The following is a 121,837-nucleotide window of genomic DNA, read 5'->3' as shown; positions in this document are numbered from 1 at the left end:
TGCTGCTGCAAACAGATACAGCTCTAACGCAGCTGGCTGATCACAAGCCAGCGGTGTGCCCAGGTGGCCAAGAAGTCCAGTAGCATGTTAGCTTGTATCACAAACGGTGTGGCCAGCAAGAGCAGTGAAGTCATCCTTTCACTGTACTCAGGCTGCACCTCAAATACTGTGTTCAGTTTTGGGCCCCTCGGTATAAGAAGGACATTTGACATGCTGGAGCAATGAAGCTGGTGAAGGGGCTGGAGAACAAGCCCTACGAGGAGCGGCTGAAAGAGCTGGGGTTGCTTAGTCTTGAGGAGGCTGAGGGGAGACCTTACTGCTCCCTGCAACTACCTGAAAGGAGGTTGTGGAGAGGAGGGAGCTGGGCTTTTCTCCCTCCCTCTTCTCACATTCTGCGGTGCCGGGATGTGAGCGGGGTTCTGTGGCTTTGCGGGAAGAGGAAAGGGAAGAGGAAAGGGAAGAGGAAGGGGAAAAGGGAAGGGGAAAACGGAAGCGGAAAGGGAAAAAGGAAGAGGAAGGGGAAAAGGGAATGAGGAAGGGAAAGGGGAAAGGGAAGGGAAGGGAAAAGTAAAGGAACGAGCTGCCCTCAGCACAGCCGCCCGCGCGCGCCTCCCCGCCTCTTCCCGCCCCGTCCAATCAATCGCGTCGCGTGCGCGCGCCACTCCCTCCTCCCCCACCCCTCCCCGCCTTCCTTCCATAGGGTGGCGGGCACCATTTCCCCCCAATCCCGCGGCGGCCGCCACTCCCCCTCCCGTCCCCTCCCTTCCCCTTCCCTTCCCCTTCCTCCCGTAGCCTCGCGCGGGCACCGCTCCCCCCCCCACCAGCTCCCCACCCAATCGCGTCGCGCGCGCCTCCGCCCCGCCCTCTCCCTCTCTCCCCCCTCGTCCCGCGCAGCTGGCGAGCCGGGCGAGGCGGGGCGGCTCGCGCTGCCGGCGCTGACACCGCGCGAGGTAAATCGGAGCGGGGGGGGCGGGTACTGAGGCGCTACGCGCGCTCCAATCCCCACACCCCCCCCCGCCATCCCGGCCCCGCGCGAGGACGCGGTCCCGTGATTCCCCCCGCATCGTCTCACGGGCCCGGGTCGGGCCTTGCGCCCCGCGATCACGCCCTGAGGAGCCCGGACCGGGCGGCGGCCCCCGGGACAACCCTGTGTCCGGTCCCGGAGGGTCCAGCGCTCGGGAGCCCCGGGATCCCCCGGCGTGGAGCTGTTGGAGCGGGCCCGGAGGAGGCCACGGGGGTGACGCGGGGGCTGGAGAAACTCTGCGGGGAGGGCGGGCTGGGAGAGCTGCGGGGTGCGGCCTGGGAGAGGGCAGGCTCCGGGGAGACCTCAGAGCGGCCTCCCGGGACCTGGGGGATCGCAGGAAAGCTGGGGAGGGGCTTTTGACAAGGGCATGGCTTGAAATTTGAAGGGGGAACATTTAGCCCCATCCCTGGAAGTGTCCGGGGCTGGGTTGGATGGGGCCTGGGGCAGCCTGGGCTGGTGGGATGTCCCTGCCCGTGGCAGCAGGGGTGGAACTGGATGATCTTTAAGGTCCCTTCCAACCCATACTATTCTACTCTTCTACGATTTGTATTAGAAATTAGGAAGAAATTCTTCACGATGAGGGTGGTGAGGCCCTGGCACAGGTTGCCCAGGGAAGGTGTGGATGCCCCATCCCTGGAAGTGTCCAAGGCCAGGTTGGATGGGGCCTTGGGCAGCCTGACCTAGCAGGGTGTGTACCTGCCTATGGCAGGGGAGTTGGAACTGGGTGGTTTTTAAGGTCTCTTCCAACCCAAACCATTCTATGATCCCTCCTCTTGAAGGGCTGTCACAGCAGGGGCCGGTGACACAGGGAGGCCACACTTGGAGGCCACTCTGTTGTGTTTGAGGTCTCAGGTTGCTGTGAAGGCTGCGAAGTTCTGTCCTAGCAGTCTGCAGGGAGGGAGGGAGGCTTGTCTTTGAGAACCCAGTGCCCTGTCAAGAAGCCAGGTCCCCAGGCCCTGCTGAGCCCAAGGGCTCGCCCCTGCTTTGGGATCTCAAGAGTGTAGGAGTTGTATGCGTCTGTTTAGGTCAGGAACCAGTTTTTGCCATTGAGAGTCTGCCAAAGAAACATTTCTGTTGCAGAACTATATAATTTTTCAAACCTTAGGTAATCTGATGTTAAATTTGAGAGGTTTTAAGGTCAAACAGGAACTTTTACGTTACCAGTTGTGTAACATGAACGTGTTACTTTCATTTTGTTATAACTACAGTAAGCATTCTACTACTGGCAAATGCACATCTTTCTCTAACGATTTGGGAGATAATTACATTAAGCTCAATTTAATAATTATTCGTTATCAAAAGGCAAAAGTAAAGGGTTTGAATTTTCCTTTTCTTTCAGACTCTAAACTGTCCTTAACCCCAGTTTTATTTATGAATTGTATGAAGACACTTAAAACCATGCCAGACTGGTAATGCTCAAATTCCAGACACCAGAGCTGTCTTCTGACTTTCTCTTTTAAATAAACTGCATGAACAGCAACTTGTAATTGAGAAAGAATTAAAAAACATACCCAGGGAAGAACTCTCTAATAGCACTTTTTGTAGTGCTATTTCCATGTCTCTTCCTGAATCGCCTCCCACCTCTACTTCTTGCACCAAAACCTATGATAATCGTGTAGTTTGTTCTTGTACTTCTGTGTCTCCACTGCCTTCCATAATCTGGCTTTTACCAGAGGGCACGACTTCAGGGCAGAAGCTGACAATTCTGGAATGTCTGGAAAAGTCCTTGCTGTGCTGTGCAAAATACTAGTAGGAAAGAAATTAGCTAGTTCTCTTTGTGGGAGGAGAGTGTGTTTCTAAGTGTCCTGAGAAGGAATACTGGTGTGGGAAGGGTTATGTTTTCTGGTTTGTACTTAAAAGTCCTTCTTGACTGTGCCGTGTCATGTGGCTGAGAGTGACAGTGATGTCTGTATGTGGCTGGCAAAACCCCAAGAAGGTCTAGGTGTATATAGTACATGTCATGGTGTTCTCAGATTCTGAGTCAGTGGTGCGCTCTAAGTTAAGAGAATATAAGACTGGGGACTTGGCAACTGCAGCGGGGTTTTTTTCAGTGCAGGTGTCTGTACTGCAGCTCTGACTGATAACCTTTGACTGGTAGAAACCCGTAGACTTGCTAAGTGTCACGGAGCTCATGAACTACTAGGAAGTAAGACATGAATTCCGTTACCTGCTCCTTAGGGAGAGACATGGAAATAGCACTACAAAAAATGCTATTAGAGATTTCTTCCCTGGGTAAGTTTTTTTCAATTCTCTCTCAAATATGAGTCCCTGGTCACACAGCTTCTTTAAAAGAGAAAGTCAGAAGACAACGCTGGTGTTTGGAATTTGAGCATTATCAGTTGGGAGTGGTTCAAAGTGTCTTCATAAAAGAATGGATAAATAAATCTGGGGTTAAGGACAATTTTAAATCTGAAAGAAAAGGAAAAGTCCAACTCTTTACTTTTGCCTTTTGATAATGAATAATTATTAAATTGAGCTTAGTGTAATTATCTTTCAAATTGTTAGAGAAAGATGTGTGTTTGCCAGTACTGGAAAACTTATTGTAGTTGTAATGAAAGGAAAGCAACTGGTCTGTGTTACACAAGTGGTGACTTAAAGTTCCTGTTTGACCTTAACATCTATCCGATTTAACATCAGATTAGTTAAAGCTTGAAAAGTAATGTAATTTTGTTACAGAAATATTTCTTTGTCAGTCTGCAAGTGGCAAAAATTAATTCTGAAGTGCTGAAACGGAAGTTCTGGGTGCCGAGTCTTCCAGTAAACTCAGTTTGTAAAAGCTATTAGTGAAATTTTGCTGAACAGTTTTTAGTTATACCGTAATACAAATACAGATTCTTTGAGTAAAAGAACTTAAAAGAAGCTACAAATAGATGTGAAAAGTATGATCAAACAGATCTGTGGAGACTGAAGATCTCTGCTAGTTTTCAGACTATCGTGCAGATTAACTGCTGCATAGTTAACATTGGTTTTATTCTCTGAAATCGTCTTCTTTAACTGTCTAGGGCAAATGTCTCAAATGAGGCTACTTTCTAGGTTTTCTGTCACTGATATGTAGCTTGTCATGTTAGAGGGAACAGTTACAGGTGATTGCTGATGTCTGTGAAGTTCTGTAGCAGCCACAAAAGAGTAGAGTCTAATGGATTTATTCACTGTTGCTGTGGTGCACAGAATTGACTGCAGGCTCTTTTTTTTTTCGGGCTATGAAAGAGAGCAGCCTACTGTTTTCTGCAAAAATGTGAAAAGGTGGGAAAATACCTTTCCAAGGTGCTATATCTGATACCTGTCAAATGATGAAAGGATAATGTTGAAGACAGCAAAATGCCAAAAATTGTTGAATATGGAAATAAAATTTGTAGGCTATTTTTTTTCTTTGTAAACTGATTATCGAAGAGGCTTTAAAGCTAAGCATTGTGTGTAGGGATGGAAGAGGGTGCAAATGCCAAATTCAGTCTGACAAGAAAGTTAATAAAGTACTTACCAGATGAATGTTCTGTGTTCTTCATAGGTGGCATGAAACGTCCCATTCATAACCGTATCCATAAGGAATGCTCTTGGAACACCCTGATAAGTTGCTTTGGCCTGAACATCGATTGCTTCTTGTAAAAACCTGTAAGTAAAATAAATGTTATTTGATTTGAGATTGGTTTGATGGTTTGCTTTCTGTTAGCATGATCTGCCTGTATAAGGAAAAGTGAATATCATTTACCTTGTTTTGTGAAACAGGCAAATTTTTGTTACATTAACTGATGCTGTAAAAACAGTTGATAAAGACTCTGAAAAGCTGAATTGATTATTGTGTTTTACAGAAATGGCAGCTCAGAAAAGGAAATCTGTGTTAGTAGAGCCTTCTGCTAAACGTCCAAAGCTGGACAAGAACAGCAAACTTTCATCGTCAAAGAAGGAAAAAGAGGTGTCAGATACAAAACATGTCTCAAATAAATCAAAGCCTAATCAGTGTGCTGTGCAAGAAAAAACTGTACTCAAAACCTCTGTCAAATCAAACAGGTTGGTAACAAAAAAATAAGTAATTGTTCTAGGTTATCTTCCTGGACTAAATTAGTGCAGAAACCATCTAAGCAGAATGAATTTGAGTTAAAGATACAGCTAAACAGTTAATAGCGCTAGTGGTAAGATCAGCCTTAAATCATTAAATACAATATCTGCTGCATGATCTTTCTCTGGAATTGTGTTAGTGTCTTGAAATTCAGATAGACTTCCTTGAGAAAGGTTTCTGAAACGAAAATACATCTAATGCTGTATGAACTAATACTTAATTTGAAAGTCACAACTGCCAATAATTAAAAACTGCTAGAGGTGTTAAAAAGCATTCATCTCGGGTTCATAGTTCAGTGTTGCCATGCATAAAAACCATTAAGTACTGCTCTGAAGAGGTGGAAGTGAAGTATTTTTAGAACAATTCTAGAGAAAGTTATTCTAAAAATATGCAGTGTGTAAGAGCTAGTGTTTAAAAAAAAAATGAATAAAAGAGGCAGAGGTTAGAAGGAGTGAGAAATGTCTTATGACAAAATCTGCTTTCCGGATGCTGAAAAAATAATTATTTGAACCTTTCAGTGACAGCACCAGTGAACCTGAACTAGGAACACGCATGACTACAAGATCATCAGCATTAAACCTGAATAATAAACCAGCACCCGACAGGAATGTCCAACAGCAGTCTAAATCTACAAAAAATAAGGAGGTATGCCAGAAAAAATCCGTGCAAGAAATTCCTAAGTCAAAATGCGTAATTGCAGCAAATGAGCCAGTAATGAGGAGATCACAGAGACTGCAGCAGTTAACACAAGTACCTGTACCAGCAAGATCCCTGCGCAGCAGAGATGTTATAGAAGAGAAAGCTTTGGAAGTTAAACAAAGCAGCCAGCCAAAAAAGAACACTCACAGTGTTGCAACAAAAGTAGTTAAATCTACTGGAGAGAAAACAGAACAGAAAACCACAAAAGTAAAGCCAAACAGTACAAATAAGGATAAAGAAATACATGTAGAAGTGACCAGCTCTGTGAAAGAGAGAAAAAAACCAGACAATAAAAACAGTAATTCCAACAGCCTTCAACACGACCTTCAAGGGTCATTGTTATGTCCTGGTGAGAATCTTGAGGAAGTTAAGAAAGACCAAGCGGACCCTGAAGCTTCTATTTCTAGCAACACAAAGAAAGTGGAAACTGATTCTCTTAAGCCCAGTTCTAAGACAATAACTAAGGAAAAGCAACAAGCACTTCAGAATGTGAAAAGCAGTAAAAAACCAAAAAAGATTTCACAGCCATCTGTAAGTGAAGGAAATGCAGCTGATCAGACAGAGAATGATGCGAAATCCAAAAGGGTGAGCATCCTTGAACTTTGTGAAGAAATTGCAGGTGAGATCGAGTCAGATACAGTAGAGGTGAAAAAAGATTCTCCTGTTGCCGAGTGTAGAAAAACAGAAGAAAAGTGTGCCGAAGTAGAGCTTCAACAAAGTGAAATGCTTACGCAGAAAGAACCCAGTCAAAGTACTCAATGCAAACGTTTCTTCCCTAGCAAAAAAGGAATGCCTGTCAAATGCACTCTGAATGGTAGAAATAACTCCTCAAACAAAAACTCTAAATGGACTAAAATTAAATTACTGAAAGCTAGTAACATGAAGCAAAGTAACTTAAATTCTGCAAATGCCCCCAAGCTTTCTTTGTTAAAAGATTACCCTGAAGTTTCAGAGGCAAGTCAAGGAGCTACAGAAGCAGAGCTTTCAAAGGCACAAGGCAAGCTGTCGATAACAGGACTCTCTGAGAATGAAAGCGCAAGTTGCGCGCAGGAGAGACCAGATCCTTCATCTGAGAGAGCTGGAGCTAAAGAAGTGACGTTAGAAATAAAACAGCCCACAAAGAGAGGTGCAGAAAATGGTTTGTTACGTAATTTGACAAAACATTTATGTGAGCCAAGACCAGATGAGGTAAGCCATTTTAATTATGGTGTATGGTGGGAGGGTGTTCCAAATCTGTTCTGTTTTCTGAGAATGCCAGACTCAGAAAGCTTGTTTTAACAATGGATTTATTTTACGGTATCTTAAAATTTTCATGTGCATTAAAGATCATTTACTGGTGCATTGCTATAGACAGGATGATAGTAAGATGGAAAATGAATCTGTTCCACCCTTGTAGGTTCTGTCATTAACTAAACATCGACTGGTAAAATTTCCTGCTGGACCCAGAGGTTGTACAGATTCATACAGACACTTTTTGATGACTTAGGCTTGCATAGCCATTCTGTTCTGAAAACGTGTATTAAAAGAAAAGAGAGGGGAGAGAAGTGTTCTCTACCTGAATAAGCTTCCAGTAAAATTTAATATTTTAAGGACAAAGGTGTTCTGTGGGAAGTATTTTACAAGCTTATATATAAAACAAAAAAGATTTTTTGCAAAATAAATACCGCAGGCTTCAGTGTGGACTGGGTAATCGAATGTGTTTTGTTTGCTTAAACAAATGTAGGAATTGGAAAGCTAGTACAATATTCCAGATATTATTACTTAGTTAATTTGGTGATTTTGATAGGTTAAAGGCATGAAATACCTCTTTGGTTTTCTTAATATTTTTTTGTGTTTAGAGCTTTCGATTACATTTGGAATCAAGTCCAGAAAGTTCTCCAGTAAAGAGTGTTGCAGCTCCTAAACCACAAAAACAGTTGAAAAAAGAACCAGGAGAAACTGAACCTCAAGGTAACTGTTTACTACTATTTTTTCCACTAATACTGACCAGTTATATGGGAAGCACAAGTCTTCCTTTCTGAGGAGTGCTTGACAGAATAAGGTATGGTTGATGCAGAACTAAACTTCTGGGGTTGGAGCTGTTCACCAGGGTGTTTGTACTTCTTTGTGTGTCACACTGATGGCCATTTCAGTAGCAGTGAATGTCGTTTAATCTCTGGGCTGTGTACTGGGAGAGAGAGGTGTCTGTTTTTCTACCCAGATTAATTTTTAGTGTGTCTTTTTACTTAATGCAGGAATATTTTATTGCTTAAATATGTAGCACTTGAGTAAAAGTGAAGTGGCAACTTTTAAAATAAACAAAAAACCTCTTGGCTCTGTTTCTGTTAGGGATTCTCTGTTGGTTACTGCTTCCTTTGAATAAGTATCTGCCTTTCTTTCTCCTAAATTGCTCTACGTGATCTTGACCAAGTTATTAATTGAGCAATCACTCTCCTGTTTTTATTACATAGTCTTCATTTATCAGCCTGTGAATGTAGTTTCTCAAACCTTGTGATGAGTGTGATGGGAATGTTTTGACTGGAGTACATTTGACTAAGAAATACTGTCAGTGGGTCACTAACGTATCTTTTAATTAACTCACCTCTTAATGTTTTATCCTTTAGGGCTTGCATTTTTGCTTTGTTGGGGCTTTGGGTTGGGTTTGACATTGTATTTTTTTTAATCTGAACCTGATTTTGAGTGCACTGTTTAATTATTTATCTTGACTAAATAGGGCTTCTTTTTCCTGCCATTGTGGAGTATTTTTGAAGGGTAAAATACTCTGACTCTTGTACTATTAGAGATATTTGTTCTTTTTTGTTCCCTGTTCTTGATTGTTTCTTTTCCTTAAGTGTTACTGAACACACCTCGTGTGGGGGGCATACTCAACAGAGAGCTGTTTATATTAGTGTTTGTACAAATAGATTTTAACTCCTATATGGTTTTACTACTGGACTTGTTTAGCTGCTGGCAAACTGCTCTGCAGAACTGCTGTGGAAATGCTGAAAAAAACTGCATATTTTTTTAAGTATGTGTGGGGGAGCATCTGAATACTGCCTCAGGGTTGCATCTTTTCTTATTGGCCATGAACAAATTGCAACATCGCCTTGAATATTTTTTCACAAATCTCTATTTGTGTAGGTCATGTTTCCTTTGCAATGAAAAATTATAATGGAGTTGTAATCTTTGATTAATTGTAGGCTTGGCTCCCAAGCAGTTGGTGCATACTTCATTAACAAATCAAACTTCTGAAACTGAGAACAGGTATGGCATTTCATATATTATGAAATCAAAGTAACCTTTATAGAGTTATGTGAGGTTTTATTATTTGTCTGTTGTCTCGCAGCCCAAACTTTCAGTTTCAAATAAGTTACTTGTTGTTACTTGTCTTTATAAAGAAACCTTTAATTTTACCCAGTTATTAAGGGATGTTTTTATTTTGTTAAGAAAATTAAGCAAGATATTTGTAACAGATACTTGTAATTTAAAATTAATTTTAAAGTGGTTTAACAGACTTGGGAAGACATTTCTAATGGTCTCCTCCTCAAATCTGATGATAACAAGATAGCGTAGGAAGGATTTACCACATGATTTTCTCTTCCTGAATTACTCCACTGAATTCTGGAAGAGTTTTCTAGTCCATAAATTATGGGAGTTTTGCATATATTAAATCTGTTTAGGTGGTGAGGGGGGATTTAATTTGGGATTTTTTTGTGACTGCAGTGAAATGAAGGTGTTGGCTGCTATATAAGAAAATGATTGCTGTGCTTGCTGCTAACTAAATTGTTCTTCCTAATAACAGTTCAAGTTATGTTTTATCCTTGGTCATGTTGACTATTGCCGATTTTGAACAGTTGTGACATAAGCTGTAGTTTTGGCCAATTACAAACTAAAGGCAGTAATTTCTTGGTACCTGGTATCTTGAACAGCACAGTGGTTAGTGTATTTGTACTGTTTTCTTTATTCATAATGGAGGCAAGAAGGAATTATGCAGTTCATTTTCAGTAACTCTGTCTGAGGACAGATTAGCAGTTCTGACTAACCAACTCTTTTGTACATGTTGAAAAACTCTGATATGTGGAATTTCACAGCAGAAGGATGGTAAGGTAGATGTAAAATGAGTTGAATTTATATCTTCATGTTTTTCAATAAATATTAAACTAACTTTGATTTTTCGTGTCTTTGTTCTTGATTGCCAAACACCTTTATGGCATCTGCTCAAGTTTATTAACTTTATTAGCTGAATAAGTCCATACTGCATTACAATTATTTGGATATGTATTTTTCTGGTGGGAGCTTTCTTACCCTGTTTTCCTTACGCTATCCAAGAATTAAGCCATCATTCTTTCTCCTGGTCCCCCTGCTATAATGTAGGGTAATGTGCACATCTACAGCATAGATCTCTTTAGGGCTTTGTAAGAAAAGTTTGCAGTAGGAAAAGGCAAACCTTGAAGTAGCTACTTAATGCAAATTTTGGGGCACATGACAGAAATAAAAAAATTGGTTCTGATATAGCACAAAAAATACTGCTTTAAAAATGTCTGGCAAGAGTTTTTATCTTTTAAAAAGCTCACTGAATTAATCTGCTACATGTGCTATGGCAGCTGCTACAATTAAGTGTTTGGCCCTTTCCTGAGTTTGCTCAGAAACAGAAAATATGTAGATACCTAGCACAAATAAGAGTATTTTTGTGTGTTTTGCTTTTATGATCTCCACAAGTTTTATTCAAACCTAGAATTAATATTATTTTTCCCTGAATATAGTAGCAAGTTCGTAGAGTAATTTTATTGTTCATACCTTATAGTGCTCTCCAGTGTTTCTTTTCAGTCATAGAGTCATAGAACTGCTTGATTGGAAAAGGCCTTTGAGATCATCAAGTCCAACCATACCTATCCACTATTAAATCATATCCTTGAGCACCTCATCTGCCTGTCTTTAAATACCTCCAGGGATGGGGGCTCAACCCCAAGTCATGACTAGGGGAAATGTAAACTGAGACAGAGAGATTCCATCCGTGTATTCCTCAGGCCTTTTTCTCCCTCCCTTCACTGCCAGCCACTAGAAGGGAATGAGTTTGAGTTGGATTTGAGAAATTTGATGCCTGTTTTATGTTGCGCACTTATATTAATGGGGATGTTTAGATGGTCTGCTTTAGCAGCCTGATGTGTGATACCTAAAACTAGAAACTTAAACCTCACACAGGAAATACACAGCGTTAGGCACCATCAGTCTTTGAAATGCCGGTGTTAATGAGTGTGACTGACCTACCCTGCTTGATAATAAATTTAATATTTTTATAAACTAAAAAAAAAATCTTGTGATTGGGCTAGTCACAAACTATGTTTTGTGATTAATCCCTCTATTTCCTTATTTTTCCATTTGAATTACAAATGAAAATATGTAGGACTGTTTTGGGTAATTAACTTGAATTTGCATCTTGTTAAAGTTTAGTTGTAAGAATTACAACGGCTTTGAGTATTTAGGATGATGTGTATAGGCAGTTCCTTTTTTAACATTAAATACATTTATATTTCAAGGGTTCCATTGCCAAATCCTTCATTAGCATCAAAATGCAGTAACTTCCTACCATCTGAAGAACACATTCAGAAGCTAAAAGAAGCAGGAAAGGATGGAGATAAGCAGCTGATCATAGTAAGTAATACCCTTTTAGTAAAGTTTACAGCTTCTCAAAGAAATTCCTTCTGAATTTGCAGTGCTGTGTTTTTATGAACCTGTCTGAAAATCATTAATATATGCTAGTGTTGCCATTGCACATGATTTCTAAAAGTAGAACCTGTACTGGATTCTTATTCTGTGTTGATGGAAAAACAGTGGCAGGCATACTTAACGTGATTCTTATTAAAACAAATTCCGACATTTTGTAATGTGTTAGTAGAATGGCTGTTCTGTATAAATAGAGTTTTTTCAGGGAGAGTGAATTTACCTTTACTTATGTGCAAGATCTCAGTTTCTTAAAATTTTAGAGTTATAGGGGGAGGCACATCTGGCAGACTGGGTGCAAGAATAATATCAACATTTTTATTCCTGCAGCATTCCAGTGTCCATTGCTCCAAGACACACTTAAAGATTTTCTTGTGGATGCACTCATTTTCACCATAATTAAGGAACACTACTAACTTGATTATTTATTCTTACCCTTTTTGCTATTAGATACCAGATACAGGTATCTCTCTTAAAACAGGACAGTACATAGTGAGAAGGAAGAGTGACACGCATTCATCTTTGTCTTGTAGAATCACGCAACTTGATAGTGAAACAGTGGGAGTTTTTGGTTGTGTTATGTTTTGGTTTTAGTAATGCACACATCTGATAATCCTTGAGAAATGAAAGGCTGGATCTTGGAATCTCCAGAGGGAGAGGAATCCAGGCTTTTAGGAAGGAGGACTCTGTAGTAAGGTGCTTATGAAATTACCCCTCTCGCATATATAACTGGTGCTCTTGCTAAATTGCAATTTTCTCATGTAATACATGGATTATACACCCAAAAATATTAACTAAAATGAATTCTGAACATTCAATAAACATATCCATATGTTTAAGAGGTATTTCAGCTATTGCCTCTTTGAAACTTATTGTAACAGCAGAGTTAAAATGCATGATTAGATAGCTGAACTGTATTAAAAGGACTATGAGAATATTCCTTTTCATTTCAGTAAAGCTAATTTAATTTTTGCTTGTACAGTAATAGAACTTGACTGAAGAGTTGCTAGGATCTTTGACAAGAAGAAATATGTAACTCTAAGCTGAGCTGCTGGAGAGAGGTGGTGTAGCTCTCCTCTACAGTATTCGTACAAGATTTTTTGCAAGTTACTGACTGTGCTGGTAGTACTTGTTTTCAGCCCAAATTAGGAGTGTAATATTTTTTTCCCTTAGATCTTCAACGTTAGAAGTTTTAAGTTATTTACCTAGCAGAATTTTAGAGTATAAGGAATGGGTCATCAGTGAAGAAAAATGGGGGAAAATGGGAGACATGTAGTTTTGTTTCCAGCATGTATTTCTGGAAAATGGAAATGAGCACTGTATTTCATTTTTAAGTGTGAAAGTAACAGCTTCCTAATATCTAATATATTTCAGCACTTTATACAGATCTAATTCACTTTGATCTCGTTTAGTTCAGAGTAGGCTTTTTATTCTGTTGAAAGGGTGTTTTGGTAATGCCTGAAGATCACTTTACGAAGTAAGCATTAGGTAAGGTATTGCCCTGCTGTTCTTTTACCTGGGGGGAAACTGCTTTTAGCATTGTCAAAACAGATAGAGGAACCCAAATATTTGTTAAGCCATTTTGTAAAATACGCTCCTTGACATTAGTTACTGAGGAGAGAAGATATTGTTATGTCTAGAATGGCTTGTGCTAGAGTCTGAAGGAGAAAAATTGCTAAATTGACTTCTACATTACCAGACTTTGCTCAGTACTCAAAAGATTGGGGATTAAATGCATGTAACAAAATAAGCTACATTTTGTGATTAATAATTTTGTTTGCAAAACCATGGTGGGTTTCTTAAAGGTGGATTCTGAATGACTGGACTTTTTGCTGTTGTTCTGTTAAGGGAATGTTTTCAAAGGTGTTTATGTACTTCTGTAATGATTCTCTGAGCACAGAAAAAAAGATTTATTTGGTTTTAAAGCTATTGAGGTTGAAATTTGTCATATATGGAGAGCAGTGTTACTACACTCAGTCAAATTGCTTAAATTAGCATTTATAGTGTCAGTAAAAAATTTTATAGTTAATAGCTAAAAATCATTTTTATATCAAGTTTTTGGCATGTATATTAAGAGAAGTGGTTTCATTATCCTTCTTTACCTTGAGCAAAGTTGGGAAGTCATGCTTTTATTCTTAGCAAGGAACATCTAACTTGTACTTTGTCATACTTTTTAAAAAAATTAAATGCCCAGAAGGTGCAATTTTGGGTTCTCTACTGTGCGATCTGATTCTTTTGGAGATCTGTCAAGCCAGTCTATCTTAATGTATGTACAGACTCCTTTATTTCTTTCTGTAACCGAAGCAGAAAAACTAGTTTGGCATAGGTTGACTCACCACGTGATACACTGTTTTGTTGGGTTTTTTAGCTACTGTTTTTTCCTAATCTTTTATATTTAAGTTTGATGTCTGTCCTTTTAATTGTCTTTACAGTATCTCAGGCTCAGAGCCTGGGACATAATAAATACTGTCGGTATGTTCTAACCTTTTCATTTCCTGAATTATATTTAGAGGACTGTTAGGGTAAAACTAGTCTTTCCACGAAGATGCATCTTGCCTTTTTTATGTCCCATATGATTGCTGTAAGGAATAGATTAATCTTCTATTTTTCTTAAGTAATATAATTTTTAACAAGATTAGGGCTATTTGACTATAACAGAAGTAAAATAGTCCAACTAGCTTGTAAAATAAATATTTATTAGCTGTACTTGCACCATTCTTTTTGGTACACATCATCTAGTTATCCGAGCAACTTTCAAACATAAAATGATCCTCATTTTGTAGAGGTGCAACTCAGAAAAAAGATGACTTATTTCTGTTTAATCCTGATTTGCTTCCTGTTGCACATCTTAAAAAGCAGCAAGTCTCTTCAGAGCGTAGAACTTCAGCTGAAAACAAGGCATCTAATGTGCAACAAACTTTGTAAAACAGTGACAGGACACAGTGGTGTTCAAAATGGTGTGCGATGATTTAGGTTCAGACTGAGGACAGTATGATCTTTTTCACTGGAGGGGAGAATTAAGATGAGGCTAAAAATATCTTATGTTTTAAATCCATTATTTGGTGTTTAAAGAAATAGTCTGTTGTGATATTTGTGAACTGTACCCTCTTATGCTTCATTTAAATGCTCAGTTGGTAGGTTGACAGGTTATATGGAGCTCCATATTGGAATAGAGTAATGCACTAAAGTTATTCTTAACTTTCCAAGTACTTAAATCTGATGTGAAAATATGAGAACTTGAGTATGAAATAATCTGTTCCTTTGACTCTGAAATGGCAAGAAATACAAATGTGCAAAGCATGTGTTTTCAGTTTTCATAAAATGAGATACACTTTAAATCCAACAGCAGGAAAGTCAGTTATTTGCTTCTTGGAAATTCTGCTTGGCTGCCAGGTCTAGGACAAAATTTTGATCGTAATAATAGGAGTTGATTAAAGCTACAAAAGGAATGGTCTAAATAATGACTTGTGAGGTACAGAGATACTTCTGGTTTATGACACTGAAGAGGCATGTTCCTTTGAAAATCAGGCTAGTTGTCTGAAAATTATACTCACTGATTTTAGGAAAGAACGTATGAAAAGATTGAACGTAGAAAGTGAATCACTGAAGTGATTAAAAAGGTAGCACAAGGTTACAGAGACTTCTCTACCTTTCTAGATATCTTGAGTTAATGCCTGGGTGCGAGCAAGCATGAATAAATGTAGATGATCTTTATAAGAATCAGCAAATGCATGAGTCAGGATTGCTTGATGGAAGGAAGATGCCTTTGATTGAGGTTTGAATTGGTGCTATATGTAGGAATGATGTGTGCGCTAAATCTGTTTACATATCTGGATATCATACTTGAATTTTTCCTTACATATATTTTGGTTAAACTTGAACATAGTTCCTGTTTGACTGAAATAGGTAATATACGAAAGAAATATTTTGATTTAAGTTGAAAATGCACGCCTCAGTGGAAATAGTAAGTGTAGAAGTGATTTCTCATGAGCTTGAGGGAAGTTACGTAGCTATCATTTAAAGTTCTTGGTTTCTGCTTTAAATTGGTATAGATTGGTTGGCCGTTTTCTCTGTGGAAATGTAGAATGTCTTTTGGGCAGTCTTTTGTTGTTCACGTTAGTTAAGCACTTCCTCTTTTCTTTCCTGAAATCCCTATAAAAACAAGGCAGTGATTACTGCATGAGTGACTGGAGAGGGAGATTGGTAGCTGTGAGCACTTTCTTTCTTCCCACACAAATCTTATGCTTTGGGATAGCTCCACTCTTAGCAGGGCAGTAATGGCCATCCTTTCTTATAATTGATCCTTCACATTTCTGCTTCAGCAGGAGCTGAGCATTGTCTACGTGGATTTTTGTTATCCCTTGTCCTTAAGGTTTAGAATGTTTCTAAGGTAAACTGATGCAGGAATTCAGGCACCAGGGATACAGTAATTGTGTCGTGGGTTGACCCTGGCAGGCAGGTGAGCACCATGCAGCTTCTCACTCACACCCCCAGTGTAGGATGGGTGGGAAATCTCATGTGTTGAGATAAGGACAGTGTAAATAGGTAAAGCAAAAAGTGTGTTTGCTTGCAAAACAAACCAAGGAATTCATTTGCTATTTCCCATCAGCTTGGAGATACTTAGCCATCTGCAAGAAAGCAGGACTTCATCATGTGTAACAGTTGGGAAGACAAATGCTGTAACTCCAAACATCCTTCCCTTCTTCCCTCTCACCTCCAGCTTTTTATTGCTCAGCATGACGTAATATGGCACGGGGTACCCCTGTGTTCCATTGGGGTCAGCTGCCCCAGCTGTGTTCCCTCCCAGCTTCTTGTGCGCCTCCAGCCTCCTCACTGGCAGGGCAGGATGAGGAACAGAAAAGGCCTTGACGCTGTGTAAGCATTGCGCAGCAAAAGGTAAAACATCCCTGTGTTATCAACACTTTTTAGGTCACAGAGCTAAAACATAGCACTGTAGCAGTGGCTATGAAGGAAATAAACCTTATCCCAGCCCAAACCTGTACATGTTTGGAACACTCTCTGGAACATTCTTGAATAATGTTTTTATACAGATTGAGAACAGATTCATTTTCTATTGTTAATATTGTGCAAATTTGGGTTTTAGCTTTGTATTTTTTTCATGCTGCTTTAGCCAGTGACAAGTGAGGATATCATTTCAGGACAAATAATGACCCTACATTTTTATTTTTCAAATACACTAAATAAGAGCTAGATACATCACAGTTCTGAAAGTTTTGGGTTGATTGATATCTTTTGGCTAAAATAGCTTTTCAGAAAGATGCATACTGGTGATGGGGGGTGGTGGTTTTGTTGGTTGTTCTTTTTGTTAAATTCTGCAGCCTTGTTTCTGAGTTGGGCCATGTCTCCTGATCCTCCTGGTCAGCAAGGGGATCTACCCATCAGCTTTAGTCTGAAATGCACCCTGCATTGAGATAGCGTTCTTTGACCTTTTCGTATTCTGCAGAGAGCCCAAAAATCTTTGTGTTTTTCCTTCATGCTGCTCTTATATTTCCTTTCCAGCCTGCCTGGTCTGTGGCTGGGGTTTATTCTTTGCTCTGTGAAAAGACTAGAGGAAAAAGTCTTCCTCTAACTAACAATAGGTAATCAAGACGGTGACCTAATCTGTGCCTGAAGAGAGAAAAGACCAAAAAAAAAAAAAAGGGAACCCCTTTTCATCTCCTACAGAGGCACCAAATGCCTTTTTTGCTTGCAGGGCTCCTTATTCCACATATGGAGGATCAGCAGACATGCACCTTCTCAAAGAAGATATTGGTAAGACTTTTCTTTCTGTCTCACACAGAATTAAGAAACTCTTCTGGTGATTAGGGCAGCATTATTACAATGTTCTGTTACAGTTAGCCTTGAAACAGTGGACCTCGCATGTCCTGTGCTTATGTTAATGAGGATTTCCTGAGACATCATGAATGCCTAATTGCCATCTACATGTGCAGGATTTGCTTAGGAAATAGAAGCCTCCTTGCTCGTTATTGTTACTGTTAAGAAAATTGAGTTTTATCAGAGCAATATAGTTTTCTGCCTGCAACACGGCACTTAAATATCGCTCTGTAAATAAGTTCTGAGAGTTAAATCTCTTTTTCTAGTTGTGGCAAATTGACAGTTTATTCTGCAGCACCCAGTATCTGATGTTTGCTTGGTTGATTTTTTTTCCCCCTCAAAAAATATCGGTTTAAAGTTTTTATTTACTCACATGTGTGCTGCATAAGGTGTTCTTGGGTTGTGGGTTTTTTGTTGTTGTTCCTCCCTCCCCATTGCGAAGGATTTGGAACCCCTAATGCAGTATTGTATTGTTTGGGAGCACTTTTTCCCTCTTGATGCATTCCCTTTCCTCTTCCTTATGCAATGATGTCAGGTTAAAAAGAGTCAGATTCTGTAAATGTTTTGTTAAAGTACAAACATATATTCTTAGTTCCTGTATTTTGCATGTCCTGGTTTTTCTGTTGTAGTCTGTAGTCTGGATTTACAAAGCTGCTTTTTTTTTTTTTTTTTTCTGAAACATTGTGTCTTATACTGAGGCTTTGAAATAGCCTTTTTGTGTAACTGAAGTACTTTCTTCTTTACTGCCTTTGGGACCGTGTAAAGTATTTCCTAAAAACCATAGTCAGCATTTGTTAGGGCTAAAGAGTTCAAAAAGATTGCTTTAGTTACTACAGTGTGTTTGTCTTCTTACAATTCACATAACACATTTTTAATATTAACTTCTGTGTAGCCCACTGAAACGACTGAATGCATGTAAAATTAGTAATATCAGTGAAATCTTTAAAATACAAATGAAAAAAAATGAGTAAAAGATAGTCCTCAAACCCCAGGGCCACTGATACCAGCAACATCCAAGAATGTCAGGCTGTAAAATACAGTGTAGCAGTACTACTCTAGGGAAATAATCTCTTCCTGGAGACTTGCAAAACAGCGTATATATTTGCAGAAGAAGATGGGATGAGCTAAGGAGCCTGACAACTTTTTTGATGACTTCCTACATAGCTAGGCTTTTTTGGGGCTTGAATTTTTTTTGTAGTAAACTAATAGGTAGATATTTTAGCTTAAATACATTTTAGGTCCTTAATCTCTTGAATAGGAGTTGTTTTCTGAGACTTCCTGCGGTACTGATATGTGCTGAGTATTTTAAGAGTTGCTTAATGTAGCTGATTTTCTAATTTACATGTCTTATGTTTTTTAAATGTATTTCAAGCATCAAAGTAGACTTCCTCTTCACTTATCCTGCCCTAGATATAGGGATGTGTTCTTCATCTTCACGATAGGAATTACTAAGTTCAGTTCAATTAGTTTATCTTAAAATAATTGCCATACATCATCCTTCCTGATGAACTGCCTTTTTTCATTTTTCATGTATAAGCCCTTGAAATGCAGAATAATCTGGTGGCCAGATGGGTATTTTGCTTTGAACTATATTGCTGATTTTAAGGAAGTCCGCAGTTAAAATGTGTGGGATTCAATTTTTACGCCTTTAGAAAGCTCATCTTATTCTGATTTGGGAAATCTAACCTCAGGGTTGGTCCTTCTTTCCTTTTTCCTTCAGAAGATTAAGGTACTCCTGTTTCTCCTTCTGTATGCAGTAGGAATATATAACTTGACATACCGCTAAAGCAATGACTCCTCAGATTCAGTTTTTCTTTTGCTGAGTTTCATGTATGCGCTCTTAAAGAGAAGTTCAACTCTTGAGTTTGCCTGGCCAGTTGTACCTTTAGTCTCTTCTGGGAAAAAACCCTGATGCCTACGTTTTAGATTTCCTTAATGACTGCTTGAAATAAGTTGCTGGTGTGTAGAGAACTGAGCTGTCATCTAGCTCTTAGATGTACTTAATCTACCTTTGAAGGCTGAAGGAGTAAGAAGTGATTTGTAAACTTCCTTCTGTGAAGCAGGCTTTTTTCATTTCACTCTTTATTAGGCACTGACTCCTTAACTGAGCGTGCGTCCAAATTAATAACAGTATTTTAATGAGTAAATAGCAAAGCAATAGGTACCGAGTAGTGCCCCAAGTTTGGTAATGGTTGGTTATAGAGTAGGAGGGTAGCTTAAAGTGTTGCGAGTAAAATGCTAAGGTCTTCCGTTTGTATTGTAGCTGCAATCCAACATCTGCAGAATAAAAGTTCTGAACACTGTGCAATGAAGATAGTATGTCAAACATCATAGTTAAGACTTAAGTCCTGAGAGTATACTAAATGAGGCTTTCAATCAACAAAGAGAAGGATAAAATCCCATAATTCTATTTGATTGCCTTGAAATATTCGGTTTATATAAAAACCAACAATGCAGTGATCAGCTGTTGCAGATGTATTGCTGATCTTATGTATTACTTCTCTAGCTTTTGTTTTTTATAATAACCTTCCAAACATTCCGGCTAACCTTCAGCCCACCTCAAGGCAAATCACAACCAAAAGACAGGCAGCAGCAGGACAGTAGGGAAAACCAAATATTGTGGGGCTGGCTGTGGAAGACATTTTCTTTGTGGAAGATGATTATATTTACTGCAAGTAGGGTAATGAAGGAAGAATTCTCTGTTCTTCATAAAATGAAAGAAAAGTCATTTGTTAAGAATGAATGAGGGGCAGAGAATTTTAATGTTGAGTAGAGTTTGCTCTGTGATTGATGGCCATGTCTTTGGAGGCCAAGTAGGTTTTTGAAAGATGGAATTCTAAATTCTGTACTTTTTTCCTCCTGTTTCACTCCGTTTTAGCCTGTCTGTTGAATTTCTGGAGGATAAGTTATAAAAGACATGTCTGATTAGGTGAAAGTTTTGTTGAACTGTATTTACCATGCTTGCAATTGGCAAATACCTTTCTTTTTTTTTCTTTTCTTTCCTCTTTTTTTAAAATAGGATGCAGGGCAGAAGAGATTTGGTGCCATTTCCTGTAATATTTGTGGAATGCTTTACACTGCGTCAAATCCAGAGGATGAAACCCAACATCTCCTTTTTCATAACCAATTCATAAGTGCTGTAAGATATGTGGTAAGAAAACCTTATATTTTTAAAGGCATAAGCATTGTCTTTTCTTTGCTCTGTACTGGTTACAGTCTGTATTATTTGTATTAAGTTGCATTTCAGCAGATTAGTATTACAGCAGGCCGTAAATAATCCACTTTGGGAAATAAATGTTTTTAAAAGCCACTGTAGACAGCTTATACGTAACACATAAAGTATTTAATAGGATAGTGGTGGTTCATTGCCATTGTATTCTTTCTGTTACAAGTCTTGGCGGGGAGGTGAGAGTGGTGATAGGAAAACAAAGGAATGTCACTGTTCTGAAAGTGCTAAATACAGGTTTCAGTACAACTGGTGTTTGCAGTGGTTGGCTTAATAGTCAGATAAAGAGCTGATTGTGCCATTTTTGTAACTGTGTAATCTTAGATAACTTCCAAATTACTTTTTCTTAATTATCTGTAATTTGAAGAGAGGCCGCCTAGGAATCCAGATGATACAACTTTATAGTATATTAAAACTTTATTGAATTTATAGTATGATTGTATAAAGTCCGAAGTATTCTTCCATAACCTTATTATATGTGCTATATCTGAGTATATCTTTCGTATTAAAGGTCAGATCTGAAAAATTATATACAAAGTATGTTGTAAAATCAGCTACTTCACACTAGCTGATGTTACAAGACTTATTGGAAATACCTGTTCACATGTCTGAAATCCAGAATAGAAACCACAAAGCTTGTTTTCTTTATCACACATGTTACCTTCAGTACTCTACACTCGAGTAGATAAGACCTCCAGGATAAATGAACTGAGGCCACCAATCCATTTCATGTTGGTACCAAATAGCTTTTGGGCTACTCTTAAATATCAAGCTCAGTTTTATCCCACTGTTTACAAATATAAAGATGTATTGTCATAGCCAAGGTGTTTGAAACTATTTGATAAATAATTGTGGTATTTGTTCTGTTCTTGGTTAGGTTTTTCTGAATAATCCAGACACTTTGAAAGATCTCTTCTGATGTACATTAGATGCATTTTAGCTGCACTGAAGTTTAAATAATTGGGAAGTTGAAAAAACTGAAATTTCTCTCTTGTATGTGTGTCTAGAGTAACAACATGATTAAAATAAAAGTGAAAGAACAAGTTGCCTTAGAACAGTTGTGAACAACTGTGTATAAAGTTAGGTAGGCTTTTAGTTTGAGAAAAACTTTCCCATTGTTTTCTCAGTTTTTAGGTATTGTTGTGAACAACTGTGTATAAAGTTAGGTGGGCTTTTAGTTTGAGAAAAACTTTCCCATTGTTTTCTCAGTTTTTAGGTGTCTTCTTAAATCTTTGCACTTTGTGCACTCAAGCAAATTATTTGTATTGTTAGTTCAATCAATAAACAGTTCTATCTCTGAAATCTTTTTAAGACTCTAGTTGTGTTCTGTGACACCATAGAAGGCTACAGAACAATGATTTAAGTGGTTTTCTAGAACAGAAACTTTAGAATAAGAGGCAAAGGAAGGAATCTTATGACTTTTTAAATTCCCCTCTGACTTGTTTTTTCTCTCACACCAATTTCATGGAATCATAAAATGGTTTGAGTTGGAAGGGACCTTAAAGATCGTCCAGCTCCAACCCCTCTGCCATGGGCAGGGACACTTCCCACCAGACCAGGATGCCCAAGGCCCCATCCAACCTGGCTGCGAACACTTCCAGGGACGGGGCAGCCACAGCTTCCCTGGGCAACCTGTGCCAGTGCCTCACCACCCTCATCGTGAAGAATTTCTTCCTTACATCTGGTCTAAATCTTCCCCCTTCCAATTTAAAGCCATTCCCCCTCATCTTGTCACTCCATGCCCTTGTAGGAAGTCCCTCCCCAGTTTTCCTTCAGGCCCCCTTCAGGTACTGGAAGGTGGCCATAAGGTCTCCTTGGAGCCTTCTCTTCTCCAGGCTGAACAATCCCAACTCTCCCAGCCTGTCCTCATAGCAGAGGACATAGAATTTGACACTCCATTTTCTGCATGGGTAAGTAACATTTGCCATGCTAAATGGATGGTCTTTAACACTACGTGTTTGGCCCGTAATCAGTGGTTCTCAGTTGATTTTATTGAGGTAATGTGCGTGACAGAAATATCCCCACCTCTTCTTAGAAAATAATTTGAAGTCTAGATAACCCTTCTTGCCACTGAATTAGTACACCAAGTCTCTACTTGTTAATTCTTAGTCATCCAGAAATACCAGAAGAATGATTGCTGGTTATCAGAGGTTTGCTAGTGTGGGAATTGTTGGGAAGATGACTTGGAGGTGTGGTAATGCTTGGTTTCTAGATACTTGTATGTAATTGCTGTGTTGAGACTATAACTACCTTCCTTTCCTAGACAGAAAGTGTTAGCAGCACAGTAGCATCATGGGATTAAAAAAAATGTACTAGAGAAAGTCTTGGTAACTTCTCGGTTAAACTTTCTGATCCAGAAACATCTGGTCTTGGTGACCTTGGTATGCTACCTTATTAGCTCTTGGGATATTCTTTTTTATGAATTTAATAAATTTGACGTTGTTGATTTGGAGGCCATTCTGAGGTAACTTAGAAGCATTTTTCGTTCTCTTGTCATTCACGTTCTTTGTGCCATGTGACTCAGTCCCAGGCTGATTTGAGACTTTTCTCAGTTTTTCTCCCATTTGAGCATCTCTTGTTACATGCCTTGTAGTTCTGTTGATGATTCATTTCGCAGAATCACAAAATGAAAGCCTGTGTGTATTATCATGCCGGAGCTTCTTGCTGTGAACTGTGAAAATGGACTTTATTGTTAGTGTCTTGTTGACCTGCACGCAGCTCCTTTGTGGTACTGAGTAGCCAGAAGATAGTTCACCTGTAAATTACTATCTTAAACAAAAATATAGTTCTGTTTGTTTATTTTTAAGGCCTATCTTGTTCCTTTTAGTAAAAGCTTCTCTTTAGGTTTCTAGGAATTCCATGATGCCTCCAGAAGTAGAACAGGCTAACAAGGAGATGGCACTGGGATACTTGTTTTGTCATGGATGGCTGATAGAGACAATAAGGAAATTGTAGGCGGAGGGAGAAAGTTCGGCAAGTTTGATATTTTATGGATTTGGGAACAGAAGATTGGCAAGGACTGATAGTGGTTTTCTGAAGGATGCCATTTGCTAACACGTGTGTGCAAATTGAATAAGCAACAAGGTAGAATGGTCAGGGATAGTGCTGTAGCAGGAATAGATTAGTGTGGGAGATGTTCCCCACTGCAGACAAGTGTAGGAATTTGTCTCACTGTCCTTCTGGTTTCAGACATCTGAAAGTATCCAGAAAAATTACACCATTCTAGCATGTGTGTGCGTTGAGTGATGGTGTACACATCAAGCCTTGCCTCCAGGAGGATGGATGACTTTGTGGGATGAATGAATGGGTCAGTTTCATAAAATCCTGTAGCTATATACCACACACTATCAATTGTGTATCCTCTTTGTGATACCACATAGTATCCATTCACCATTTCTGCAAAATCTTTTTAAGAGCAAGACGTTATTTTTAATGATGTTTTTAAGTTGCAATTCCAAATACTTAAGTTAGGAAGTGCTTGTGGATTCAGATGCCTAGTGCGAATGGAGTTACTGTTTGTATTTCAAGCTTATCCTCTTAATTAAGAACATCTCGAGGTGAAGAAAGTGGAATAAGCTGTTATTTGGGCTAATGTCTAATCTGGTACATTTTAAATAGCTTTAATACTCCAGTTGCACCCTAGCCCATCTGTGAGGTGCTTACAAATTCAGATTAAATTAAAAAAGCAAGCAACTTGACTTCTTGGAACCAAAGGTTAATAGAGTATTGGGACTGAAGATGATGATGAACTTCATGTTGTCTTAGAAAGATTTCATGGTTGTCTTGATTTGCATTCATTCAAAAAATGATACATCTGTACAATATAAAACTTAATAATATTTCAAATAAAGTTCTTAGTATTAGCTGTGTTCTGTGATAATCTTAGTTTTAACAGAGTGTAGTATTTTATAGTTGAAGCTGAAGATCTTAATGTGTTCTACAATCAAAACCTCATTCTCCATGTTAGGTTAATAGGAAAGAGGCAGAATATCTGTAATTTGATGGAGGAGTTGAGAAGAAGGCAGTTGACCCATTTCTCTGCTACAAATTATCAAGGATAAACATGCACAAAATTTCATACTTGGGTTATTAGGGGAAAATTTTGTAAAAGCTTTTCTTAGTGAAGATCAAGAATTATACAGGATTAACTACATTTTCTTCATTACTCCAGTATTTGTGAGGAAAAAGGGGTATAAGAAAATCCACCACTGATTTTCATGGATTTTTATTAATTTGAGAAACGAGAAGTAGAGACAAGCCAGAACTGACATACATGGAAAATACTAGGTCCACTCTCCCATTTCTTATTCTTACATAAGAACTTTTAAACCATGAGGAAATGCGTAGGAAGCAGTCTGTTGCCTCCTAACTTACGCCTTTAGAGACAAATCTACATCTAATATTATTAAACTATAAGCAGGATATAGTTCATGTGAAATTGAGCCTTGATCGCTTCAACTACAATGCCATTAATGTTGGAGCTGTCTTTCCAACTGCATTCCACATCACTCATTATAGCAATGCACTAAACAGCGCATTCATAATTACTGTCCGTGCTGCTATCACAGAATAAACAGGTTGGAAGAGACCCACCGGATCATCGAGTCCAACCGTTCCTATCAAACACTAAACCATATCCCTCAGCACCTCGTCCACCCGTGCCTTAAACACCTCCAGGGAAGGTGACTCAACCACCTCCCTGGGCAGCCTGTTCCAGTGCCCAATGACCCTTTCTGTAAAGAATTTTTTCCTAACGTCCAGCCTAAACCTCCCCTGGCGGAGCTTGAGGCCATTCCCTCTTGTCCTGTCCCCTGTCACTTGGGAGAAGAGGCCAGCACCCTCCTCTCTACAACCTCCTTTCAGGTAGTTGTAGAGAGCAATGAGGTCACCCCTCAGCCTCCTCTTCTCCAGGCTAACCAACCCCAGGTCACTCAGCCGCTCCTCATAAGGCCTGTTCTCCAGCCCCTTCACCAGCTTTGTTGCTCTTCTCTGGACTCGCTCCAGAGCCTCAACATCCTTCTTGTGGTGAGGGGCCCAGAACTGAACACAGTGTTCGAGGAGCGGTCTCACCAGTGCCGAGTACAGAGGGAGAATAACCTCCTTGGACCTGCTGGTCACGCCGTTTCTGATACAAGCCAAGATGCCATTGGCCTTCTTGGCCACCTGGGCACACTGCTGGCTCATGTTCAGTCGGTTGTCAACCAACACCCCCAGGTCCCTCTCCTCCAGGCAGCTTTCTAGACAGACTTCTCCTAGTCTGTAGCACTGCACAGGGTTGTTGTGCCCCAAGTGCAGGACCCGGCATTTGGCCTTGTTAAACCTCATGCCATTGGACTCAGCCCAGCGGTCCAGCCTGTCCAGATCCCTTTGCAGAGCTTCTCTACCCTCCAGCAGATCGACACTTCCACCCAGTACCCTCCAGCAGATCGACACTTCCAGCCAGCTATTTCACAATGCAGTAGAGACCGCTCGTCTGTGTTGCCATTTTTTGAATTATTTCTTTCTTTTGTAATTCTGTTGCCATTGCAGGTTAATAAGGGAGCAGGAGCAATCTTTAATCTTGTTTTAATTGGGAGGAAAAGTTAGACATAGATAAAAAATGAGTTAACTATTCATCACAGAGTTGCCTTATGCTCCTAAAAGATTACAAATACCTGTAGGATAAATGACTATAATATGGAAGGGGAGGATACATCAGCTTTTACAATTAGTGAGGCTCTGTACAACACCAGTCTGCCCAGCTGTGGCAATGATGCTATACGTGTCTTGCTGCTGCTGGCTGTAGGTGATGTGTTGTGGAGCACAGGCTTCCAGTATCGAGGAGGAGTGGTATAGTCATGTTCTTTTACTCCAGGCCTTGCAGAACATATATCCTGATGTAAATGACAGCATTCCTTTTAACTTCTTTGGGCATCACAAGCAATAAGTCTAAATGCTTGGGCATCTCATTCAACATTAAATAAGTCTTAATGCCCTAAAGTAATGTCAGTTAAAAGCAGAGGAAAAGCAATTTTTTGACATTGCAGTAGAATATTATAAAGTACATTGCAGACACAATGCCTTTGTTGCTTACTATGGTAAAGTGTTCTTGCCAGCTGCCTGAGTGAAGGCGTCCTAATTCAGTTCTTGGTGATTGAAACAGCACACAACAGTCTGCAAGATGGTCTAGTAGTGTTAAAATAATGGGGATTTGTTAAGAAAGCGTACATTGGTGGACATGTTAGGGGAAGGAATCTTCAGACCACATGCAAGGTACTGGTATTAAAACATATTTTGTGTATTGTAGTTATGCAATAGGGTCAGCCCCAGTTGAAGCAATAGCATGTTTTCCTTAACAGCTTTAAAGTTAAAATATGAAAGAGCTATGACCCATCTTGTGCATTATTTCTGTTTGTGTGGTTTTAAAGAAGCACAGTTGAGATTGTGTAGAGAAAAAATCAGAAGGGCTAAGGCTCAACTAGAAATCAGATTGGCAAAGTCTGTGGAAGATAACAAAAAATCCTTCTATAAATATATAAATAATAAAAGGAGGACTAGGGAGACCATACAGTCCCTATTGGATGCAGAAGGAACAACAGTGACAGGGGATGAGGAAAAGGCTGAGGTACTTAATGCCTTCTTTGCCTCAGTCTTTAATTGTAAAGAAAGTCGTTCCATCTGTGTACAAACCCAGGAGCTAGAGGAGCAAAATGAGGCTCCCATGATCCAAGAGGAGGTGGTCAGAGCCTTGCTAGCCCGACTAGACACCCACAAGTCTATGGGGCTGGATGGGATTCATCCAGGGGTATTGAAGGAGCTGTCGGATGTGCTGGCCAAACCCCTTTCCATCATCTTCCAACAGTCCTGGAAGACTGGGGAAGTCCCACTGGACTGGAGGCTGGCTGATGTTGTGCCCGTCCACGAATACTGTGTTCAGTTCTGGGCCCCTCACCACAAGAAGGATGGTGAGGCTCTGGAGCGAGTCCAGAGAAGAGCAACAAAGCTGATGAGGGGGCTGGAGAACAGGCCTTACAAGGAGTGTCTGAGAGATCTGGGGTTGTTTAGCCTGGAGAAGAGGAGGCTGAGGGGAGACCTCATTGCTCTCTATAACTACCAGAAAGGAGATTGTGGAGAGAGGGGAGCTGGCCTCTTCTCCCTAGTGAGGGGGGACAGGACAAGAGGGAATGGCCTCAAGCTCCACCAGGGGAGATTTAGGCTGGAGATTAGGAAAAAATTTTTCACAGAAAGGGTGATTGGGCACTGGAACAGGCTACCCAGGGAGGTGGTTGAGTCACCTTCCCTGGAGGTGTTTAAGGCACAGGTGGACGAGGTGCTGAGGGGCATGGTTTAGTGTTTGATGGGAATGGTTGGACTCGATGATCCCGTGGGTCTCTTCCAACCTGGTTATTCTATGATTCTATGATTCCTTACTAAGGCTAAACAATAAGGATACTGAGGATGCAGCTGCTTAGGTGAAATGTTAGCTTTTCTTTTTGAAACTCTTTGAGCTGCTGCTAGAACAAAGGAATATGACTTTAAAATGTCTCCTCTGATGTAAACCAAATGAACTAAATGTCTTGGATTGAGCCTAGGGTTTGCTGAAACTTTTTGGAAAGCTTCCTCTTAAAGATATATTTCTGAATAAATTCCAAAATACATCAATTCAAACTAGCACTCCTGTGAATATGATGAGTCCCCGTATATCCTCATCACTTACGTCAGTAGGTACATAATAATGAAAACAATGAGTTCTAAGTATTAGAGAGTCATTTATTGCAGTTTGGAATTATTTTTAGATGTGTGCTAATGCACTGTTGCTTAAAAGTATAACGGCAGTAAGGTGTCCAGGAATGTTTTCTTCCCTCAGATTTCATTATGTTGGTATTACCTGGCTATTATGTTAATAGAGTACCTTCACCTGAAATTTAGAGTTGAATTTTCTGCATTAGGCCTGCAACATTCTGGATGCTGTAATTGTAGGATTATCAAACACATAATGTTTATCTGCTGAGTAATGGTCGTGGTTGGTTTAAAGTAGGCTATAGTAAGCTTCCGCATGGCAAACAGGTGCCAAAAGGCAACAAAAATCCCTGAAAATGGAGAGAGGATGTTGTTTGATGTTGGAGAGTAGTAATTCTTGCCTGAAGTTTTGGACACATTTTCTAACAGTCTCAAAAGGCAGGTCACAATCCCACAAACTGAACTTTCTCATTACCTGAGTATTATGACACTGCTCTTTACTGCCCTTTGTGTTTGGACTATAATATATGAAAATTCAAATAGGATCATCTTTTGTGTTGGTGTTCAGTGCAACTACTGCTGAGATGGAAAGCTCACAGGATTGAAATGGCGTCTGTGTTGCAGCCATTGCCATCTGGGTGCTAAACTCATACTTAAATAGTTCCAGGGCAACCAGGAAGTAGATACATTTCTAAAATGATTCTTCTCATGTCTTGTTTGGGGTAAGGGAGTAAAATCGGCATGATTAAAGTGAGATACAGGCCAAGTATTATAACTCTCTTTTTATGGTAGTATATATGGCATTCATTCAGTGCCAAATTCCATTGTTTTGGTCTTTAGTTGAAGGTATTCTGTGGGAAGATATAGATTTCAATGAGAATTATTCCATCAGTATTGTTTCTTCAAAGGCTTTTTTACTTAAAGTTGCTTTGAGTAAGACTTGGTAGATCAGCCTTTTTAGTGGCTGACGTTACTTCTGCATTCAGTATTTTTAGGTCCCTTCAAAGCAACTTGAGTTCTAATATCTGCCAGTCCCATCTTACTAGATTTAAGTGGCTTTTTTGTTTTGTTTTTTTCCATGCAGGTACTGCTCATTATTCACCACGAGTGTGGATCTGAAGAAGAGTTAATTACCTCTATTTTTTTGAGTATGTTTATACTTCAGATACACACAACGTAGCCTCCTTCCCCATTAGATTCTTAGAAGGTAGTTATAAAATTTTTTCTAGTATCCTTCTTGTGGCTTTAACAAATATGATCAGTAACAAAATAAACTATTCCTTACATTTTGGGCAACTGCATGCCAATCAGTTCACTTAGTACCTCCTGGAGGTCTTTCGCATGCCAAACTTTAAAACTGAGTGTGTATTTGTGGAGGTAACTATGTTAAAAAGAAATATTTTATTAAAACTTAGGGTTTTTCCCATGCACTGGACTTCGGAAAATAAGTATTACATAGGTTTGGAAATCAGTTCTGTGAGCCAAGTTTGCTACTTCTGTTTTAAAGTTCAGTTTGCCTTGCAGTCTTGGGGGAAAAAAAATCAGTTGGGCAATTACAGGACACTTTCACAAATTGTTTCTAGATGTAGCTAGGCTATTGTGTAAATTACTGTATTATTAAGAACATGTATCTGTTGTGCTCATTTTAAAAAGCTAGCTGAAGTTCCCTTCTCTAGCAAAGCAACTGCTAAACGATGTGAAGTCTCTGCCTAAGTTCAATATCTAGAACAATAATAGACAATTTCTGTTTGTGAAAGTACATCTCATGTATGGTTTAGATAAGTGTTTGTTTCATTTAGGGTTGGAAAAAGGAGCGGATTTTGGCCGAATATCCTGATGGAAAGATAATAATGGTTCTTCCTGATGACCCAAAGTATGCACTTAAAAAGGTATGGAGAAGAGGACTGGACCCGTGTATGTTACCTTGTTGGATATTTTAATACAAGGAATGAGAATGTTCATGGATGGTTTGCATAATTTATGTGCGAGCAGTTGAAGCTGGACCCAGAACAGCAATGGTTCTGTAGCTTTTTCCACCAACAGATCAGACATCTCCCCCTTAAGTACTGCCACTTCCCTCATACCGAGGTTGGTCCTGAGCAGCAGCCAACTGATTTTTTTTTTTTTTTTTACATTTTCATAATGTACTTGCTGATTGCCTGCCAGGTATTTTATGTAATATAAACTTCCTACTGTATTTAAGCTGAAATGTATAAATGTTATTGCACAGCATGAATATGGCACCAGTCTCAAAATGATTTTTATATAAAAATAGATTCATGTTGAAACTGGCCTCAAAGTCACATATTCTGTTCATGTGTCCAGACCAGGGTCAGCTCAGGTTATGATGTATCTTGACAGTCTCCTAAAACTTCTACCACTGGAGACTTTTCTGACCTCTTCAGACACTGTGACATTGTCTCACTATCCATAGTGTTAGGAAATTTTCCCTAAACGTCCAACAGAGTCTCCGTACTGCAATTTAAGTTCATTAGTGCAGATCAAATTGCTGTGGCTTTTGAAAACATCTTTGTTTTCCTCTTTGCAACATCTTTTTTTATGCCTGAACAAACTCTGATTGTTCCACATTTAGGAGATTGGCAGATGTGCTGGTTTTAGTTTATACTCCTATATAATGTTTTGTAGAGTTCTGATCCTTGTCGTACTCTCCTCTAGATTATTTCCATTTTTCTCATGTCTGTTTTGAAACTCCATATCAAAAACTGGGCATCGTACACCAGCACATCCTTAGAGCAGCAGGATACTTTGAGGTTTTGCTGGCTCACCTGCATTCATACATCTGAATGTCACTACGGTTTTACTTTTTCAGTAGCACGGCGTTGGCTCTGTTTAGCTGGGGATTTGCTGTGTCTAATAGGTACTTTTAAGCAGTACTGCTATTGCGCAATTACAGAGTGATTGAGGTTGGAAGGGACCTCTGGAGGCTGAGTTGATGCCCAAGAACTCTTCTGATGGTGGGGCTATAGTGGGTTTTCTTTGGAACAACAGAATTTTTTAAGTTACTGAATTGAAAAGAAACTACAGGTTTTCTTTTTACAATGTGTTATGCAGAGAAGTTTGTTTATTAAATTTTGATTCTCTGGTGGTACCACCTTAACTTTAGTACAAAGAAACATAGAATCACAAAATCATAGAATAGTTTGGGTTGGAAGGGGCATTAAAGATCATACGGTTCCAACCCCTCTATCATGGGCAGGGACACCTCCCACCAGACCAGGCTGCCCAAGGCCCCATCCAACCTGGCCGCGAACACCTCCAGGGATGGGGCAGCCACAGCCTCCCTGGACAACCTGTGCCAGTGCCTCATCACACTCATAGTGAGGAATTTCCTCCTTACATCTAGACTAAGTCTTCCTTGTTCAAATTTAAAGCCATTACCCCTCATCCTATCACTCCATGCCCTTGTAAAAATTCACTCCCCAGCTTTCCTGTAGCCCCTTCGGGTACTGTAAGGTTGCTATAAGGTCTCCTTGGAGCCTTCTCTTTTCCAGGCTGAACAACCCCAACTCTATCAGCCTGTCCTCGTATGGTAGGTGCTCCAGCACATCCATTCTTACTAAAATAGCTGAAGAAAAATTACATAAAATACTTAAGTGGGCAGAGTAAAGGGAAAGTATAGCAAATGAAGACATTTAGGATAGAATTCTCTGTAGTTCTGCCTGGTTAAAGGTGAGACCATCTACAGCTGTTGCTGCTGTGGTTCACTGACTTCAAGAATGGTTACTTACTGCTTCGGATTGGCTAATTTGACTTGTTATTAAAAGACTGGTACCTGAAAGTTGGATGAGAAAACAGAGAGCTGTGCCTTTTAAAGGCTATTTAAAGGTTATTTTTAAAACCTTTTTTTAACACAATTTTCATTTTATTGGTACTCACTTCATATATTCATAGTGTCCATAATTCTACTTTTGCTTTACAAACATAACTGCAACATGCATTGAAGCAGCTCATGCCATTTAATGCACCACATAGGAAGGGCTACCTTTTTTCTGTCTCTGAATGATAGAGACTGTTCCAGTGCCTAGCCACAGGTTCAGGGATCTCGGGTCACACTGAAGCTTTTGTTTACATTCATGCTGGAGTTTATGTATTTCTTCTAAACTTGCTAGTATTAAACAAAATTTTGTATTTAGTTCCAGTTACTTCTTGCGAGTAAAAAAAGGAAAAGAGATGATGGTTATTTCTTCCTTTATGACAAATACGCACGTTTTCTAGTGGCCTCAGCACTATACGTGCCATCATCTGCTCAGAGCCCACCACGGATTAGTTCTTTCAAGGCTTAAAAATAACAGACAGAAAACCCTCAGCTAAGCTAGTTTAACTTTTGGCACAGATCTTGTTTACTTTAAGAATACCAGAGTCCATGCTTTGATTACCTGTATTCTCTCTATTAGCCGTTGACTAATTGAAGTTTGGACCTAATAGAAGCTGACTTAGAGGTCTCTGCTCTTCCTATTCCCAGTCAAGTGTTATTTAAGGAACTTATGTGGACTGATGTGTTGCAAGTCACTTAGGGTAATCCCTAACTTCTGGAATAGCTCTCAGTGCTCTAGATACCTTAGTGATTTTTTGTAAGTCTGTAATTTTGGTGTAAATTTATATGAATGCATATTTACATGTGTTTCTTACGCATCATTTAAACTTATTTTGACAGGTTGAAGAAATTAGAGAAATGGTAGACAATGACTTGGGATTTCAGCAAGCTCCGCTCATGTGTTACTCTAGAACTAAAACTCTTCTTTTTATTTCTAATGACAAGAAAGTTATTGGCTGTTTAATTGCAGAACATATACAGTGGGTAAGTGATTGAACTGGAGAAAGGCAATCTGTGTCAGTGCCTAGTGACTGTGTTCTTCAGACATTCTGAATTACCAAGAGTTTAAGTCCAGCCATTTAGAAACTTAACTATTCTGTGAATGCCTTCTCCCGAGATGAAAAGACTTTTGGTGGCAGACTATTCTGAGATGCAGCGACTCGGTTTTGCATAGTTGACACTGAGCTGCGAAATGTGTATGTTGTCATGCTTGGGTCAGACCTGCTTATCTAAGAACTTGCTACAGCCAAAGGGTGGAACTTTTCTTCCTCTGCTATTCTAGCTCTGGCCCTCCTCTTGCTTCTTGATGAGCAGTTTTAACTCCATGCCTGACAGAAATCCAAGTTGGAAGAGAAAAGGGGTGCTCTGTAGGATGGAGTTGAATCACTGAGGGGTCAAATAGCTCCACGGCAGACAGAAGCAGCGGGCAGAACTGTGCAGTAGAGAGCAGGACAAGAAGTCAAACTGCCAGTTGTAGTCCTGAAAACTGATGTCAGAATTTTGTCTGTTTCCTGTCTGTCCTTCGGTGTTGTCTGCCATCCTGTGGAAGTAGCAGACAAAGACCAAAAAAATCTTAGTCAAAGTTGGAGAAATCGATGCAAACACTTTAATACATGTGGTAGCAAGAACTGGATTACCTGCTGCTGTTATTTTAAATCTGATAAACTTTAGAGGTTTGATTTGGTTTTTTTTTTTGGCTTAATCTTTTATCACATTCCAATTTTGAAACTGTTTAGAGAAATTAAATGAGATGCATTAGGCATCTCATTTAGAGAATTATTTTGTTCAGTCATTAGCGATGCTTTTATAATAAAAGTGACAAATATTTTTTTACATTGCCTGCAGGGCTACAGAGTTATAGAAGAGAAGGTTCCAGAAATCAGTTCAGAAAATGAGAAAGTAATATTTGAAAGACAGAAAGCGTGGTGCTGCTCAACTTCTCCAGAACCTGCTATTTGTGGGATTAGTCGAATATGGGTATTCAGCATGATGCGTCGAAAGAAGATTGCTTCTCGGATGATAGAGTGTCTTAGGTAACATTAAAAATGTTCCTCAGTTACATGTGTGTTAGATAGCACTCGGTCCAAGACATTTATTGCTCTGTGTGACTCAGGCTTGTATTTTTAAGCTGCTGGGTGGTATTTGAGATGTAGAGCTAAGCACAGTTGACAGTTCCAGTATTAACTGGAGTTCAATAATGAACATCAGTGTTCTGCAATAGCTGGTTTTTAAAAGAAATCCTTCTGGTAAGTGCAGTGGTGATGAGTGATGCTAGCAGACTGCCAGTGCGCTAGGGTACATTCCTCTGAGGTAATTATGGGTGAAAGAAATGATGTCTTTGGTCAGATCACCCAATTGTGAAGGACTGGGATGCAATCGTTGGCCAAATACCCATTCCTAGAGGTGGGAAGGGGGAAAAAAACAAGGAGGAGTGCACCAAGCTATTTGATATAGTCTGGTAGCTTCCAACTATACTTTTTCACTCTTTACTCATCTGCATTGAGCCTTAAGAGATATTTTCAATCTCCATGGAGCTTCAGCAGCTGGTGATGAGTGCATTCACCTGAATGCTAAATGCCAAATCCATAGAAGGACCCAAACATTCACGCTACTGTTGAGAAAAATGTTAAAAATGTTGACTCTCCAGTCCTTAGGTTTCTTCCAGTGACATTTCCTAGAAGTTTTAACACTGTTCTGAGTGATGCCAGGAACTACCCACATCTTATTACTGCTGGGCTATCAGGTTTGTGCTGGGTGCCTGGCTGGCCCTGTTTTGCTGGAGTTTGTGGCACCGTCACTCTTGTGTCTGCCAGTCCTCACTCACTTGGGTATTTGGAGAGCCTGGCAAAGCTCTGCAGAATGCATCTTGCCTGGCTGGTGGCCAAAAAGGTTTCTGCTCGTATTGTCTTTCCCTCAAAAATGTAACAGAAATGTCCATGTGATTGAAGTTCATGCTTGCTCTGCAAGTGCATGTAAGTTTATTTTATAGGAGTTTCAAAACTTAACTTGAATGGGAGCTTCTTCTGTTTCTAAGGATAAGCATTGCCTCATCCTTTCCCTGGTTGAGGTCTTAAAGCCCGAGATCAGTTTTTTAAGATTGGTCCCATAGCCATGCAGAAAAGAACAATGAGATCCCTCGATTCTCTCCACTCTCTTCAAATAAGAATGAAAGATACATGAAATATTTTCACACAGAAGTTAAGCAAATGGAATATTCTTTTTCATGTAATTATTAAAGGACGTGTGTCACTTCTGAATTGTGCCTTATAGTTAAGTTCTTAGATGCTCTAAATGTGCTCTCATCCCAAAGTCAAATGTATTTTTCAATCCAGAAACTTGAAATTTCATCAGGTCCCTTCAGCCTTCTCTGTGAGCACCCTGACTTGTTTGTAGTTTGTGTTTTCATTCCCAATGATTGTGGTCATGGTCCCAGCAGTCTGTTTGCTATGAAGAAATAGTTGGAATGAATTCAGACTTGTGTTTAAACTCTGAAACTGGACTTGATGCAGCTCACAAGCAATTGCTCTGGATGAACACTTCTTGAACAGTTCTGAAATATCAAAACCTCACAAATCCAGGATAAGTTACTCTCTTTGCCATTTGTGAGGAGGAGATCACTCATATAAATAAAATCTTAGAATGGTTTGGGTTGGAAAGGACCTTAAAGATCATCCAGTTCCAACCCCCCTGCCATGGGGGCAGGGACACCTCTGACTGGATCAGGTTGTTCAAGGCCCCATCCAACCTGGCCTTGAACACCTGCAGGGATCCATGACTTCTCTGGACAACCTGTGCCAGGGCCTCACCACCCTTATCATGAAGAATTTCTTCCTAAATAGAGCCATCTCCTCCTAATAAAGCTTCTTCCTTTGAAAAGCCTCTGCCACTGAATTGATCTAATGGTTTGTGGCCCAATAGTGTAACTATTCCTGCATTGTTCCCTGAGAGTAATTCTCTTTTTCCTTTTTTTTTTTTTCCCATACTTAGGAGCAACTTCATCTACGGCTCATACTTGAGTAAGGAAGAAATTGCTTTCTCTGACCCTACTCCTGATGGAAAACTCTTTGCAACACAGTACTGTGGCACTGGCCAGTTCCTGGTATACAACTTCCTCAATGGGCAGCACCAGACTTAACTGTTCCTGAAGGAATTCCATTTTTATTAGGAGACTTCTGCCAAAGCACATGGAGTGGGTGCAGACCTTCAGCAGAAGCCAGGGCCATTTTTATTACGGTGAACTCAGGACTGGTAACAACCGAGAGGTTGTACTATTTTATTAAAATTGTAAACAATGCAGTAATAGGCTAACTTTGTTTTTCTAAGAGAAAGCTATTTTATTAACTTTTACAGAAGTTTGATTGTATTTTATCTAGTTAGTCATGTTTACATGCAGCAGAAAATTGTTCATAGTGGACTGTAAACTAATGCAAAGACTCTTGTCTCACTGACGAGTACATACTGAAGTTCTTAAGGAGGTGATGTACCAGTGCCACTTGGTATGGTGACACCAGTCCTGGCCACTGGTCCCACCAGCTGGGAGAGGCCTTTAATGGTTGTTTGCTTGACAGAGCCCAAGGCTGAGCTCGATTGTGTCAAGGCACGATGTGTTATGGTGCTGTCGTCGTGAGCGCTGCTCTCACAGCCTGTACGGTGGCTTTGGGGGCATGTTGTGTGCCACTGGCTGCCAGGAAGCCTGCTGGGTGTCAGCAGCATTGGAAACTTTTCTACCCCCTGCCCTCCTCGTCCAGATCAGCTGTAGAGTCTAAGGTGGAATGAAAGCCCTGAGGACTGGTGTGCTCGTCATTCTTCCTGCAGTACTGTGTATGCACCTTTGTTAGCGACTTCACTTTGATACTTGTCACTCCTGCATAAATCTCTCCTCTTTTAAAGGGTTTGTATGTTGAAAAACTGCTGTGGCCTTTCTTGCTCTGTACATAATGTAGATAGGTTAAAAATAAAATACGTGATAGCTTTTTTAAAGTTACCCTGTACCAACAGAAGCCTGAGTGAATCCTTAGTGCATTTGGTACTTTGGTGTGTGAAACGTCCCTGCTGTGGCCCAGGGCAGCGTGTGTTTTGCAGTGACCCAAACTCGCAGTTGCTGCTGGCAACGCATTGGCATCCGTTCCCCAGTAGCTCCAGATCGGCACCGTCCCACTCTAGTGTTTACATAAGGTGAGAGGTGATGTTTTCAGCCCTAAATAATGGCTTAACCCTCTAAAATAACATGGGGAAGATTAATTAAACTTGGAGTCTGTTTTAATTCGGGACCATATGTGCAGTTAGGATACGCTTATTTCTGTTGCGCAGCCCTTAACCTTGGTCTTGAGCTCGAGCAAAGCACCCACCCCCGCTCTGAAACGTCAGTACCTGCTGAGGTGGCTGAACGGTGGTGGGGCTGCTGTCCCCAAGCTGCCACTTGTCATTGCTAGAGGAGTGGGAGCAGATGCGAAAGGGCTTTGTCGCAAAACGGGTGTGGGTTCACAGAAATCCAGGAGCAATCCGACGTGGTGGGGCTCAGCAGGCAAGGAGAGCCAAGGTGCTTCTGCTCTCACATTTGTGCCTTGGCAATGCCGGCGAGCAGCCAGACCATGACCCTTTTTCAACTGCTTATGCTTGAGGGGCTTCAAGTTGTGCTTGCAGCTTGGGTGCCCCCTCCCTCTGCTCCACTTGACACAAAGCTGCTCTGCCGGGTCCAAGTGTTGGGCTGGGGGGCTCATTGGCAGGGACTGCAGTGGTAGGACGAGGGGTGATGAGGTGAAAGAGGGGAGATTTAGCTTAGATAATGGGAAGATTTTTTTTTTTTTCTGTGAGGGAAATGTCTAATCTAAATCTTCCCCCCCTTCCAATTTAAAGCCATTCCCACTCATCTCTCCATGCCCTTGTAAAAAGGTTCCTACCCAGCTTTCCTGTGGCCCCTTCAGGTACTGGAAGGCCACTATAAGCTCTCCTTGGAGCCTTCCCTTCTCCAGGCTGAACAACCCCAACTCCAGCCCTCGGATCATCCTTGTAGCCCTCCTCTGGACCCGTTCCAACAGCTCCATGTCCTTATGCTGGGGATTCCAGAACTGGACGCGGTGCTCTAGGTGGGGTCTCATGAAAGAGGAGCAGAAGGGGCGAATCACTTCTCTAGCCCCATCCCTGGGGGTGCCCAAGGCCTGGTTGGATGGGGCCTTGGGCAGCCTGGTCTGGTGGGAGGTGTCCCTGCCCATGGCAGAGGGTTGGAACCGGATGGTCCTTAAAGTCCCTTCCAACCCAGCCCCTCCCCGCTCTTGTGCTGCCAGCACACCAGGCTATAAGGCAGTCGTAAAACCAAGGATTGGGCTTCACATGAGCAGTGGGAGGCGGGTTCCTCCGTGGCACTGGTGTGTGTGTGAGGAGAGGAAGACAGGACCAGCGAAAGGAGAGGCAGCTTAAATGGTAACTTAATATATTGAGTCAGATTTAATGAAAGCACATTATAAACATACCAGAGCCACAACTTTGGACAGGTTCCATTCATAAACAATAACATGAGGTAGACTGACTAGTGAAGCTAAATTCACCAAGTTTTTTGGTTAAGAAAACTTTACACTAGGAAAGCAACATTTCAACCCTCTTCCAGAAGTCACAAAAAAAAAAAAGCAATTACATAAGTTAAGCAAAAAAAAAAGCATCTGCATATGATTCTTTAAATCTTAGTTTACATTCAAATTTAACCTGTGAATGGACAAGAACATCAACAGGTAAAAACGTAACAGCGGCCAATCGAATACATTCATAAGAATGGCCTTGGCGAGGCTTGAATCCAACACGGAACAGCAACCATCGCGATGGCAAATAGTCTCCTTCCCAGGAACTCGCAGGCAGCCGGTTAAAGGGTGCAGTGGGACAGGCCCACACCCTCGCAGCTGGTTTACGATGCTCTGGCCCCAGTGTTACCAGAACTCCTTCCTTCCCCATGGGAATGCTAAGGAAATGGGTTTCCTGTTATTTAGGAAAGGAAGGGGAACGGGCTGACTCCCCGACTACGCACTCTGCCTCCAGGACACTCTCACGCTGCTTCACCGGAGGGCCAGCTCGCTGCTCCTCCTCCAGGAAGCCTCAGCACCCGCAACATTAAGAACTTCTTAGTGCAAACATCAAACACGCAAACAAAAAAGAAAACCCATTTTTGAACACGTAATACCTGAAACTGCTACAGCTGAAACCCAGGGCCGGCCTCGAGCCCCTCTGGCAAAAACCAGGGCTCGGGGAATACATTCAGGTGTGGCCCAAAAGCTTCAAGAAGGGCCTGTTTGTATCCCGACTTCTTCCAGGTGTTAAGATAAGGCAGGTTGTGTCTGAGGGAACATAAAAAACACACTGACAGAAGCAGGTTGTTCATCTGCAGTTTCCTAAACTCACGGCGTCAGAGCGAAGCTGCATCGACGCAGATGCAGGCAAACCCTCCGCCTTCAGCCTCCGTCAAACAGCTAACGCTTTCTCATCTGTAAACGTCTCTTTTCACAAGATTAAAAAAAAGTCGCTTAATTAACACTATATGCGTTAAAAAATAACAATGAAAACCTGCAGCTTCGGCAGGTCCTTCTCCAACGCACTGCGGGCCCAGGCGAAGGATGGGCTCATTTCATTGCTTTTCTTCATGGGGAGTAAATTCATTTTCCTGAACCGCTTTAGAGAACACGCTGAGGTTTCCTTTTTAGTAAAGGGGTCACCACATGCAGGAAGATGATTTTTTCCTGCACGGAACCCTCGGTGGGGTCACTCACGCTCCCTGCAGGAGCAGAACAGACAGAAGAGCCGCCACGATTCAACCGCGACAACCAAAAGCTACTGCACCACGTTCACTCCAGAACAACTTAACAAGGAGCTTGTAAGGAGAACACTCTGCGACTGCTGCTACAACGAATATTGACAGAGGTCAATCAAAGCAAAGGGCTGACAGCGCTAGGTGATGTATTCAAAGGTCTTTGCTCCTGGATAGAGTCTCTCCTGAGTAGGCCCAGCTCCTTGGGACTTCTCCCTGGCTTCCCCCACGTAAAATACGTCCCGTTTCATGCAGATCCAGCTCTGGCATCGCTCCTCTCCTGCACATTTTTTGTCTGTTGCCATGAAGGTACAGGTGCAGGTGCAGGTACAGGTACGCCTGCAGAGATGTGACCCGACAGCCAACTGGACCGGAGTGAAAAGGACACTGAGAGGAAGCCACCTACAACCCACAGAGGCATCAGATGCACAGCGGTGCTCGCTCCCATGCGCAAAGGAGGATCGAGCGCAGGCTTTTAAAACTCTGGTGAAGAGGAGCAACTGAGGGTGATTTTCTGGCAAGTTCTCCCAGCCTCTGAGATGAGAGCATTGACGAGAAGCCTTTTGCTTTGTCCCTGGAGTCAAGGAGGAGGTGCCTAATGGGGCGAAATAACGGTGCTGGAGACCTGGGTGCACAGGGCCTGCCCCGCGTTTGCGGATTTGTTCAGGTTTAAAAGTAGTAAACTTTGAACACCTGTGGAAATTTTGCCAAAGACAGTTTCAATACATACACAATCATGAGTTTTAAACTAACACTGCACAGAGAACAAGACTATTCCTTATAATACAAACATCTACGTTACACTGTAGTTTCAAACCCCTGAGTATTCCTGTACCGCGGTACAGAGCCGAAGAGACGCAGTGGGCTCTCCTCCACGTAGCTTCCATGAATTCCACACGCTGGGCTGCGTTTCATGTAACACATTCAAGTGAGCAGCTGCCGAGAGCAGCTTCTTCCCCTAACTCAGCTGAACACAAAACGAATTCTCCTTCAACCAAATTCCATCCTCTTCCTAGATCCTGCAGCTTGGTTGGCTGTGTGCTTGGTGTAGGCGGCTGTGACCGATGTGAAAAATAACTAAAATCCAGGATCCTATAAATCATAACTGATGTGGTAATTGTATCATTGTATCCCTAGGAATAAAGCCTGCTTAGAATTGTGGGGAATCCTTTAGTGCAGTCTAGATAAATATTGGTTGCACTTTGCTCCACAGTGATTGTACTTTTAAAGAAAAGTTCTTTTTTTTTTTTCATTTACTTCGTTAGCGGTGTCTCAGCGAAGCTCAGATATGGCGTCCAGTAAGGAAATAGAGTGGTTTGTCGTCACTACTATTTGCAGTTTGAAACTCATCCCGAAGTCGGAACTGCCACTCATCCTCCAACTCCAACCGGACTATCGTCTGCCGTAACGAGCTTCTGTCTTGACATATGACACACAGGGTGGCACCTTTAAGTGAAAAGCATGTTAGATTCTCAGGGTAAAAGAACAATGGCATTTCCTTCATCCATTTTCCTAAGATATTTTAAGATTTCTACTGATAGGTATAAAAAAAAAAAGAAAAAAAATATTAGAAGGGTCTATCAACAACCGGCCAGCCTGGGCTCAGCTCAGTCTCGTGAGCCCCGGGACAGAGGCTCATACGTCCGTTCGCAGGAGGGCGCAGACAGGGAGAAGCAAGTGTGTTGTGGGGTCTGCTCTGCATCGCAGCATGTCACTGCCTGACTGGCATTTGCACCATCAGCTGTAGTAGAGAAACCACCAACTTGAATTCAAGATCCTTAAATCACTACTGATAATTGTGCCAGAAGAATAAAGCCTGCTTTTTTTGTTTCATGGGATATTCGGGTTTGTACAATGAAGGAATTCTACAAAGCCAAACCAGTCCCACGGTGACTCTTTGAGTTTGCTATCATAGAATCACAGAATCCCTAGGTTGGAAAGGACCCACTGGATCATCAAGTCCAACCATTCTTATCAAACACTAAACCATGCCACTCAGCACCTTGTCCACCTGTCTTTTAAACAACCCCAGGGAAGGTGAATCAACCACCATCCTGGGGAGTCTGTTCCAGTGCCCAATGACCCTTTCTGTGAAAAATTTTTTCCTAATCTCCAGCCTAAACCTCCCCTGGCGGAGCTTGAGGCCATTCCCTCTTGTCCTGTCCCCCGTCACTTGGGAGAGGAGGCCAGCACCCTCCCCTCTACAACCTCCTTTCAGGTAGTTGTAGAGAGCAATGAGGTCTCCCCTCAGCCTCCTCTTCTCCAGGCTAAACAACCCCAGCTCTCTCAGCCACTCCTCGTAAGACCTGTTCTCCAGCCCCTTCACCAGCTTTGTTGCTCTTCTCTGGACTTGCTCCAGAGCCTCACCATCCTTCTTGTGGTGAGGGGCCCAGAACTGAACACAGTACTAGAGGAGCGGTCTCACCAGTGCCGAGTACAGAGGGAGAAGAACCTCCCTGGACCTGCTGGTCACGCCGTTTCTGATACAAGCCAAGACGCCATTGGCCTTCTTGGCCACCTGGGCACACTGCTGGCTCATGTTCAGTCGCTGTCAACCAACACCCCCAGGTCCCTCTCCTCCAGGCAGCTTTCTAGACAGACTTCTCCTAGTCTGTAGCCCTGCACAGGGTTGTTGTGCCCCAAGTGCAGGACCCGGCATTTGGCCTTGTTAAACCTCATGCCATTGGTCTCAGCCTTATGACTTCTTATGTATGAGAGCTCCCCTTGGGAAAGCACTGGAAGAGGAACAACTAACCAAATCCCTAATTCATCTGGCTTAAGCCACTTGCAGGCTCCCCTCTGGTGTTACCAGACTGTGTAGTTGTTTAATGAACGGGCGAGTCACACACCTCCAGGGTTTTCTTTGTCCTGTGCTCCAGACTGGTAGATGGGAAGTTCAGGTTCAGATCCCGCCTCTGCCTGATCGGAGCATGCGAAGGCCCTTCCTACCAGGTATCCACTGCCCATTTCTCGTGAAGAAACCGCCCCTTGCCCAAGAAATAACAAACAAGGCGGCTGCATTCAGCCCAGATCAGCTCTGGGGGCTGCAGTTTTTATTTTAATGGCAGTTGCCTCCATTGCCATTGTAGACAGATGACTAGGGCAGAAGGTCTCATCTTTGGCAGGAACATCTATGCTCTAAACATTCCCAGTGCTGTCTGCATGATTCCCTGACTGCTTTCCATGGGTCCTAGTTTTCCTGCACCTATTTCCATCTAATGTCATTTAATATAATTTAATGGATGTAATTTATCAAAGCTCACCTGAGGTTCAATTACCTGCACTTATTACCAACAGGAACAGAAGTTTTTTACACTCTCAGAAGAAACCCTCCATCTATTTATTTTGAAAACAATGGCAGCATTAATTGTACAAATAACGGAGCTGTCAGATGAATCTGGTTATTCTTCTACCTTTTCCTCCGTGCTATAAATCAGCAGGAGAGCACCTGGGATGCCCAGCAGAGCCATGAAATTACCTTTCAGAAACCTAAACCGCTTGAGGAGGTCTGGACCAACAAACGAGTCGCAAAGATAGAGCAGAAGTCCGCTGAAGAACACCCCTTCGCAGTTGACGTTGACTGAGTGTGGGCGGGAGCTAACATAGCATATGGCCACCTGGAACAGAAGGGGAAAAGAAAGGAAGCATTTCCACGTTAGAAAATGCCTAGGTGGAATAGAATATAACTTAGTGATAACAGGGGAGTCAGCTGGTGCTGCTAAAAACACAATCCAACCAGAATGCAGCACTGAGCAAAGTTCCTCCAGGAAATAACAGAAGGAACAAACATCAAGATGCAGATTTGGTCACTTAGCCTGTAATATGTCATTTCAGGTGCTTGCCATAATTCAGTTTGATTTTCTGCTTCTCTGTGAATTACCAGCTTACAACAACTGTGGAGATTACTGAGGTTCTTCTAATAAGGGTACGTTGGTTAAATATAGTAAGCAATTCCACAAGTACTGGAAGCTGCTGAAGCTTGCACTCTTCTGCACTCGTGCACGTCTTCTCTTGCTGGCATCACAGAATCACTAGGTTGGAAATGACCTCCAGGATCATCAAGTCCAACCATTCCTATCAATCACTAAATCATGTCCCCCAGCACCTCATCACCTCCAGGGATGGTGACTCAACCACCTCCCCAGGCAGCCTGTTAACTTTTTTTTTATAACCGGGTGATCAGCTAAGTGTTTCGCAGTACTGGGGCTCTCCTGTGTTTCAGTTCTGTGATGGTTGTTCTATATCAGAGGGTTTCTTCTCTGTCTTGCCACTGACCTCCATAAAATTTGGCAGTACAAAATCCCTGTTTCAGACCCAGTTCAAACTGGGTTCAAAAATTCCAATTTCCTTACCTACAGATGCCTTAAGACAAACTTGCCAAAACCTCCTTTCTCTATAATCATAGAATGGTTTGGGTTGGAAGGGGCTTTTGGTTTGGAAAGGACCTTAAAGATCATCTGGTTCCAACCCCTGCCATGGGCAGGGACACCCCCCACCGGATCAGGCTGCTCAAAGCCTCATCCAACCTGGTCTTGAACACCTCCAGGGATGGGGCAACCACTACTTCTCTGGGCAACCTGTGCTGGGCCTCACCAACCCAGGTTCATAAAACAAAGCCATCCAAAAGGAGAGCTACATGAGAAAGGATGAGCTTCGTCCATCAGTGAAGCAAGACACCAGACAAGGGTCAGATGAGAAATCCTCTCAGCCAAACAAGTTTGTTGCAAGGACAAATCAAACATAGGTGATGAAAGGCTGTAGGGGCACAACAGTGATCTAAAAAAAACTGGATAGTGTTTGCCCAAATAGCTAAGCACTACACCAAGTTCTATCAGGAATGGCATCACTTTCAGGTTTTTACTTCCCATGAAATATTGTTTCAGACAGACACGCCCAATTCCTTTGCAAATTGCATCAGTCTGTCACAGACCTCTGGTCTCCAACCCCACCAGCCAGCTAGATGGCTTTACCACCAGCTCTTCCAGTGGAGTTGGTTCTTTAGCTCCAACAGGAAGGTCTCACTGCTTGAGGCCAAAGTCTTCAAATGTGACCCTTGATGCTGAGGATTTGTGGAAGAAGGGGTTTTCAAGACAAGAAAGATGTTGAAGTAAAGGTTTCATTTATTTCTTCTCCTTGTTATCCCTGCAAATGTTTTGTACCTCAAGACCGATGTTCAGGTAGCAGTCAATGGCCAGCACCGGGTTCTTGAAGTTATGAATGGCCTTCGGGAAGAGTTTGTACGTCGCATGTTGAAGGAATTTCTCCAGGAGGAACTGAGATGGGGCTGCCAGCAATGTGTGCTCGCTGTCAGGGGCACAGACGTACTGAAGAGGCATTATTGGTGCCAGGCTGTCCGAAACCTGCAATGAAACCAAGGGGAGCCCCTTTTAACCCACCCACTCCGTGTATCTTCCCTGCGGGGCTTCCTCTGGCTGAGGAAAGGATCACCATGACAGGGCAGGAAGAGAGAGGAAGCTGGGGGAAAGAATCACAACTCCCCACTTGATTTTGACACAGCACCACAGAACGGAATTACATGAATGACTTGTTCCGTGGTTGCTAACTACTCTTGTTGATATCTGCTTGCCTAAAGAAGGGATGGAAAACAGGGAGTTCAAATCGTCACAGTGCCCCTCATCCTGCCTTACTCTCGCACAGTATAGGGAACGCCATGCTACTTGTGTGGAGGACATCCACAAAAACATTGCCTCTGGAGTTTTCTCATGCACCGCTCCATCACCACAGATTCCACTGCAAACACAATGAAAGGAAAACCCAGAAAATGACCTCCTGAATACTCAGATCCAGGGCTTGGTCAGTTAAATCTCGAATACAAAGGTGATTTTTGGAAAAGAGGGGTGGTGTGGGATTTGTTTAAAACCACTGGGAACCCAAACTGTAAGATTCCTAGATTAAAACCAACCCTTTGAAGTACACCTCTGTTTAAAGCCAGCACAGGTGTAACAGAATCATAGGAACACAGAATGGTTTTGGTTGGAAGGGACCTTAAAGATCATCCTATTCCAACCCCCCTGCCATGGGCCAGGACACCTCCCACTGGATCAGGTTGCTCAAAGCCCCATCCAACTGTGCCTTGAACACCTCCAGGGATGGGGCTTTTGGTATCCCCACGCCATTTTTAGGAATACTTTAATTTCAGAAGGTTCCAATTCTCAGTGCCCTTCCTCGGGTCTCTTCGTCAGCAACTGCAAGGAGTGAACATTATCACGAACCATCAAATGCCGGAAAACGGTGGCTGTGTCAATGTTTTTAAAACCAGGTCCAGTACAAGTCGCCTCCTTCTGCCCAGAGCGTATGTCTGCAAGTTCTGCCTCTGTCAGAGATATCACTGAATGGCTAGATCAAACTCTGTCCAATCCCAGCCCATCTTCTCATAGATGAGAAGGATTAATATTATTGTTACTGATTTATAATTAGCTAATTTTCTATTTCTGATGTGGCGGCCCTACCACAGAGCAGGCCATGAATGTCAGAGGTCAAATAAGCACAAAATAAATCTAAATGGCTAGAGAATCCATTATTTCTAGGGGAGACAGGTCCTGATTTTACCCTTTATGTATGATGGAGCATACATCCACACTCACCATGATTTTTGGCTTAACAACAAAGTCCTTTTGTCCTCCAACTTGAATATGTTTCTTCATGACACTGAAGTTGTTGAAGCGGCAGATGAGCAGGCCGCTGCTGTTTGTCCGCAGGTTAAAATCTACATCTTCACAGAAATACCTGGACAGTAAACACAAGATCACTAAACCAGCTGTGTGGCTGCTGTGCGCGAGCAAGCACTCACACCCCTGCTCCTGAAACGCACTGAAGTAGGCTCAGCAGAGGTTTCTGGAGACCATCTGACATGGTGCCTACACAAATTCTCTGCATAGCTCTGAAGACTCGTTCCTCTGATGTGCTCCCAGTGTAGGAAAGCAACTTCTGGTCATCTTAAGACCAAACAAGTCTCACTTTTCAGTGTATCTATAAGCTTCTTGCCCATACCAAGTCCAGCTACTTCTCATCCTCGTCATGTGCTGATATCAATAATTTCCTCCCCACCCTTGCCTTTTTTTCCTTCTTTTTAGTTGTTTTATATATATTTATATATATATGTGTGTGTGTATATATATATATGTATTTTAGAACTGAGAGAAGCTCTGCAGTGACCAGCCTTCATTTCTGAACAAGCCAATTTCACATGACATATTTTTTTATGAACTGGAAACGTGGCCTTGACAAATACTTGGCTATGGGAGACAAAGCAGCTGAGAAGTAACATTTATCCTGTGCTATTTATGATGTAATTGCTCACTCTGTGGGCTGATTCCCATCTCATTATTTCACTAGCCAGGGAATGTGAAATCAAGAGCTCTGGAAGCCACAGCAGACTCCAGCTTGCACAGACAGGCTACAACTCCTTACTCAAACAGATGGGATCCCTAAAAACAGCAGCAGGAGACCAGGGTGAGGTGCCCCAGGGCAGCCTGTGGACACCAGAAAGAATTGGATATTGCTTCAGTCTGTGATGAGAATCAGGGGTATAGCCCCATGACAACGGCGCTTTATTGCAAATGCTTTAGGATGGAGTTAGGTGAGGAGGGGAAGAAAAAGGAAGGAAACAGCGGAAGGTTATTTCTTCATCTGTTTTTATTGCAAACCCAAATGGCAACAGGGAGGGTAGCTGACTCTGAAAGAAATAAAAAGAATTCCTCCTCATAGCATTTGACATAGCAATGGCTCAACCACTTCCTATATTCTTGTTCTTAGTCACCAACAGGCTCCTGCCACTCTGGAAGCTCCACATTCTTCCTGCTACTGATGAAATTTTGGCTTCTTTCTTCTATTTTTGGTTTCCTTGTTACTTTTTTCTCCTGAAGTTTCTTCTTCCCCACCCTGCCTTTTCAGTCCTCTGCAGCCCTGTTCTTGCCCTTGCCTCACAGTCTGTCTGTCCCAGTTCACTTCGATGCCTGTTTCATTCACATGCAACGTATATCCCTGTTTTATTGCTGTGATTGTGCACTCATTACCTTAGATGTGACCTTTCTACTTCTCTTGACAGCATTCAGAAAACACGGTGACAGGATTCATATCATGCCAGCATATTATTTTACCACATATATGTACATATAAACATATAGCCTACCTGTTCAGATCATATTGCACATTCTGGGTCAGGTCTATGTTGAGCAGTATAAAATCATGCACGTGGCACCTGGAGAACGGGGCCTTTGATTTCCTGGCATTCAGCTTGCTGCTCCATTTCTGAACACCCAGTATTGCATAATGAACAATTTTGGGGGTGGCTTCAATGTGCTGTAGGACGCTCTTCAGAGACACATTCTTGCTGGAACTCTCGGGCTCTAGGGACTGGCTGCAAAACATGATCACATACAACACACAAACGTAGCTTATTCATGGAATCATAGAATGGTTTCGGGTGGAAAGGACCTAAGGGTCACCTAGTTCCACCCCCTCTGCCATGGACAGAGATACCTCCCACTAGACCAGGTTGCTCAAAGCCTCATCCAACCAGGACTTGAACACCTCCAGGGAGGGGACATCCATAACGTATAAATGCATATAAGTTGTTTATTTATTTTTTTAGTTTTGGGCATCACGATATATAAAATGATGTAAAGCTACTGGAGAGTGTCCAGAGGAGGGACAGGAACTTGATGAAGGGTTAAGAGGAGAAGCCATATGAGGCACAGCTGAAGTTACTCAGTCTGTCCAGCCTGGAGAAGAGGAGACCGAGGGCAGATCACATTGCTGCCTACAGCTTCCTCACAAGGGGAGAGGAGGAACAGGTGCTGATCTCTCTGACAGGACCAACAGAATGGCAGGAAGATGTGCAGGGGGCGGTTTAGGCTGGATATGAGGAAAAGGTTCTTCACTGGAAGAGCTCCCCAGGGCAGCAGTCATGGCACCAAGCCTGACAATATCCAAGAGGCATTTGGACAATGCCCTCAGACACACGGGGTGAATGCTGGGGTTGTCCTGTGCAGGGACAGGAATTGGACTTGACGACCCTTATGGGTCCCTTCCAACTCAAGACATTCTATGACGTAACATGCGCTGCATACATACACACATACGTGCATAGAGAGGCCCAAGACACTCCATTAACAATTGAGTGTTTACTCCAGATGCTGTAAAAATATATATGCAAACACAGACTTTTTTTAACAACAGCCGAGTGATATTATCCCTTCAATTTAGTCATTATAAGAAAACAGGCCTTTCAGCAGAATAAGGTCTTTCAGCACTTTAGAAAGGGAAAAGGAAGAGCCTGATTTGCTGTTTCTGGAGGGATGTTTTCTCCATAAGGGATGGCACATGAGCTGAGCAGGGCAAGACATTAACGCCTTCTTAAAAAGCTGAAGTTCCTGAAAGAAATTGTTTTCTGTGAGAAACATTAACTGAATGAAAACAGACCAGGGAAGAAACATTGAGAAATCACTTGGGCACTAAAAGCAAGAGTGGCTTTAGGCAAAACACAAGCACAAGCAGGGGTTTGTTGATGATACTGACTGTGGGACATGGACACAAGGGCAGAGTCAGGTGAAAGTGTTCAACAGCATGAGGTTGGATGTTGGTGGTACGCAAGACAAATCTACAGCCTTCCTACTGCTCTGAGTGAAAGAGCTGCTCTTTGCATTTTGGACAATATACCCAATGTCCAAGTGCACAGTTCCTGGGCTATCAGAATAATAATTGAGTGAATAATGACCTCTGTAAGCCCTTTTGGATAGCCAGCCTGGTGTTACTACATCAAAACCACCGCCTAAAACTGCTTTTGCTCAGCAATATTTCAAGCTCTAGCTGCCCAGCTTTTCCAGCTGTCATGTCTTTCATACCCTCTCAGATGCCAGAGATGAACCTAAGTCACAGATGTGCTGCTGCCTGTGCTGGGTCATTGCAAGGATGCCAGCGCTGGGTGGTTACTTACCTCGATGGTTCATGGACACTGTGCATATTCCACAAGACGCAGGAGTCGTCCATGACCACGATGAACGGCCACACACACTGGCGCTTGACTCCCAGTTCCTCCAAGCGGTTTCGTTCCAGTTCTAGATTGTGGTAGGAAAGTTCCTTAATCAGAAACCGGGCAGCACCTGAGAAAATACCATAAAGACGACATACAGAGAACTTTATTAGACTTTATCACTCTCTCTTCCCAGAGAAAGGCTCCAGGAACATTTGCAGTCATTACTCTTTATAAACTTACGGTTCATGACATCTTAGTCTAAAAAGAAATTAATGCATCCCTTTTTCAGAGTGAATTAAAGGGCAGATACTAAGAAGACTGGACCTTTGAAGAGACTCTGCAGACATGATGTTGTGGGCATTAATAAGGTAAGTTGAACCAAGAAGGGGAAAAAGATTCTAAAACAGAAGCTACTTAAAATTTCTTGCAGTAAAAACTCAGCATTTGAGAAAAAGAAGTCCAGAGTCCAAACCCCCACTGTTCACTTGTAGTTAATCATTAGCTTCAGCTAACTAAAAAAGTTGCAGTTTGAAAAATCATGTTCTAGAATGAACATTCACAGTGCAGGGCTGAGTAAAATGAGTGAATATGGACTATAAACCATGATATTTTAAACTGGGAAGGCAGTGATCAGTATAAACATATATTCCAAGTCCCCAGCAGCAGTTCTTACATGTTGCTGCATTTTGTACAGGTATCGCTACTATTATCACAGCACAAACATGAGAAGCTGCTGCAAAGTTTCCTACAACATCATGATGCAACACTGTCCAACATGGGGTTTGGTATCTTCAAAGCAACGCGCCGATGGTGTTTCTTACCAACGCCAGCATTGTTGAACATGCCTGGCAGGACAAGCATGATGTGGTTGGGCCAGTATTTACGGTAGAGTGGCATTTCATACTCCTTGACTACAAGGAGGTGAAGGTGGTTGATGCCTTCCATGGCATGGTAGAGGTTCAAGAGGCCATGTTCATGACGTCCACTTGATGGAGTGAAGATAGGACTCTTGACTGCATTCAAATTCTGCTGAAACAGGAGATATCTTAGCAATATTAGATTAAAAGGAGGTTATTGCTCATAGGGATTTTTATTTATTTATTGCTCATACTGGATTTTAAGATTATCGATCATTGCAACACATATGAATTGGAAACTCAGAATGCAAAAAGGGATGTATCACCTCAAAACCTCCAGTTCTAAGGACAGTCAGGCAACCACTATGCAAAGGACCTTAAACCAATATGAAAATGGGATGGGGAGAGGAAACTCAGCCAACTACCACCGATTTGCAAATGCATGTCAAGTTGACGGCACACAGCACAAGTAGTCAGCAGAAGGATAAGAGCAGCACATGCACCTTGTCAGAAACGAGTGGGAGACGCATGCTTTCTAGATGTTTTCCTTGCTTGCTGAAGACAAAATGGTTCTCTTTGGACTTCGGGATTATAAAATGCAGTTGAACCTCTTCTCCCAGCATCGAGGATGAAAATGTGAACGCGTGCAGAGTGGAGTCAGATATCTGTATACAACAAAAAAAGTGGAAGAAAGTTTTGCAAGCAGATAACCCATAAGGAGCATGTGGCAACCTGATCTTGCGGTCACAATACTGGAAGGCACCAGAGGAGAACATCCAAAACAGTGACTGAAGTTGCCTCTATTACATTCTCACTTTCTTCTACCATAAGCTACATCACTTAGGCACTTAACTGGCCTTACAACAATCAGCTTGCTGTACCAGTAATGATCTTTGGCCCAACCGGACTCTTCTGAAGTCCACTTGAGCTTGAAATTATTTATCAATATTTACTAAAAAATACATATTCTAGAAAACTAACTGTCCAAGTAACTTTTCCCAAGACATTCAAAGAGCAGTGCAGCATGTGATTGTGCCTCCACAGCAGAGCGCACTGTCATTTGGAGATCTCAGCAGGAGCATGGCTGCATTAGTACAGTACTTTTCCTGTGGCAATGCTCTCCTAAGCAAGCCAGGCAACGAAGGCAGACCATGCCACTAACAAGGCCATAAAGAATTCGGGTGAGCTTGAGTTTGCACTGCGCTTCACTGAACTGTGTAAGTGTACAAAAAGTACCTATGTATCTGATAAGATTTCATCCTACACAAGCGTGTGTCTTTCTACAAGGTCAAATCACTTACTCTTAGCAACCACCTTTCTATCATCTTTACCAAAGGGATGAAATAATTAGCCAAAGTAAAGATGAAAATCAAAAGGGGCTTTATTTAGTTTCTGTTAAAGCACTTAAGAATCCCCCTTCATAATGGTTGCTATCCAATGGCTCCCTGTTGGATGTGTAATTCCTCCGAGTTCAGTTATCATAATTCCATATACACCACTCACACTTGCCCATGCAAGTAGATATTGATATTGATTTTTATATTTACTACTAGTCATTATGTTTGACCACATGCACAAAGACAAATGGGAAGGAGAGATGTCTTTTGGGAGCATTTGCCTTGTACTTAATGAAGCATGAGGTTTAAATCAGACCTGGTGGTGCTACTCTGTAGCGACTGACATTGTACATTTCCAGGTCAGCCTGTCTACACTGTGTTAGCTTAGTAGCAAGCTGTTGGAAATGATCAGCAAGCAAGGAAAGAACGATTTGAGATAAGAAGCCTTGAAGTAAACTAATGGCGGTGGTTAAGAAATAATGTCCGAGATATTAACCAGGACTAATGCTACCTGCCAGTCTCCTGTGAGCATAACTATTGTTTTGGAGATGAAAAAGTTTATTAAACAGTTAAAAATGATCGGGTTTTGTCCAGTGACTCATAAGCTACTGCTGAAAAGCATGCAGTTACACACAAAGGGAGGAAGACATATGCCTTCCAGTCTCCCATCACAGGTGTGGATGGCTGGCAGTTAGGTAAGACAAACATCTATCATCAGTTTACAGTCCTCTCCCGTGAGATACTGCAAACCCTCCGGGCAGGCTGAATAATGCTTTGGCTTGAGACAACTAGTCACAATATTCACCCTTTGTCAGAGGCAGCTGGAGAGGAGAACTGCTCATGCAGAACACAGCAGACGCAGTTGATGCTCCAAGGTCTGTAGCTCAATATCTCCCCTGAGAATGGAAGAATTAAACAATTCCATCTCAGGGAAGGTGAAAGCATCAGTCCCGAGACCAGAGCGGGATGCCTGGAGAGACCAGAGGAAAATTAAGGATGCAGTTTGTCCTTGGACCTTGACACCAACCTGTGCAGCAGGATTAACATCCATATACTGATGGCACTGCTCACAGTGATGGAACGTATTATAAGCTGCATATTTGGTCAACATCATGGACACAGTCTCCCTTTTCTTAGGTTCCTCTGATTTTGTTTCTTTGTTTGCCTCTGTGCACAAAGAAAACAGTTTATGAATGTTAAAAACAAAAACTGCGATCCCAGTAACCATCATAAAGAACACCTAGATTGTTTTGTTTTGGCAATTAAAGGCTCATTGAACTCATGTATTCAATCAAACCAATTAAACTTGACTCTTTGCAGGAAAGGAGTCCTAAAAAACTCTTACATTTTACTTACCTTGTTTCACTCTTGACAGTTGTTCTGTGTATACAGGACTTATAGTTCTGTACTTGGGGTCATGTACATTCAGGTCAAAAGGCATTTTGCTGAAGATCTCAATATCCGGCCAGTGGTCATTGCTAGACTGAGTAATTTCACTGTTTTCTGTATGATCTGCAACAAGACACTTCAGGTAAGCAGTATCAGATACTCGCTGAATGGTGTTTATGTGATGCTTGCTGATTTACAGTTGCACGGGAACTCGCACAGATGTGCACGCACACACACACAAACAGACCTCTTTGACCGTCCATAAACATTACCAAAATTTTAATTAGTATCCACAAAATTATTATCCGTTTCAAAGAAGTGGCAATTCCTTGGAAAACATATACAAGCAAAGAAGCCCCATAGGTATCTCTCTGCTCCTCATCAAGCTGCTGAGGTGCAATTCACTCTGGTTTATGCAGAAAATGCTCAAATGAACACCTCTAGCTGTGCAGGAGATACAGGTGGAGTCTCAAGCCTCTCTGCGGTTCTGTCTGTAGTGCACAGAATGAGTAGCATTGGGTAAATGAGAAGCAAAAGTATCCAAAAGTGGAAGGATGAAAGCAAGGAGAAAGATAAATTTATGAACTAATAGCTAGTGGTATGTGATAAAGGCAGTAAAAGACATACTCTAGTTTGTTAGAGAATTGGATGTGCCAGCAAGGATCAACTGGAACTTCTTTACTTTGATCCAGAGGAAAGTCTAAGGTAGAAAATCAAGCGTGAATAAGGGAAACATGAGAAAGCACTGGCCAAAGACAATATCCTTGGACTGCAGCTTGAACAGGAGTAGATTCAGTTAAAAATGAGACTTGAGAATGCACAAAAGTAGGTGTGTAGCTGAGGTTATTGCTTTCAAAAAGCAAACTCAGATGAAATGATGGTTGGGTCTACAGACAAGCATGTGCTCACCCTACTGGGTCTGATCCAACAGGGTGAGAGCCAGCAGTTTAGAAGCCACCAGCTTCACTGGCACCGTGTTATGCTCAAATTAACATGTGCTGCTGGTCAGGTGAGGTGCATTAATTTGTTCATACAGAGAAACGGTGAGAGAGTCAGCTCTGTAAGTCAGCTGGCCTGAGAAAACCAGGGACTTGCCTATGAATGAGACTTGGGACTTCTTGGAATCGCAGTTGCTGAACAACCAGTAACCAGCATACCAAGTAAAATAAAACCGTCAGGAGGAAAGGGCTTCAGAGGGACTACATCAAAAAGGACATTAAGAATGAATAAAGTCCATGAGGAATGGAAAAAGTACAACTGTGAATAAAGTTTTATCTTAAATGTCAAGGACTGTGATATAAAATAAGCTCTGCCAAAGGTCAGGCTAAGGTAAACCTCAGAAAAGTACATGAAAACAATTTTCTTTGCTGTCACCTCAACTATATAAATTAATTATTTTTCTTTTCACTTTGATGATTACGTTTTCAAGGGAATAAAAAGTTTACTATAAGCCAAGACAGAAACAAAACTCTAAAACCTTGACACACACTCCTGACAGAGCAAAAGAATAATCTCCACACCAGCTTTCCAAAAGAACAGGCATGTGAAATCAGGCAAGAGATTCATTGCAGTGCAAGCACAGTGCATATATTATCACCATTTATGAGGAGATACATACTCCATAAGAGTAACTTACGGACCTCTAGGTCCATTACTTTGGCCTTGATAATATTCAAAAGCTGGGGAGGGTGAAGGAAATAATTAAAGATGTTGAAGTAAATGAAAACGTAATAAAACGCAACACGGTTTGACCAAAGAAATCCTGCATTACCTTTACTATGTAGGTGTCATATATCTATTTCTTTGAACAAAGGAACACAATGCATCTTATCCTTCTGAACTTAAGTATCTGATATGATACCGTATGACAAATTATTAATATAGCTGAAGAAAATGGAGACAGTGAATGGGCTGTAAATTTAACAAGTTGATTAAACAGGAGATGGCAGCATGTAACATCCTAAGCATTAAGGCAGATGGAGATTACCAGACAAGTTAAAAGATCAGTAAAGAGGCATACTGTTTAATATTTCCATTAATTTTACCAACTTTTAAAAAAAAAGAAAAATTGGCTTAAGTTTGCTGGTGGCACGTTCTGAGAGTCATTGTCAATATGGAGAAGGAATCAAAGATCATCCAGGAATAATGCAATGGCCTCGAAAACGGTAACAGCAGAAACTGGGTATTTAACAGAAAATATATAAGTCATATGTATAATCAAGAACCACTAAGGAGCATTTTCGCAGCAGGTTGAAGGCACCTCAGTTGGAAATGACTGAGTTGCAGAGGAACCCATGACTACAAGCTATGTATCCATGCCAGTGAAATGGGAGAATGGAAAAGATCAGTGCAATCACAGGTTTCTTCAATCCCGGGACTTTCAGTGTGGGCAGGAGCACACAAGCTGTTATGCAATGGGTTGCTTAAACATTCTTCTGAACATCTCATTCCATTCTGGTCATCCAGAAGGATAAATTGTAAACAGATGTGCAGGTAAGAGCTGCTAAACTGACAAGGAGAATAAAGGGACACTCATTTGTGAGGATCCTGTAAGAATATCCAGGCTACCTAGATGAACACTGAGAGAGGGCAAGATTGCTGCCTGACTACACCAAAGAAGCAAACATCAAAGAAGAGAAAAAGTATTTTAATTCAGATTAATGTTTTCTTTGGACCTAAGGAGAATGTTTACAGCTGGGACAGGAACATCTTTAGGTTGGAGAATAAACTATTTTCAATTATCGGAACACTAGGACTCTGGAAAAGCATTCCAATAGAAGTAGTGGGAGCAAAAAAGCCACAACCAAGAACCCCAAAGAAATCCAAACTGCTCTTCTGATGGAGTTCCACACATTCCTGGCAGGGGTGTGACACATTGCTGTGATCACAACAGACCAGAAGGCAGGACGAAGAACTTTTCTTACATTTTGATATTTCATCCTAAGATTCCAGAGTACTTTAGTTCAAATGATGAGAGAATAACAGTACCCAAAGTTCCAAATCAAAGGAAAATATTATTCTTTTTCATTTAATAGCACTTTCTGAGCAGAAATACAATATTTTTAAAGGTTTGACAACTACACTTTCAGGATGTCAGTCATGAAATTTATGCATCGTGCAGCTATCTTCTCCAAAAACCCAGAGAGTTATATAGAAAACACCCTGAAGAGGAAACATTTTAAGAGGCTTTGTCATCTCAAGGCGAAGTCCCGCCACAGCAGTTAATAGATCTGGGACATCTGACAAATGAGAGCAAATCCATAGAGGCTTCCCCCTCCCCTTTTTCCTCAGCATAAAATCTCCAAACTGCAGACATTATTACTGAAAACTGGTATCTAATTTATAATTAAACACAATTAATAGTGATGCTTTGACCAGAAACAAAATGTTATTGAATGTCTTGTCTGTGATAGGTGTAATTTATAGCCTTCCTGTGAACCTAAAACTTTGTTACTGCTGAGTAATACATACCAGAAGCTCTTTATAATGCATATTAAGAACAACTATTAAATACTTACTGGCATTAATCTCTTCTTCATCATACACATCTACTTCCAGCAACCGGATCAGCATGCGGAAGAGAATCCTTAGGAACTGCAAGTACGAGCCTGTCTTTCCCACCTGAGCCAGAGATGGAAAAAAGTCCAAATCCCAACTCAGACTAGTATAAAGGAAGGAGATATTTCAGATAAATACCTTTGGGCTTACCTCATTTTAGTTCTGCCTTGAAAACATAACAAGATGTAATATTGCCCATTATAGCATTACAAAACTAATCAGTGAGCAAAAAATGGCCCGCAGCCTGTATCACTTCTGCACGCAAGGAGATCAGCACTGATATCTGCTTCTCTACTGATACACTCACTGCAGTTTAATGCCCAGTGCCATCTGCACACATTTCATTTAGGCTAAAACATGACATATAGCATCACCCTTCCTCTCCTTACCACTTCCAGCACGGACTTAACTTTATAATCTGACCAGTTTTTGACCTCAAAGCACCAATGCATGCAACCTTGCAAGCGTTCTTTACAGTGCGTTCTCCATTCCTCTTCATCAGTCCTCTTATCCCGCTAATAAGGCAAGACGAAGGAACTGTGCTCTTACTTGTGGTGGTCCTGTCAAAAGCAGCCGCCTGGGATGAAAACTCCTCGAGTTGGACGTCTCGCCCTGATTGCTGAAGTCCGCGTGGTGCTGTCGGGCTGTTGTCCACTGCCTGTAGTAGAGAGACTGCTCTTCACTGCTCATGTCCTTGTGAAGGAGAGGCCTCAGAGAGCTCACCCAAGACACGTCAGCATGAGGCAAGAGGGAAGAGGAAGAAGGCAAATTCCCACTTTTCTGTGAGCTCAGGAGACAGTAGGCAGCTTTCGACAGGATGACAATGCGTGGCAGTGCAGCACGGAGGGCCTTGTTGGCTTTGGTGGACTGGGCAGGCCACCGAAACGTCTGGGAGACTGAAGACAGTGACGATACTTTTGAAGTGGTGCTGCTCGCCATCTGGTTAGCCAGGGAGTCACATTCCTGTTTCACGGTCTCTCCGGCTGTGAAAGTGGAGTAAGTTCCCTCATCGACTGAGCTGTGTGCCACAGTCTGAAAGTTAAGTGATGGTGCTTGCTTCTGAGACTTGTCTGCAGCACTCGAGCTGCTCACACCATTGTCTGCCAGGGAACCTGGAGAAACAAAGAGCAGGTAATTAATAGATACTAGCTGACATAAGAAAACCATGAACTCACTTGATCTCTAGGACAATCCTAACACTCAAACACTTCTGTTCAATGAGTGCTGCTGTGGTTGAGGTCTGCATTTCACCATTTGAAAAATAAAATCACTGGCATCCATCTGTCCCTCTTGCTGGAAAGGCAATGGCCCTTCTGCTGGGGTTCAGAGTCTGAACACAAGTTCCAATCTCTGTATGTTATCTATCATTTCCCTTCTGGGATCTGGAATTTGATGGTACAACCCTCTGAAATTCAAGTATAACACGCCAGTGTATACAATGATCAATTTTACTTTCTCTCCTATGGAGAACAGAACATTGATTTCACTGCAGCTTTAGTGTGAACAGGGCTACGCTTCCTCCTCCGTACCATCCAGGCTTGGTCAGTGTAAGGGAAGACCTGCATGACAAAGATCCAGTATATCTGTCTCAATACCTCAAACTCATTGGGAAACAAAGGGAAGGACTCAAAACTGCATGAAGAATGCAAGGAAGGGAAGTCTCGGTGGGAGATGAGGCTCTGCTGATGCCTGAAAAGGCAGGGTAAGACCTAGTCATTCTGTTGGTCTTGGCAAGGAGGCAAATATTCATCTTCACCCAGAGCTACCCCTCCAGTTACAGAGTATTTTTCTATTCCTAAAATTATATACTACTGATTTTAATCTCACTTTTAAGATCTTTTCTGGATACACCGGATAAAACTGACAACTGTGAAATGTAAATCCAAACCCAAAAATCACGAGGGACCCTTAGCTATGGCCTATCACTCTCTTTTAGCTGTAGAGAGGAAAATTGCTCAGTGTGGAAAGAATCTGCTACTAACATTTCATTGCCTAGGCTGCAGCAGGATACAACTAAGAAACCCACATTTGATTAAAGATCTCCAAGTTTGCACTGAGCTTCCAGTGACCCAGGAATGAAGACTTGTTGGTCTGCTGACCAACAGCAGAATGACCTACCTGAGGTTCCAGTGACAGCACTGCTATTACTCTGGGGTCGGTCCAAGTCTATCAGCAGCTCATCAGAGTCATTCTCGTTACCATTAGCCTTCTCCTGTTCCTTCTCACTGAGGTCAAGAGCTACAATCGGCCCTCGAATTGCATCCTTTGAGACATAGCAACATGCCAGGCCTACTTCTTGCTCTAATGCAGTCCGAGTTAAGTAGCTTGAATCAATTAGTCGAAGGTCACAGTATTTCAACGACCTAGAAAAACCAACCCAAGAAAACAGGAAGCTTTGTTTTCTCTTGACTTTGAAGAATACTCCATATTTTTAATCGCTTATTAAATATTCATGGGCAGTTTCATTAACTTGTAAATATAGAATTACCAGTAAATTTGGAATTTACAAAGGCTTGTAGTGATAGGACTAGGGGCAATGGGTATAAACTGGAGAGGGGCAGATTTAGACTAGACGTAAGGAGGAATTTCTTCACTATGAGAGTGGTGAGGCACTGACACAGGTTGCCCAGGGAAGCTGTGGCTGCCCCATCCCTAGAGGTGTTCAAGGCCAGGTTGGATGGGGCCTTGGGCAGCCTGATCTGGCAGGATGTCCCTGCCCATGGCAGGGGGCTTGGAACTAGATGATCTTCAACGTCTCTTCCAACTCAAACTATTCTATCATTCTTTGATTCTATTTAAAACATTCAGCACATAAGTTATGTTTGCACAGGCGATCACTGAACCACACGGTACAGTAGCTTTACTTTTCAAAAACTGCACTTTCCAAGACTTTAAAGTGTTCCAACTGAAGTCTTGTAAAACATGGGTTTTTTTATGAAAAAACAGCCAGATGGAATCAAACCATTTACCCACCCCCCAGCTTATCTAAATATGTTACAGAACAATCATATTGCAACAGTAATAACAGCACCTGGGGAAAGTTTCTCCCAGAGGGTCTTTGCCAGTTAGAATAACAATGCAAGGGAGACCTTCCAAATCCTGATAGGTCCGAGGAATCCAGTCGTCCTGCTCATTGCCCCTCCAAGCCTGTGAACACAAAAAAATCCAGACACATCCAAATGACACCTTTTAAACCTTCACCTGCTATTTTTTCAGTTCCTGCTTTGACTTCGTACAGAGGGTTTGCTTACTCAGCAGCCAACAGCAAGGAGAATGTAGGTACAGGCATGCATTTTTTTTTTGGTAGCCAGCTGTTAAACAAGCATTAAATGCAAAGCAGAAAGACATATAGCATGTGTTATTCAGTGCTGGAAACATACATCTAGTGTGGTGTTAGTATGGTTATGCAGTTGATGCCTTCGATTTCAACCTGGCAGAGATAAAAGTTCTTTGAAATTATCATAAAGCTGACCTTCAAGTGGAATATAAAAACAATTCAATGAACTTCGCCTAATTAGTCTATATAATGAAAAGCTCTATGAAAGACAAAGATTTTCCCTTCCACTGGAGTCAGTATCACAAGAAAGGACACCTTACCTACTGTTTAAAGACCAAAAAATTGTAACATTTTCCCTTAGGGCTGGAAAGGCTTCGTAGCATCAGTCTTGTGTCCTTACACCTTTCAGTCCCCTTGAGCCAGCGTAGCTTCCTGAACCTGGCTAAGCCCATTTGTATTCTCTGTGTTGGACACAGCCTCCTAAAAACATTGTTCTATCTTGAGCAATAGTATCTTTCTGGCTATGTTGCAGTGTCCAGACTTCCAGAAGGTACAGGTAGTACTTGATCACGACAGGCATGAGCACCCTACAGCGACCGTTAAAAGCAAATAAAGCTGAAAGACTCAGTGACTCTCAGTTAGAAAGGGAACAAGCCATTCTATCCCTACAAACCCTACAAACAATAAAATTGTCATATAAAGCTGAAATGCAACAATGCAGATTCCTATCCAGCCATTCCTGCCAGAGAATCATAGAATTATTGAAGTTGGAAAAGACCTCTAAGATCATCCAGTCCACCTGTCAGCCCAACACCACTGTGCCTACTAAACCCCGTCCGAAGTGCCACATCTAGACGCTTTTTGAATGCCTCCACGGATGGAGACTCCACCACTTCCCTGGGCAGTCTGTTCCAGGGCTTCACCACTCTTTCAGTAAAGAAATTTTTCTAACATCCAATATAAGCCTCCCCCTGACACAACTTGAGGCCATTTCCTAAGAGACAGAGGAGACCAACAACAAAATAAATGACTTGAAGTTCCAGTGACAGCACTGCTATTACTCTGGGGTCAGCCCAATACACCAGGAAAACTGAAAATATGGCCTCTTAGATCACTGAACAGTGAAGACAGGAGATCAGCAGAAAAGCTCTTTTCATACAACCCAGAGACCTCACATTTCCGTGTTGATTAGACATTTAGGTCTCTCCAGACAAGGAAATAAAACCCGAGTGGTTACAGAATTATGGAGTATTTAACCTACAGCATATCAACCTTCTGGAAAAAGTTTTTCTTTCTTTCTTATTAATAATGGACAAAATCAGTTGTGGAGAAGACTCTTAGCTAGCTTCGGCACAGAATCTACTTTGCTGAGTGGTGACAGCAAGCCTAAACACCCAAACAACTGCCCATTAACAGCATGACAACAAGACACAGCAACAGGACTTAAGTGAGCTATGTGGAAAACAAACTTTGCATGAACAACACTTTCTTGAATTCTCTCATGGTTCTCCTCAGTCTCAGCCTGCACCCTTGACCTTTTCTCTCCTTCTCCTTCCTCTTCCCCAGAAAGGTCATATTTTATGAGTAATCTTCACAGGTAGATGAAGGGAATTAGAAAAGAGGACTCACTAGCAGATCAATGACTCAGCGTGACATTTGACTTTCTGAAAATTTCCACTGGAATAAAATTATGATTAATTTTTTCCCAGCTTAAGAAGAGCACAATTTGGAAAATATATTCCCCTTTGCTGCTATAGCTCTATTCTCTGATTTATTTCCCCTGCTGATTACGGCATCCAGTGCATAACACATTCACAGAAAAAACATAATTTCTCCAACTGCTCAACAATATCTACTGGCTTGGTGAAGTAGCTTTTGCAGCAGAGAGAGATCTTCTGGCTCAGCAGGGTTAGTCTGGCTGTGTGTTATCCTGCCTCTGCAATGATGGACATTTCTACCAAAGTGCATGGCTAGAAGATGAAATAGGGCAAAATAGATACAAAGCTTATTTTCTTTCTGCTAGCCTAAGGATTTAAGAAACCCAAGTGCTCAGGGCTCTGAGCTGTAAATTTGCATTGAGAAGATGTATTTCTTGACCATCTTAGTCAGGAGGGGGAGTGCCGCAGCCCTTTGGCTCCTAACTTCTGAGCGCCTCCCAAATGGTTTGATTCTTGTTACGCAGGAAGTGCACGACATGACAGAATACTTGGTCAACAAAACAGTTACTTAAATTATTTTCCTTCTCTTCTTTCATTCTGTACATCTGGGTGTGCCACCCTCTTCGAAGCCTGGCTCCCTAACGGAGAGCAATGACCTGTCTAGCTGGTCAGAGAACTTCTCTGACAGACAGGGGAGCAGCCAGTAGCCACGTGCAGTGCAGGAACAGCTGCCCACTTTCCCTGCTCTGCTGCAGCACCATGCACACTGCTGATGCGCCCTCTTAGGGAGAGGCTAAATTAAGACAAACTTTTCAAGTGGGGTCACTAACAGCTAAGAAGTTTCCCTCCCTACTCCTGAAAAAGGTCATGATAAAGTTTCATCCTGCGGTCTCAAATGGTGGGACCAATATTTGGAGCCTCAGCCCCGCCAGAAGGTACTCAGTGGCCTCATATCGCTTTCCCCATCTTTCCATCCTGACCTCCAAAAAAAAAAGGGGCCTGGGAGCTCATAGTGGAAGCAGGCAGCGATTGGTTCCTCACGTGCTCTAATTCTCTGGCTTCAGAACTCCACCTAACACCAGGAGAAAAGCCAAGCAGCACAGAGACAAATCAAAATTGTTTGCAATAAACTAGACTAAATGGTAGCACAGATAATGAATTTTATAATGGGGATCAGCTGCCTAAACATACGCTCACACCATCTTAGATACCTCGTGTTATCCCAGGCACCAGACTAGCAGGTATGGCAGCCCAGCACAGGACTCACATTCTGGAGCACCACTGGGATAACCCACCTAAAAAGACACTACAGGCTTCTCCTTGGGCACTGAATTCCTTTCCTCACTCCTTTCATAGTCATGTTTCAGAACTAAATATTATTTTCCAGTGACTCACAAGGAAAGAAACAAGTCCAGAATCTTATAGCTTTGTTTATTCCAAAAAACCACCTCATGTTGTGGGGGAGAGGAATAAGAAGAATTATTTAGAAGTTTTTTCATTCTCTGCCTTATTAAATTGTTCTGTTCCAGATCAATGGCGACATGGATATTCACCTACAACAGCTTCACTCTCAATCCTCATCTACCCTAATGGCCACATGGGCTGATCCAGAAATGTGTAAAGGCTGCATCCCTTAGGAGCCCTCATAGGACTCGTGGTCCAGAATGATTTAAGGTTGGAATTAATGCCTACTCAACAAAACCCAGCAGCACAGAGCCGCTACCTCACATACTGTTTTGTCCTTCATGACTGCTACTTCCCTCTACCACCACAGACAAGATTTGAGAAGCAGAGGTGGTAGCTTCTTTAAAGGACATTTTATCTGCTTCCGGTTGTAGTCAAGCTCTTTAAGAAAGGCTCACAAAATCAATTAATTTTCTGTGTGATTTTGAATATGCTGCATAACTCAGAAACAGAAAATTAATCTCTCTGCAAAACACAGAGCAAGGATCAGGACACATAACCAGCACTACCTTCAGGCTGGTACCTAAGGCAGGGAATCATTTCCCTTGGTATAATGCAGTGAGGTTAATTCGGGAAGTGGTTTTGGCTAGTTCAACCACATTCTTAAAAATCCATGCAAAAGTTCAGCCTGGTGCATATACGCTGAGCAGAAGAGGCTTTCAGCATGCAGTGGTTTGAGAGAAGTCTGTGACAAACAGCATACGTTACCAGTTGTCAGAAGGGCAGAAGATGGATGGACAGAGGTGACAACAGATACACTAGACAGACAGATAAGTTGGTGGAAAGAACTAGTTTGTTTAAGGAAATCTGAGCTCTGCTTTCAGAGATTCAGTGGTGAATCCTATTGACTTATGCTGTTATTGAACTTTAAGAAGTGGGGTAACACCCAGTGTTTGACTTCATGGTCCAGTAGCAGTTCAGGTGTTTTCTAAGTTTCTAATTTATTTATGCTAATTAAAAGTACTCACAGAGACAGATACAGAACATGCACCTTTTTCCTATTGATTAACTTATAAACATGTTGGAATAAACACAGAACATGCATAACAGTCAGATGATGACAAAGGGCATACAAACAAATATTTAGTTTCTGCTAACCTTCAACCGTGTCACAAAGTGTTTTGCGACAACAAGCTCTGAGGCAGGATTCCCAAGGAGGATCTCAAAACGATACTGCAGACCTAGCTTGTCTCTTACTTCTTGCAACCTCTCCTTGGCCAGCATGGCTAGCTGCACAGATGGCACCCTAATGACAAGCATGTGGCCACAGCCATTCTTATCCTTTCCTGGAGAAGTGATAAGGTCATCCATGATGCTGAGTGTTTCGGGTGTGCTGTGATCTCTTAGTGAGGCCACGGTTGTGAGAGCCATCAGAGCTTGGGAATACTGCTGGATGAGAAGGTAGCAGCGAATCACCATGCTGTGCAGCCGGGGATACCTTTGAGGAGATACAGCTCTGCATTAGCATATGCAAAAATCACAGCAATGCCTGAAAATTAGCCAAAACCTAGGACCTGGTCATAGAGAAATGACCACAGATTAGACATAAGGGATGAGGTATTTCTTCACTATGAGAGCGCTGAGGCACTGCCACAGGTTGCCCAGGGAAGTCATGGATGTCCCGTCCCTGAAGGCCAGGTTGGATGGGGCCTTGAGCAGCCTGTGGGACGTGTCCCTGCCCATGGCAGGGGGGTTGGAACTCAATGATCTTTAAGGACCCTTCCAACCCAAACTAAGCCTTTGATTTTCATGGACTGTATCCTTATGATCCCAAATAAGCAGAATCCCAAGCTCTCACGTTACCATTTACCTTTCTAGAAGTGTGTTGACCATCTTTTCAAAGGTTTCATCACATCTCAAAAGGGGACTTGTTACTCCCCATTGGAGGGATTTGCTGTATTCATTCAAACCAAAGTACAGCTTGTCTTCACTTGTTGCATCATCCTGTTCCACACAGAGATAGCAGAAATATAAGGAAAACTGAAACCAATTTAATTTCATCATTAAAAAAAATAAGTGGAAGGTATTTTCCAAAGTAAAGTATCCTTTCTTTTCATTCATTCTCACTCAGTGATGCTTTTTGTTTCAAAGAATGCAGTAAAATGTAAATTGCTTTTTTACTTATCTTATTATTTGTCTATAGCAAGAAAGACAGAAGCAGGTCCTCACAAATTTTTCAATCTATCTCCTACTTGTGACTGAGGGCTGTTTCTAGAATTCTGCTCATTATTTTCAGACTCTCTATCTCTAGCTTTCTACCTACTGACAACTATTAGCTCATTTCTTTTTAAACCAGAACCTTGAAACAGAAGGATTATTAACTTTCAAAATTATTCTTGATTGTCAGATTCTACACATCTCTAATGGATATCAGAAATTAATAATTTCTTTGCTGAAATATAGATCTGCAGATGTCAATCAGAAAGGCAGAATATTTGCACAGCATGGTCTCCAGTGCATTTACATCACCAGGAATCAACAGGAATGTGCGTAATCACATAATCTCCCCTATTACTGTGGGTTATCTTTTTAATCAGAAGACTGAAAGTTGTTGATTTTTTCCTTCTGGGAAATAATTCTCTAGACCATTTTACAGAAGGTCACCTCAATGGTTTATATTAACTAACAACCAAAAAGCAGACCTAGAATATTCATTCATTTCCCTATTCTGTTTGTTTGACTTAGAGCTATCACTTTAAGACACTTTACAGAAGCCAATGGCCCAACTCAACACAGCGTAGTCAAATTTGATACAAATATACCAAACAAGGAATACGAGAAAAGGCCAATTTTTCTAGCAGGTTTGGCCAAAACATCCTCAGAATCATCTGGCTGAAATGAGATTAAAAAGTTAATGGTGCAGAATGTCTGACAGACCTTTTCTGCGCAATGATGGCACCTCCTACACCATAACTTGTTAACCTAGCACTCAACTTTCATTAGTACCAGAAAAGCAATGAGTGACATACAACTTACAGTCAAAAGTCAGACTGCTTGAAAATGGAAAGCCAGCTCCAGAGCATTATGGCATGTATACCTAGCTCTGTCTGACCAGAGCACAGAAAGTCATTTCTCATATCACACAGCCGGACAAAGAAGACTGTGTAGTTCCTGGGCCCAAATGTCAATGCTACCTCTACCATCAGCATCCCAAGTTGGTGCATCTGAAGCCTGAGAGAACAAACTCCAGCAGGGAGAGAACTCCCTCCTAACATTCACCCTCTTCACATAAGGATCTGCTAGATTCTGTTAGGTGTGAAGTCCACATTAAAATTCAGAGTTAAAATTAACAATTAAACACTTACCACAGTGTCAAATTGTATCCAATGTACCTCATTGCCAGAGCTGATCCTGGACTGCTGTGTTTGCAAGGCATAAGGAAAAGAGCTGACCTGAAGAACAAGGAGGTTGAATGCTTCAAGGACCTCCCTGCAATTAATAACTCTATCAGCCAGACCATGACTAGGCTCACCATGTGACAGGGAACTTGAAATGGCACTGCAGAAATAAGAATGCAAAGAATTGCCTTAATGACATCCTGAGATTCAAATGGACTACTCTTTCCCAAAGAAGAATCTTCAAATGATTGTAGCATTGAGAATCACAGCTCAGAAAATCTCTTTGGAAGGGTGACAGATGTCAAAACCATTTGAGGGTTCTCTGCGGGCAGTCTCAGACAGTGGGGTGGGGGGAACCTAAACAAAGGATCAAAATCTGCTGACAGCGAGAAGGTGAATTAATGTACCCATCTAAAAAAAAAATCAATGGAAGAAACAAAAAATAAGACAAAACTGATGAAATCCCTCCCACTGAGAAACATTGTTGCGTGAGCTGTGAAGTTAAGGGTAGGGCAACAATTTTACAAAATCCAAAGGATTTTCCAGACTGAAACAACACATTTCTACAAGACTGGGGAACTCGATGTCCTAATTTTCATGTCCTGGAATTATTTTCATCTCCAGGATATTCAGGAATTCCAAATTCAATGTAACCAAAAATGTGATGGTGGGCATAAGGCAGGAAGAATTTTACTTTTATCTATTTTCATCTGTCCTTCAAGGAAAGTATTTTGTTTATTATAACTCTGGTGTTCAAATGAACCCCACAGCCTTACACACCATCTCTAAACCACATTAAGTTTTTTCTCCTCAATTCACTCACGGAACAAGAGCAGAATAATTAGCTTTAGGTATTTTTTTTTTCCAAAGTAAACTTGTGATTCGGTGTGAAGAAATGTTTCTGCACATGTGTGTATGTGGTGTTGTATTCAGACATTGCTGGCCAAATACAGCACAGCTGGGTGTTAAATCCTTTTCTTAGAGTAACTAGGGCATTTTTCAGATGATGCAAAGTGTTAAATGTCTGTAAGCCTTCTTACATTAAAAAACGTTACCATCAAGGATAAAAACGCGAATTAAAACACAAGTGGCTTGTGAACATTGGAGAGATTTGAGTTTGAGTAGAGAAGAAGAAGGGGAATATGAAAAAGATAAGAGGAACAGAGTTGCAAAATTCAGCCCTTTTCCCTTGATTTCGGTACCAATAGCACTCAGCCCTATGAAGAGAATTGTTAGGAATGCAAAAATCTGAAACTAGCCTCACCTATTTTCAACTGAATCAGAATTAGTTAACAAATATCATGGGTAAGCAAAAAAGATGATTTCTGATTTTCAGCCATAAAATACCTTAGTTATAGAGAAAGTACTGGCTGTCCAAGGAGCTAAGTCTTTTGAAAAATCTAACCAAAAAATGCTGTGAGAGGATGGTTTCCTTCTAGTAGACTGAAGTAGCTACCTTGTTAAATCCACGTGGGCATTGTCATGAACCAGCACAAACAGTGTATAGGGATTCTGCTTTACTCGTCTCATGAAAACTTCAAATTTTGTTTGAATCTCATTGTCCAGCCGAACCACGTATTTCTCAGCTCTCTGATATGCTGTCCCATTGTCTTCTAGGCCCAAGTCCACAAGAACACCTGTCAGAAAAGAATAAAACAAAAACCTTTTCTTTTGAGTGCATCCAGAACTGAAGGGTCAATGGTAGGTTGCCACTTGTCTGCCAATATCAGGACTTGGTCAAATTGCTGATAAGCTCTACTAAGAATTATAGAAACATAGAATGGTTTGGGTTGGAAGCGACCCTAAAAAACATCCAGTTCTAACTCCCCTGCCATAGGCAAGGCCACCTTCCACTAAATCAGACTGCTCAAAGCCCCATCCAACCAGGCCTTGAACACCTCCAGGGATGGGGCATCCACAACTTCCCTGGGCAGTTTGTGTCAGTGCCTCACCATCCTCACAGGAAAAAATTTCTTCCTAATGTCTAAACTAAATCTCCCCTCCTTCAGCTTAAAACCTTTACCCCTTGTCCTATCCCTGCACTCCCTGACAAAAAGCCCCTCCCCAGCTTTCCTCTAGGTCCCCATTAAGTACTGGAAGGTCGCTATAAGGTCTCCCAGAGCCTTCTATTCTTGAGGCTGAACAATCTCAACTCTCTCAGCCTGTCCTCGTGTGGAAGGTGCTCCAGCACTCTGATCACCTTCGTAGCCCTCCTCTGGACTTGCTCTAACAGATCACAATAGGGACTGAAACACGCTTCTTCACTCAGGATTTCTTCAAAAACAGTGCCTGAAGACCTTTCAAAGATTTCTCATGCTATCAAAAAGGCCAAAAAAAAACCCAACCCAAAAAACTCGGACCTCCACAAAAATTTCCAGAGCCTCAGTTGGCCGTGTTCCATGATCCTGGCCCAAACTTGCCTGCATTCAGCTAATATGTTCATCCTGCTCAAGTCAGAGAAGGTTATTCTTATCTTTCCTCTGCAAAAATCGTAGAATATATATGAAATTGACTCTCACACCTTTCTTTTCATGCCCTGCTTCAATGTTTGTGTCAATACAACTACTCCCTAGCAGTTTTTGTAATGATAGATTGCCATCATATTCATAAAGTAGGCATGATGGCTATCACAGTATATGGCTTCAAGTGTCATTTGAATTAAAGAAGTAGCAACAAGCTACCATGCAATGTGGCTCAACTACATATTTAACAGTATCTTAACTGCTTTGTAAAAAACATTCATTTAATAAAGTAAAATAAGTGTGAAACCCTGTTAACAGATACCAGAAAACCGCTGGTTTAGTGTGCAGCAGCAAATTAAGTAAATACAACATCTGAAGAATGAAGGAATGGAACAAAAAAACCCCAGCCCATAAATTTATGTTAGAAAGGAAAAGAAACCTGTACTTCAAATAATCTATTTTGTTTTTTTTTAATTTAACTAGTAAAATAGTACGAAGCAGAGAAAAAATATAGAGATGGACCACAATACTGAGAAATATCAGGGCATATCTGCATAATCGAAAAGTACGAGTCCGTTCAATTCAGAGTAGAAAATAAGAGGAAAAAGGCCTTCCAACTACGCAAATCCACTCGTAGACACATTACACCAGAAGCTTGTTTTCATGGTTTTCAAAAGCAAATGTAAGGTATTAGATAAAGTCAGAGGCAGGAAAAAAAAATTCAGTCAATAAAAACGGTCCTAAATATACAACTATCCTAAGGACTTCCTTACTGCCCAGAAATCAAAAGCTAAAAAGGGCCAAACATTTACAGATAGTCCTCATTTCTATTAGACAGAAGCTTTCTCCACAGAGAAATTCTAATGCTTTTCTGGACACGTCGGTCATTAACAGAGTGGGACACACTCCATAATCTGTCTACCAAGCCTTTCTTGTTCCTCTTGAGGCATTTGGTACCACAAAACCCCAGACAAGAAAATTTCTCATCTGAATCAGCATGGCAATTGTCATGCCCCAATGTATGCATGTATTATCCATGCGTTTACCTACCTTTAAGAGAGCCTCCTGCACATAGGTCTGTGCTAATACATAAGACAGTATTCACACAAAAATGCATCAAGAACAAATCCCCCTAGCAGCTCTAGGGGATAAAAGACCTCAACAGCCACATTTGCCTTTCTCCTCCCTGTTCAGATAGGCGAATGCTTCTCCAGATCACACATTCCTCAGACCTGCACAAATACTGCAATCGCTTCTGACATTTGGGTCCAGTTTATGAAAGGAACATATTTAGAATTCATCAACAATACCAACTAATGGAGCTAACACTGGACATGCAAAATACATGCTGGAGGAACTTCCGAATTCGTACTAGGTATGATTTAATAACATCACATACATTGGTTTAACAGTCTCCTTCCCCTTCCTTTTACCTGACTGTCGAATCCGCTGAAGGGTCTGCTGCACCAGGACTTCTGACCGGGGAACTATAACGATGAAGTCTACTTTGCTGAAGTGGCCCAGATCCAGGCTCTGATTGCCACTGTCCGCTATAGCACAAACCTGGGACAAGAGCTTTCTGGCAACTGTAAGCTGCGGCTGGTAAATTTGGAAGGTATCAACATCCAAATCTAGAGTGTGTTTGTTTGAAAAAGAAAACAAGAAACATGTTTACTTTCCCACCCCCCCGATGAACATGACCTAAGCAGCCTATCTTCTATCATCAGAAGACAAATCACTCAGCAGAATAAATCTCAATGCTCTGGAGAGCTGGGTCCAGATCACAAACTTCCTTTTTTTAATCAAAATGTGATAATAGATCAGATGACCTCAAAAGTACAGCACTGCCCATTTTTTAAATGCTCTAACTGTTCTGAGGATTTTTAACAGTGGTTGCTCCCAGTCTCAATGCCAACATTGTGAAATGTATTCCATTAAATGAATTAACACATTTATAATACACATGTGTATACAAGTAAAAGATGTATATATAAAAAACCCAGATATATACACACTAATAGGGCTCTAATGTTGTCCTAAAACTTGCAGTTCTCCCTCAGGAGCTTCCTTCCATCGTTCCTGTTGGGAGAACCAGCCATGGAGGCTGCTACACTCAGGGTATGATGGGATGAGAAACAGCACGCCTATTTATCTGAGGAAACAGAACCTGTGTTGATAATCCAGCCAAAAAGACCCTACCAGGATGGCAGGTCAGCTTGGAGTTCATTTGTACATCATCTCTGCTCTGAAGTACTGCGTCCCACTCTAAGTCATGACTGAGACAGTCGTATGTCTATATACTGACTGACAGTAATATAGGCTGTGAAGGGAAGTATAAGCAATACACCTAAGCAATAGATCTCTATTATTAGGGGGAAGCATTAATTTCTTTGGAGGCTTCTTGATTTCTAACAAAAATCTTTGTCTCAGATTTATTTGAGCTTAATAACTATCAATATAATACCAGCTGCAGAGAACTGGGGGACTGGAGCTTAGCTCTCTATACACATGTACCAGGGCATTCAAGTTTCCTTGAAAAAAGAAACCCCACATCCCTATATTTCATTATTTCTAGTAGGTAAATTCCATGCCCAACCATCAATGTTTCACTAGACCCTAGATATTTTCAGCATGCAGACTACCAGTTTCATCCTATCGTGCTACTATAGGCTTTGTTTATATCAGTTTAAAAAAGCACCGCTGCACATCATTACGTAGTAAAACCAAAAAAATTACAGAATCTAAAGCTTGTTCTCCCTTCAAATTAAACCTGTGAGGAAGCTCAAGACTTATCTTTCTGGGGGTGTCAACAAAGTACCTGGCACCCTTCCTAACTGGATCTTCTGATCCATGGGGAGACTATAAACCACCTTGCTTTCATTCCGATCTAACACTGAGATAATCAATTTAAGCTAACTAATGTGAGTCAACAGCATACCTTTATTTCAGAGGGAAAAAGCTTTATTGGAGGTTGAATGTGCTTTGACACTAGACCCAAAAGAATCTCAATGTTCACAGCAGCTCAATGTATCTTTTACCATTACTGTCATATGAAAACATTGTTAAAACTTTGAATAATGAAAGAATTCTAAAATGGAGAAATGATAATTAGCATTTTCAGGGAGGCAATCCTAGCTCATAATTGGCACCTAAGTATCTAATCACATTACGCTGAATAAAACGCAACTCAAATCATCAAGTTAGAGATTATGCTTGCCTAGCACTTTCAGTCCAAGATCTTAAAAACACTTTCCCTAAAAGTTTAAGCCTCAGAGCACAAGTTTGTAGTACATATTATTACCATTTTACATGTGGAAAATAAGGAATATTGGAAGTTAAGATAGAGGAAGACACCTAGAGAAAAGAGGAGAACACAGTTCCCCCGTGCCTTAAGCCTAAAGTTACATTCCTTTTCTAGCTGCAAAAGGGTGACGTGAGTCCATGTTGTCAATGTTACAAAAGAAAACCTTCTCTACTCTGCCTAGTGAGGAACAGAAGAACACATATTTTAGCTTAGGAATAAAAAAAATAGGGGAAAAACATTGCTGAGGGCTACTACAGATACTTTCTGTCTGAGAGACTACTGTATTGCTACATTCAGCTGGCAGTACTAAAATCTGAAGGTTGGCACACTGACTGCAGCTCTGCCCTCAGACTCTTCTGAGGCACATGCATTTCGACATTTAACAAACTTGTCGCTTATTTCACATCTTGCATGTAGAACAAAATTACCTGGTTCTTGTGTAGAAACCATGGCAATTGCCTCTTGAGATGACACGCACTCACTAACATCTCCATTGAAAGGAATAATGACACTTTCCCCTCGCTGCTGCAGCATCTTCTCCAGCAGCTTGTCCAAATCATCACCTAGATAAGAATTAGCAACACTAAATTATTTTGAAGCCGTTTCAGACAAATGACGTAGAACATTACATATACACGTGTTCTCATACAGCTGATGTTGAATCCACAAAGGGGCAGGGGACTGGAGATAGAGGGATAAGAGGGAGGGAGAGTATTTTTCTCTTTTATTTACTGATTTGCCAATTGAATGAATTAAAAAAAAAAAAAAAAGAAAGAAACCACAGCTGAATATATCCAGGTCTGTGCCTTTACAGCCACCAGTGACTTCTGATGATTACAAACATACACTATAAAGCAACCTCTAAAACCTGTGCTAAAAGCACAAACAAGAAAAGACTCATGCACTTACACATGCCCTGCCGTCAAACAGTGTTAAAAATCTTTTGTCATGGGGTGAGTAATTTGCACTGCATGGGAGAAGTAGATGAGAACTCCTTTACTTGCAGAGAATGGAGAGGAGAAAAGAATGCCTCTCAGTGGCGAGGGTAGAGCTGTAATAATGTGCACTTCAACTGCTGAACAGGAGACACCCACCCTAAAGAAATCATTGCCTTTGCTAGAACTTCTGTTTCTTAGGACTACTCACCTAAAGACGTATTTTTGAAATGAGATGCCAAGAAACTAACTTTCCCAGTGATGAGCTCGTAACTGATCTCTTTTAAAAATTCACTGGTGGTAAGCATGCTTTCTGCAAGTGCCCTAGATTGATATTGACCTGGAGAAGAGTGGAGAAAAAAGCAAGAGCGATCTTTAATACAGTGCACTATCAACACCAGCTTTTCATCCTGGAGGTGTGGGGCATGCCGGTCTTCAGCCATGCCTCTCCTTTTATCCGGTAGACTGAGAAAGGGGTCTCAAGTCCTTTTCCTAGTGACAGAAGAATTAGTTACATCGGTTAGGCACATCCTTTGCAAGCTGTTTCCCATAGCTTTGCACACTTGGGAGACAAATAATATGCAAAATAACTATTTATACCTTAGATGGAATGGAGGGTCTTGGTTAAATATGAAAAAGGAATTATCCCTAGTATGGCAAGAAAGTAAAAAAATGACATTACTGTTTTATCAGCCTACAAAGGAAAGATGACAAGTTAAAATCCTCTTTCCATCCAGACACACTCAAGCACACACAGACATCACAGCCAGTCACCAATGTGAAACTTGAAGATCAACATAGTGAAAAGGATAAAAAGCGTGTTCTGTTCTACAGTGGCCTGGAGAAAACTGTGGTCAGTCCAATACTGCCACGTGAAATAGCACAGCTGCTACAAAAAAAACAGAGAAAGATAAACCGACCATTTTGTCACTGGGTCGCTTCACAATATTTTCTAAGGTAGCCAGACAAACAATAAAATTTCAGGCCCATAAGGAGTAGTAATGACTAGCACAGAGCTATTGTTCTAGACCCTCATGGACAACTATACTCCAAGTCAAGATGGAGGAACAGTAAACTGTGACACTGCAGTGTAACAATAGAAAGGAGAATAAAACAAAACAACAAGAGAGATTTAAAAGCTGGAACAATGACTCAAGAAAATTAATTCAGCAAAATTGGATTGGTATTATCTTTGAAGTGTACTGCGAAGATACTCACCTAGGACTACTACGCAGAATTCATTTCCTCTTATCTTTGATGCACAAATGGCAACAACATAATCCGGTAGCTTTTGCTGATGTTTCATTTCATTGAGAGACCTCAAGGTCTCCGAGATGCCTTCTGCCAATGAGTTCTGGGTAACAACCACGTGAACGAGGTCCTGGGACACACTAGCAATTAACCTAGCAAGCCAAGGGAGTTGACCTGGTGACACAGAGATACACTGTGCGCTCATTTGCAAGGATCGCTCTCTCAGAGTGAACTCCTGCATAGCTTTCAGCATGATCTGCTCAAATTCTTCCCTCAGGGGTATCTGGTCAGGGCCTTCATTGAAAACAAACAAACAGAAGAACAGCATCTCATATAAAAATGTTATCAAACCAGGAATAATCACACATCTGTGTTGATCTGACAAGTTCCTTTACTGTATTTTTTACACTTACAAAACCTACTCACTACTCAGTGTTATCTACCTACACGCCATATTCTTGCTTTTTCATTTTAGAAGCCACTTTCTCCCAGCATTTTCCCCCCAGCTTTTTAACAATAAGGTAATCCATCTCATTCCTAGATTTTTTCCCTTCGAAAACTGGTGGGACAAACAAGGGAAAGGGAAAATGTATGCCTTTTGTCTGGAACAGATGAATTAAACATGTAGCCTCCGTATGTTTTCGTAGCAGAAAACCTAAATGCTTATCCTTGCAGTCTAACTGCGGCCATGCAGTATAACAAAACCTGTAAAGTGGTCTTTGTTTTGCTCTTTCTCATCATGCATACTAGTAAACTAAGCATGGATGTAAATAAACATCCTTAAACTCTTCTTTCACTTCAGTTAAATTAATTTAGCGAATCTCCAAACTTCTAACATTAAGGGGTATACACAAATTTAGATCTACATTCCCCTGACTTTGTAAACAGTACTGCGAAGTTGAACTGGAAAACAAAAATAAGCACTATCCTATCTTAGCATCGGTTCCCCAACTCAGCTCCAATAAACATCTTACTCAGTTAGATTTGTCTCATTGTCAACGATACTCAGAACAGATCAAAATAATCATGCATGCAGAGAAAGAAGTAATCATAGCTTAATGTTCCAAGATCTCATGCCAGTACCAAAGGCAGCTTCACAGTTCAGCAGCTTGCTTTCCTATGACAAAAAGAGGGTCTTAAATACCAGACATCGGTGAAATGTTGAGGTTTTGGGTTTATATTTTCTTTCAGGGCCAAAGACAACAAACAAAATGGGCAGTGAAAAAGAAAGGAAATAGAACAGTTGTGTGAGAAGTGGGTCAGGGAGTGGATAAATAACCTTTAGTTCAGAATCTGTTGAAACTGTTGCCTGTTTTTATTTTGCTTTTTTTAGAAGTAATATATGAAGAATGTCACCATCCAATAATCATAGCATGGTAGGACAACTATAGACTTATAAATGCAAGGCTGTTTTCACTTCTGATGCAAGCCAAAAAGTTCTGATTAGTCTAATTTAGCACAGCATGGGTATAAATCTCTCTTTGTTGCTCTCTTTTGGAAAGATATTTTGTTCCCTTTCTAAGAAAGCATCACGCATTCTAGATCTCTGAAGACCTTGAAAAAGAAAAGTTCTGCAGAAATAACATATCAACCACAACAAAAAAAAGATGTTATACACTGAAAGAAATAAAAGCAAGCTCTTATCATAGAATCATAGAATCACCAGGTTGGAAAAGAGCCATCGGATCATCGAGCCCAACCATTCCTATCAAATACTAAATCATGCCCCTCAGCACATCATCCACCCGTGCCTTAAACACCTCCAGGGAAGGTGACTCAACCACCTCCCTGGGCAGCCTGTTCCAGTGCCCAATGACCCTTGCCGTGAAAAATTTTTTCCTAATCTCCAGCCTAAACGTCCCCTGGCAGAGCTTGAGGCCATTCCCTCTTGTCCTGTCCCCCATCACTTGGGAGATGAGGCCAGCACCCTCCTCTCTACAACCTCCTTTCAGGTAGTTATATAAAGCAATGAGGTCTCCCCTCAGCCTCCTCTTCTCCAGGCTAAACAACCCCAGCTCTCTCATCCACTCCTCATAAGGCCTGTTCTCCAGCCCCTTCACCAGCTTCGTTGCTCTTCTCTGGACTCGCTCCAGAGCCTCAACATCCTTCTTGTGGTGAGGGTCCCAGAACTGAACACAGGATTCGAGGAGCGGTCTCACCAGTGCCGAGTACAGAGGGAGAAGAACCTCCCTGGACCTGCTGGTCACACCGTTTTCTGATACAAGCCAAGATGCCATTGGCCTTCTTGGCCACCTGGGCACACTGCTGGCCCATGTTCAGTCGCTGTCAACCAACACCCCCAGGTCCTTCTCCTCCAGGCAGCTTTCCAGCCAGACTTCTCCTAGTCTGGCTGCACAGGGTTGTTGTGCCCCAGGTGCAGGACCCAGCATCTGGCCTTGGGTCAATCTTGTTGACTGACAGATGTTACTTAAGAGACAAGCTCAAGACACGGGAGTGATCATGAACACAGGCAAATTAAAATAATAGCACAAATGGAAAGACTTCTGCATGAGAACACACAGAATTTCATTCAGATGATTTATGAGAGAAAAACTTTAAAAAATAGTTATCAGAAAGGCTCTGATAGGGAAATATATTAGAATCAGTTAGGTGTTTAATAACACACTTGGCTCATGGTGGCCTTTCTCCACAACTATCTAGAAAAATAATGGAACTAATATCAGATGAGAGAGATGAGACAGAAGACAAAACGATAGATATTGATTTTGATTGTGAACAGTTTCATAAATATACATACAGGAATCTGTCAAGGTTAAAAGGGAATATTTGGAAGCTTCTCTACAGAATTGAGTATGCAAAGGATCACTTTGTCTACAGAAAACAAAACTGCAAAACAAGCAATACCATAACACTCTGATATCTGACAAAGGCCTTATTAAAACAGCTAAGCTTCCAAAAGCACCTACAGTTTAAGACAACATATTCAAATATCCATTTCTGGGTAGATACACTTCATGGTACATCTCAAAGAGAACTACTCCTCCAACCATCTAAGAGCAGGAGAATTGGTGGAACAACCTGTTGCTTTGAGTGCCTGAATGTCCCTTCCACTGAAAACCGAGGCTTGTTCCTGCCTCAGGTCTGGGTTTGCATTCAGATACTGAAGCTACAGAACACTTGTGGATGTCACAGCATACAGACAAAGTAATTAAAATGTACCACAACAAGAAAGAAGGGAGAACAACTTCATAATTCCAGCCAGATACTTAACAGAGGGTCCAGAAATCCCCTAGAGCTGCCCAAAACACAGCCCTTAAGCACTGTGTAGGATCAAACTGTGCTTGCAGAAACAGTCGTGCAGTAGTTAAAAAGCAGGCAATTACAAATGACAAAATGTAACCCATATGGCAAATATGGGCATTTTGAAGTATAAAAACAAGGCTTGAGAATACTCACTCCAAAGGCCGCCAAAGACAACAAATGTGAAACCTGAGTAAGTACAGGAAACAGACTGTAAAAAAACACTGAAATCAAACATGCCTCTTGATCTTTTTTTACTTTTTCCTTTATCAGTCAGTGGAATTTATTTATAGCAGTGCTATGGCTCACAATCACAGCTTTAGCTGTGTATACCCTTCACAGTACATCTCAAATGAAAGTGTCAGAAGTGTACTTATTTTTTTTGCTTTGTTCTATAATATCTTTGTGACATTGCTCGGCTGATTTTAAAAAAGAAACACAATAGCATTATCCCACAATTAATAACGTCAATCTTACAGGAAAATGGAAAGGAATTCTCATATATAAATATTTTCTTTAAGAAAAAAGAGCACTTTCCTAAATAATATTCTTACAATCTGTAATCACAGTCATCTGCAAACATATTTTGTACAAGTAGTGAGATCCGAAAAAAATCTGGCAAGACTCAGTATTTACTTCAATCTTCTGTCTGCTTTTTTATCTTTGCTGTTATCTTGCTCTTTCACAATACACTCTGGAAGAAGGAACAATTTTTTACTCCTACTTTCTCAAGAAAAGAAGAGGTTCACATGAACAAACTGTTCATTTATATGGGATTTGTCTCTTCTCCATCTCAAAAACTTTTGAAGCCGGCTGCCTTCCAATCATCCTAATCAGCTTTGATCTTTCAAAATGGAATAAAGATTATAGTCTAGTGCAACTGTCAGAATTCCAACAGTTTCAAGTTTGCAGCAATATTCAAACCAGCCACACGTTTTGACCCCTATGATCTGCAGAATGTTTTTACTTTTCTCCTCATTAGGCTCTTTCATCTCACTGCGGCTGGCACCCATCTCTACACAAGGCCAAATGGAAAACTATTCAGCTTTGCACAGCTAAGAATAAAAGCCAAACTAAACACCTGCTAATAAGGGAACTGCTTTATGCTGAAGGCAAAGTGCTCACTACACACAGCTCAGCTCCATAAGCTCTGCATGAAGGCTCCTCTGGTTTGTAGCAAGTGTAGACTTGCTACATCCATCTAAGGTTGAATTTGCTCACGGAGTTTGGTTTGTTGACTCAATAAGTTTCAACAAATAGTTTATTTTTAATTGGAAATGCTGTATCAGCTTTTCCTATGAAGAAATTTGCAGACTGCCTCTATCAATCCAGAACTGCGTGGACAAGCTGGTTTTAACATGCAGACTTTACAAACTTTCTAACGAAGATGAAAACCTCAGATAACAAATATAAGGCCACTGAGAGAAGGGCAGACTGGAAAAGAAACCCTCTGCCAGTTCTAACCTGGCATCCAACAGACTATCAAGGCAGAGAATGATAAATAAAACAAACAGGTCACTCAGAGTACCACAACACAGAAGACGGCATTAAGGGAGAAGAGGAAAGCGTAAGAACCCATGAGTGAAACCCACACAGAGCAGCTTTGATCCCCAAATTACAGATATATCACCAGTTTTGCTTCTTTTGAAACACTTGCATGTTTCATATTGTTATGTATCACAGATGCCCCAGAGAAAACCCAGTACAGGAAAAACAGTGTGCTCTTCACAAAAGTTATTTCACACTCCTCTATGATAATTAGCATCTTTTCAAATACAGAAATGAAGACCAAGACTGCTGTGAGAAGTTTCCCAATGCTATCCTGCATTATTCTTTAACTTCTAAAACCTTACTGTTAACACTGCTACTTTTCACTCTAAGGTTGGGAAAAACATCTGGACCTGCAATAAGGGAAAGAAGAAGTGGCTTGCTGGTTTGATCTCAAACTTGCAAAGAGTCCATTTCAAAAACACTTACAAGAATGAGATAGTCACTGAATCGCTTGTCTTGGTCTGAATAACAAACGGGGTTTTCATGTAAACGGTGCTGTCACCAAAACAATGATGACCATCACACATCTGCCAGCATTTGTCACAAAACTGAATAAAACAAACCAACTGTCCTTAGAAGGAGCTGTGATAACTGATGGTTTGATACCCTAAGCAAATGAGTTATCTGCATTGCAAATCCATTTTCACAAAGGTGACCTGGTCAATCCCCATATGGACAGCAGAAGTAGTACCAGCCTTTAAATCCACTTCCCTTTTTCAGTCTGATGAACAAAACCAGCAAAGTCACACACACTAGATGGAGCCACTTACCTCTTCAAGGCACAAAAATTGCCAAAAAATTGGCTTTGAAATGGCCATAAAGAGGGTGGGGAGAAAAAAAGGACAATCACAAATAAAAACAAGTACTGATGACAAATTCCTTACCCAGTTGGACAAGATACTGAATAGTTAAAAGTATCATATTCTCCACACTTAGCAGCTGACTGCTGGTCAAACCCAAGATATCCAAATCTTTGTTTTCCAGCTGCGGCATCTTGTAACAATTCACCAGCAAGGGACTTACAACAATATCACCAACATTTCCGTAGAAATAAGGTAAAGTGCCATAACCTTAGATTAAAGAAACAAACAAACAAACAAAAAAGCTTAGAAATTCAAAAAATATGCCATTATATGAAATCTTTCACCACATATACATTTCCAGATTCCTCCTTAATGTTATGTTGCAGAACATACTGCATCAGTGACTGCTCTTGGCATTATAATTGCTTACAAAATAAATGAGATTGTCCAGCAAGCCTTTGCTGTATTTTACAACAAGCGATCATATAGTTTTGCATAAAATAACAATAACTTCCTATCAGCAGGATAATAATTACTGCTATACAAATGAGAATGTTATCTATTTGTGTTTTAACCTGTCCTTTAAATACAGATTCTCCATAATACAGTGTATTAAAAAAGAAAAATCAAAGGAAGCAAAAGTATGATCTTAACATCATAAAAGCAGCTTAAGTCTCATTAGCATTGATTCAGCCACCGTGGTATAGTTGTGACTAATTTCTCTCTTTTTGCCACCTTTCCGTTCTGTTTTCATAAACAGATTAAATAAACATCAACAACTAAACATGCTGTTCTGTAAGGCAAAACACATAAGCACAGGCTAAACTCCTCTTTTCCTTGAGAAATTTTTTCTTTCTTGAAGCAAAAACAACCACATAGATTTTGTCACACCCGTCCATTTGGGTACATCTGGTTCTGCACTATTAATAGGACACTGTTTCTCAGGGCCACTAACATTTAGCAGAACTGAGGACTTCACAGGCAGCTCCCCAAGAGCCTAAGGGCTGCATTCAGTCTGCACTTGAGGCATCCTCATCTTTAATAGGGAAGTGTTTCTCTGAAAACCACCATGCTAGGGCTTTAGAACAGGCTTCTAGAAAACAACACTAAGAAAAGCAAACCAGAAGAAGTGTAACCCTATCCTTGATGGCTTTACTAGCACATGGTCCTGTTAATTCTCTGGGAATTGTGTATATTATCTGTGCAAATGAGGGCTCTGAGAACTACACCATTTCTTCAGGGATGAAAAATTATTCCATGAACTGTTTTTATGGGCATGTTCTGTTAACATCAAAACTACTTTATACAACCATCTGTATAATGTTGGACTGAAAAGAGATTTAAAAAGTAAAAAAAACATTGGCAGTATAAGCCAACCCACCTTTGTTACACAGTATGCCGCAGCAGCTCAGCTTGAAAGGAATATTCACATTAGGAATCATACTTTCAAAGTAAAAACAAAGTCTTTCTAAGGGTTAACAATATCCTTTATAGAGCTAATGGATTTTAAAAGCCTGATTTGTTATCTCAGTTGCTTAGAAGTATGGACCACAAAAGACAAAAAAGTTAGTATGTTTCACTTCTGATTAATCATTTCAAATAAATTTGCCGGTTCTCATGCAGAATCCCAAGACTTCAAGATCAGGACTATAAATGCTGCAGGAAATATTTGCTTGTTTTGTAAGTTGTTTACACTGGAAAGCTGTTTTCATTACATGGAATTATTTCTATTCTTGGATTTTACAAAAACTTTATTTGTACAAAACTTCAATTTGGCCAGAGGTTTCGTATAAACTTGACCTAATTGTGACCGATTTGCAAATCAGGTTCATCAGAAATCTCTTAACTCCAGAAATCTCCTACGTTCCAATTTTAAGTGTTCAGCAACTAAAACAAACTATCTATGGAAGACTGACTTTGTATTGAACTGAGTGCCAGAACTAGCAAACATAAACAAAAAACACCCCTTTCTCTTAGGGGAGCATGCATTTATTCAAAACACAGCATTTGTTTCCCCAGCATAAGACTTACCTATCAGAATCACTGGTCTGACTCCCGAGTTATTCAGCAGGTTTTCAGGAACTATTACAGTCTCCCCTGCTGGGATGGGTTGAGGCTGTAAAATTCCAGTTAACATGGATTGAGGAACTGGGGCTGACAAAAGAGGCTCTATAAAATGAAGAAAAGAGATGCTTTCATTACTAAAAGGCTCATACTGTGATTTGGCCGTATGAACAAATGAAACAAAAATTCTGCAGATCACTAACTGTAATAAAATTCAAAAGGTCTCTGCATTTCCTGCTATAGTTTTAAGTAATTTAAATTAAGAGCCTATATTCTCCTGTAGCCACACCCCTAAAATAAAACTTTTTCTGGTCACTGTATTGTTGGTGCGAATGAGAGAGGAAAAAGCAGGTTTGAATATGCATCTTCAAACAAAGCCAAGTACCAAGCCAAAAGGCCACCTCTAAGATGGTTAAAGAGGCTACCTCTCAATACTGCCTCTCAATACAAGGGAGGAGACTGCTCTGACTTCTGACACAAAATACCTGTGGATAAGAAAAACAAATACTGGTCAAAATCTCAATGCTGTCCTTAGACAGTGGCTACAAGGATAAAAATGAGGCTTTACTCGTGCAAGAGAAAAGAAAGCCTTCATGAGTGAAAAGAAACAAAGTGTAAGAATTTTGTAATCAGGTTTCAGCATGTGGTCTGCTTCAGAAGTTTCTCAATCTTCACTTGCTGCTTCGTAACATATTTTTCAAACAATGCCATCAACAGAACAGCATCATAGGCAGCACGAGTGAATGCATGTGTGCATATGTTTTAGCATTCGAATTGTTTATCCAATAAACACTACAAAAGACTCACAGAACACACTACAGCAGAGGTAGTGGATTTGTAGAGACAAACTCAATAAAAGGGAGGGATTTGCCTTATATCATGTATCTTCATCAGGTCTCTGAAGCTAGAAATTCACAAAAGCTGCAACTGGTTTGAGCTGCTCAAGTAGGCAAACCTGCACGACTATGTAACCCTCCTCCCTATGACGAATATCTCAGAAAATCAGTTCCAAAACATCTCAAAACCAAGCCCTGCAAAGCAGAGTTAAAAAGATATTGTACATGTTGACAAAAGGGGTTTATTTCTTGTATTCACACAGACTTCTATGTAATGCTGTTTCATATCATGATGCTACATATCCCTCTAAAAGTTTTTTCACGCACAACAAACATGCAGTCTCACAAACTTTTGACCTAGTAGACATCAGTGTCCCTTGTTAGACCAAAACTGCATAAAGCCCTTCTTCCTTCCCAGGAGCCAAGTGCACTATTTCTGTAGCATGTCACACCAGACCGAGACACAACATTCAAAGTGAACACTAATGGAAATCCTTCAACTATGTCCATATATCCATATACCTGCACAATTTTAGAAGAACTGAATTATATTTGGGGGACTTAGATGGCTCTGGATCCTTACTAACATTAGTCTCTCCTTCCCTTCCTTTCTTTCCTGCAGCAATTGTTACATCCTAGATTATGGCAGCAAAGACAAGGCAATCATTTTTATGGGGCACTTGAAAAACTCTCCGTGTTGTCCTGAAGCTCAGTTATGTTTTCTGTGCAACACTTAAGAGAAGCAGCACAGAGCTACTGGTCTAGCGGAGTACAGCTTTTTTATGAATGAAATCTGCATGATTCAAGTTTTACCTGTTCTTGTTGAAGGCCGAATCATAGGAACAGGAACCGGCAAACCAGGAGGAGGGACTGGGGACCCAGGAGACCATCCCCGGTGACGTTTCTTTGGTGGTCCAGAACTAGACATTGATGCTAAGAAGGAAAGCAAAAACTAATTCTAAACCCCAGCATCCCAAATGACCAGATTCCAGCCCACACTTCCACTTGGTGTTGAACTGGTATCACACCACAGATCACCAAAGGTTTACAACTGGATTTACACAAAGCCAGATTATGATGTGAAAAAAGTTGTTACCTATGTTAAAAAGTACAGCATTATCATTAACAGTCATGCCAAAACCCAAAAAGATCTGTAAAGACCGAACTGCAGAAACAGCATAATGAGAAGAACAGAATCACAAACTTCAGGCTCCATAGCCAGTGCAGCTTAAAATAAAAGAACAGAGAGGTTTTCTTTACCTTGGTCTCCAGCTGCACAGCCAGGGCTTGGAGATGTCGAGTGAGGCATTGGCCGAGAGACTGTAGAACTCAATACATTATTTCTTCCACCATTAGCGTTTCCATTAGCAACATCAGTGGCACGTACTGAAAGAGGAGCTGAGTATAATAAAATACAAAGTGTGTGGCTTGTGACAATCTTGAACACAAACAAAGTAATACAGCTGCATGCAGACACAAAAGAACAGGGCAAAATGTGTGGCCAAAAGAAACATACTCCAGGGAAAGCATGAAGTGTACTTGACAGAGAATAATCTGAGTATAGACTGCAAAATCCTAACCTTGAAATGGTGTTTCCAGATTTCAAGGTGGGGAGGATAGATGGAAGAAAAAATCAAGAAAAAAATTCACTACAATAAAATAAAAAATCACACACACTCAAAATATTGGAAAGTTTGTGACATTTTTTTTAGACACCACAATTTTTTTTAAAAAAAAGCACATAATTAATTACGTTTTTAAAGATTTCTAAGCCTCTCTGGTGCATCTGTTTTTCTGCCAGTTGTCCGTGTGCCACACAGTAATTCACCACTGGGCTTTAACCTAAAGCTTTGGCAAGGTAGATTGGGCACAGAAGACAGGACAGTTTGCTATAAAGTATTCATGCTCTGAGTGTTACTGAGGCAAACGGTGCTTAATTTTGCTACCTCTGCCTAAGACATTCCTCCATCCTCAGCAGGTCTGACACCCTGGCAGTACCCACTGCATCCAGGTCATGAAACAAAACTACAACAACTGAGGATCACAAGAAGTTATCCTCACACTTCTGAGCTTTTTCTTTTTCAGAGACTAACTTTTGCAGGAGTCAAAAAAAATGGCATAAACTGCACAGAGAAGACATGAAGCCCAGTGAGGACTACAGCTCCTTCCCGTATCGGCCAGCTCCACAAAGATTTCACTCCCAGGTACGCACTCCAGGAGCAACAGCAGGAGATGGTGCAGAAACAGAAAGAGCGTGAGATGTAGGTATTTGGCTTAAAACAACATAACATGGAACTCCACAGCCGCAGCCATCCAAACAAGATTCTCAGGTTGCCAACTGGCAAAATTTGAAAAACATCACTCGACCATTCTAAGCTCCCTATTCTTACTCCGAGCTGAGGGTTTGGAAAGGATTTGGAATGGACAGATACAGTTACAGAAGCAGTCAAAATGGTGGGAAGTAATTTCAGTGCATGATAAATTCTCTTTGTTACACAAGTATGGAGGAGGAAAAAAATACAGAAATAAATAGTTAAAACAGCACAGATATTAAAATCTCTTTAAATGCGACTAAATTCCATTAAACGTATGTGGAAGAACTATACCTGTTAAAAATGCAGAACACCATGCAGCTCTCAGGTTACTGAGGTAAGAATCAGGGTCATATCAAGGGGTGACTTTTAGACTCTTAAATATCTTAGGAAGTACAAAGAGGGATATGACATGCACTTTTTGCAGGATGTCCAATCTGAAAGCCAAGGTGTGGCTCTGTGTGGAGTTAGCAATGGCTGCCTGTGCAAAATTTCTGTGCACACAATTGCAAGAATATGACAGCTTTGGGGAATGCCAGTGTAGTGAATGTTTTCCTTCCCTTTTTCTACTAAAAAAGATGATTCCCTTATTTCTTGGCTGTTAAGCCGACAATTCCCTTGGCTCTCAGCCCTCCTGGAAAGCAAAGCCATACCTGCACTAAATCCCTTTCCTACGAGCTGCACTGACAGAGCCAGAGGTTTCACAATGTTCTTATTCCGGGAAGGGTCTTGAGTTCCACTTAAGTTAACAGCAGAAGATGATTTTGCTGGACTGAATACTGAAGACTCTAAGAAAAGAAGTTGTTTAAGCAATTATGTTAAATTATATATGTATGTGCACGTTATTTTTATTATATACACATGAACTATCATACACATTTATCTAAACTCATCACTGCATTTAACGCAAACAATTTTTTTACATTACTAAGAAATCATTATGTATTGGTATCTTTTAGGAGTTGTAACAAACATTTAACCAGGCATTTTGATAGAAGCTCATAATCTACTACCGATCTCTTTCACAATATTTTTTACTCATATACAATCGAGCCACATTTTAACTGAAGAAAGGGCTATTTCATCGCTCTTCAAAATACCTCTGTGGGGTAGGCAAGTAAACACAACTATCCCATGCTATAGATGAGAAAGCAAAGGCAAAGAACTTGTGTGACATGCCTCCAGCAGCCACAGGGAATAAGCGCTGGAGTAAGTTGCCTAAAAAGGTTGTAGAATCTCCACCACCTGAGATTTTCAAGAACAAGTTATCAAAACACCGCCAGACACAGCTGAGTTTGACTTAGGGCAGAAAAAAAAAATCAAATACATAACCTCCTTCCAGCACTACTGTCTGTGGCCGTGAACTGTGTACATCCATTTCTAAGTCTGGATAAGAAATGAAGAGTATCTAAGCCCAAATTCTCTGGATGAATCAACAAACAGTAACTCTTTAGAGTGCTTTACCACAGCTGCAAAACATCAGCCCTAATTTATAGACAGATAAATTGAAGAACAAACAAATTCTAATACTTGCCCAGTATGAAGCCGTGAATCAGAACTGATACTAAACCTCTCAACATGTAGGTCCCTACTTTAACACCAGGCATTTAATGTCTGCCATTTACTCCAAGAAAAATTCAACATATGGATGCTGCTACACTGACAAATGCAAATTCTTAGAACTGGAGTGAAGGAATATTAACTCAGCGTTTTGTCCAGAAAGCAGTTTGCAACAAGCGGGCAAAGTAGGCTAAGTTCACCTACAGACGTCCTACTAAAACAACCAGGGAAAGAAAACAGAAGGCAAAGACCAACTTGATCTGCCAAATACATTCTCCCTCAGGCCACACACCATTTGGCAAAGGAGGGTGGGGAGGAGAGTCTGCTTTGCCAGCTGGAATAACTGGGATGGGGAACACACACAGAAGTCTCTGCTGCTGCTGCTTGTCCATGTTCACAGGAAATATGCTGAATGGCTAACAAATAACACCACCAGGTCAGGGTCTTTGGAGGAAAATGCTGCTCTCTCATTAAATATGATGTAGCAAATATTTAGTGTTAAAGTCTTCCTTAAAGTAAGCTGTCCAGAAGCTTTATTTGTTTGTTTTTTTTTATTTCTCTCTAGTTCTATTATATTTTCTTGAAATTTCATCTATAATGCAGATGCAGCTGACACACCTTTAAACATCACACTGATGCCCAAGGGGTTACTACAGTTACTACAACTGTTCATCCTTCTATTGTAGAACACTGTTTCTAGTTGCTTAACTCCCTATTAACACCTGAACTCAAGTTTTCCCTCTTGCGTGTCTCCCTAAAACTGAATTTTTGATTCTGTTCAAGGGTTTAGCCTGGTTGCACTGCCAGGTGTCTCTCCTCTGCAACAGTACTGCATCTTCCCATGCCGTACTGAAAGGGAAACCTGGCATCTGACTGCATGTCGTGGCCACAATGGACTGTGAGCTTTAACTATATTTCAGAATTACCTTGTGCTCTAATTTCTATCAAAAAACTACCACTTTGGTTCAGTATCCTGGGTGTGCCTCTGTCTGCCTACAGGTGTCTTCTAGAACTTGCAGACAGAATTGCTCACTTACAAGGGCAGAAAACAGAAATACTTAAAAAGTAAAAAATCACAGAATCATAGAATAACCAGGTTGGAAGAGACCCACCAGATCATCGAATCCAACCATTCCTATCAAACACTAAACCATGCCCCTGAGCACCTCGTCCACCCGTGCCTTAAACACCTCCAGGGAATGTGACTCCACCACCTCCCTGGGCAGCCTGTTCCAGTGCCCAATGACCCTTTCTGTGAAGAATTTTTTCCTAATATCCAGCCTAAATCTCCCCTGGAGGAGCTTGAGGCCATTCCCTCTTGTCCTGTCCCCTGTCACTCGGGAGAAGAGGCCAGCACCCTCCTCTCTACAACCTCCTTTCAGGTAGTTATAGAGAGCAATGAGGTCTCCCCTCAGCCTCCTCTTCTCCAGGCTAAACAACCCCAGCTCTCTCAGCCATTTCTCATAAGGCCTGTTCTCCAGCCCCTTCACCAGCTTCATTGCCCTTCTCTGGACTCGTTCCAGAGCCTCAACATCCTTCTTGTGGTGAGGGGCCCAGAACTGAACACAGGATTCAAGGAGCGGTCTCACCAGTGCCGAGTACAGAGGGAGAAGAACCTCCCTGGACCTGCTGGTCACGCCGTTTCTGATACAAGCCAAGATGCCACTGGCCTTCTTGGCCACCTGGGCACACTGCTGGCTCATGTTCAGTCGCTGTCAACCAACACCCCCAGGTCCTTCTCCTCCAGGCAGCTTTCTAGACAGGCTTCTCCTAGTCTGTAGCACTGCACAGGGTTGTTGTGCCCCAAGTGCAGGACCCGGCATTTGGCCTTGTTAAACCTCATGCCACTGGTCTCAGCCCAGTGGTCCAGCCTGTTCAGATCCCTTTGCAGAGCATCCTGACCCTCCAGCAGATTGACACTTCCACCCAGCTTAGTGTCGTCTGCAAACTTGCTAAGGGTGCACTCGATGCCTTCATCCAGGTCATTGATAAAGACACTGAACAGGGCTGGAGCCAGCACTGAGCCCTGGGGAACCCCACTTGTCACTGGCCTCCAGCTCTCTGGGCCCGGCCATCCAACCAGTTTTCCACCCAGGAGAGTGTGCACCTGTCCAGTCCAGAGGCTGACAGTTTCTCAAGCAGAATGCTGTGGGAAACTGTGTCAAAGGCTTTACTGAAGTCCAGGAAGACCACATCCACAGCCTTTCCCTCATCCAGCAGCCGAGTCACTTTGTCATAGAAGGCGATCAGGTTAGTTTGGCAAGACCTGCCTTTTGTGAACCCATGTTGACTGGGCCTGATCACCCGGTTCTCCTGCATGTGCTTCATGATAGCACTCAAGATCACCTGCTCCATGACTTTCCCTGGCACTGAGGTCAGACTGACAGGCCTGTAGTTCCCTGGATCCTCCCTGCGACCCTTCTTGTAGATGGGAACAACATCAGCCAGCCTCCAGTCCAGTGGGACTTCCCCAGTCTTCCAGGACTGTTGGAAGATGATGGAAAGGGGTTTGGCCAGCACATCCGACAGCTCCTTCAATACCCTTGGATGAATCCCATCCGGCCCCATAGACTTGTGGGTGTCTGGTCGAGCTAGCAAGGCTCTGACCACTTCCTCTTGGATCACGGGAGCCTCATTTTGCTCCTCTAGCTCCTGGGTTTGTACACAGATGGAACAACTTTCTTCACAATTAAAGACTGAGGCAAAGAAGGCATTAAGTACCTCAGCCTTTTCCTCATCTCCTGTCACTGTTATTCTTTCTGCGTCCAATAGGGACTGTATTGTCTCCCTAGTCCTCCTTTTATTATTTATATATTTATAGAAGGATTTTTTGTTATCTTTCACAGACTTTGCCAATCCGGTTTCTAGTTGAGCCTTAGCCCTTCTGATTTTTTCTCTAACCAATCTCACTTCCCTCCTGTAGTCCACCCAAGAGGCCTGTCCCCTCTTCCAGTGCCCATAAACGTTTCTCTTCTTCTTGATATCACTCAAGATCTCTCTGTTCAGCCAAGCTGTTTTTTTCCCCTGCCGGCTTTTTTTCCGGAACATGGGGATGGCTTTCTCCTGAGCTGCTAGGATTTCCTTTTTGAAGAGCTCCCAGCCCTCATGGGCTCCCTTGCCCTTAAGTACTGTCTCCCATGAGACTTTGCCAACCAGCCTTCTGAAGAGTTCAAAGTCTGCCCTCTGGGAATTAAGTGCGACTGTCCTGCTAACCACCCTCTTCACTTCACCTAGAACAGAAAACCCTATCATCTCATGATCGCTTTGTCCTAGGCGTCCACCTACTGCCACATCCCCCACAAGGCCTTCTCTGTTCACAAACAACAGGTCCAGGAGGGCACCCTCCCTTGTTGGTTCATTCACCAGCTGTGCAAGGAAGTTGTCTTCCATGCACTCCAGGAACCTCCTAGACTGCTTCCTTTCTGCTGTATTGTACTTCCAGCAGATATCAGGAAGATTGAAGTCTCCCACAAGAACGAGAGGCATTGATCTAGAGATTAACCCCACCTGTTTATAAAAGAGCCCATTAGCTGCTTCTCCTTGGCTGGGTGGTCTGTAACAGACTCCCATCACAAAATCTACCTTCTTATGGGCTCCTCTGATTTTAACCCACAGGCACTCAATCTCCTCATTGCCACAATCCATCCCAATGTTGTCCAAGTCCTCCCTTACAAAGAGGGCGAGGGCGCTGGGTAGGCGTTGACAATAAACTGAAAACCATTTCAGAAAGCGACTTGCTAGTAAGTACTCCTGTTTTAAAACAACCAAGAATTCAACTTCAAATACAGCTATGCAGAGCCTAGGAGAAAAAAAAGTCAGATTTCTGTCACAGGGGACCCATGTCAGAATTCACACCACCCAAAAAAGGAGGCCTCCCCCCTTCTCCTGGTCACAGGGGATTCATATGTATGCATGTGGCAACATCTTCACTAGGAGATAACGGTGGAAGGAGATGAAAAGGTTTTGACAACTGTGACCTAAGAGTACAAACAGTGACCAAGCAGACTGAAAATCGCTGTGAGCGATAAGGAGAAAGCCGTACATAAGAGGTGTATCTATTAACTTGGCAGGTACAATAGAAGACAAAGCTGTGTAAATATTGGATCACTTGTTGTTTCAAATAAATGGGTTCATGAATCTGCACAGTTCTCATGCCAGATTCTGGAAGCCAAGGGATCATGTAAAGAAATGCAGATGTTTAAACAACACTTAGATTTCATTTCACTAAACCCTAAAGCATTCAGGTTCCTAAACACAGACAGGGGTGACCGCCTGGGCAAAGTAGCTCTGGACATACTTATCAGGGATTACTATTTCTTAAAAACGCATATGTTCAGCTTTTGTTTGCTATTCCTTTTTAACACACTTTGCAAGTGGAAGAAGTACTTTAACCATCTTGGTTTTTCATCTGCATTTCATACTCTCCTAGAGAAATACATGCTCTGGTACATAGATATCAACCAATTACAACAGAAAGCTTTCTCCTACATTTAAATTTTCTAGAAATAGCACAAACAAACACAAAAACATGTAATGGCACAGATGAAGCTGTAATAAAGCAATGAGAAAAAAAGCTCAAAGACAAGCATCTTGGCTATTTGCAATAAATAAATAAAGATGCTGCTTCTTTGTCTGCCAGCACCCATTTGATTTTTACAGTTTCTCCTTGTTAAGTATATCATTAATAAGTTTCTACAATAGTTATGAGAAGGATGCTAACTCGTATAACACAAAACCACTGTATGAGTATGGGGAAACTGCTTTTCCAAGTATACACTTGTGTGAAATAAACTTTAAATAAATAAATGAGCAAATTAATAAAAGATGCCCCCCCAACTCCAAAAGGAGATTACTTTCCTTTTCAAGACAGATAACCTAGTCTATATTCTAAATAAACATCTCCCTATAGATGTGTAATTCAAGTTTTCTTAAGATCCACAAAAAATTAAATGAAACACAGAACCAAATAAATGAATCAAAAGAACTTTTAATACTTTTTATATAAGTCTTATAAGGACTAAGCTAACCTTCAGCCTCACTTGGGTCTCAATCTTTCACAAAGCAAAACTTGCAAGGCATCCTCGTCGCTGTAATTTATACACAGCCCAGGGTAAATACCCAGTTGTTCACAGCATCCCTGAACCAAGATATCTGAGGTAGCTTACCACCCTTAATGGTTATCTTTATAGCACTTTCAGCTCCTACCTGTCTGAGTGAACCCTGATTTGTATCCATTAGCTGATCCACCCTCTGGGGTCGTGGACGGTGACACCGAAGAATTTGGTTTAGCGGAGAGGCTAGCAGCAGATGATTGCCTGCTTCTACATTCTGCAAACGAAGCAGCTACAGTACATATTAACAAAGCCTGCTTTCCAGCAGTGAGAGTTCAGCAACACAGTGGTGAAAGGTGACAAAATGTTAAAAGCATACATACAGCACGTACAACAAACAGCAGCAAATGGCAGCATTCAATGAAAATACAGCCCTCACAGTTTAGTCAACTTTGTCTTTTAACCAATGCAACTTCCCTAGGGGCCTCTCACAGGGCCAGGCAAATACAGAACAGATGCTGCAAAATGGCAAAAGCCCTCAGTTCACAGCTTCTAAGAGATTTGAAGGTATTGGCATATCCCAGGGAACACTCAGCGACTTCTGTGGCACAACCTTTCTATAAACTCTTATATGTTGCCCTTTAAAAGGAGAAATTGTGCTGAGACCCAGATTTTTAGTATGCCTCCACAAAACCTTCAGGGAGATTCTCAGCACTGTGTCTGTTTGGATGAAAACTAAGTTAAGGAAGGAGAAAGCGACCTTAAGAATCACACATCAATACATTTTTTTTAAACTGAGATCTGATCAGTTTTTATTTGAAGAGAAGGGAGTATTTAAGAGCATTTCTGTTCTTCTAATTAGACCTTTAATTTAAGTAAAGGGTGAAGGGTTACCAGGCGGATGGTATCAATATGGGGAGAGTGCCTATTAAATAATGCCCATGAAATTGATTCTTGGTTAATTTTCTAAACTTCCATGGGTGCTCAAAACACCTGCATTCAGCACATAACCCTGTGACCCTGGTATTTGACTCTTCCATACCTTTACATTTGCGATAAGAAGAAGGTTTTAAATAATTTTTCACGTGTGTTACCCTGACAGCATTTACCAGGACACATACCAACCCCAACTGCATAAGCATCAGGTTTCAGAAAACGATTCCAAAATTAAAATAAGGCTTCCTTCTTCTGTATTCGGAACTTCAAAAAGAGAACTACCAAATTAAATCTTTCTATAGTTTTTGTGAAAAATGCAGCTGAAAAACACATCTACTCTACAGCAGTAGTTAATTATGCTTGCAACTGAGAAAAGCAGCTGAAACTAGTATCCCTTTGAACCACAAACTGATACAGTACCATAATCACTCATACAGCTTAGTGATAACCATCTCCCCCGGTGTCATGGTGCCATTCACATGAGGATGCGACTCTTCAGATGCATGTCAGCCCTCCTATGCAGCTTCTCCCCTCCTCACATCATCCTCTTTGGAACAATAGGCACCAGATTGAACTCCCTCTTTACTAAGTGGGACCACAGCTGAGGAAGGCAGGCAGTCTGTATATACACCAACTTAGTAGGCAATGAGCAGATAAACCATGCTCAAGGATCCTGGAGTCTTTGCAGAGCTCTAGCTCCAAAACCCTGTGTCCTCCAGTAACAGACCTCATGGCTACCTTGTGTTGGAGTCACAAACGTCATCTCCCTAGCACATAACAATACTGCACAGGCTGCTCCAGTAGAGGATAACCCCAAGAACAAAACACCACAAATGGCAGGAGTATGCAAGATGTCTCCACTTTCCCTGATATCAGTGACCTGGGTATTCTTAATCTTATGGTGTGCTAACTCTCCTCAGGCATTAGACACTGAATTGCACCTGCTAAGATGAGTATCAGTGGAAAGAAAGGCTGGAGCCCTGGCTGTGAGTCATCTTGCTCCAGGCACAGAAAAGAATCAGCAGACTGAGCAACCTTATTTCTTCAACCAAGGCTGCTGCACACCCTAAGAAGGGCAGATTTAGGGCTCCCACTGAAAGTATGGGGAGATGGAGGAAGACCATTTAGGATTGCATGGTCACTGTTGCAATTTAAACAAACTTCTTAGATAAAATCCAGACTCCAGTGAAATCAGTGGGATTTTTTCCTTCAAGCTGTAAACTCAGTCTTATTTTTTTTCCTTTTGAATGCATACATTTGCAACAGCAACTTTCAATTTTTCATTCAACATCACACTAATATAATAAAAAATCCTAAGTGAACGGGCACCTTTATTACCTTTCCAGCAAATAAGGGGTCCCTTTGACAGTACGCCCTGGGAACTTCTTACTAGGTAGTACTTTAAGTGCTTCTGCTTCTTTGGCTGAGTGGTTAATTTCAGGTTGATATGATTAGAAAACTCTGTGAAGTACCGAAATCCTCTTTCTCCACAGCCTATACAGTTCCCAGAAAACCCTGGAAGAATGAAGCAAAAGATATACATGCAGATTAAATGACTTGTGCTATCTCCTAGGAATAAGGTCAATTCAACCTACCTGCACATCCAGTTCAGAGTAACTGGAGGCCTTCAGACAGACATCTTCTGTAGATACCCTGCCCAGCCCACGCATGGCAGGAAGCAGCCAAACATGGACAGGTTTTGGTCTTAGCCTTTATGAAATTCTTCAATCTTTCTAGATCACACTAACCTATGCCAAAATCCTACCACAAATTTTCCCCTCTGCCCTTGTGAGGCCACAGCTGGAGTGCCATGTCCAGTTCTGGGCCCCCCAGTTCAAGAAAGACAGAGAACTATTGGACAGAGTCCAGTAGGGTGCAACGAACGTGATTAAGGGACTGAAGCATCTCTCTTATGAAGAGAGGCTGAAAGACTTGGGTCTGTTCAGCCCGGAGAAGAGATCTTATCAATGCCTAGAAATATCTAAAGGGTGGGTGTTGAGAGGATGGGGCCAGACTCTTCTCAATGGTGTCCAGCAACAGCACAAGGGGCAATGGGCACAAACTGGAACCCAGGACTTTTCAATTTAAGATGAGGAAAAACTTCTCTACTGTGAGGGTGATGGAGCACTGGAATAGGGTGCCCAGGGAGGTATCCTTTCTGGAGATATTCAAAATGCACCTGGACATGCTACTGCACAAACTGATCTAGGTGAACCTGCTTCAGCAGGTGGGTTGGATTAGATGATCTCCAGAAGTCCTTTCCAACCTCAACCATTCTATGAATACGTACTTAGCAGGGGAAGAGCAGTAATGCCAGGTGAGGAAATTTCCATGTGAAAAAAAGGAAATAATCCAAATTTCTGCCTTATAATACATAGGTGCATGCGTTTTTCTCCCAAGGCAGTGGTTAATCTATACTAGCCACTGCAACTTAATATGACTAAAATGAACCTTTGTATCTAATAAATTTTCTCTGAGACTGGTTATACAAAGCACTTTCCAAATAAGCGGGACATTACAGTTTATTAAAGTCTTAAACCAAATCATTTGATGTCGAGTTTTTCATGGCAGAAGTTCAGAGTGCTTCAGAATGTTTTTAAAAACCTACAACCTCTCCCGAATGTGACAGATTTAGGAACAAAGGCAGCAGACTGCTTTTCTGCAATGTTTCCACCATGTTTTCACAGAAGGGGGTGAAACTTTGAGTTTATGTCTGGCGGACAAGGTCCAGACTGAAGATTATAAGCATCCTAGAATTCCAGTGCCATTCACAACAACGTTAATGGGGATGTGGCATAGGGATGGCACCAGTCTAACATCTAACAAAACAAAGGAAAGGGCATGTTCTGAAATGGGCCTGCCTTAATATTCTTGCTATTTGAATACACCCTCTATGAACTAACGCTGAACAAGTAAACCTCTATGGATCACATGCCACTCCACTCATCTCTGAATCACTTCCAACACTTACTGAAGAAATATTTTATATTCATTCTGGAATAATCATTTATAATTGTGCTGTGCAGATTAACACCTAGTAGAAATGCTTTATTTTGTGGTTGTTTTTATTCAAATTTACTAATCAGTTCAAGGTCTGTAGCACAACCAATTTGTCGCCCTCACTACAATCAGTATTCTCCAAAATGCCAAGCACCTTGGAGAACACTTGTTCTAACACTCTCCTGTCAGCCAAATTCACAGTTTTATGAAAAACATACTTAGTGTTCTTGACAAAATGCATTTTCAAAAAAACTCTAAATAATTGGGCCATTATCTTTAGCCTTATCGTGCTTCACTGTCACCTTTTTACCATCATTGTTGCTGAGGATGCCAAGAAGTAGATTACTTCATCCTGTTTCTCCTGGGACTGAATCACTCCTTCCCTTCTCCCTTGTAACTAACAGAAACTATTGGTGTACCTCCACAGTTGTCAGAAAGTCATTAGGGTCTCACAGAACTGATGAGTCAATCACTTTTACTAGCCTGTTAAAATGTGTACCAGTTGTGAGCTAGGCAGGAAATCTAGGTGCACATTCACCTTTCTTCAATCACCAAGAAGCATTCTTGTATTAAAATTTTACAGCACATAAACGTAACCAATTATGACATAAATGGTTTGGGGTTTGTTTTTTTCCCACTATGTATTAGACTTTAAGAAGTAAACTGCCCTCAGAGCTCCTACTGAGAACAACGTTCCTAGAGGAGCCAAGGGCAGAATTTGTCCCTTAATCCACACAAAAGCAGACAGATCAACTTCTACAGTTGCATGAGCATATTTCTTCTTAAATGAAAATGCTATAAGCCCCAGTAGAGATAAAGAGTACGTGGATTGTTCACATTTAGAATGCCAGGGCTGCAGCTGATTTCTGCCCACACAGAAATCATCAAGCTTCGATTGTGGTTAATTGTGAAATCAGGGTCTTGTTTTAATATAGGCTTTTAAGGCAGGTTTAGCTACGGTTTTAATTTAATTCAAACAAGCCTCTCCTCAACATATTTCTAACAGAAGGTCATTAGCTGAAATGACTTTAGATAATTTTGAACTGACCTTTTTGTCTAAAAAATGGCATAAAGAAAAAAAACCCTCTTACCTAAAAGTGCATTTTTTCCATGATCATCTGGCAAAAACCGCTTGTCAACAGCACAGACTAGAATGTGCTCAGGAAGGTTAGGAGATTTGGCTCCTACTAACAGGAAGCCTGCTGGGATATCAATTTGCTCCATGCACAGAGATACCAACCGTAAATCCTTGCCTGCTTGACAAAAACCTGAAAAGCAAACCAAAACAAATGATAAACCTTCAGAAGATTCCATTTCATTTTCTTCTTTTTATCAGTTATAAAAGTACATGGGGCTTCACAACTTGATGCTATAACTGGGGGTTTTAATATATCCTTTTCAAGGGACACAGAGGAAATGGAGATGGTACCTCACCAGATCCACTGGCTCAGAGGAAATAGATAAACATGATTTTAAAGAGGTTACAAACACGTTCAGGTGGAGAAGAGACAGAAGTCTCCAAAGATTAGACACCAAATGGTTCAGAAACTTAATTTTTCAAAAACATTCAAAATAAGAGAGGTTGTGATTTTAGAACATAAACTAGCTCTTAAAATATGCCAAAAATTACTTCTTCTTTGTCAAATTTTAGTTTACAGTCTTTTAAAGAGAACCAATTTTGTCTTTGGTGCTTGTAAAAGCTGGCATTAGTACATTAACATCACTGAGTAATACGAAGGAATGATAATGACTGAAGTTTAGTACTGATGACTAAAGGAAGACTATATTAAAATCTAATTTTTAATTTGTCTATACATTTTAGGAATTCGAGCAAGTAAAAGATTCATTCAATGGGTTTGAGAGATATACACCACGTTTTTCCGTGAGTCTCCAAATGAGTTCCTTGAAGTCTCAATGGACTTTGAGTCTCCAGTCAGCTTTTTTCCCACTCAAATATATCCATGCACACAAAATAAGAACAGAACGTTGCTTCTTGTGCTACTGGTCAATGTAGGGCTACAGCCAGCAGCAGAAGTGGTCAAAACTGAGGACTGGAGTGACCTTCTGCTCTTCCGCATCCCGCAGTGAGCAGGTGGCAGGCTGGGACACACAAAAAACGATGTCAAGGCAGCCCAGAGCTGCAGCCGGGAACCACAACAGGGCCCTTGATAGCTGAGGACTTGAGGGAAGCTTGGCAGCCATGCAACAAGCAGCTACGGTGGAGATTATTGAAAGGTTGGATCAGACAGCTTAGAGCAATTACGGGACTTCTGGAGGTCTAGCAGATCCAGACTTTGGCTCAAACCAAAGCCAACTTCACAGTTAGGTTCTTATGACTAAGTAAATTAACGACAGCATTCCAAGACTCTTCCATTAATTACAGCACTAGACTTACAGGGATCAAAATCACCCATGACTTTTTGTACAGCTCCTTCATGTGGCTTCCTCCACAGGAAAGTATACGATCACATCGGGCTTTCTGATTTCCCTTAGGCAGAAATCAATGAAAGCACTACCAGGTTTTATGAGGAAAAAGATTCTTACATTGTGTTCTGCTACAATTTCACTTCTCCAGCTGCAAAGTCAGTGCCACATTCCGGCCTCACACCTCTACCAGCAGCAGCTGGCAGAAAACCTCCCTATTTCAGGATGCCCAAAGACATCACACATTCATCCAGTGACCATCCCTCTTTCACTAGAGCCACAGAAATATCACAACATAGGCTAGACACGCATGCATCAATGTGAAACAATATTTTTAAAAAAACAAATTTAAAATAATAGCATGTCCCAGTTTAATATTATTGTTAAAAACAAATATATGAAACTGATTGTGAAATTACTGTAAAATCTAGTAAGAATGCAGCTATTAATGTATATTACCTACATTTAATTTAAAATATTATTCAAATAGGCTATAGTTGTTACAGAAATTGTAAGGAAAAAGCAAAGCACTGGATAAAGACACTGACTTAAGCATCTGGAAACACAATGTGATCACAGCTTAATCAAGTGGCATCTCAACCATTATGAACATCTGTGTCTGCAACCTTACCTACTGTGCTAAACCTCATAGTTTAAAACTTCAGCAAAGATGGTGAAAGTTAATGTTGGTTTTACCTCAAAGCTGCACCAGGCAAAGAGCGTGTACAAAGTGCAATGCAGAGTCAGCTAGCATGAACTCCCTGGCAAGCAGGAGTTTTTGCTGAAAACAGGCTCTGATACAGGTCGAGTCTTGTGCCTACACCCACAATGTGCCCAACCAGTTCTTGGCTGAATAGTTTCTTCAGTTATTCAATTAGCTCAGTTCCAGCAGCAGCTCATTCAAGCTGCAAGCTAGCTTGGACTCGCCCCTCACACATGCCTTCTTCTGGCCAATGAATTAAAATGAAGCACCTGAAGTTTTTATTTCCAAATCAATGGATTATAATAATAATTTACCAATAAAACATATATTTTAGGGGGAAAGCATTAAAACTGCATCTTCAAAGTAAGCTTTTTTCTTTTCTGTTTAGATGTAATTTGATTTTAGCATGCTAAACTCTTTTTCAGGTGTATTATTTGGAAGCATATCGATCCTAACCAAATGGAAGGCTATATATTATCTAGACCTTTCAATGTGATTTAGAAAGAAAAAGTTGCAGATAAACCTAGGAACAAACCTTCCCTACATTCCAAATAAAATTTGCTTATTCAAAACAGAATTAGTACAGAATTTTCAAAACTGGCCTTAAATATTTAGGAATTCAGTGAAATCTGAGTAGCTGACATGCTTAGAAAATACCACCCTACATCTAGATTTCAAATAGAAAAATTACCTGCTGCTGACAATGCAGGCAAACAGGAAACCTGTAGATAAGGATTATGAAACAGCAAGTCCTGTAAGATTTCAAGACAGATTTAAACCTGCACTTTTACACAATTACTCAAGCCTTGTCTGTATCTAAACATTTTCAGGAAATGCCCAGAAGCACAAACAGTGACTAAAAAGAGGCTTTTGAATGAATTATTAGCAATAGCAATACTAGAATACCAAAGAAAGCAGGCTTTTAACAGCATTGTTAACAGCTATGTTTCAATACAGACTTGCTTTCAGGAAGAGCACATGACATTGGGAGGGCAATATCATATAAGAAAATTAAGAGCCTCTTTGGATGCTTGATGCTTTCGATGTCCCAGGGAGATGAAGCAATGCTCCAGCACTCCACAAGATCTGAGATGGAAGTAAAGACTCTCCTTTCCTCCAGGCTAGGAGCAAAACAACTTCAGCTACACATCGAGCAGCTCCACATCACCATTCAGCATGAGTCCCCCAAGGAAGAAGGTGCAAGGAAACCCTAAGAAACCAATCTCAACATCTTAATGAGTTTATGCATCACTCGGAAACATGTTAGCAGTACTCATTGAAACAAACCAATGTATCTCAGTCTGTTATCGCAGGCAACATCAGCCCCTTATTTGAGAGACTGTTGATTTGAAAATATCTACTACCTCCCATCATTTAGGATATGTAAGACTCTACTGTAGAAATGCTGATCCTGCCTAATCTGCAAATAATACCTCAGATTCACCCCCTGTATCTTCTCTTACTCTCCCCAAAGTGCTCTTGGATCCCTTCAATGCTACCCTTCTTCCTCCTTGAACAATCTCCTCAGACATCCTTCTCTGCTTTGGTTGGCAATATCTCTGGATCAGAAGAATGTGTGTGTAGACTGGTTGGCCAGCACACGCCTTTTACGTTCAGGCTGTGCAGGAGGAGAGCTATAATTACTTGTCTACCCCGGGGCACATTAGTTTGGGGACATCAATGTCATCCATTCAGCTTCTGAACTTCACACATCTTGCTGAAATTCAGTACTTTGAGGACCCCTACCTCTCTGCCAAAAGGGGCAGAAAGCAGCTACCAGCTTCCTAACATACAAGCAGGCAGAGTTCACAGGCAACTGCTGAAACCTCAGTTTTTGAGGCAGCGAGACCAGTAACAGGGCTGACACTAAAAGTAGTTTCCTGTGGCTCCCCTTCTGTTGAGGGGAAAGGGATCTCAATGGGCGAGGACTGAGACGGGGCAGCACAGGCAAATCCTCAGTGCCTCCAGAAGCTCTTCTCCCATTTGTGGAACAGCTGCAACAGGAGAGTCAGGGAGGTATGTGGAGCTCGGCCAGGTACAGCTAGGGCTCACTTTAATCGGGAGATCAGGACAGAACGCAAATGTGCTTCTGAAGCTTCCTCCAAAGACAAGTAGACAGTATGTTCAAAAGCCCTTCATTATCCTTCTTTCCCTTGGCTTTTGGGGCTGCAAATCACTCTTCGAGTTTTAAGTTCCTGCTGCTTTTTTAAACTGAATTATTGAATTCCACTTAAGAAACATTAGTTTAGAAGCAAGTAACTGACTCTGGGGAGAGAGAGCAGGGATTAAGCCCTTTTCCTGCTACATTTATATATGTAAAAGTGTATTTTTCTATCCAGCAAGCAAGCAGAGGCACACTACACTTCTTTTCCTGTTTTGCATGATTTTGCATTGATATTTAATTGTCTGTGAGAGTGAACCATTTCCACAATAGGAAATACAGAACACGATGTCTCTGTGTAAGGAGAACTTGTTCTGCTCGTGTTTAAAATCTAGAAGACGCAAAATCCATGTTCATTCCATAGCTTTTACTTTATAATTGAGTATACACCTAAATTTCTACATCAAGCAGCACTAACACATAAAACTCTTAAGAAAAAAGAATGGAACTTCAGTGCCACATTTACCTATGTAGCTTTATGGTCATCTCAGTATGAAGAGGAGAAACCCCACAAGCCACTAAACAAATCAGCTTATCTTTAGGAAACTGTTTACCAGTATGTAATTATAAAATGTAAAACCACATAGCTGGGCTGTTTCATAAAAAAAAAAAAAATCACCTTCCCACAGGATCTCAGCTTTGTTTTAAATAAAGAACAGGCATTTATATTCTGATTACAGATTTGCAAATACCAAGATCAGTCACAAAAAGAATAATGAATAGCTTTTACAGACATTATCTACATTTCTTTGAAAGAAAATTCATTAGTTTTTTCCTTCTGCGAAGCACGTTTGCATTCTCCAACATCACTTCATTTAAATTAATCCAGTCCCATCTTCTTGAACCTGAAAATGTATCCCCACAACTGTCAACACCTGGAAGTGCTGGAATCTTCTTAAAAATTAAATTTGTATTAATTAATTAAATTTCCCTTTCCCCACCAGTCAGAAGTAGTTTCAATGTGGGGCACCGACCACTTGTTGCCCTTCAATGAATGGGGCAGTTGCATAAGGAATCAGCTTCCAAGAATTACATATGAATTACTGCTCACTGTCACTTGCTATTGTAACTTCACAGTAATTGATCAGGTGTTAAGTACCTGCTTACCTAATTGCTTCTGAAACTACCTTTGCCCTTCTTTAAGCAGCAGGTAAAGTGAGGATTTACTAACAAAAGAAAGGTGCTACTATTGTGTTTCCCACAGCTGGCATAAAATACTATTCCACAAATTAGAAGTCGCCTCTTTCAAAGCTACAGCAAACAGGTGGTTCAGAACAGCTTCTTGTACTCTTTTGTTGCATAACTGAGGTACCTGTATAAAAACTAAAAATTTATTTTCACAGAATGGATAAGCTAGTTAAAAAGGTTTGTGCTGAGCAGAAGAAGAAGCCCCTGTAAATAATTAAATGTGCCCCAGATTCCACTAATCTTCTTCATTTCAGTCTTTTATGACTAGTAGCAAGGATCATTGGGAAACACATTTGCTCTTTCCAATGGGCTAACAGAAGAGTTAAGGGATCCAATATTATGGCTGGCTAAGAAGGAACATCCAAAAAACAGGTACTTATGGGCCACGGTTTTTTTTGTTAACTGATTAACAGAGGCATTAAGATCTACTTTCTGCAACCACGTGACTGACAACTCAGCCATCTCACTAAAAGAACAAGTCACCACAGAAAATAATATGATGGTTATGGCATAAATCCTGAATTCAGGAAAAGCAAACAGCACAAATACCTGGGAAGGGAAAACAGTTTTGCCCCATCTGTGTGAAAAGGTGGGAGATGGGTCTTACAGAAAGCAGAGCAATGAACTGCAAGTTCTAGTAGCAATATTTCACTCTTGGATAAGCATTTAAATACATGCTTAGTTTAAAGCATCCAAACACTTACAGTGACTTCAATTAGTCTAATCAGTATTATTTAACATTTTCCTAATGTTATTTATCTTTGTAATTAATTAACTAAGATAAGGGATGTAAACAATGGCAGCGATCCAGTCTTACATTTCTGGAAGGGCACATTCATGAGATGAAAGATGAGCTATCAGATTAATGACTTGCTGAGATACAGCTGCAGTACGCAGTGTCAATGTCCAGGAACCTGGGTATTTTAAACACAGAAATAAAACCATCCCAAAAGATCATTAGCAGTATTTAAAATAATGCACTTTCCTTTTTTAGGTACAAAACCACTAATCTCTGAAATTAGCTCTTTGAGGACAACATTGAAGAGTGAAACAGGTTTTGTAAATCCAGAATGGTAAAGTTGACAAAGACTAATGAACAATTCTAAAATTCGGTGGATGTAACATCAGAAACTTTCTTCCAGGGTGCTCTGATCATTAAAGATTCCTAGATAAAAATCAAAACACAGAACTGCCCCTGGAAGGTCATCTTAAAAAAGCATAATATTGGAATATATTCATGAGCATATGATTACATATAGTATGTAATTATAGCATAACAGGGCATAACCTTGTGACATACAACATCAACCACACCAGACGTCTGTACTGCAGTGAGCACTTGACAGTCAAGCACCTCCTTGCAGTGTCACGTTGGGCAGGTCGGTTATGAAGCAATCCTGAGCACAAAGAGCGAAGGCACTGGTGAACCTGGAATAGTTTGCACATGGATGAAAAATGTCTACGTCTTCACTTGAGACTCAACTGGAAACCCACAACTACCACTTCTGCCTGCCTGCCTGCTCAAGCACAACCAGGGGTCACCAGAATGTGAGTAACTGATAAAGATCTCTTAATGTCATGTAAAAATCTCTTTCACAATGGAATGAATGGTGGCCTTGGGGCCAGATAAGGCCCTACTCCAGCCATTGGCAGGCTGATCCAGAACTGCATCACCAATAGTTAAAGAATCCTAAACCTTTAGCCTGAATGCATTCACAACCATTTTATGCATCCATTACACTTCCATAAGGCCCTGTTGGCATGACTGGCTCCTGTCCCTCCTTAGTGTTCCACTCTTGATATATTTAGAATTTGAAGCATACACCATCTCAGCCTTTGTCCTGGTAGGCAAAGAGCCTCGCTAGATAGAACTCATTCCTCTTACTTTCCTGTTGGTTGTCCTCTGCATCCCACCTGGTTTATTTTACATTTCTGTAACAGAAGTGATGAGAAGAGTTCCTGCTCTCTACAGGAGATTTTGTAGCCTTTACTGATATTTCTCCTCAACTGAATACACCTTCCCAGGAATATCTTAGTTTGTACTTTCTCCTTCTCTGCTCCTACCAATTTACAAGCCCCCAAAGGACAGTAAACACAATTCTGCGAGAATTAATATTCACCACCTTCCCATAGGACCCAGCCTTTCTATTCTTTGTGTTACATGGAACTGGAGGTACATTGTTATGGAGGGTAAACATGCTTATACAAGCTGCTTTCAGAAGGGGTAAAGGCAAACCCATCAACATTTGCCACCAACCACCCTCCTCCAAAACACTGCAAGATTACCAGTTACAAGTGCTTACTTCTATCACTGCATATAACCATAAACTATAGTGAGGTACAAAACCATTCTACAAATAACTGCTTTTTTATGACCTCGGCACAGAAAAGCTCATAATTCAGGAACATAACTGAAAAAAATGTCAAGAACAGATTTTGGACCTGATAGAAAGGATTGTTTGTTTCCAAGGGTCTGAGGGGAGCGGGAGTTGTTTTTAAGACATGGATATCTAAGAAATCTGAATAGGTCTTCCTCCTTTAAGGAAATTAAATCTTCAAAATAGCACACTTATGAGATAAGAAGAACCAATTACACCAAATTTACTTGGTCCAATAGGTATACTTATAATGATCTGACCCTTTCTTTAACACATCTAAAACCAAACAAAAAGTGCTGCCAACAACTTTACTTATCTAGAACAACGATCAGGGCAGCTTGAGGTAAGCTAGCAATGGACAGCAGGCAGGTGGCAAAATCAAATCAGACAAGTCTCCACTACCATCCCTCTTGTCCCCTCGGCAGCAGAAGGAACACCAAGTCTCTTCTCCATTTTTTCTCTCCGAACTCTTCCATCTGCCCATGGAAACAACTAAATCCAGCTTTGCCAAAGTTTCAGAGAATAATTTAGGAATAGATTGAGAACTAGCCATACTAATTCAGACTTAAGCAACTTCTTTGAGGACATTAAACTAATAATGATCAAAGACAATAACGTGCTTTAGGAAACTAACAAAATGTCACAACAAGTCTTGACCCTGCTTTCAAAAAATACATTGCATTTTGTGTTCTGAAACAAATCCTCATTCTGTGTTCCCTCAGATTTAAGGTTTGACTGTAAACTATATTCCCATACTTCCTAGCCCAAGAGTTTCTAACTGTAGAGGCTATGCACCAGACCAAGAATTAGTTGTAAAGATCACACATGTAAAAGAATAGACACCAACCATCAGTAGTGCAAGACCCTTCTGGGGCAGGTTTTTGTGAATATGGGATTGGTGGACTACTTGAATCTGACATGTCTTCATCCTCCTCTTCATCTTCCATTTCATTAACAGTTTGGCTGGCAGAAAAGTCCAGGTTTCCATTTTGTGAATAGCGATGTACTAACTCTTTATCCAACTCTTCTACCTTTGGTTTCACATCTGGGCAAACATAAAAAAATAAAATAAACCTTTCATCAGTACTTGCATTTAGCTCCTCTTAAAATAACCAGCATGCCATTCTTTCTCCTTAACAAGACCCATGATTCAGATTTTGTGTCACACAATGAACTGCTGTGTGGCTTTTGGAGTGTTTTTTTTTTGTTTAGTTGTTTTTTTTAAATGAAACTTATCCCACCCTTTTCTCACACAGAAAAACAACAATTGAAATGTGCCATACCTTCATGGTTACCTTCCGGCAAGAAAGGAGGCTGGTCAGGATCCAGGTACAGCTGTGAGAAGATTGGCCGTGGGACAACGCTGCTACATCTCAGAGAAGCTTCTATAGAGTTATGAAGAGCTTCTTCAAAACGGGCAGATTTTAGTTGCCCTGCATATGAATTCCCCATGATCTAAAAAACACAAAGAAAACATCTGATAAGGGGGTGGGAAAATCCATGTGCAGCCCATTTACAAATGAAGAGTGAGGCCTTATTACCGTCCGCCAGGACAGTGATATTAAGTTAGTAAGAAAGCGTGCAACAAAAAATAACAGCTCTAACTAGCACTACATGTTCACATTTCTTTCTCAGCCTGGCAGACTGTGTCCTCCTGTTTCAATAACAGCTTTTGGCACCTTTACAACACACTGCTTTGTGTCTTTTGCACACACGGCCTCTCAACAGCCTCAAGAACCTGCCTGGTGTAGAATTTAATGAAGGGCAGCTAAAATCACGATTACTGCATTTTTTTTTTGTTTTCAGGGTAGACTATAGAAGGGTACAACAGCAAGGAAAATTAAAAGCGCCAAGTTTGGCTTCATCACTAGTTGTCTAACCATGTACTTGCCTAACCATTGTACTTGTCAGTATGCCATCACTTGCAGAGAAATGATACATAGGGACAACCAATAATTTGAATTTTTGCTCTTGCTAATATCAACTGCAGTTATGTGGAAGGTCAGTCTCTGTCTTTTCAGGGTCTTCACTTCTTATCTTCAGTGTAACACTATGATTTACTCACAGTTTGATCCATATAATTCAAGTTGTCTAATCATACTCTTACAACAGAAGATGTGAGTAAAAGGAAAAAACAGAAGAGAGAAATAAATAACATCCTAACCATACACAGCAAATGCTATGAAATATTTTTATTTTCAACTATGCTTTCCACTAGTAGAGTGGTAACAGTCATTTAAATATCTGGTTTCACAATGAACATTTATGTTTACAACAATGGTTAATTTATGGACTTCATGAAAGATTCAATGACAAACAGACCTTTACTGCTTCTTGGGTGACATTACACAGCCCACAGACTGTTATATCTGTGCCTCCCACACTGGGATACAGACTCCCAGAAGTAAACACTTCTTAGCAGGATGGCCATGGAAGTTTTACAGTGAGCTGAGGGAGACTCATGGAAACACCAAATACTCTGCTTTGCTGGATCATTACACTATAGGATATTTGTTCCAAAAAACCAGCAATCTAACATTTTCCAATATTCTGGACAGAAGACTGCATTGTTGGAGAACTTTATCTCAACAGAGGTAACTTTTCCCCTGTTAAATCAATAGACAGAAAAGTACAAAACCTTGTAACATTATCTTTGTACTTCCCTTCACTAGATGTCACCTAGCCCTATGACCAGGAAGAGACCTTGGCCAAGAAGATAAGCTGGTGTTCAGAAAACCCACAATTCAATCCCACTTTATCACTGGGTTGCACAAGGTCCTTGGGGCCACCTGTAAAAGAGCAATAATGGTAACAGCCACTTACAGCAGCAGTCGAGATCTGCTGGTCTAGGCAAATACCTAACAGCTAAATATTACTACGCTACTGGAACGCATGGACAGGAAGCTTATCTAATTACTCACCTCCAACCTGGGAGAGAGACTCTGTTTCCTCTTCAGTGAAAGACTCTATACAACTTTGGGCAAAGAATTCCACATGTCTGACTGAGACCCGCTTTTAATAACTTCTGGGGCAATAGCATTTCCCTACCCTGACCAGAGATAATATAGAGGTAAACATAATTTCTTAATGTGACACGTACAGGTATTTCAGCAATAAAATATTCATAGACAAGTAGATATTAATTCCGTAAGTTTTTGTTAAATTTGGAATGGCAGTGTGTATCATACAAACACACAACTACAAAGTGAGTTAGGTAAAAAGCTCTATTGAATTATAATTAAGGTTGCAGTACACTAAATCCCATCAGGTTCTTTCGAACAAAGAATTGATGAAAAACAGCTAAGTCATCAAAACCCTGGTTTTACTGAAATCAGTGGTGATATTTCCGTAAATGCCAGTGAAATCATGAAAACCTATTATATCATTAAATTGCATACTATAAAATTTAACTTCTGTGCTGCAGAATTTTATGTCAGGTCTGATATTCTTACAGTAGGAACATATTTGCATGAAAAGACTTCTGTTAAAATATCATAAGAAAACCAAATAAGTCTTTAAGAATCAGAAAATTTGCAATTCCCACAGCACATCATCTACCCAAAGTCTGCTCGTCTTCCACATTTTCTATAATCTATGTGTTGTAAACAATCTATATCAACTATTTTCATTTTGATGGGAAAGTATAAATAAAATATAGCATACACCCAGCAAACATGCTGGCAAGCCAAGCCTATTTAATTTTCCTCCCTGGAATCTATACAAAGAGACTTGCTTGTGGCTGGCAATTGCCACGGGTCTACCGGAGAAGGCTGGTTAATGTTACTGCAGGACACTTCTAGTTTGCCAAGAGAAAACAAGATTGCAATTGGATACGCCAAGTAAAGGAAAGCTTAGGAACCACAACTTGTGTGAGCATGGAAGCAGAGCTGGAGGAAGGCTTGCTGGGGATGCGTTTGTGCAAGACGGGGCAGGCGGTGGTACCCGAGGGCAGAGTGGCGGGGGGTCCTGCTGGGCTGCAGTGGGGGAAGCTGGCAGCTCCAGGAGCCAGCACTGGGCAGCTGATTTCCTAACACTGCCCCAGGCTATTAGAGCAGCTGGGCCTCATTTGGAGTTCAAGGGAGCTGAGGGGGAGAGGAGGGGTGAGAGAAGCAGGAGGCTCACCCTCTGCAGGGCAGAGGAGCTGGCAAGACTGTCCAACAGTGAACTGCTGGCTGGTTTGGCCTCTGCCATCCTGATCCAGCCTGCCCAAAAGCCAAGGGCACCGATTCAAGGGCACCCATCCAAGGCATTAGTGCCTTAGTGTTTCAGCTTTTGAATCTAACCCTGAACTCCTGATGCAATTAGAAAGCACCTTGTTTTCCTGCTCCCAATGTAAATGGGAAGCAGCTCGCAGCAAGCACACCACAGAAGCAGCTGGAACATAACGCGCTCCAAACATGCTCCTGTGTGCGCAGAGGGGGTGAGGAGGCAGCAGGGAAGCTGGAGGAAAAATAAAGTGGTGGAATTTGACAGGAAGGAAAAACAAGAATAAAACATTTCTGTTATTAAGGCACATACCTGCTATATTTGCATTTAAATATGACCAAAACCAATGTTTTAAACTAACTAAATTAATGATTGTTATTTAAAAAAAAATTATCCAAATAATGTGTCTGTCCTACTTTCCTACAGGTCATTTGGCAAAAACAAAACAAACTCTCTCCCCCATGTTGCTTTTTACAGTGAAATTAAAACAACTTTTCCCTAAAATTCTGCACACCTGATGTAGCATTGGTGAGCTCGAGGGGGTGTGGGAAAGACAGTCCCAGGATGAGTGCAGCTGAGACTGTCTGACAAGAGTGTCTGAGGAAAAGCGGAGCTGGACTTTACTGAGGAGCTCCTCCCCAATCCCACATGCCAGTTTGTCTCCTGTCAACGCCGATACATCAGCGCTTGCCCTCCCACCACTGTCTTGTATCCAGCTGTACCGCACCAAACTGCACCACAGCCTGCTTGGGTGCACCGAGAGGTTTGTAATAGGCAGAAGTTTTCATGTGGTGGTGAATAATTGTTTCCATATCTATATGCACACTAACTGCAGCTAGCTCAGCTCAGAGCTGGTAAGATTCCCAGTGACAAGCAATTTGCACATCTGTAATACAGAATTCCAACCCTCACCCTTCCTTTTACCTGCACCACTGAATACTGTGTAATTCCTACGTTGCCTACTTCTCCTAACAAACTTCTGAGCTCTGTTTTGGATTGGACTCCGCAGGATGCTAATATTTGCATATGCAGAGTATACATGTATAGTAGGATTTGCTGCTCTATTTTCTTACACACACCCCCTGCCAAGGAAAAAGGATCAGTTTGACAACAGTCACACTTCACGCTTCCCTTCTTTCCATTACCAACTTTGTCACTCTACTCAGACAGACAATTTTTAGCTTGTGTTCTTAAAACTAGAAGACACAAAACTGAATAATTTAAAAATGAAACCTGCAGCAAAACATGATATAAGAGGAGAAATTCCTAACATTCAGATCACCTGCACCTCCCAGCTCCATCACTCTCAGGGTACTCCTCTGCAAAGATCCAGATACTAAGGCATCACAATTACTACCCAACACATCTCCACTGCTGCTATGCTTCTTCAAAGCAGATTTCCTAAGCCTAATTCAAGTCTTCTTTGCAGTGGCCCATCACTGAACTGGAGGATTAATTGTGAGATTTGCTAGAGTTTGAAAAATGCCTTAAGAAACAGAACTGGAAGGCAGCTCTTGCATCTCACTCTGGGTCCTTACAAGGAGGCATGAATAAGTCATTAACGAAATTCCACTAACTTGACCACAAGTGAAAAAGTATTAATGCTAGAGTTTTTTATTAAAAAGGTAAACATGAATATTCACTGTGGAAAACAAAACTACAGTTGCTGTGAGCTTCCATCAAGGCAGGAAAAATGGAAGTAATATAAAGCAAAATTTCAGATGATGAATCACTTAACTATCTTGAAGGAGCCAGGGTAATTCCGATGACTTCCAACCCCAGAAGCTGAAGTTAAAAGTCTTGTCAGTACAATCAAATAATCTTGTCCTATACTGTCATCCACATTTCAAAAGATCAGTGCAGTAACATGACACTGGATATTCAAGAAGAACCAGAGCCCCGCTTCTTCAGAGCACCACAAGACTTGCAGTGTGTAAGTACATTAAAACTACCTGCTTTCAGTTAGAATAGGTGACTGTGGTCCTTCACATACCAAAAAAAGGAACCTCTGGGAAGCAGAATGTTACCCAATTTGAAGAACTGCACATCTTTGGGGAAGAACTGCACATCAAGCTGAAGGCTCTGCTAGTAAAAATATAATCAGATCATTCAGTGCACCAGATACCACGTATTTGGCCTCCAGGTAGGTCATGACCCCAGGGACTTTAAAGGAGAGGAACTCAACTGGAGGATGAGGGAGGGGGTGAGTGTTGTTGTTATGGCTTAAAGCAATTTCACAATTACCTGATAGCGAATGATGAATCTGATGCAAACACCCTCCATTAAGTCAGCTCTATCAAGTCCTTACTTTGTGTTTAACCTAATGATGTAATTGTGTTCTCCAAAACACATAATCTGGCTTCTGATCTGGCCTAACCCCACAGGAAAGTTTCTCTTCAAAGGAAAAGAAAGCAAGTTCCTTCACAAAGGCACTGCCAGGCCCGGCACAGCTTCTGTATCTCAGAGGGTCATCTTAGTCAAAGAGAGAGCAGGCACCTATTTAAGCTGTGGAATTGTTTGGGAACTGGTTGTTTCAGGTATGGCTGGCATTTTCTGTTATTTACATCATTCTTATTGATGTTCTGGGAGTAGTATTTCTTTCCCAGTAAAGCATCATTAGGATATATCAACAACATACATACAGCAGAGAAGATGACACTTAAAAACAACAATAACAAATACATAAAACACTGTTTTAAAGTATAGGCTTCAAAGTCAAAAGTATATACTCAGCACTAAATGTAGCATTCAGTGGGATAAGGCTTATGTGAGAGTCAATAAAAGAGCACAAGGCAGAGCAGCCTCATTATCACATAACCTTTGCAGGATCCTCCCTCCCCTCCCATTTCTTTTCAGATCCTGAGTTTCTCACCCTGCTTTTGTCTTGGTTAGGGACATTCAAACTCAAATGTAAAAGAGTTTACAATCTTATGTAGCAAGTGATAGATAAATAATTCATTCATGAAGTCTTTCAGAAAATGTGAAAGATTAATTTGTATTTACTCAGTTTACAGCAGAGTGTTCTTTTTTAATTTTCATTTTATTTTGAAGAAAATACTGATAGTATCCAATACTGTTTAGAATCTAGTCTTTCAGTCTAATGTTGCCACTACTGTGTGAATGGGAAAGATCAAGAACACCTATTTTTTCCTGACAAACTTCCTCCTCTTATTGCTTTAATACCATCTGTACTTGGAGTAGTGCATCGGATTACTTGGGATTTGGGCAATTCCTTGGACAGAGACAGACAAATGGATACACAACAGAGATATACGCAGGATGCTGTAACAGGGTAGCTCCTTCCCCTCAACACTAAACAGAAAGCAAACCACAAGTGGTGCTAACAAGGAGACTGCTATACCCTTGCTGCTCCGTCCCTTCAACCCCAAGACAATCACCAGAGTCTACAGGCACAGTTCACAAAACAATAAACATGGTAAAGCTAAAATTTACTCTTGAATTCAGGATGGTGTTAGTAAGTTGAACTTTGATGTGTGAAGCTGTCAGCTTCAATACTCCCCAAATACTGCAAAAATCCTCAATTGCCGTTTTTAAAATTCAGTGATTTGGGAGTTTGCAGATTCACAGTAAAACCAGCAGTAACGTAAAGCTGAAAAAGTAATACCACAAAGAAACAGAAACTGAAACTCAATTTCTTCTCTTCCACTTAAAATCTGAAGCGTCTCTCTAGTTCTTTTCAAGAGTATTGTTTACTGAGCTGTACACATAAAGAGGAGCTTAAAACTGCAATCAAACAGAATATACTGTGAGGTGCAGTGTTAACAGAAGTCAAGGCAAGTTAAACTCAAGTCAAGATTTACAAAATTATAATTTTAAGTTCAGCACTTGTTTATTGCCTAACATTCCACATTTTCCTTCATCCTTCCAATGTTGTGATAAAACTGACCCGGAATCTTTAGATGCAATCTTTTCTATGTCTTAAGTGTTATAATAATGTTTTAAAAAATCAGTTCTTATCCCCAAACTGGAGCTGGAAGTAACTTCAGATTTCTGCTCATGAAACTTTGTGATAAGAAGTGTACAGACCTTGCACTGGCTTTACTTTGCTCCATATTACGGCTCCTGCTCAGAAAATAAATGTTGCATTCCAGGTAAGCTGAACTCTTACAGCACAGCAAGAGGAAAACTGGTGCAGTCACTGCACTGGAGGTGCTGAACCATTCCTCTAGTGAGGACTGAGGCAATTTAAGGATTAAGCATGTGCCAAACTTCATTTGATGCCATTTCCTCAGTAAAAAGATGCAACAAGCAGATGAAAGGAAACATCCGGCCTCACTACTTCATTTACATGAACTCATCTAGAGTGACTACACAAAAATTAGAGAGGACTAGTTTCTGTGAATAAATAACGTGATGCCAGAAGCATTTAAGGCAATATATGCCTCCCCAAGTATGGAAAACTACATGAAAAAGTACTATAAAGGAATTTGACCGCTAATGGAGCAAAACAGTAGCTGGTACCATTTGGCAGGGTACTTTGAATCAAGGAATGTCTTTTGATGACTGTTGTAAATGCACAGCTCGTTTTCATGAGCAGACTGCCAAATGCCCACAAATCCTCATAGAGGCACAGATATGTTCTGTCACCATCTGCATGCACCCACACACTTTTACTGTCTCTTTTACAGTCTCACCCACTCTGACATACCTGTTTACATTACTCTCTCATCTCCTCCAAGCTTTTCCAAATATATCATTTCCCTAATTATTCCTCTTCTGCCTTCCAACTGTGGAAAACAGAACTTAATTAGAAACCATAAACCATATTTTGTGTTTATAAGATATTTTTTATATATACATATCCTTTTAAATTGTCTCCCATTGCATCCCCTGGTGTTGCACTGGAAGGCTGATGATACAGGGTTGTGGACAGTAATAGGAAGTCAAATGATAACAAATTCAACCATAAAGGCTATAAAAGAGTAGACTTCATAAAAATTCAGTTGCCAGTAGTAAAAAAAATAAATGCTCAGTAATATATAACCCAGAATGCGAAGATTATATAGTGGAGTACAAACCTTACATGAATAGGCCTATATCCTTCATGATATAGAAGCTTCCAGGAGTTAATTATATTGATTTAACCTATTCTGACTGCAAGGCTTTTAGAGACCTTTCAAACAATATTATGAAATTAGCAGATAAGTCACTTTGAAGGATTTCTAGTGGCTTTAAAATTAATTTGAGGGAGATGGAGCAAATCTTTTTATGCTACTGGGTTTTTTAACAATGTACATAGGGAATGGAACATTACCATGCACCTTCAACTGAAGAGATACATCTCTTTCCTTTCAACAGAAAAACCTTCAGGTTTAAAAAAAAAAAAAAAAAGTATTATCAGCTTCTCATTTTGAAGTTTTGGTAATGTTAAAAGATTTTGTTATTCTAAAAGGAGTATGTGCTCACACTTGGATGCTCCCAGACTCACTGCAGAGGAAGCACAATTAAATCACTTAGGAGCAATTTGAAAAATCTCAGCCTCCTTCCTTCAAACAAGCATGCTCATACATAGCTGTCTCCATTTATGTTCTCCACCCTAAATCAATAGGTCTATTAACCACATTCCCAATGCCAGAGCAATACAGCCACATCATCAAAGGTGTTTAGTGCCAGCTCTAGAATCAAGGCATATTTTTACTGTGTAATTTTGATTTTGCAGTTAGCTACAGACATGAAAACAAAGCAAGTCTGAAAAAGAGTTCTCCTTGTTTTTATGAGGCTTGGAAACTATCATCCCTAAATAGGAATGACCAAAGGAGGAAACAAGCCCCTCTTCTTCCACAGAGAGATTGTGTTGAAATGTTTATGAAGTCTACTCAGAGCACATTCCTGCGCAGCTCTTCCAAAAATACCATTTTCAAATAGGTCAAAATGATCATATTTCTGCCCATCTGAACTTGGTCTATGTTACGGAAAGGAACAAACAAATCTTTTCTTAGTTGAAGCGCCTATGCAGTCTCTAGATAGAGAGGCATATCAAACACCATTCTTCTGCAGTCACTTTTAGGCCATGATGCAGAGACAAAATAAACTAGTAAAGCCAGCTATTTTTGTGGCCATTTCTATGCAAAAAGCTATGCAGTGATCAGACAAGAACACCCTTGCATAAGTCAAAACCATATCAATCAGCTTAAACCTACAAGTAATGCAAAGTCCAATATTGTTCGGACATTTCTGCAACATCTCTACTGCTGTTAAACAAGCGTCTAAATTGCTGATAGAATTCCTATTTAAAATAAACAATACATTTCCTGTATTGAAGTTCATTTCCACTAAAATTCAAAGTGCAGAGTGCTTTGAGGAGTTCTTCCTTTTCCTTTTACGCAACATGTGTTCATCATGTGTCAATGCTGACTCCACTTTCTCCCCTCCCCAGAATACCACAAATTCTTCTGTAAAATAAACAAAACTCTTGTCCAGAACCTCTGAAATTACCAGAGGCAACTCCTGTTTGAGATCAAAGATGCACATCACTACTGGGCCTTCTGCAACACACCAGATTACAGTTAAGATGAAATCTGCAACCAATGGGCAATTAACAGAACAAAACATTATCATAACATCCAGGGATATATATCAAAGGAAGGAGTTCTGATATTCAAACTACCTTTTTCTAGATACTTATGAATCCCAATAGGTATTTTTGGAATAAATGTCCACAAATGGCATTTTTGTATTTTTTATAATGCCATTTTTACCCACTTTGACAGATTATGTATGGGGTCTTTATGTCTTGAAAGAAGGAAAAATTATAATAAAACACATTATTTGCTGAAGACATTAGATGCTTGCTTCTCTGCTTGTTTTTCTCCGAAAAGGAAAAGTCTTAATGATGTTTACAGGCTGGACTTAATTTACTTGCAAAATAAAAATGCTAGCAGAGGCAATCTCAATTCCCAAAGCTGCTATTATGGTTCAGTGAGTCAGTAACACAGAAAATTGACAGGTTCTGTGCATTCTTGAAGACATGCATATAAAACTTCCAATAAGTACCGACACTGAAGAAAGTAGTGCTCATGGTATTTTTCTGTAGTTAAAATCCACTTGACAAATAAACAGTTTATAGATACACAACAATTTTCTCCAGTAGACGAGAGAAAAAAAAGTCTTAATAATCCATTTACTTCCTTTTTACATACTTGAAGTGATTAACTTCAGGAGTTACAAACAAAATAAAGCATTGTAGCTGAAATATGTATTTCTCTAAACAGTTTTATTACACAATTTTATATAGCTCTTAATTCCATGTAGATATGCGAGTGAAATGTTATATTCATTGTCGATAGGGATAAAGCTGAAAACAGATTCAAACAAGACATTTCATTGAGCTCCTACAGCAAAAGCCACCCCAACCTCATTGACAAATAAACCGCCATAATCCTTTCTTCATTTGTTATTGCCTTATTGCAAAAGCATGAAGCTGGAGCCTAGAAAGTCAAAGTTAAGGCCTGACCTTCCATCTCTATCCTATCTGGCCGCTCCCTTGTGTACCCCTCAAACACACACGCTATCATTTCCTGATGAGTTTAGACCAGGTTATCAGGAGAATTTCAAGACGTGTGTCAGTTTTGTAGCAACCTGAATGCTATACAAACATCTTCTGTGTTTAAGAGGCGATTTGTATTTTAGTAGGTTTATCCATTCTCAACTTTATTTGTTTAAAGGTGCCTTAACCTTCACATAAATCAATGCTAAGCATCTGTATAGAGAACTTCTAAAGGGTTTAAAAATTAAGCTCTTTGGAGAGCTTTACTTTGCAAGCATGTTTCTTTCAAAAAAAAATTACTTGTCAACCTCTTTGCTTATTTTTTCCCCTTGAAAATTATGCAATTTATTCTTTTTCACTCTTCTTATGGATTTTAAAGATCATGATGAAACACCAGGTTACTCACTATAAAAATGCCACCACTGCTGGCTCCTGAGTTATCTTTTTCTTACTAATTTGACAATGAGTGTTTGTGTAAGACAGAAGGGCCAAAGAGTCAGAGGCCCCAGGTTGTGTCTTGCTGCAACCCTCCCCCCTTCCTGAGGAAAACAAAAAGCACTGAACCTTTTCTGCCACATGCCCCGTCCTTCCCCCACCACCTCTCTTGTGAAGACAGCCATTATTACATTTCCTTTCAGATTATTTACAAGGTCTTGGCTCTGACATTGATTTCTGATCTGTTTCTATGACAAATGTTAAGTGTTAATAAGCTGTCACTTCAAAGAAAGATAACACTAAACAAATTACATGAATTAATTACTCAAAAACTATTCTTGAAATTTTTTTTGTGAGCACTGAAACAACAAGAGCAAAAATTGCTCAAGACCAGAAAAAACAGTTTTTTAAACCAATGAATAAGTGTTAGCGGATTAAAAGTAGTTGTAGTTTAAACTAGGCAGTATCCTAATAATCAAAAATGAATTGCCAGGGGATTTAGAGTAACCACGCAGGCACAGCTCCCTAACAAAAAAAGCCTTTTAATTTATAAGTGACAGGTTTTACTTTTTCAAATATTTTGCTCATGGTATAAATTTTAGGATCAAAGGTGAAAGTTCAGAAATCTTTTCAGCTACAGAACCATTAAAATTATAAACATTTGGGATCCCAAAGTACACTTCTACTCTAACTGTCCTTTCAGACCCGCACTGACCGCACTATAATAGCTGCCAACATTTGGTACGGATTAGCCTTTCATTTAGACAAAAGCAAGCATTCCTTAGCTAAATCAGCACTTTTTTGCCATCGGACTCATAAAACCTTTTCACAACACAGATTTTCAAGAGAATCCTTTAGGGTTTTAGGATGCTGCTCCTTTTACCAAGTAACAAAATACACCCCAGGGTGTCTCATTGACCGCACTCAGCTGTCCTTTGACCTCTGCAATTGTTTAGCCTAACTTCAGGGCCACAGAATCTGCCTCCCCCTCAACAAAAAGGGCTAATGTTGCTTCCTCCTAGCACCTGGCGAAGCAAAATCCTAGAAGACCCCCCCTCTCTGCTTCCAGGCTTCTCCTATATTCCAGATGTTACCAAGCAAAAAATGGTCCTGCAAGCAGGTCTGGGGAACCCAACAAGCGCAGCTCAGAATCTGTGCAGTGGCCATGACCCCCTTGCTCTGCTCAGTGCTGCCCTTGCCCCAGGGATACAACAGGTCATAAAACAGGAATAGATCTTCAGCCTTCTGGGTACGCTGGCTATTTAAATGCAACGAGAAACTATGTGAGCCAAATATTCTATACCAAGACAAGCCTCCCCTTTTAAGAAGTCAGCAAAATTAGTGTGAGAATCTCAGCTGGAATCGCAAATCTATCCCAATCATTACAAAGATCTGCATTCTTCTTCCCATTTGTCTTAAACACTGTGAGAGGACAAACAAACATTCCCCCTCCAAGTGCATAAAACATACATTTAGCTAGTTGCTTAGGTGTTTGCAGTGCTTCCAAGTAAAACAGCTTAAGAAAATTGTTACCGCTTCAAAAGAACTGGCATTAAATAACAAAGTTGACCTCTTTGTGGATATATTATACAAGGAAAAAAAATGGAAGCACAAGTCAGCCCTCTTTGGTGAAGGTTCTTTAATTATTTGAACTAGCTTTCAAGATTTTTGGAGATCTCAGATGTTGTACATGCCCCAAACAAAAAAAAATGTTATTTACAGTCTACACTGTTCCTAAAGTGAATATGAAAGCACAGATGCTGAACAGAAACATACCATGTATTGTCTATTAGGAAAGGCAAGTACAGTACCTTCTCAGATTCCTTTCAACCTATCTGAAATGCAGTCATGATTAAAGGATGCAGCTAAGACTTTGTGAAGGCGTGCTGCAAAGCATAAAACTCCAGAATACCTGAAAAATAAGAAGGGAAAAAAAATCAGAATGACTCACACCAACAAGCCAACAAAACGTGTTCATCTAAATCTGGTCTAGGGTGAAAACTGAACTGGGGTGGGGAAAGTAGGACTGACCACTTAAAAAAACATCTTTTTGTTTATAGGTATACTTGGTTGAAGCTGCATGGCTGCTTCTCTGCATTCTACCAGAAGTAAAGTACAAGTTTGTCACAGAATCTGCACATTCTTGGCAACAGAGTTGCTATATGAAATATTAATATGAGAAAATTACCTGTGACAGAAACACACAAAATAGATGATAATGTAGAAGTAATTATTTTACTGTTGGTTTAAAAATAAAGAAACTAAACGAGTGAGTGGTTATCTACACTAAACTGGAGAACAATGTTCAAAATTAAGTCAGAACTAGCTGGTTGCTCTCCTATCTGACATCTCATAACAGTATTTAAGTGAAAACATTTTTAATAGGAATTGTAGTTTATAAAAGAGAATACACCTGAAATAGCTCAAAGAATGTCAGCAATGGTGTAGTAAGTGGAAGACAGAAGAGTAACTCCTAAACCAGCTAGGGCTGTACAGAACAGTAATTAACATCTGCAAAAGCTTTAAATTAAGTTATCATTGACGGACTTTGACAAGATTTGCTTAGGCACACAAGCTGGTTTGGTTTCTCAATAGAAATGGACAGTATTTTTGCCAAAATACTTAAAGGAATTTCCCCTGGTGCTCACAAATGGAATTTTAGGCTTAAAGGTGGTACCACAGCCTTGGGCCTGCTGTCAAAACTAGAGTGAACACAACCTTTTTAGCTGCACACCTTAAATTCAACACCCAGGTTTTAAAATTAAAAGCAATTCAGCTTTAAGGTTCTTCCCCCTCCTCCTATTTTTAAAAATCATCCTATCTTAAATAGAGAGCAGCTATAACCCTCATCTCTCACTCAGGAGAAGTTTCGGATTGATGAGTCCTGAGGAAAGACATTAAACAAGTCTATTCCCAGGGACCACAGATGCTCCCCCGGGCTGCATCCCCGCCATGCTAACAGGGAATCCATCGCAGATGGCCAACAAGGTTAAGGCTCCCGACCAAACTGTAGGGTTCTGCAGAGGCTTCAGTGATTGCAGAATGTCAGTAATCCAATTCCAGCAGCTCCTGGCTCTGAAATTGCTATTTTTTGGACACGTGCTGAACATTTCACCTGCTAGTAATGACATTTTTGTATTTTCTTCTAATTACACTCAAAGCTAAGACCTTTGGCCCTAGGCCACAGACCTCTATTCAGGCTGCACACATTCTCTTAAACCCCTGATCCTTTGTTGTCACTCTCGGTCTTTCATCTATTATTTACATCCATTGAGAGTAGAGATACTCTACCATTTGTGAAGCTTTAAAGCTTCTAATCATCTTAATTTCTTCGCCTTTCAACCAGTGCTTCCCCTTACGGACCAATGCCAATAGTGTGACAAAATAATTTTTCAAGCCAAGACCCTCCTGGACCCTTCCCAAACCTTGACACACACACTGGGCTGTAAGTGCCTTTTGTCCTTAGCTGGCTGCTTTGGCAAACACAGACCTTTGCTCAGCTTGGGGCTGGGGTCGGGGGAATGGAGGGATGGATTTGCTTGTCAGTGGCTTGAGGATAGTTTTCTTAGGGTTTAGAGTGTGTGTTTTTCACATAATTTTCTTTCTGTTATGTCTAAATCAATTGGCCGGGCAAAATCAGAGAGGCTGTAGTGAATCTTCCCTCTTTTAAAAACATTAAGTATCTTCTGAAATACAAACAGCTACAAATTTTACTGTTTTTTCCAAACACTAAACTGCCCATGCGCTGTTCTGGTTTCATACTGTTACATGCTCACTCAGTACTGACAGGTCGTCACACAGTATTTAAAAGACACAAGATATCACTAAACCTTTTTCAGATTACTGGCAGCATTAATTTGCCCTAACCTTACAACACACACCAACAAAAATATAATTTCTTCAGCTGATATTCAGATCATCTCCTTTTGACTCTCCCTTTTTGGGAAAGGAAGTAGGAAACAAATCAGCAGAAGATCTCTTCAGAATTCATCAGCCACCAATCTTTGTTTCCCAGACCTGTGCGATCTGCTAACATGTGATCCATCTTGGCTTTTTTTTTGTTCCACTACCGCCTGGCTTACTTTTGATTTCTAACAGTGCTTCCTTGTTGTCTGTCCCTTCTGAAGACCCCCAACCCCCTTGTCTTTTCTTACTTCTACCATTTGCTTCAACCAGCAGTTCACTTGAGACTCATCCATCTTACAATGCCTAAAGTGACAGATGCTCTTAGGAATGACCATCCTGCTGAGTGAACAAAAGATAACATCACCTCTAGGAACTCCGAGAGAAATGCAACTTCAACCCTAAGACAGGGTTATCCTGACGGACACAGCACCATAAACCTCTCTCAAGTGAAAACCAACAACTCAACAATTGTGGAAAAGAGGAATCTGACACAATTAACGGACAGAAAGAGTATTCTTTCTGTTGTAGCTGTAGTTAGTGGTGTTGATAGCCTTTTTATTTTCTTTCCTCCCCACTTAACGGTCATGGAAGAATTTTGTAGAATTTACCTGTGATAAAAATCAAGAGGCAGAGAGAGAGCAGAGAAAATTCGCACAAAAACTGTCTCAGGATCTCTACAGACTTGAATGGAGGAAGAAGGCATTTTGGAACGGTTTTAGTAGCATGTCATGCAAGTCTGTCGCGAAAACACAAACATTACCTTGTTAAAATCTACACATCCCACAGACCAGCTGTTGCTCAATCAAATTCTACAGGAATTCAGAATCATCATGCAAGCCTGTGCCCT

General features: G+C 41.0%; 2 protein-coding genes across 7 annotated transcripts; one reads left to right on the top strand and one right to left on the bottom strand.

Annotated features, from left to right (window-relative positions):
- The first annotated feature begins 894 nt into the window (after positions 1–894).
- ESCO1 (establishment of sister chromatid cohesion N-acetyltransferase 1) lies at positions 895–37,100 on the top strand. Of its 2 annotated transcripts, XM_069853961.1 has the most exons (12): positions 900–950; positions 4,530–4,633; positions 4,831–5,029; positions 5,597–6,965; positions 7,616–7,727; positions 8,957–9,020; positions 11,294–11,408; positions 20,332–20,463; positions 30,057–30,146; positions 32,933–33,076; positions 33,938–34,125; positions 36,080–37,100. In XM_069853961.1, the coding sequence occupies exons 3-12, from the start codon at positions 4,833–4,835 to the stop codon at positions 36,225–36,227; spliced, it is 2,559 nt and encodes an 852-aa protein (XP_069710062.1). In that variant the 5' UTR covers positions 900–950; positions 4,530–4,633; positions 4,831–4,832; the 3' UTR covers positions 36,228–37,100. The 2 variants fall into 2 exon arrangements, 1 of the variants encoding a protein (XP_069710062.1); XR_011337175.1 differs by lacking the exons at positions 33,938–34,125; positions 36,080–37,100 and adding an exon at positions 29,342–29,464 and having other exon boundaries at positions 895–950; positions 32,933–32,980.
- Positions 37,101–38,463: 1,363 nt separating this feature from the next.
- On the bottom strand, positions 38,464–118,992 carry GREB1L (GREB1 like retinoic acid receptor coactivator). Of its 5 annotated transcripts, none has more exons than XM_069853943.1 (33): positions 118,896–118,992; positions 106,220–106,391; positions 105,784–105,981; positions 97,174–97,350; positions 94,421–94,597; positions 92,301–92,438; positions 86,189–86,323; positions 84,484–84,621; positions 84,037–84,156; positions 82,355–82,492; positions 80,405–80,590; positions 74,676–75,002; positions 73,669–73,797; positions 72,951–73,085; positions 70,652–70,849; positions 68,213–68,393; positions 66,724–66,916; positions 65,229–65,362; positions 64,517–64,856; positions 60,051–60,166; positions 59,138–59,382; positions 57,569–58,131; positions 56,980–57,082; positions 53,429–53,584; positions 53,100–53,239; positions 51,239–51,400; positions 50,700–50,904; positions 49,840–50,005; positions 48,034–48,261; positions 46,487–46,628; positions 45,041–45,241; positions 43,360–43,498; positions 38,464–41,327 (listed from the first exon to the last, which is right to left on the bottom strand). In XM_069853943.1, exons 2-33 carry the CDS (start codon positions 106,386–106,388, stop codon positions 41,164–41,166), a joined length of 5,943 nt encoding a protein of 1,980 aa, XP_069710044.1. In that variant the 5' UTR covers positions 106,389–106,391; positions 118,896–118,992; the 3' UTR covers positions 38,464–41,163. The 5 variants fall into 5 exon arrangements, with proteins under 5 accessions (XP_069710044.1, XP_069710046.1, XP_069710045.1 ...); XM_069853945.1 differs by having other exon boundaries at positions 92,301–92,423; XM_069853944.1 differs by having other exon boundaries at positions 106,232–106,391.
- Between the last annotated feature and the right edge of the window lie 2,845 nt (positions 118,993–121,837).

This window comes from Phaenicophaeus curvirostris, chromosome 3 (genome assembly GCF_032191515.1).
Source record: "Phaenicophaeus curvirostris isolate KB17595 chromosome 3, BPBGC_Pcur_1.0, whole genome shotgun sequence".
Taxonomy (NCBI): Eukaryota; Metazoa; Chordata; class Aves; order Cuculiformes; family Cuculidae; genus Phaenicophaeus; species Phaenicophaeus curvirostris.
This window is presented reverse-complemented; position numbering and strand designations above follow the sequence as displayed.

Coding starts and splice junctions, on each gene's coding strand:
- ESCO1 (XM_069853961.1), top strand. CDS start 4,833: ATGGCAGCTCAGAAAAGGAAATCTGTGTTAGTAGAGCCTTCTGCTAAA. Junction 7,728..8,956: donor AGGAGAAACTGAACCTCAAG/GTAACTGTTTAC, acceptor GATTAATTGTAG/GCTTGGCTCCCAAGCAGTTG. Junction 9,021..11,293: donor ACTTCTGAAACTGAGAACAG/GTATGGCATTTC, acceptor TTATATTTCAAG/GGTTCCATTGCCAAATCCTT.
- GREB1L (XM_069853943.1), bottom strand. CDS start 106,388: ATGGGGAATTCATATGCAGGGCAACTAAAATCTGCCCGTTTTGAAGAA. Junction 80,591..82,354: donor CAGACCAGTGATTCTGATAG/GTAAGTCTTATG, acceptor CTTTAATCTAAG/GTTATGGCACTTTACCTTAT. Junction 70,850..72,950: donor GGTTTCTACACAAGAACCAG/GTAATTTTGTTC, acceptor AACACACTCTAG/ATTTGGATGTTGATACCTTC.